Source organism: Mastigoproctus giganteus, chromosome 8, assembly GCF_048544385.1.
Source record: "Mastigoproctus giganteus isolate SK-2022 chromosome 8, ASM4854438v1, whole genome shotgun sequence".
Taxonomy (NCBI): domain Eukaryota; kingdom Metazoa; phylum Arthropoda; class Arachnida; order Uropygi; family Thelyphonidae; genus Mastigoproctus; species Mastigoproctus giganteus.
Genome location: NC_143582.1, coordinates 156,177,419 through 156,321,597, shown reverse-complemented (window position 1 = coordinate 156,321,597; position 144,179 = coordinate 156,177,419). Strand labels below are relative to the sequence as shown.

The window sequence follows — 144,179 nt, the reverse complement described above, 5'->3', positions numbered from 1 at the left end:
TGCCTCCATTAATTTTCCTGGAACAGAAGTTCAACTAACAGGTCTATAATTACTTGTCGCCCTTTGATCCTCCTTTGTGAATTTGGGTCACATTTGCACATCTCCAGTCCATGGGTACTTCCCCTGAGTCCAAGGAAGCTCTCATAATTATGGCTAAGGGTTTGCTTAGTTGCTTTGTTGCCTCCTTTAATATAACTGGATAGATCCCATCCACCCCAGGTGCCTTTCTTGTATTTATCTTCAACAATTTCTCCTCCACTTTACTCTCAGTTATTACAAGATTCTCTAGCTTACTGCCAGAGTTGAATACACCTCTGGCATTCCCCTCGCTGAATAACTCCTCATGTCTGAATGTCGATGCAAAATATTCATTTAGTTTGTTAGCTACCTGAACAGGATCATCAACATTTGACCCATCGATATCAAGTGGACCAATCTGATTCATCCCCTTCCTTCTAGAGTTTACATAAGTATAGAACTCTTTGCTGTTTTTCTTTGCATCCCTTGCCAAAGATTTCTCGTAATCTGCCTATGCCTACCTAACCTCCTTTGTAACTTGGTTACAGATCAACTTGTATCTAGGCGCCTCCGTAGCCAGGTGGGAAGGAGCAGCAGCAACAGTGCGTAGCACACGCTTCTTGATTAGACCGGGGTTCGAGCCCGTCACTACCAAATACGAGGATGCGGAAAGTTCAGGGAATGACCACCGCATATCCCGGAGCAATATGGCCTTAGTTGCTAATGCTCCTAAAAAAAACCAAATAACAAACAAACAAACAACTTGTATCTATCATAGGCTTCAGTGTCACGTGTTAATTTGTATGTATCCCATGCATTTTTCTTCTTTGCCATATGTCTCATTAGTTCATCTGACATCCACTTAGGCCTAAACCTTGAACAATATTTCTTAGTTGGTATGTAAAGCCTAGTAGCTTCCAAGATAAGTTCTTTGAATGCTTCCCATTTTGAATTTGCTGTTGGTAACATCATCAGTTGGTCCCACTGTATAGAATTTAAATACTGTCTCAGTCCATCGTAGTCGCCTTTACAAAAGCAATAACCCTTCCCTTTACCCCTAATGGTAGTTAACTCTTTGAGTAAATCCCACTTCAGCACACTGTGATCACTGCCACCTAGTGGTTCATTTACCTGCAGATTCTTAATGCATGAAGAATCACTACTGATAATCAAATCAAGAGTATTACTCCCTCTAGTTGTCTCCCGAACATGCTGATGTAGAAAACAATCATCCAATAAATCCACAAAAGCCTTGCTAGTGTGTGAGTGACCAGCCTCCAAATTCCAGTCAATATTTGGGAAATTAAAATCCCCCATTATAAGACTCTCTGATTTACTGGCCCACTCTATTTCCCTGTACAGTTTCTTATTATGCTCATCAGAGTCATTAGGCCTATAGCACACTCCTACTCTCAATTTTGATCTCCCAATGCTTATGTCACAGCAAACTGACTCGACACTGCACTGTCCAGCGATGTCGACAGGCTTCACTTCCTTGGATTTTATGTATTTCTTAACAAATAGCATAACCCCTCTTCCCTTCCTATCCTGTCTATCCTTTCTGTAGACATTGTACTCCCCAAATTCCAGTTCTGCATTCCTTATATCTGTGTGACACCACGTCTCTGATATCCCAACAATATCTGCCTTTGATGTTTTGAGCAATACCTCAAATTCATCAAATTTATTTACCAAACTCCTAGGATTGGTGTACACGCAGGTATACATGCACCTGTTTCTATTCCTAGCTACCCTAACACAACCCATGTGTATACTTGTACCGTAATGACTCCCAGCAGTCTCTGAAATATCCTGCATCTTATTTTCCAGGCTGCGGCTCATTCCAACAGAAGCAGTGCAAGAATCACTTTCACCTCTGTCAGTGGCTACTGTTAATCTATTAGTCCTTGTATCCCCTCAATCTAGCAGTTTTCCGACCCACCTAACACTGCCTCGATAGCATCAGCAAACATTCTTGCACCCTTTCTATTTAAGTGTATCCCATCCCTTTAGAAGCAGTCTCTCCTGTTAACAAGTACAGACCACGCTGAAAAAAATTCTACCCCTTGAGCCTTGCACAATCTTTCCAGGGCCGCATTGATCGACAGGGCTCTCATCATATATTCCCTCCTATCGTGTCTGGGCAGAATTGCAGACACTTTCAAATTCAACCCTAATTCACGGCTTTTTTTCAACAGTGACCTGTACTTGTTAAGTAATTCTGCCGGTCTCCTACTCTTAACATCATTAGTGCCAACTTGTACAACTATATCACCTTTTGTGCCCTTAAAAGATGATATCCGCTCTACAACGTCATCAACCTTTGCCCCTGGCAGACATACCCTGATCCTGTTCCACCTATCCTTTTTACAAAGCATGTTTCCCGTTTCCCTGACAATAGAGTCACCAACAACTACTAGTTCCTTTGAGACCAGCGCATTCTGCCTTGGGGGCTGCCGTTGTGATATAAGGAATGCAGAACTGGAATTTGGGGAGTACAATGTGTATAGAAAGGATAGACAGGATAGGAAGGGAGGAGGGGTTATGCTATTAGTTAAGAAACACATAAAATCCAAGGAAGTGAAGCCAGTCGACGTCGCTGGTCAGTGCAGTGTCGAGTTAGTTTGGTGTGACATAAGCATTGCGAGATAAATTGAGAGTAGGAGTGTGCTATAGGCCTAATGACTCTGATGAATATAATAAGAAACTGTACAGAGAAATAGAGTGGACCAGTAAATCAGTGAGTCTTATAATGGGGGATTTTAATTTCCCAGATATTGACTGGAATTTGTGGGTTGGTCATTCACACACAAGCAAGCCTTTTGTGGATTTATTGGATGATTGTTTTCTACATCAGCAAGTTCGGGAGGCAACTAGAGGGAGTAATACTCTTGATCTCATTATCAGTAGTGATTCTTCAAGCATTAAGAATCTGCAGATAAAGTAACCACTAGGTGGCAGTGATCACAGTGTGCTGAAGTGGGATTTACTCAAAGAGGTAACTAGAATCAGGGGTAAAGGGAAGGGTTTTTGTTTTCGTAACGGTGACTATGATGGTCTGAGACAGTATTTAAATTCTATACAGTGGGACCAACTGATGATGTTACCAACAGCAAATTCAAAATGGGAAGCATTCAAAGAATTTATCTTGGAAGGTTCTAGGCTTTACATACCAACTAAGAAATATTGTTCAAGGTTTAGGCCTAAATGGATGTCGGATGAACTAATGAGATATATGGCAGAGAAGAAAATTGCATGGGATACATATAAATTAATTGATTTGATAATTGAGAGCTATTAAGTGCTTGATAATTCCTATATTCCATTATATTATAAATCAACAGGGATTACCTTTATATTAGATATAGGAAGCTTCTTTTCCAACTCGCTAATAATTCTGGAGGATGGTGTTATCTATTTTGTAAAGCACGTGGGACAGCTTCCCCACTGTCAGAACCGTAGTGTTCACACCGTGTGGTCTCAACAATGAGTGCTCATGACTGCTGTCTACAAACACCATACTTCTGGCAGCATGGAAACCATTACTTGGATTGGCATAAAATTAGATTTTTGAGGTCTAAACTGTTTAATAAATATGGACCGATTATTTCTTTCTGTCCTATAGCTGGACTTGAGAGTTAAATTTAGATGTCTAATAAAATTGGATATGGGGGGTGTAGAGAATAATCCCCCCCATATCCAATTTTATTAGACCCCTAAATTTAACTCTAAAGTCCAGCTATAGGACTGAAAGAAATAATCGGTCCATATTTATTAAACAGTTTAGACCTCAAAAATCTAATTTTAGATTTGTTGAGCGCTCATTGTTGAGACCACACGGTCTGAACACTACGGTTCTGACAGTGGGGAAGATGTCCCACCTGCTTGACAAAATAGATATCGCCATCCTCAAGAATTATTAGCGAGTTGGACTAGGAGAGTTGGAAAAGAAGCTTCCTATGTCTAAAATAAAGGTAATCCCTGTTGATTTATAATGTAAATTAATGGGTGACATGGAAACCTATGATAGATATAAGCTGGTCTGTAACCAAGTCACAAAGGAGATTAGGCAGGCAATGAAAGATTATGAAAAATCTTTGGCAAAGGATGCAAAGAAAAACAGAAAAGAGTTCTTTACATATGTAAACTCTAGAAGGAAAGGGATGAATCAGATTGGTCCACTGAATATTGATGGTTCAACTGTTGATGATCCTGCTCAGGTGGCTAACAAACTAAACGAGTATTTTGCATCTACATTCACACATGAGGAGTTATTCAGGAAGGGGTATGCCAGAGGTGAAGTAAACTCTGGCAGTGAGCTAGATGATTTTGTAATAACTGAGAGGAAAGTGGAGGAGAAATTGTTGAGGATAAACATAGAAAAGGCACCCAGGGTGGATGGGATCTATCTAGTTATACTGAAGGAGGCAGCAAGGGAAGTAAGCAATCCCATAGTCATAATTATGAGAGCTTCTTTGGACTCAGGGGAGGTACCCATAGACTAGAGATGTGCAAATGTGACCCCAATTCACAAAGCAGGATCAAAGGCTGACACAAGTAATTATAGACCTGTAAGTTTAACTTCTGTTCCAGGAAAATTAATCTAGGTACTGCAGGATCATCTAGACAAAACTTCAGTTATAACTTGGCCACAGCATGGTTTTGTTAAGGAAAAGTCTTGCCTGACCAACTTGGTTGGATACTATGATGCAGTCACAAAAGAACTGGATGCAGGGAATAACTTTGATATTATATATTTGGATCTTAGAAAGGCTTTTGATACTGTTGCACATGGAAGACTGCTGCACAAATTGGAGCAGTGTGGCATTGGAGGCAAATTGCTGCTATGGATAAAGGGATGGTTGAGGGGGAGAAGACAGAGAGTGGTATTCAATGGACACTGCTCATCGTGGACTAATGTTATTAGTGGAGTCCCTCAGGGCTCAATGTTGGGTCCATTGTTGTTTTCCGTATTTATAAATGATATTGATTATGGTATATCAAACTTATGTCCAAGTTTGCAGATGATACAAAGGTTGGCAGCATTGTTAAGGATGCTACTGCTATGCTGCTGCAACAGGTTCTGGAAAGGTTGAGCAGATGGGCTGAGATGGCAAATGAAATTTAACATTGACAAATGTAAAGTACTACATACGGGAAACAGTAACCCCAGAGCAATTATCAACTCTGTGATACTACACTGACAGTGCTAGAGAATGAAAAGGACCTGGGAGTAATTGTGCAGGCAGATATGAAGTTTTCTGAGCAGTACAGATGGCTGCAAGAGTAGCTCATGGTGTGTTGTTAATGATATACAGGAATTTTTCTAGCAGGGATAAGTAGGTGATTATTCCCTTGTATAAGGCAATGGTCAGGCCACACCTTGAGTACTGTATACAGGTCTGGAGGCCTCATTTCAAGAAGGATGTAGAGCTGTTGGAACGAGTATAGAGAGGGGCAACAAGATTAGTGAATGGAACAAAGGGTTGCTCTTACAAAGAAAGGCTTAAGTTTTGAAAATTACAGTGTCTGGAGACTAGGCACCAGCGAGGTAATCTAATAGAGATGTATAGAGCCTTGAATGGTTTGATCATGCTCAATGCTGATGGGATTCTTCCTCATGCTGAGAATAATCACCTGAGAGCACATAAATTCAAATTGAGGAAAGACAGATGTAGGATAGATGCGTGAAAATTTGCCTTTAGCCAGCGGGTAGTTGGTTGGTGGAACAGACTTCCATCCCTTGTTGTGGAAGTTGATAGCCTAAATAAATTTAAGGCTCAACTGGACAGGTATTTTGAATGAACAGAGGGTTGAAATGGGAGGGGTTTTTTTTTTTTTTTTTTTAAATTTTCTTTGGCTGATGATGCGTAAGCTTGCTTTCTTGCATCATATGTCTCTATTAATGCTAATGTTATCCATAATTACAGTAGTGTCACTTTGCTAAGCATTGTATATAATAATTTATTGGCCTTTTTTGTAATTCTTTTAAAGTGCTTATTTGCTACAGTGTCAGCTTTGAATTTAGAGATTCATATTAATAATGGCATTGTTTTGTGTATAATTCTGTTTTCATCAGGATGATTATTAATTTTATATTGTACATTTTCATTTTTAAACTTCATAAAATGTATCTGCTTGAACAGTGAATTTTGTGTGGAGTTTATTAGATAGTTCTTGATGGACTATAAATAAACATGCATCTTGAATTATAGAAAAATATTTATAATAATTATAGTTTAATCTTGGTATTTTGAGACCTGGGACCCTCGTGGTTCTCAAAAGTTAACTTATAATAACAAATTAAAAGAAGTACAGCAGGTGCAGTTCACAAAAATAAGAATAATGTGTAAATTTTGAAAAGAGAATAAATTTCAAGAAAAAAAAATCTTAGTTAATGAAAAGTTATAATATATTAAAATAACGTGTACAGTATTTAAATATAATAATCATTTATTCTTTTTTGAACATACCTGAGCATTAAATTCTAATGTTTTTTTTCCAAAGCAGAAATCATTTTTAATTATTTTAATATATTAATTGCATCATTCTGCTCAGAGTTATTCCATTTTTGTCTTTGTCTTCTTCCAACCAAGTTTATATAAATCAACTACCTTTGCTTATAAATGTTTTCACATGTCATTGTCAATATATTCATAATCCTTTTGCACTTTCTCTGTGAGACTATTCAATTTTGTTGCAGTGTTTCAAAAAAAGCACTAAATGTTTTTTTGTCCATTGTTGTTTTCTAAATAGTATGAATCAGAGCTGTACTACTCAATATGTTCTACGTTGATAATAATATTAGTAAAATAATAAGAGGAGTTTACCTCAATATAGTGCGTAGAACACTTCCGTATGATACCCTCCAGAAATCAAAACGGAAAAAACGAAAAAATCGACAACTTACCGGTACATTAGAGTAAAATATAAATAATTAAATAAACAATTTAACACAATTCAAATCAATTTAAAACAATTAAAAATCAAATTAACGCAATTAAAAGAATCTAACGAAAATATTCAAAACGATTTTCCTTCCTCAAGCTGACAATGCTTTTCGACCGTATGTCGTGATCACAGGAATGAAAATTCCTGTGATCACGACATACGGAAGCTGACAATCTGCTTGAACAGTGTACCATTAGAGTAAATTAGATTTTTTAGTTTTTTCCGTTTTAATTTCTGGAGGGTATCATACGGAAGTGTTCTACGCACTATATTGAGGTAAACTCCTCTTATTATTTTACTAATATTGTTGTTCTCTATAAAATTGTTGTTTAGACATGCTTCATTATACTGCTCTGAAAGGAAATACAGTAGAGCGTCAGTTATCCGGAATAATTGTCAGACCTGTTCTGGTATATCAAAATTTTCCAGATAATCAAATGTAAGGTAAAATTAAATAAATTCTGTTATAATGTATTAAGGTAAAATAAAAAGACTTTAAATAGTGTGAAAAATGAATTTATTCAATTTTAAAAAATAATAACTTATACATAAAATTTTGCATATTTACTTATGTATATAAATTTGGATATGTATTTTACTGCAAATTTTATGTGAAAAACTTTTAAAAAATTTAAAGTAATTATTTAAAATAATGTTTGATCATTTTTCTTTTGTTGTAACCTATTTTTTGCTGCTAAATCTCTCAAGTTCCTTAATAATATCAATTTGATTATATCGCATTCTTCCTGGTTTTTTCTGCCCGTTTAAGTGCTGTTTCTTTTCATTGACATTTAAGTTTTAAAAAAAATGAGAAAAATAATAAATCGCACAGCTTTATGCCAATATTATTCTTATCGAATCTGGATCTAAACTAAAAATAATATGAAATGAAGAGAACAAAATATGTCATGTAAAATTGGGTTCACGAAAGCGAATGACTAAACTCTATCACTCGTGGTTTCCGAGAAAACCTATCAGTCCCAATCCAACATCCGGATATACAAACTAAAAAAAAAAAACAGACAGAAATACTCTTGTAGCATAATAAACATTTGTCTTAAATACTACCATTAATAAAAAAAAGAATAAGAAAAATCAGCCTTTCAAATTATTCTGGATAACTGACGTTCACCTGTACTTAAATGTTTAAATCCAGCATTTAATGTTCTGGATAACCGATGTTCACCTGTACTTAAATGTTTAAATCCAGCATGACTTGCCACCAAACTTGGAATCAAGTGAAAAGTAAAATAAAATTCAGTCTTTTCACTGGATTCCAACTTTTGTGGATGTAGTGCATATCATCAAGCAGAATTATCTGAAGTTGTAGCAGATATTAGATCATCCATTAATCACAATTGAAACATTTAAAGTTTTATATGACTACTTGATTGTCAAGCAGATTGCTGGTAAATTGCAGTAAATGCAGCATCATATTTACATTTGAAGAGCTTCTGACCAACCACCAGAACTTTAAAATCAGTTTCTCCTAATTTTTTAGCAAATTCTGTGTCTCTTTGGGGAGTGGGCCAAATATTGGAAGGTTGTATGAATGTGCTTGTTTCAATGAAGTCAATGTTTCCATTTTCACTCTGTCATAATTAGAATTTCTTATTTTTTCTTTTTTAGGAGCACTGTGTTGCCATGAGAATGCTTTTGACAAAAGTTGATAGTTGAAAGTATTCAAAGTTGCCTGTGGATTTATGTTAAAACAGGCATTTAAATAATCCCAAACTCAAAAAAATTCTCACTTAGTTCTTGCTTGCATGATGAAGACAACTTTATTATAGTAGCTGTAGTAATGTTGCTAATACACAAAAAAAAAAGGAAACACTGAACCATGTAACAAATGTAGAAAACTATTGCTGCAGCTAAGGTGCAACTTGACAAGGTGTTATTCTGCTGTAGTTATCTATGTTCCTATATTTGTAATTTTTCCCATGCATAATAGGAAGCAGACAGTGAGCACCTTTCAGTCATTTTGCTACTGGAGAGATTGTATGAAGTTCACAGGGTAGAATATTTCTCAGAAAAGGAAAATGAGGAAAGGAAGAGGAATTGTTCTTAAAATTTCGATCAAGTCTAGAGTAGAATGTTGTGCTTTGTTCTATTTCATTCTTCTAGTCTCATGGGCTGACTGGATTTGACTGGATTTGTGGTGATTTTAAGATAATGCTCTCTTCTTGATTTCATTTAATTTCCTTCTCCAAATTTTGTCTTTGGGTCTTATCAAGAACATCATCCTTGACATGATCCTGTTAAAAATGCAGTTTTTCATTTTCAGTATGCTGTGTGGCTTTAGGCCAACACATTGCACAGTTCTTCCTTGATTATTCCAACCCCAACATTGGTGCCACGTACTCCCCTGTCAGTGATTTTTGGATCAATTTGTGTTCACTCTTTTTCTGTAGATCGGCTTATTGGAGTAGTGTACTTCAATTATAGTAACTTTATAGTTTACTGAAAATTTTACTTATGTATAGTGATTAATATTTCTTTGATCAAAACTCTTTACATGTTGAAGTTTTAGTTTTTGGAAGAGACAAAAAAAATATATATTCTCATTGTCATTATTTATACACCAGAAAATAATGTATGGATCTTATTTTGAAATTTTGTATTTTTTTAGATATTGAAAATCCGAATAATTTGAGATTGCTATGCAATGTTAACAAAAAGCTGGTAATGAAAAGAGCATTTTTGCAGGAAAACATTGAAAGAACATATACAGCCGGTGAGTTATTTATATTACTGTTTTATCTCACAAACATATGCTAAGAATTTAGTTAATAAATGTATAATGTTGTTCTAGCTCCTTTTTATAAATTATATATAATATTAAGACTCCCCACACTTCTTCAGAATATCGTGTATTAACTTTAACCCAAAGGGTTAACAGACAAGAAATAAACACAAATTAATACAAGATTGTATTTTCCCTTTAACCTGCTAATGTCAATTTTAATGATAAATTGTGAGTTGGTATTAACAACATTGTGTCCAGAATAACGTATATTTTGTATGAAAAAATAATTAACATATCAGTTTAGACCACAAAGGATGTTGACTCTTGTTTTCTTTAGCAACTAAGCTTCAGCTTTTAAAATATATATTAATCACAAAAATTTTAAATATTAATCACAACATTTAGTCTGATTTTTTTGTAACTCAGAGCATTAAGTAAAAAGTTGACTGTTACATTAAATGAGGCTATTGTAACTATATGACCTTATGTGAAGACATGCTGGATATAGTCACATATTATTGAATAATAGTTTGATTAGTCTCTATAACTGTGTTTGCTAACATATTTGGAAAATTTAAAATAACAATCTCATATTACCTCTTAAATTAAAACATTAAAATATGCACAACAAATTAATGTAGAGGTTTTTGCAATGCCATATTAACTCCTTTCTTAAATTATATTAAGACCCCTATGACATTTTGAAGAATATGGGGAAGGAGGATCTCATCCTGTGTGTTTGAATTAATTTTTTAAGTGTTCCTATACTTCAAATGGATGTTTGCTTTGTATATAGAGTAAGCAGGGTGGTTCTTAAATTATGTCAAAAAATAATAAATAAATAAAAAGACTGGAAATAGGTATGAGGAGTTTTCGAAATTATTTGAACCTAAACTGTCTGGATTGTTAGGAACAGTTTCTTTTTTGAAATAGCTGGAGAGCTTTTACTATTCATTAAACTTTGTTTAATGAATAGTATGTATTGTGCATTTAATCTAAAAGATAAGGAAATTATTCATAGTGGATCAGTATGTCTCCCAAGAAAAGCACTTAGCACCTTGCAGAATGGCTCAAACATTTTTGATTTAAAATATCACAGAGAAGGAAATTGTAGACAAAGCCATATAGAATTGCAATCTGTAATTGTATCTTATGTTGTATATTGATATGGGAGTAGGGTTATTCCACGAGTTATTCCAGGGCTTCAGCCTGCATAATTTTTGATTTCCATTAGAATTCTTTAATTCCTGGATATCATTGAGCAGAGGTTAATTTGTACAAGACTTAAGGTTATTCCCTTTAAAAGATATTAGGTTACCCATCTTAAAAAGATATTGTTTAGTTTACTTTCAGCAAATTGGAGAGACCTGGCAGAAAAAAAATCAAGATGCAAAGGAATTTTATCAGTGCATAGTTTTAATAGTTTATTTAGCATTGCCATATGGTAGTTCTAAAATTATCGTTAAAAAGAAAAAAAAAAGACCGTTGCCACGAATCTTGTAGATAAGTTACATTTTCATGTTAAGATTGATAAATGTTTGAATTATCTTTATTCCTACGACAGATGTGTCTCTGACACTACTGGACATAAATCCTTTCTTCTCCCTCCAGATTACAGTTTTTCAGCATTTCTTTTATGATTTGAGAAACAAAAATGAAATTACTATGAAAGAATTGTAACATAATTCCTATAGTAGTATACTTTTGACTAATTCAGTATGCAATTTTATGTTTTATTATACAGTATTGTCGCTATTTCTAGATTAGCTTCTGCTGTTGTATTGTTTGATAATTACTATTAGTTTTAGTTTAAAAATTGCAAATGAAAAAAAAATAACGTGATGATTAAAGATTTTTGTTCCATTTTAATTGTAATTTTATTGATTTCCTTTGAAATTAAATATTCAAAGTAGCATGCATCCATTATTATTTCAGACGACGGATGTAGAACAACTGCAGAAATAAATGATAGTGTGTCATATGAAAATTCAAAGACTGAAACTGAAATTAAGATACTTCCTGATTCTAAGAAAGAAAAAAAAAGAAATACTACATTCGAACATGTTAAAATAGATAGACATTCATTAGTTAAACCTAATACTGTTGAGACAGAAGGTTGTATAGCATCAGAAGATTTCCCAGAAGTGGAAGAAATTTTGATAAATATAATTTCTGAAGTAGAAAAGTGTAGTACATCAGCAAAGGAAAGTAAAAAAGAGGTAGAAGATATTCCTGAAAATTCTGAGACAAAGGCAGAAAGCTATATGAAGAGCAGGCCATGCTTTTCTCCTCTGGGATCTAGTGTAAAAGAAGCAGAAGAAGTTAGAAATGTAGATTCAGATGAAGTAAGTATTAATATCAGAAGAAAGGGAGATAAGCTGGTACCAGTAGACTGTTCTGAGATACAAGAAAAGGATGATGTGTCTTTTGAAAATTGTAACAGAAAAGAAGAAATATGTTTAAGATTTTCAAATGTGGAAGACCCAATAGTTCTAGATTATAGAATAGCAGATAAAGGTAAAATTACTGAGGAGCAGAAGATCAAAAAAGAAGACAATATAACAGCTATAAATCCCATTTTGATGGGAGAATTAACAGATATAGGTTTAAGAACAGAAGAGGAAGGAAAGATATTGGCTGTACATAAAAATGCAGAAGATAAATTAATACCTAAAAATTTTAAAAGAGTTGAAGATAAATATTTTGAGCTACAAGATAATGAAGCTAAAACTGTAAATATTGTAAAAGAAGAAACTATTTCTGATGTTGAGAAGGAAAATAATATTGAATTCAAAAATTCAGTATCAGCAAAAGAAAATATAATTTCAAGTTTTAAAGAATCAGGGGACATAAAGAATACAGATGTGATTACATGCAGAAGATATAGGCCTCCCACAAATTATAAGGCAGAGGAAGGATTAAAATTTGTAGATAATGAATCACCAAATTTGATAGTGTTAAGCCATAGTAAAGCAGGAAAAAAGACATCTTTAGAGTTTCTTTCAGAAGAAAATGAAAATATAACAGTAGAAAATGTCTATACAGAGAAAGCAGATATACATCTTAAAACAGTTTCAAAAGATAGAGTTGAACTTTATAAAGCCATTTCTTTTTCTTCTGAAGTTGAACTTGGAGAACATAGTGGGGAAGATTTAATAACAAGGAATCCTACAACACAGAAGGATGAAAACTTGAATACAAGAGGTCATGTGGAAGGAGGTATAAGATGTGGAAAAATTAAACAAAAATTAGTTTCTGAGGATTTAACATTAGTTGTCAAGGAAAGTGAATGTGTTGTGGATCAGACTTATGATGCCCAAGAAAAACATCTGTTAGTTGAAGGTTTCGACATAGAGAAAAAAGATTGTATAACAGAGAAAGACTATGAAGCAAAATATGCTAGTGGAGATGTAGCAGTAGATTTTGAGGAAAACAGAAACGAAGGAAGTAAAAGAAAAGAGGAAGATGACATTGTTGAAAACAGTGGAATAAAGATAACAGCTTTAAATTTTATAGGAGATGGTACAAGTGTAGATCATAATGCATTAGAGAAACAAAAGGAAAAAGATTTAACAGCAGAATCTTATAAAGTGATCAAGACAGATACAAAGGATGATTTTATGCAAAGAGTGGATTCGTGCCTTATTTCACCAAGCCCTGTAATAACCATAGAACTTGCAACTTTAGATGAGGAATTGAGTACAGCAGGTCCCTATCACAAAGGAGAAAATGTAGTAATATTACCTTCAAATTATAAAAGTGAGGAATTAAAAATTGATTATTTGAACAGAGAAGAGGAATGCACATGTGAAAAATTTGCTATAGAAAAGAAAAACAGTGAATTAATTGAGGATTCTGAAGACATTACTTCAACTGATATAAAAGCATTATCAATTCGGAAGGTAGAATTAATTGAAGGCACAAAGCCAATAAAAGAATGCATATGGAGTGATAATTCTGAACATGTAAATGAATTTAGTGTTGTTGCTTTAACATTCAGTGATAAGACAGCTCATGGGACAGAAAATTCAAATCTGAAAACACAAGAAGAATACAAAACAAATGATTTTAAACAAACTCTGATCCAAAAAGATTCCAAGGAAGATGAAATTGTAAGAGATAGAAAAACAAGAGAAAAAGATGCAGATAATAATATAACAGAAAATCAAGATGTATGCAAGGAAATTTCTGAAACAAGAATTGAACATAAAGTAGTTTCCAAGACAGATGTAATTAATCAATATCTGGTTCCTTCAGAGGAAAATTTAACTTATTGTTATTCAGAAACAGGGAATAAACATTGTGAGATATTAATTGAGCTTGATGAAAAGTACAAGTCCAGCCAGTATGATAAGTCAAGTCCTGCATATATAGATAGGATACCTTTAAATGAAGAAACATATACAACAACCAAAAGTAAAGGAACTGAGAAAAAAGACACATATGAAAGTTCTACAAAGGCAGAACTTTATGATTTAGAAAAATGCTTGAATCTAAAGAATGATTCATCACTAAATATAATTTTAGATTCCACTATTGAATGTTATGAAAGAGATCCTAATTATGATGGTGTTAGAAATACAATAGATAAAGAAACGCATACTGAAGAAGTAGTGATAGCTACGAATTCTGGTAAGAAATGTTCATTGCAAAGTCACAGAAATAAAGAGGATGATGATGAAGTCAATATTTATGTGAAAACACTAAAAGTTTCCAAAGAAGCAGAAATTTGTCAGTCAATGGAAGAAGATAAAATGATAAACTTATATGAAGGAGAAAAGGAAAATGTTCTGGTAGAGAAATTATTGGGAAAAAATACAAAACAAGAAAAGAACAAAGAAATATGTGAGAGATTTGTGCTACCTGAAACAGCAGCTGTAAAAGAAGATGAATATCAAGTTATAAATCCCGGAGAGATAGCAGTTGAACCACACCAGGAATCTACTTACATAAAAGTTAGTACCTGGGAAACAGAACAAGATAACCAAGTAGAAGAGTCTGCTACAGTAAAAGAGCCTGTAAACAGAATTTTGACTTCCACTGCTGAAGATGTTAGTGCTTTCAATACAAGTAAAGAAGACAGGCATACAAAGAGAGAGAGAGATTTTCAAGAACCTTTTGGGATGTATAGTTCTGAGGTAGAATGTAATATGATGGTGAAAAATGTGAAATCTGACGGGAGAAATGTAGCTTGTACTCAATTTAAAACAAACAAAAAAGATTTAAAAGCAATGGGTTGTCATTTATTTAGTGCAAAGAAAGATACAATAAAAGGCTGCCCTTTTAGTAAAAAAGATTCTGAAATAATGACGAAAGAAGAATTTAAAGGATGTGGGTATATGGCAGGAGAAGAGGGACACAAGCTAAACTTTCATAAAGAAAAAAAAGAATTTTCTTCAAATCCTATTTTTGATTGTAGACCTGAAGATGATATAGTAATAGATTATAGTCCTGGTTTTAAAGAATTCAAGATGAGAAATATTAGCAGAACCATAAAAGGAATTGATTATGTAGATGATTTTAAAAAGACTTCAGTAAGCCATAAGGAATTGAATAAAGAGGGTATATTAGGAGATTGTAAAACAGAAGAGATCTTGAAAGGAGATATTTGTAACACGGCACTAAAAATGAAAAGTGTGATTGACACGGTTTCTGAAATGAAAGATGAAGGACAGGGTAGTGTCATACATGGATCAGAAGAATCAGTAACTGATATAGAAGATGAAATGAAGTTTGAACCTACTATGAAAGAAGGATATATAAAGTCTTATCATAGAATAGCATCAACATCTGCAGATATAATAGATTTATCTTTTCATAAAAAAATACACACAGAAGTTAAAGAACATAGCACAGGAAAACAAGACCCAAGTAAATTTATAAATGTGAAAAAGGAAAATAATGAAATATCAAGAAACTCTGGCGTGCAGGATTTTTTTACAAATAGAATTTTGGATTCAACAAAAAAAGAATTTGACATAGAAAATATTAAAAACAAAACTGTAATAACAAGTAATTTAAGAAAATACTTTGATATGGAAATACAACCTCAGAAGTCAGAGAAAGATACAATAGGCAGTAAGTGGAAAAAACAAGAGCATATCTTAAATGTAGCAATTTGTGAAGACAAAATGAATGATATCATATTAGAAAAGGATGGCTATTCAAATGAAACAAGTTCTGGATTAGTGGATAAAAATCCAAGCTTAGTTACATGTCACAACTTAAAAGATGAAAGTTCAGTAACATTTATAAATTTAGAAACAGAAGAGTTAACTATTAATCTTCCAAAGATAGAAACAGAAAAGCAATTAGAAAATGTTACGGTAGAAAATAAAAATCATGTACCACCCAAGGATGCACAAAATATATATTCTGAAAATGTGATATCCGTACCTTTCCATGAAAATGAATATAGGGAAGAATGTCTTAATCAAGAACATAAAATGCAGAAGCATTCTGATTGTGAAAGAATTTTGAATGTGAGTACAGAAGATAATGAAAAAGAATCCATTCTTGAAGAAGAAGAAGAAATATCTCAAAGCACAGATTTTAAAGAAGCTGTGAAGACAGATAATTCCACAAGAGAAAGTGTGGCAGGAATAAATATTCAGAAAGTAGAAAAGGAGAGTATGGAATGTAAACATATTGAAACACACAGAGATTTAAAAGCTGTCTGCTGTTTAGCAGCAGAAAAAAAAGAGAAAGAGAGTTTAAAATATGGTCATCTTATGACTAAAGAAGACGAATCTATGACAGCATTGGACTCAGAAACAGTAGAAGGGATAGCTGTTCAGATAAAAGGAGCTATTACATCTTCATATTCAAATCTAAAGACAGAGATGTACAAGCAAATTACACAATCTACAAGGATTGAACACCCAAAAGAAAAAAGGGATGGAATAATAACAAGTGCCGAAAATTTTGTAATGGGTGAACAAAATAAAAACAATTCTTCACTGTTTACTGATACACACAAATTGTCTTTGTCTTCACACACACAAACAGAAAAAGATAAAAAAGTAGTTGGATTCTATGAAACATTAAATGATGACATATGTGAAACATCAAAAATTTCAAAGGAAACTTATATTCAAAGCCCAACTTCTGATATAATTTTGAATTATAACACTTATCATAAAGAAACAGAATCCAATCATGAGGAAAATAAGGAGGGATATAGAACACTATATGTAAAAACATGTGACACAGCATTGCCCAGTTACAGAAAGGAAAAGAATGAAGCTGAAGTGGATATTTGTGCTAAAACACAGAAGCAGATGCTAAAATCAGATATTTTCCAAATAGCAGAACATAAAAAAATATGTGCTACATCAAAAAAGACTGAAAATTTAACTTCTAAAAGAGAAGCAGAAGATCTAACTTGTTATAAAATGGATACTGTTTCAGTTACAGGAAAAGATGACCAATTTTCCAAGAAAGAGAAGGAACAGGATGAAACCGTATACTTTTCAGATACAGAAAATAACCTTTCAGTAAATGAAGTCTTGATTCCTCATGCAGAGTATAAAAGAAGCAAATATGAACATGAGCTAAAAGAGAAGGGATCCAGGATAAGAAATACAAAAGAATGTGACAAAATTTTTCCCATCCACAGAAAAATAGAGAATGAAGATGAAGTAGCTAATTATGATAAAAAAAAGAAGCAAATGTTCAGAGCAGAAATTGGTCAAATATTAGATGAAGACAAAAGAAAACATTCTGTATTGGAAAAAGATGAACTTGTAATTGAAATAAGTTATAAAGTAGAGGCCCCAATGTCTAATTTAAAAGAAAGTAATTCAGATGTATGTCCTAGTATAATACATAAAAGTGTTATGATAGAGGAAGTATTACCTCCAAATTCAAATGAAAAAAAGGAAAAAGAAGAAATTTTACTTAAAAGCTCAAAGTTACAAGAAATTGCAGAGGGAGTGGCTTCCGAGGAATGTGCATCCATAACAATTGGAACTTGTGAAACAGAAAAAGGTGACCAGCATTGTGTAACAGAAAAGGAGCAGTATAAGGTTTCTATAAAATCACAGGAACAAATCCCAAAAGCAGATATTTGCCAATTACCAGAAGATGAAAGAGAATATTCCATATCAGAAAAGGACAAAATTATAGCCAAAAAACCAAATTATAAAGTAGAAGCGGAGGAGATAATCTCTGGTTTAAAGGAAGCTCCATTAGTTTATTGTCCCAATATAAAAAAAGGGCTAGAGGAACTAAAAGGTGTTTATTTAAATGAAGAAAAAGAAAAGGAAGAGATGGTGCATGACAGTTTTAAATTGCAAGAAACAGTTACAAAGCAAAGTAAGTGTCAATGTCAAGCCATGAATTTTACAGAATCAGTAACTTCCCAGGGATCTACATATATAACAGGAATTTGTGGAACAGAAAAAGATTATCAATTTTCCATGACAGAGGAGGAGGAGCAGTATGAAGAGACACAATTCTGTAATACAGTGAAAGACACTTCCATCAGTGCAGTTTTGAATTCTGGTATAGAGCACAAAGGAAGAGAATGTTATGCGAGGAAAGAGGAAGAATGCAAAACACATATCAAAAAAATTGAATCATTGTTGAGTCATAGAAATGAAGAAAACAGTGATGGTATTGTTGTTGATGCAAGAGTACAGAATCAGATCTCAAGAGCAGACGTTTTCCAGTTACCAGAGGAGCACAAAAAATTATATGGTATATTTGAAAGTTCTGAATTTGTAAATAAAATAAATTCTCACATAGATGGTTCAAGCCACTGTTTAAAGGAAGTTCTTTCAGTTATATATCCTAGTACAGAAACCAATGTAGTGGAGGAAGTAACAGTTTTACATTCAAATCAAGACATAAAAAAAGAAGAATTATGTGAATATTCTGTGGAAGAAGAAGCAGCAGCAGTTATAATGGAAAGTGTGGTTGAAACTGTGAATTTCAGAGAATCGGAAACTTTTCAGAAATCTACAAAAGTGACAGTTGGAACTTTGGAAACTGAAAAGAACGACCAAGCTTCCAAATCAGAAAATGGGCAAAGTGAAGCAGTAAAGGGCTCTAATGTAGAAAATAATCTTTCAAAAGGCATAATTTTAATATCCAGTGCAGAACACAGTGAAAAAGATCATCATGAGGAGAAAGCAGAAGGATACAAAAGAACAAATATAGAAGAATATGACATAACATTGCCTAGTAACAGAAAAGAAGAGAATGGAGAGGATGTGTCCAGTTATATGAAAACACAGGATCAGATCTCCAAAGTAGAATCAGTAGATCCACTCTGTGATTTAAAGAAAACCATGTCATTTCTCTGCCCTAGTCCAAAAGGACAAAAGACATACAAGAGAACTCCTGTAGAGGAATTAATAACTGTATATTCATATCAAGATAGTAAAGAAGAAGAAACGTTATGTGAAAGTTCTAGTTTACAGAAAACAGCAGAATTGGTACCATCACAAGATTCTGCATACACAATAGCTGGCAATGCCAAAACAGAAAAGGAACTGTCCAAGATAGTGACTGGACAAGGTGAAGAGGCACAATGCTCTGATACAGTCAGAGAGCTTTCAATAAGTTCAGTCTTGATTTCTAGTTCTGAGCATGACGGAAGCAAATCTAATTATCAGAGGAAAGAGGAAGATTCCAGAACAACAAATGAAGATGAAGTAGTTAATTATGTGAAAACACAAGAAAAAATTAGCCAGTTAAAAGAACATGAAAAACTATATTCCATATCCAAAATACCCGAATATGTTACTGAAGTAGAAGCAGAACATCTAACTTGTGTTTCAAATGAAGCTATTTCAGGAGTGTGTCCCAATATAGAACAACAAAGTTTACATGAAACTGCTTTAACAGATGAAATAATAGTCATGCATTCAAATCAAGAAATGAAAAAGGAAGAAGTATGTAACACATGTTTTGTGTTACATGAAACTTCAGCAGCAGCAGTTACAAAGGAAATTGCATGTCAAGCTGTGAGCACAACAAAATTAATGGCTTCTCGGAAAGCTACAAATGTAACAACTCGAAACTGTGAAACAGAAAGGAAGGACAAATTTTCCAAAACAGAAGGGCAGAATGAAGCAGGGAAAAAGTGTGATGCTGAAAATGACCTTTCAGTAAGTGCAGTTTTGGTTTCTTGTGAAGAGTATGAACTGATAAAACCTAATCATGAGGAGAAAGGAGGATGCAGAAAAGGAAATACAGAAGAATGTGACTCAGTATTGCCTAGTCACAGAAAAGAAGCAAATGGAGATGAAGTAGGTGCTTTTGTAAAAACAGAGGAGCAAATCATAAAGGCAGAATTGTACCAAGAATCTGATGAAGGCAAAAGAGAACATGTCATATCAGAAAAAGGCAATCTTAATTTAATGAAAGCGGGTTTCAAAGTAGAGGAGGATGACCTGATCACTGATTTAAATAAAACTGCTTCAGTTGTATTCCGTAGTGAAAAACAACAAATGTTACACGAAAGTGGTATAATAGAGGAATTCACAGCTGTATATCCAGATGAAGAAAAGAAAAAAGAACAAATGTTTTTTGAAATCTTTGGGTTAAAAAAAATTGCAGGGTCAGTGGCTTCTCCAGAATCAGCATCTGTATCAATTGTCATCTGTGAAAAAGAAAATGATAAATTTTCCATTACAGACAAGGAGGAATACAAAGCAGTGCAATGCTGTGATACAGAAAGAGACATTTCTGTAAGTACTATTTTGAATTCTGATACAGCGCACAAAGACAGAGAACCTAATCTTGAAACAAAAAAAGAAAGATGCAGAAGAACCAACATAAAAGAATGTGACACAAAATTGACTAGACCGAAAAAAAAAGGGAATGAGGGTGAAGTTGCTATTTCTGTGAAGGCACAGAAGCAGATCTTAAAAGATAGCAGCAAGTTAGCAGAAGGTAAAAGAGAATATGCCATATCAGAAAAAGAACAGTGTGCAACAAAAGTATGTTGTAAAGTAAAAGCAGACAAGCCAGTCTACAATATAAAGGGAGGTCCATCCGTTTTGTGTTTTGGTATAAAAAAAAGAGGACAAGATAGACATAAACTTGCCAAAACAGAGGAATTAGTAGTTTCAGATTCAAATCAAGAAAAGGATCTGGGGCAGCAAGGGAAAAAAGAAAAAATTGACACGTCTGGATTGCATGAAAGAATAGTTACAAAGAACAGTGAGAAGGGTCAAGTAATGAGTATTTTAGAGGAAGTGGCTTCTCAGAAATCTACATATGTAACAAGTAATACTTTTAAAATGATTAAAGATGAGCAATTATCCATGTTAGAGAAGGAGCAGTACACTACAGTTCAATCCTTTGATACAGTAAAAGAAATTTCCATGAGTACCAAAGGAAGGGAATATTTTTACAAAGAGTCAGAATACAGAATGCCTCATGCAGAAGAATGTGACATAATATTGCCAAGTTATAGGAAAGAGAACAATGAAAACAAAGTTGTCGATATTATGAAAGAGCAGAACCAAAGCCTAAAAACAGAAATTTGCCAATTGTCAGAAAATAAACGAGCATATGACATACCAGAAAAGGATGAATTCATAGCCAAAATGAGTTCTAAAGTAGAAGCAAAAGATTTAACTTACGATTTCAAGGATGTTGATGTAGATCCTGAAATAAAAGAAGAGATATGTGAAATTACTGCAGAAGAAGAAAAAGTCTTAAACTCAGATAAAGAAAGTGAAAAACAATTGTGTGAAAGCTGTGTTTCAGAAGTAGCAGCAGTTAAAAAGAAAAGTGAGGACCAAGAAATGAATTTTAAAAAATCAGTGATTTCATTGGAATCTACATATATAATGTTGGAAACAGAAAAACAGTTTTTGAAAAAAAAGAAACAAGAAGAAACATTACAGTGCTGCGATACAGAAAACTACCTTTTACCAAGTCCAGTTTTGATTTCTAATACAGAGCATAAAGGGATAGAAACTGACCTTTGCATAACAAAGGAGGATAAATGTAGTACAAGAGATGCGGAAGAACATGACTCAGTTTTAATTAGTAACAATAAAGAAGAGAATGAAGATGAAATGGCTATTTTTAAGAAAATACAGGAGCCTGTCTTAAAAGAAGAAATTAACCAGTTAGCAGAAAATGAAAGAGTGCTCTCCCTATCAAAAAAGACTGAACTTGTAATTGCAATAACTAAGTTAGAAGCAGAAGGTCCATCTAATGTGTTAAAGGTAGCTGATTCATTTGTACATTCCAATGTAGAAGAAGAAGAAACAATATATGAAAATGCACCTGCAAATGAAGTAATAGTGATGCACTCAAATCAAGAAGGACAGAAGGAAGAAATGTGTTGTAGTCCTTTGTTACAAGAAATAGCAGTTTCACAGGACATTGCCTGCCAAGCAATCAGTTCCTCAGAATCAGTGACTCCTCAAAAACTTAGAAAAGTAACAGTTGAAACAGAAAGAGATGAGCAGTTATTCAAGAGAGAGAAGAAGCAAGATGCAGTACAGTGCATAGATGAAGCTTTGATTTCTCATGTAGAGTATAAAGGAATAAACCCTGATAATGACCAGAAAGAGGAAGGATGCAGAACGAAAAGCAAAGATGAATGTAACGTAGCAGTGTCTCTCAACAGAAAACGAAAGCGAGTAGCTACCATGCAAACAAAAGGTCACATCTTTGACTATTTTGTAGACCATGAAAAAGTGCATTCTTTATCAAGAAAGACTGAATCTGTAAATGAAATAACTAAAGTAGAAGATTCAACTCGTGTTTTAAAAGTGGCTGATTTGGATGTAAATCCAATTATAAAAGAAGAAGAAAGGATGCATGAAAGTGTTGCTGAAGATAAAATAATAGCCATTCACCCAAATGAAGAAAGCAAGAAGGAAGAAATATGTACAAATTTCATGCTACAAGAACTAGCAGTTATGCAGGACAGTACATACCAAGATATCAGTTACCCAGAATCAATAACTTCTCAGAAATCTAGAAAAGTAATGATTGAAATGTGTGAAGGAGAGCAAGATGAGCAGTCATTCAAGATGGAGAAGGAACAAAATGATTATGCAGTACAGTGCTCTTTTGAAGAAAATAGTCCTTCAGTAAGTGAAGTTTTGGTTTCTCATGCAGAATGTAAAGGAATAAACCCCGATGATGAGCAGAATGAGGTAGAATACAGAAAAGGAAACGAAGAAGAATGTGACACACCAGTGTCTAGCAACAAAAAAGACGAAATAGCCACAATGAAAACAAAAGGTCATATTTTAAACGAAGAAATTGGACATTTTGCAGAACATGTTCAGGTACATTCCCCTTCAAGAAAGACTGATTTTACAACTGATATAACTAAAGTAAAAGTAGAAGAACCAAATTGTGCTTTAACAGTGGCTGATTTGGTTGTACATCCTAGTATAAAAGAAGAAAGCATGCATGAAAGTGCTTCCAAAGATAAAATAATAACCATGCACTCAAATGAAGAAAGCAAGAAGGAAAAAATATATCCAAGTTCCTTGTTACAAGAAGTAGCAGTTATGCAGGACTCTGAATGCCAAGATGTCAGTTCCTCAGAATCATTGACTTCTCAGAAATCTCAAAAAGGAGTGGTTGAAACTTTTGAAACAAAAGGAGATGAACAGTTATTCAAGACACAGAAGGAACAAGATGAAGCAGTGCAGTGCTCTTTTGGAGAAAATAGGCTTTCAGTAAGTGAAGTTTTTGTTTCTTGTGCAGATGAGCAGAATGAGGTAGGTTGCAGAACAGGAAATGAAGATGAATGTGATATAGCAATGTCTATCAGGAAAAAGGAAAAGGAAGTAACCACTGTGAAAACAAAAGGTCATATTGTAAAAGAAGAAAGTGGCCATTTTGCTGAACATGGAAAAGTACAATCCTCATCCAGACAGACTGAATTTGTGAATGAAATGATTAAAGTAAAAGCAGAGGATTCAGCTTGTGTTTTAAAGTTAACTGATGTAGTTGTACATCCTAGTATGAAAGATGAAGAAAGAATGCACGAAAGTGCTTCTGAAGGTGAAATAATAGACATGAACTCAAATGAAGAAAGGGAGAAGGAAGGAATATGTTCTATGTTAACTGAAGTAGCACTTACACTGGACAGTGTATGCCAAGCTGTCAGTTCCACAGAATCAATGATTTCTCAGAAATCTAGAAAAGTAATGGTTGAAATTTATGAAATGGAAAGAAATGAAAACTTATTCAAGACAGGGATGGAAAAAGACGAAGAAGTAAAGTGCTCTACTCGAGAAAATATTTCATTAAGAGAAGATTTGGATTACCATGCCAAACATGATGATGAAGAGAAAGAAGAGGAGTTTAGAACAAGAAACAAAGATAAATGTCACACAGCAGTGTTTAGTAACAGAAATGCAGAGGAAGTAGGCATTGCGAAAACAAAATGTCACATTTTAAAAGAAGAAATTTACCATTTTTCAGAACATGAAAATTTACATTCCCCATCAAGGGCTGATTTTCCACCTGAAATAACTAAAGCAAAAGTAGAAGATCCAACTTGTATGTTAAAAGTAATTGATTTGGTTGTACATCCCATTATAAAAGAAGAAGAAAGCATGCATGAAAGTGCTTCCAAAGATAAAATAATAACTATGCACTCAAATGAAGAAAGCAAGGAGGTAAAAATATGTCCAAGTTTCATGCTACAAGAAGTAGCAGATATGCAAGACTGTACATTCAAAGATATCAATTACTCAGGATCATTGACTTCTCAGAAATTTCAAAAAGGAGTGGTTGAAACTTGTGAAATGAAAGGAGATGAGCAGTTATTCAAGAGAGAGAAGGAACAAGATGATGTATCTGTTGGAGAAAATAGGTTTTCAATAAGTGAAGTTTTGGTTTCTCATGCAAATAATAAACAGAATGAGGTAGGATGCAGAACAGGAAATGAAGAAGGTGATATAGCAATGTCTATCAGCAAAAAGGAAAAGGAAGTAACCACTGTGAAAACAAAAGGTCATATTTTAAAAGAAGAAATTGGCCATTTTGCAGAAGGTGGAAAAGCTCATTCCTCATCAAGAAAGGCTGAATTTATAACTGAAATAAAAGTAGATCCAACATATATTTTAGAAGTAGCTGATTTGGTTGTAGGTTCTAGTATAAAAGAAGAAGAAAGTACTTGCGAAAGTGCTTCCAAAGATAAAATAATAGTGATGCACTCAAATGAAGAAAGGGAGAAGGGAGAAATATGTCTAAATTATATGTTACAAGAAGTAACAGTTACACAGGGCTATGCATGCCAAGATATCAGTTTCTTGGAATCAGTGACTTCTGAGAAATCTAAAAAACTAATGATTGAAACATGTGGAATGGAAAGAGATGAGCAGTTGTTGAAGACAGAGGAGCAGGATGATGCAGTAGAGGGATCTGTTGGAGAAAATAGCCTTTCAATAAGTGAAGCATTGGTTTCTCATGAAGAGTATAAAGCAATTAACCCTGATAACAAGCTGGAGGAAGATGGATACAGAACAGGAAATGGTGACGAATGTGACATAGAAATGACTAGCAAAAAAAAAGAAATGGAAGTAGCTACTGTGAAAACAAAAGGTCATATTGTAAAAGAACAAACTAGCCATTTTGCAGAACATGGAAAAGTACATTCCTCACCAAGAAAGACTGAATTTATAAATGAAGTAGAAGCAGAAGATCCAACTTGTGTTTTAAAGGTAACTGACATGGTACATCCCAGTATAAAACAAGAAGAAAACATGCATGAAAATGCTTCTGGAGATGAAATAGTAACCATGCATTCAAATGAAGAAAGGGAGAAAGAAGAATTATGTCTAAGTTCTGTGTTACAAGAAGTAGCAGTTACACTGGACAGTATATGCCAAACTGTTGGTTCCTCAGAATCTAGAGAAGTAATGGTTGAAATGTGGGAAATGAAAAGAGATGAGCAGTTATTCAAGGCACAGAAAGATGATGATGATTCAGTACAATGCACTGTTGGAGAAAATAGGCTTTCATTAAGAGAAGATTTGGTTAATCATGTAGAGTATAAAGAAATAAATCCTAATAATGAACAGGAGGAGGAAAGATGTGGAACAGGAAACTATGATGAATGTGACATAAAAAAGGCTGGAAACAACAAAGAAGAAACTGGCCATTTTGCAGAATATGAAAAAGTTCATTCCTCATCAAGAAAAACTGAATTTGTAACTGAAGTAGAAGCAGAAGATCCAACTGGTGTTTTAAAGGTAGCTGATTTGGTTGTACATCCCAGTATAAAAGAAGAAGAAATCGTGCATGAAAGTGCTTCTGAAGATGAAATAATAACCATGCATTCAAATGAAGAAAGGGAGAAAGAAAAATTATGTCTAAGTTCTGTGTTACAAGAAGTAGCAGTTACACTGGACAGTATATGCCAAACTGTTGGTTCCTCAGAATCTAGAAAAGTAATGGTTGAAACAAAAAGAGATAAGCAGTTATTCAAGGCAGAGAAGGAAAAAGATAATTCAATACAGTGCACTGTTGGAGAAAATATTCTTTCATTAAGAGAATATTTGGTTAATCACGTAGAGTATAAAGCAATAAATCCTGATAATGAGAAGGAGCAGGAAAGATGTGGAACAGGACACTATGACGAAGATGACATGAAAATGGCTGGAAACGATGAAGAAAAGGAAGTAGCCACTGTGATGACAAAGGGCTATATTGTAAAAGAAGAAACTGGCCATTTTGCAGAATACGAGAAAGTTCATTCCTCATCAAGAAAGACTGAATTTGTAATTAAAGTAGAAGCAGAAGATTCAACTGGTGTTTTAAAGGTAGCTGATTTGATTGTACATCCCAGTATAAAAGAAGAAGAAAGCATGCATGAAAGTGCTTCTGAAGATGAAATAGTAACCATGCATTCAAATGAAGAAAGGGAGAAAGAAGAATTACGTCTAAGTTCTGTGTTACAAGAAGTAGCAGTTACACTGGACAATATATGCCAAACTGTTGGTTCCTCAGAATCTAGCAAAGTAATGGTTGAAATTTGTGAAATGAAAAGAGATGAGCAGTTATTCAAGGCAGAGAAAGAAGATGATGATTCAATACAATGCACTGTTGGAGAAAATAGGCTTTCATTAAGAGAATATTTGGTTAACCATGTAGAGTACAAAGAAATAAATCCTAATAATGAACAGGAGGAGGAAAGATGTGGAACAGGAAACTATGACGAATGTGACATAAAAATGGCTGGAAATGACGAAGAAAAGGAAGTGGCCACAGTGAAAACAAAGAGCCATATTGTAAAAGAAGAAACTGGCCATTTTACAGAATATGAAAAAGTTCATTCCTCATCAAGAAAAACTGAATTTGTAATTAAAGTAGAAGCAGAAGATCCAACTGGTGTTTTAAAGGTAGCTGATTTGGTTGTACATCCCAGTATAAAAGAAGAAGAAAACATGCATGAAAGTGCTTCTGAAGATGAAATAATAACCATGCATTCAAATGAAGAAAGGGAGAAAGAAGAAGAAGAAGAATTGTGTCTAAATTCGGTGTTACAAGAAATAGCAGTTACACTGGACAGTATATGCCAAACTGTTGGTTCCTCAGAATCTAGAAAAGTAATGGTTGAAATGTGTGAAATGAAAAGAGATGAGCAGTTATTCAAGGCAGAGAAGGAAAAAGATGATTCAGTACAGTGCACTGTTGGAGAAAATCGTCTTTCATTAAGAGAAGATTTGGTTAACCATGTAGAATATAAAGCAATAAATTCTAATAATGAACAGGAGAAGGAAAGATGTGGAACAGGAAACAATGATGTATGTGACATAAAAATTCCTGGAAATGACAAAGAAAGGGAAGTAGCCACTATGAAAACAAAAGGTCATATTGTAAAAGAAGAAACTGGCCATTTTGCAGAATATGAAAAAGTTAATTCTGCATCAAGAAAAACTGAATTTGTAACTGAAGTAGAAGCAGAAGATCCAACTGGTGTTTTAAAGGTAGTTGATTTGGTTGTACATCCCAGTATAAAAGAAGAAGAAAACATGCATGAAATTGCTTCTGAAGATGAAATAATAACCATGCATTCAAATGAAGAAAGGGAGAAAGAAGAAGAATTATGTCTAAATTCTGTGTTACAAGAAGTAGCAGTTACACTGGACAGTATATGCCAAACTGTTGGTTCCTCAGAATCTAGAAAAGTAATGGTTGAAATGTGTGAAATGAAAAGAGATGAGCAGTTATTCAAGGCAGAGAAAGAAGAAGATGACTCAATACAGTGCACTGTTGGAGAAAATCAGCTTTCATTAAGAGAATATTTGGTTAGTCACGTAGAGTATAAAGCAATAAATCCTGATAATGAGCAGGAGGAGGAAAGATGTGGAACAGGAAGCTATGACGAATGTGACATAAAAATGGCTGGAAATGACGAAGAAAAGGAAGTGGCCACTGTGAAGACAAAGGGCTATATTGTAAAAGAAAAAACTGGCCATTTTGCAGAATATGAAAAAGTTCATTCCTCATCAAGAAAGACTGAATTTGTAACTGAAATAACTGAATTAGAAGCAGAAGATTCAACTGGTGTTTTAAAAGTAGCTGATTTGGTTGTATATCCCAGTATAAAACAAGAAGAAAACATGCATGAAAATGCTTCTGGAGATGAAATAGTAACCATGCATTCAAATGAAGAAAGGGAGAAAGAAGAATTATGTCTAAGTTCCGTGTTACAAGATGTAGCAGTTACACTGGACAGTATATGCCAAACTGTTGGTTCCTCAGAATCTAGAAAAGTAATGGTTGAAATGTGTGAAATGAAAAGAGATGAGCAGTTATTCAGGGCAGAGAAAGAAGATGATGATTCAATACAATGCACTGTTGGAGAAAATCGTCTTTCATTAAGAGAAGATTTGGTTAATCATGTAGAGTATAAAGAAATAAATCCTAATAATGAACAGGAGAAGGAAAGATGTGGAACAGGAAACAATGATGAATGTGACATAAAAAAGGCTGGAAACAACAAAGAAAGGCAAGTAGCCAGAATGAAAACAAAAGGTCTTATTTTAAAAGAAGAAACTGGCCATTTTGCAGAATATGAAAAAGTTAATTCTGCATCAAGAAAAACTGAATTTGTAACTGAAGTAGAAGCAGAAGATCCAACTGGTGTTTTAAAGGTAGCTGATTTGGTTGTACATCCCAGTATAAAAGAAGAAGAAAACATGCATGAAAGTGCTTCTGAAGATGAAATAATAACCATGCATTCAAATGAAGAAAGGGAGAAAGAAGAAGAATTGTGTCTAAATTCGGTGTTACAAGAAGTAGCAGTTACACTGGACAGTATATGCAAAACTGTTGGTTCCTCGGAATCTAGAAAAGTAATGTTTGAAATGTGTGAAATGAAAAGAGATGAGCAGTTATTCAAGGCAGGGAAAGAAGATGATGATTCAATACAGTGCACTGTTGGAGAAAATCAGCTTTCATTAAGAGAATATTTGGTTAATCACGTAGAGTATAAAGCAATAAATCCTGATAATGATCAGGAGGAGGAAAGAGATGGAACAGAAAACGATGATGAATGTGACATTGAAGTGGCTGGCAACAAGAACAAAGAAAACGAAGTAGCCACTGTGAAAATGAAAGACCATATTGTAAAAGAAGAAACTGGCCATTTTGCAGAATGTGGAAAAGTGTATTCCTCATCAAAAAAGACTAAATTTGTAACAGAAATACCTGAATTAGAAGCAGAAGATCTAACTGGTGTTTTAAATGTTGCTGATTTGATTGTACATCCCAGTGTAAAAGAAGACGAAAACATGCATGAAAGTGGTTCTGAAGGTGAAATAATAACCATTCATTCAAATGAAGAAAGGGAGAAAGAAGAATTATGTCTAAGTTCTGTGTTACAAGAAGTAGCAGTTACACTGGACAGTATATGCCAAACTGTTGGTTCCTCAGAATCTAGAAAAGTAATGGTTGAAATGTGTGAAATGGAAAGAGATGAGCAGTTATGCATGGCAGAGAAGAGACATGATGATTCAGTGCAGTGCTCTGCTGAAGAAAATAGTCTTCCATTAAGAGAAGGTTTGGCTTATCATGCAGAGTATAAAGCAATAAATTCTGATAATGAGCAGGAGAAGGAAAGATGTGGAACAGGAAATGGTGACGAATGTAGCATAGAAATGACTAGCAACAACAAAGAAAAGGATGTAGCCACTGTACAAATAAAACACCATATTGTAAAAGAAGAAACTGGCCATTTTGCAGAATATGAAAAAGTTCATTCCTCATCAAGAAAGACTGAATTTGTAACTGAAATAACTGAATTAGAAGCAGAAGATCCAACTGGTGTTTCAAAGGTAGCTGATTTAGTTGTACATCCCATTGTAAAAGAAGAAGAAAACATGCATGAAAGTGGTTCTGAAGGTGAAATAATAACTGTGCACTCAAATGAAGAAAGGGAGAAAGAAGAATTATGTCTTAGTTCTGTGTTACAAGAAGTAGCAGTTACACTGGACATTGCATGCCATGCTATCACTTCTTCAGAATCAGTGACTTCTCAGAAATCTAGAGAAGTAATAGTTGAAATGTGTGAAATAGAAAGAGATGAGCAGTTATTCAATACAGAGAAGGAGCAAGATGATGCAGCACAATGGTCTATTGGGGAAAATCAGCTTTCAATAAGTGCAAGTTTGATTTCTCATGCAGAGTATAAAGGGATAAAACAAGACATTAAGGATTTGAAAGAGGGAGAATGTAGAACAGATTATTTAGAATCATGTGATTCAGTGTTGCCCAGCCACAGAAAAGAAGAGAACGATGTTGAGGTAACAACTTATGTTAAAAATGAGGAGCCGTTTTTAAAACCAAAATTTTGCCGTATATTAGATGAGAACAAAAGAGAATATGATTTTGTATTCAATATAGGTTGTAAAGCGAATATAGAAGAATCAGCATGTGATTTAGATAGAACTTTTTCAGATGTTTATTCCAGTATGAAAGGGGAAAAGACATATGACAATTCTATGGTAGATCAATTAATACTTTTACCTTCCAAAGATGTAGGAAAAGAAGAAACAGTAGTCGTGAAGGAAAGTGAATGCAAAGCTATAAGTTGCAATGATGCAAAAGCTGTTCAAGAATCTGTGCATATAGATAGTTGTGAAACCAAAAGTGACCAATTTATCAAGAGAGGGAGAGAGCTGTCTGAAGCAGTGCTGTGCTCTGTTGCTGACAAAGACTATCCTGTAAGTGGAAAGGCAAAACACACAGAGAGAAGTATACAGAAATCTGCAGCAATGGACAATTCTACACCAGAAAGTGGTATAACATTTGTTAGCATTAGGAAAGCAGATCAGAGTAGTATACAATTTTTGAAATCAATAACAGAAGGGCAAGCTTCATTAATAGATGGTTTAGTGGATAGTGATACAAAGCCTAACCTCTTCTTAGAAGATTATGATAATTCTGAAATAAGCTCAGAAGTCATCACAAAACGTAAAGTTTTAGTGAATTTTAGGACTCACAGTAATGATGGAACAAATGTCATAGAAAATGCTGCAAATGAAAATTCTTTAGCTGAAGTTGGTATAAACTTTGAAAATAATGATTATGTGGAAAAAGGTGAGTTAAAAGCTCTAGATTTGACTGTAAATCAATTTGTAAAAGAAAGTGAAGACACTGTTGCATCAGAAGAGCTTAAACGTGCGATAAAGATAGATTCCCAATTCTTTCAGAATAATGATAACACAGCTAGAAATCATAAGCCACCAAATAAAGAGGCAGAAAAGCGTATGGTTAGATTCATAAATCCTGATAATTTAATGGAAAGTGAGGTAATAAACTTTAAGAATGAGAAGAAACAAGAACAAACACATAACAGCTTGGAAATTGCAGCACAGAATTGTTTGGAAAATGATTCACCATTCATATGCAATACAGAAGATGAACAGAGTTGTAATATAAAAAAAGAGAAATATGTCTCAAATGGAGAATTTTGTCATTTAGCAGAACGGACAACAGATAGTATTGTGATAAATGAAACAAATGTAACTGAAACAGATTCAGAAATTAAGGCAGGGAACATAAGAAAAACTTGTGAAAAAGGGGTAATAGTTATACCTCCAAAAGTTGGGGAGAAAGAAATTATGAAATCTGTACATTCCATAATGGCAGATTTACTTAACAAACTTCAAACATCAGAAAAAGAATGTTTTCTGTTAGGTAAAGGCTCTTGGAATCCTAAAGAAACCACCTCTCCAACTACAATAACATTACCATGCTGGGAAGGAAATGTTACAGCATGTAGAACAACCATAACAAAAAAAGAAAACTCAATCTATGAAGAATCAAAAATAGAAGAGAAAGGTGATATAATGTTTACTGAATATGTGGACCATACGTTAGGCACAAAAATAAAGAAAGATGGAGAAAGAGATGAATTACCTGTGAGTTATACAAGAGTGGGAACTGGACATGAACATCTAAAATTGCATATTTGTTGTGAAGGAGAAGGAAATGATAAAATAGATGACCTTGTGAAAAGGAAGGGTGACCATATGTTTCAGAGAGATTCTAAAAAAAGAATGCCACCCACAAGTTCTAATAATTCAGATGCATTTTCTACTATATGTTCATCAAGAGAAAGGAAAGTCGTCTTGCCTACAACTCATTTCGTAGATACAAGTTTGGAGGCAGAAGATACAACAGGAAAACGTTCTATTTTTCAAGATAAAATGCTTACAAGCATTAGCATTTCTGAAGAGGAAGACGCATCCATTCATTCAATGGTTTCTCCATTGAAAAATGTGGAATATGGATTAGTGGAATCATGTGATTCAAATAAAGAAGCTGATATAACAGTTGATCCTCAAAAAAGTGAAGAAAATTTAATTAGGAATATCGTAGAAAACACTTTAGTTGCAGTTAGCGTTAAGAGCTCTGAATCAGATGTTGAAGTAATGGATTCAGAAATTGTGAGAAAAGAAGAGAGACTGATGTCAATGACATTTACAGGGAATAATATTATCAGTTTAAATGCACAATATGTTAAAGAAGATCATAGAATAATTGCAGGAGATAGTTTAAATCCCCAAATATTAAAGGAGGAAAATTTGCAAATGGAATGTTTTGGAAAAGATATGCAAGAAAATCTGTTGAATAAAGTGGATGCTTATGCAATTGACATAAGCTTTAAAAGAGGCACCAGAGCTACAGAAGCATCAACAGCATATTCTGAACAGCAGCCATTTGAATCTGCATTAGATTTAAGTATTATAAAAAAAAATACCTGTGAGAAAAGTTCTAAAGTAGAAATTGAAGACATGGTTTCTAATGACCACATGGCAGAAAAAAACAATGTATAACAGCAATAAGCAATTCTAAAGAAGAATCTAAGCTTAATGAAGAAAATGGCTATAGGAAAAAAAATTTTTTACAAAAAAAAAGAAATGAAAGTTTGAAAGAGAGGAGGAAAATGAATAATGCATAATTAATGCAGGCATTCCTTTAGAAAAATTACAAAAAGAAGAGATATGACACTTTTTTTTTGGCTCATGATAGAAGCAGAAAAGTTCTTTATAACCAAAGCATTTTAGTTGAAGAATAAAGATGTGGTTGATAACTTAATTTTAAGATGGCAGAGAAGATGTAATGTGTTATGAAGGATCAACAATATACAATATTTTCTGGGCCAGAAAGAAACTAGTAAATATTTCAGAATTGTGGATGAAGAGAATATTTGTCTGGAGCTTGTAAGTCTTAGAAAAGAAAATATAATAGCTGGAGGTTCTAAGCTTGAAAAGGTTAAAGATATAACAGTTGAAATTCCTAAACATATAAAAAATTATAGAAACAAAAGTGGACTGTAGAAAAGTTCCACAACAGAAAAAGATGCAACTAGTGAAGAAAAAAAATTTTGAGACAGATATGTCTCAAAAAGAGAAATGCTTGTGATACAGAGATAGATATTAATCAAAAACTTGAAGGAATAATTTCTAATAATGATGATGCAGAGGATAAAATTTTCAAGGCTGTAAAAATATAGAGCTAGCATCTTCAGTTATTCATAAAGGAGCAGAAGATTGTTTAATAATAGATTTCCTAAAAGAAAGGAAGGAGTTAAATTAATGATAGAAAAGAAGGAATCGATTAATGTCAGCAAAAGAAACCAACATCTTTCTGTATTGGAATATAAGAGATTTTATATCCAAAGAGTCTTGTTGTTGGAGATCATACGACCTATGAGAAAGTTCTGTAATATCTGAAAACAGACCTGGTGAGGAAATGTTATATAAATGTAGCATTAAATACAAGAAAAACATAAGTAGAGATTCTGAGTGAGACAAAACAACAAAAACAAAAAAACCAGTCTGATACAAACATCTTTGCATAAAGAAACTGATAGTTGATAAAACATTTTCTGAAGTAGGAAAAGGCAGTAGCTCTTTATTTCTTAAAGGAAATGTGATAGTTACAAATTCTAGTTCTGAAAGCAGCCTAGTTGTTTATCTGATGTGATATCAAATAAAAAGAGCTGGAGATGCAGCCTAAGTTGCATCAGCAACTTAGACTGTATTTTGATTTAGAAACTCAGTTTCTAAAGGCACAGAGTTAAGTTTGAAAGAAATTTCAAGACTTAAAAGCTGTGATTGATGCCAGTCATTTAAAAGATTTCATTAAAGTAGATCCTTAGAAAGACAGTGATAACTGCAGCAGAATTGAATATTCTGGAGTAGAAGAAATTGTTGCTTTAACTTCTGCTACTGCTACTTGTGGGGGAAAAAAAAAAAAAAAAAAAAAAGCCTCAACAGACTGCATGGTGACAAATTTTGTCCTTCTTTCCTCATTCACACAGCTTTGTTGGCTGTAATTAAAAAAAGATGTTAATTGAAAATGTGTGAAATTTGATGGGTTACTCTTTGAAATGTTATACATTAAGCACAAAAATATTTTTAACACTATACTACTACTCTTTTGTACTCAGGCCACAAACTTTTCAAACACACCTCATATAAATAAGGATCCTAAGTTTGATCCAAATGATATTAAAGAAAATGAAATCATTTCAAATGACAAATTATTGTCAGATTGATAAAGAAAACAACAATTTTCAAACTGAAAACAAGAGGTTGAAAAATACCATTGATATAATTTCTGAAAGTGAAGATAAAATTACTGCAAGTTCTGAAAGTGAAAATAAAATTACTGCAAGTTCTGAAATTTGTGATAAAATATATAATAGACCAGTTCTCACGACAAAAAGAAGGCTACTGGTAATAACATTCTAGATTCTGACTTAAAAGATTGTCCAGTGCTGCTGATCTTATTGTGAGGCTACAAGAAAGGGAATTTCATCTGAATTTAGAGAAACTGTTAAAAGTATAGTCAAGACACTGGTGGAACATGTGCACACAAAAGTTAAAAGTTAAAAGCTATAATTAACATGGTTCTGTAAAAGATTTAATATCTTGCTAATGAAAGAAAAATTTGACAGTCAAGATAATTAATAAAAAACAAAAAAAAAACATGTTTTTAATGATCTTTTAGCACAGAAGAAAATTGGCTTCTAAAAAAAGAGCTGTAATAGGTGGAACTTTTAGAACAAAAGTTTTTTTGTAAAAAAGGTTGTTTTATCTAAAAAACAAATATTCATCTGGTAAAACATCTTTTGCTGAACAAGATTGGATGTTACAAACAGATAAGTTGTACATGGTAGTTGCTTGCTCTCATGAAGTAAAGAGCACTATCAACAAGAATATTCTCTTAGAAGTTGTAATGAAACCAGCCAGTCTTACGAGGAAAGCAGAAAGGTTTACTGTGTTGTGTGAACTGGAAAACTACCAGCAGATGCACTGAAGGAAGCAGATAATAAAAATGATTGACTGCTAATATTAAAGCTAATTTTAATAGTTGAATATATGGATGGAACCATTGAAGAGACAAAATTGGTAATGATGGTAAAATAGAAAAACAAATTCCAAGCAAAGAAAATGATGGCTTTAATCCATCGATAGGTGCACAAAAGCAATGATAATTTTTATCCTGTGCAGTGAAGATTTCTCCAAATTCTTAATTAAGGAAAACAGGAAAAGGATTTATCTTGAAGTTTCGAAAGTGTGTGAAAGGACTAAAGCACATGTTCAAGATAACCCCAAACAACTAGCAGTGAACAACCTTTGGGAAGATAACTTTGAGAGGAGAAAGACTGATAGTTTAATAACAGAATGTTTAAGTTTTATAACTACTCAGAGAAAGAAAAAATTAGATTTAAACTTCCTAGGTAAATTTCTGACAGAAGGTGAGTGCTTGTCTAATAAAAAATGTTATAATAGCTAGTGTTGTGAGAGTGAAAACTAAGGAGATATATAAAAATTCTAGTTTTCTTTGAAGATTTATAAAAAACACCTTTTACAGTTTTAGCTTGATTACTTTTCTTCTTTATTTATTATTATTATTATTTTTTCAAGTTTCTGTTGTTTTTCAAATATTATAAACAAGAACATAATGAATTTATCAATATTGGCCCAAGCATAACCATTAGGTGAGAGGTTATGCTCATATTTAGTGTATAATACAGCATGTGCCAAGATGTGAACTGGTTTTGGTTTAGTGTTTTGGAGAGTAACAGTGTTGCCATATTTTCTGATTTGCGATCTTGTGAAAAATCAGCTCATGAAAAGCACACTTTTACAAATATAATGCAGTTAACTATACAAACTGGCACGCTATTACTATAGCAGTTTATGTGCCAGGAATGCTCAATGAAGAAATCTTGAAAAAGATATTGGGTACATGCTGCTTACCTGAGGTTTGATTCATTTTCTGTGAGTATTCTTTGCTTTAGGTATGTATTTTGGTGTTAGACATTCATTCAAGAAATAAAAAATTTTGCCATTTCCAATGTGGAGAAAGTATTCCTTAATTCTTCTTTGCCTCATGATTCCTTATTGTTCATGAGGATAATTATTATTAGAATAGCTAAAAGATGCAGGGAAGCAGACGTCTGGATCTGTGACCATTTGGTTCGAATTTGAAATTTACCAAACCATCTTGTGATTTATTCCAGTGATCAACAAAAGTGCTGCCATAATGCAAACATCATGGGGTGCAGCCTCTGTTAATCCCTAAGATTTTATATTTGTGCTCCCTAGTTCTCATTTTTCTTATTAGAATATAACTCAATCCCCTCTTCCCCTTTATTCATCATTTTCAGGATCTGTGACCATTTGGTTCCAATTTGAAATTTACCAAACCATCTTGTGATTTATTCCAGTGATCAACAAAAGTGCTGCCATAATGCAAACTCATGGGGTGCAGCCTCTGTTAATCCCTAAGATTTTATATTTTTACTCCCTAGTTCTCATTTTTCTTATTAGAATATAACTCAATCCCCTCTTCCCCTTTATTCATCATTTTCAGGCCTTATACACCTCAACCAGGTTTTCCCCTAATAAGTTTGGTTGCCAAACTTTGCAGTGTGTGTGCTGCCAAATGTTTCTTATCATTGCTGGTCAGTCTGGCTGTCCCCTCTTTCAGCCCTCTGTAGAAGCTCTGTGTCTTTTTTGAAATACAGCTTCCAGATATGAATACAAAATACAGTCTTACCATCATCTTATACAGCGGCACAATGATCTCCTTACTTGTGTAGGCCTTTCTAGCCACCTGTTTATACATTTGGTAACTTTTATATCTGATTATATCATAACCCTGTCTTTTTAGTCCTAAATGTGGTGGGGGAGGCTCAATAAATGTCTTGTCAGGATTTGTGAATCTACACTAATTCATTTACAGAAATGCAAGCTGCATAGAAGCTTAGCAACAACGTCTTTCTTCTACCTCTGTACATAATTCCCTTCCAAATTTGGACATCTGTCCCACTGCCAAACCAACTTTTCAAATCGTTCTGCAAAGAAATCAGTTCCCACGTACAGAGGAACCAGTGCACCACACCTTGAACCTTTGGTAGTATTAGTAGTAGCAAATGATACAAGCTTATACAGCATCAGCCAAATAGTGCCGCCGTAGCCTAGTGGTCAGGTGCGAGGGTAAAAGTACACGTGCCTTGAGTGACCGGGGTTCAAGCCCGTGACTGCTGAATGCGGTGCTGTTTCTTGTATTCTCTCTATCTTGTGAACTCCTCTGACCGTTTGGTCGTCCCGGAGTATAAACAGAAAATTTATTTATGTAGTTCCTTGAATTTCTTCAAACTATTCACTTCCACAAAAATAGATGGAAGCTTGTTTGCCTTCACCCATTGGTTGAAGGCAAACTTCTGCCCATCTATTCTGCTGTATAAGCATGCTTTCTTGCATCATATGCCTCTGGTAATGCTTACCATCCTTCCTGAGTTTGATTTATGCCCTCTCATGCATAGTCTGAGGAAGAATTCCATCAGCATTGAGTTTGCTCAAGCCATTCAAAGCCTTAAACACCTCGATCTGATCACCTGGCAGGTGTCTAGTCTCTTGAGACACTGCAGTTTACAGAATTCAAACCTTTCTAGGTAAGAGCACCCCTTTGTTTTCTCACCAATGTTGTTGCCCTTCTCTGTACCTGTTCCATCAGCTATATATCCTTCCTAAAATGAAGCCTTCAGATCTGTATGCAGTACTCAAGATGTGGCCTGACCATTTCCTTATGCAATGGGATAATCACCTTCTTATCCCTACTTGCAAAATTCCTGTATATTAAAAAAAAAAACCCTGAGCTGTCCTGGCAGCCTGCCTGCACTGCTCATAGAAATTCATAGCTGACAGCATAATTATTGCCAGGGCCTTTTCATTTTCCACTACACTGAGTATAGTACTACACAGTTGGTACATTACTCTGGGATTATTATTACTCATATGCAGTACTTTGCATTTGTCAGTGTTAAACTTCAATTGCCATTTCTCTGCCCATCTGCTTAATATTTCTAGATCTTGTTGCAGCAGCGTACATTCATTAGTGTCATTAACCACCCTGCCCACTGTTGTGTCATCTGCAAATAGACATTAAGCCTGATAAACCTTCTCAAATATTATTAATAAATACAGAAAACAACCGGCCCAGCACTGAACTCCACTAAAAACATTAGTCCACAAAGAACAGTGTCCATTGATAACCACTCTGTCCTCCCTCTCAACCATCCCTTTATCCATATCAGCAACTTGCCCTTAATGCTTCCCCTAGTATAATTGGATATACCCATCTACACCAGGTGCCTTTTTATGTTTAATTATTAAAAAAAATCATTTAGAAGAAGAAAGAAGAATCTTTATTGCAACACATAGATGATGATTTACATAATAGTGTGTTGCAACTGCCCATCACGGCACAGAGGCCAGAGGTTAACAATGTAATATAAAGACAAGGTTGCCTCAGTAAACCAAAAAAATAAAAATAAAGTACTAGAAAATGAAGAAATGATTTGAGTATACTATATATAGAAAACATTAAGTGAATATACAGACCATTAGTTACAAAATACATAACATAAGAATATACCTTGAAATTGCATAATTATATACATTGAATTGAATTAAGTAAGAGTATACATTGATCGGGACTCAGGTTATGATACTGGTAGCCTTGACCACTCACCACAGAGTATTCTTTTTCTATATTATTGATCCCGACTAAAATTGTTGAAGTCTACATCTAGATCCTGGATGCTTGATAACATCTGCTGAGGAAGAAACTGGTTCAACAGGTGAAGGCATGTTTTAAGAAGGATTAGCTGCGGAGTTGCTCGCAGATGCGCCACTGGGCTCCTCTGTGCACAGTAGTCCAAGGAGGAGGGAGAGGAGATGTGACTAGTCATGAGCTTGACTGTTCCAACGAGTCTTCTTTTATCAGTGAGCCCCCTGAGCCTTGGGATGTGGATTGTGTTGACCATAGCAGTGGTCTGGAGCTGGGGAGGTAGGCTACGCTTGTGGAAAGCCCACTTGAGGAGCCAATACTTGGAGGAGAACATTGGTTTGGTGGTAGAGTGAGATGCAGATGGCCAAATCTCTACAGCATAGAGAAGTGGGGGATAAACTATTGTTGCAATGTATCTGACCGTGGTGGATTTGTCTGTTACATGCTGCAGATGCAGCTTGCATGTCCATCTCAGTCTAGCAGCTTTTGTGAGAAGCATATTTACATGTTGGCTGAAAAGGATGCCTAGGTCAGATAAGTGGGATGGAGGTTCTATTGAGGGCTGGATGGATTGGGTGTTGTTTTAACAAGAAGGCTATGGTTTTTGTCTCCCCAGGGTTGATGTTCAGACAATTGTTTGTCTGCACATCAACCTTATACACCTCAGATATTAGTGAGAGAGTGGAGGTTTGTAAAATCTCAGAAAGCCAGCTCTTCTGAGATTTGGTGAGAGTCTTGGTTTGCCTTAATTGGCATAAATACCTTTAGGTCATCAGCATTTACCAGGGTATTCAGCTCTTGGATTACCAGTGGAGCAATGAGGGCAGTAAAGAGGGGACCAGATAGTACTGGTCCCTTTCAGGACTCCATCCGAGATTACTTTGCGGTATTGGGATTTAGCTACAGAAGGTTCACTATGTGGTTATGCAGCAGAGATATGAGGAAAGCTAAGATGTCCCCACCTATCTAATAGTGGTTCTCTAGTAGCTTTAGGAGACATGGGGTATGTATGGCAATTGAATGCAGACTCAGTGTCTACATAGGTGGGTTGTTGTTGTTGTTGTTATTTTGGTTTTTAGGAGCATTAGCAACTAAGGCCATATTGCTCCGGGTATATGCGGTGGTCATTCCCTGACCTTTCCGCATCCTCCGTATTTGGTGGCTCACGGGCTCGAACCCCGGTCTAATCAAGAAGCGTGTGCTACGCACTGCTGCTCCTGCCCACCTGGCTACGGAGGCGTCTACATACATAGGTGGGTACCAGTTCTCTATCCTCACAGCCTTTGAGAATTTGACACAGTGAATTTGTGGGAGATTTTTAGGCAGGATCTGTTTAGTGAGGATCAGCAGCAGTATTTTTTCTAGCAGCTTCAACAGGCAAGATGAGTTTTATAGTGTTTCACAAGTGATGGATTTTGAATTTTTGGTCTTGGTTTGACTAGGTATTCCTTCCATTAGTGTGGGAAGCAGCAGTTTGAGAGTACGGAGTTAAAAATATGTAATAGAGCTTTTAGGATGTAAGAACTTAGACTCCTAAGCACAGATTGCGGGAGCCCATCAGGTCCATTAGTAGAAGTTGCTGGCAGTAAGTTTATGGCAGTAATTAACTATTGTCTCCATATTAGTATGGTTGTCAACGGGTCAAAATTGGTGTCAGATATTGGTAGCCAGGGGGGGGCTGATCTTCTTGGTTGACAGTGGCAGTAAACCTGGTAACGTAATCAAGCCAGCTTTTGAGATCAAGTTGTGGTGGGGAACCTGAAGTGGCATCCTTATATGGAACTTTCTTGGTGCGTATGGTCTTGTCAAGGTACGATTTAATCACTTTGGATTTCTGACAGTTAAACTTGGCTTGAGCTTTCGAGTAGGCAGTTTCGTCCATATCATTGTGAGACTGCTTCCACAATTTGTGCAGGTATTCCTTAAAGTCAAAGCACTTCAGGTCATGGGACCACCATGCTTTAGAGCGAGGAGAGATTGTGATCTTTCTTGTGGCTGCATAGCTTGTCACAGAGGCAATCCAGTTTTTAAGGAGGGTGACAGCTAACTCGACATCATATGATTTGAGGATGAATCAAGGGATAGACGAGGCTGCCTCAATGATCTCGGTATGTCCAGGAATGTTGGGCTGACATGGTTCTGGTTGGCTGATTGAGAAGATAGCGAACAGTTGGTAGTTGAAATAACATAAAAAGTGGAACATGGTCAGAGTTGAGCACAGTTTCTGGAATTTAATCAATAGTGCACACTATGGAAGAAAGGATTAAGTTGACTTGGTTGGGCCTACGAGTTGGGAATTTGCTGAAAATTAAGTCTTTTGAATAAAACCGGCAGAGGTCTGCATTAAGAAGGTGAGAAAGGAGCTGCTGCTTTAGGTGATTAAGTTGAAGAGGCAGATTAAAGTCACCACATACAATGTTAACAGTGGCAGGTTGAAACTGGTGCAGGATCCAAGTAGCTACTTCAAGGATGAGGTCTTGAGATGGTTATGAGGGGGGGAGGTAATAAACTACAATCACTTGGAGTATGGTAGATTGGTTCTTGAGTTTGATAGAGATGGCTCCAAAATCTTGCGATTCACTTGAAATGCTAGAGATCAGTGTAAAGAGGGTTCGTTTATGATAGATCCCATCCTCTCCTGTTATCTTTGGACATAAAGGAGGACCCATATCCTGCTGGGATAGTGATTGCATTATATTCCTGGCCACATTCTAACCACGTTTCTGTGATGCAGTGAATGGTGTCCAGCTGGAAGTGACTGCTCTAAGGTGTCAATTTTATTTCTGATGCTGTACGCATTTTGGTAGAGTAGCTGAAGCATAGTAGTCTTAGGGATTTTTACCAAGGTTGCTGGCCTATTTTTTTTTTTTTTTTTTTTTGTTGTTTTTTGGTAGCTTATAGTAGGAGTGATTTGTGATCCTGGTTGGGACAGTCATGTCCTTTTGGCATTGAGGAAGCATGTATGCAGAAGATGATAAAGATTGGTGTTTACTATGAGGTATGGGATATGTGTGACCACACAGGATTATCATATTCCTGGCCTGGCATTTCAACAGGCAGGATGGTCCTTTAGGAGTCAGCTAATTGACATCTGGTGGTTCTTTGCTGTGGCTAAGGGGGCATTATCTCAGTGAGAGGTCTCATAAAATGGTCGGATTATCATTCCAAATTTGCCCCATAGATGAGTAGGAGATTTTATTGAAATCTTTTGGGTTGCATTCCAGTTTAAAAGCTGTGTGGTTATTACTCTTGATTGCCAGCTGCTTTACAGAAACATAGTCTGGGTTCTTCAATGATGGCTGTGATTTAAGTGGGGATCAGGTTTTGAGACAAAGATGCTTGTTCTTGCTTTTGTAGGCTGTCTAATTGCATGGCACCCAGAGGTACTCATGGCAACTAGACACATCTGTATTGGTGGGGTCTATTGAGTGGATTTTGAGCGGATAGCTGGAGATGCATTCTTGCATGTGTCATGAGATCCAGCTATGAATTTTGCCCAGGTTAAAGAATTATCAAAATGGGTATGCTTACCCCATAGCTGGTTGGCATGGGAAGGGTATAGTAGCAGAAGAGCTGTGGGCCTCATTGCCTAGGAAGTATATGCTGATGTCTACAGGTTTTCAGCAAGCACATGCAAATATTGGGTTGTCAGAGTTGTGCTGCTTTTTTTTGTGTAAGGTGGGGATGCAGTAGGAGGTAGGAAGAATAATGGATGATGGCCGAGCTGTTGAGTCATCATGTGATCAGGGTCTTCACTTAGCTTGCTTAGCTATTTATTGTGTAGACTTATAGGGTCCACGAGTGCTGGCTGGTTGCTTCTTTTGAGGACCGAGCTGGTCAGCCTGGTTTACAATGTGCTTTTATGAGATTCCACATTGTCATGATCTTCTGTTTGTGTGGAGGCATCCGGAGCCTGCAATTTGTTTATCCCAAGGTTTGTTATGCCATCTGACTTGCCAGACACTCCTTGACATTGAGAGTTTGATGTCAGGTTGAATTGTGAGATAGGTGAGCTGGTCTGATGCCTGGTCAAATGGTTGTAGCTTGAAGCATGGGATTGAGTGTAGCTAATCTGCTAGCTCTTTTTTTTTTCTTTTAATCACATCTAGAAGCACTTGTTGTCATTTTAGGCCTTGTAACTGATGGTGCAATAGCAAGCCTTCAGTATGAGCTCTAGTTTATACTACTAGGATGACAGCTGTTTTTGAAAATCTAGTGTTATCTCTCATCTCATTTTTTATCGTTATCTGCTCTGCATAAACTGAGTTTATTTTTGGAAAATAGCCTCATATCCATCATTTACCATTTGATATACTAGTTGTTAGCCCAATTTGCTTTTGTTGGAGATAACTGTACAATGCAGTGTGAACTTCAACAACATTTATATACATAAACTGTGTATTTAACATCACCATAGTTAAGTGCATTATGTCCTTGCACCGTAAAGCCCATACACAAACAAACAAGCTTTTGTTGGGTTTATTGGTGGTGCACTCGGATGTGGAAGTTTTGGCCATGGTGTTTGCTACTATGCTTCTCCCTGGGTTCTTAGAACTCCTGTTAATGTTGGCAGGGAGTGTATTGCCATGCATTTTGTATCATCCTTTTGAATGTTTTATGTGAAATTCTGGCATATTTTAAGCAATAGCTTGAGTTGCAGGTAATACATTTAATTTTGTTTTTAGTCACTTTTGGGCAGTGGCTGCAGCACTCTGAATTCTTCATTTTGGCAGAGACTGGCATAAAAATTTAGTAAATTATTCTAGTTAGGATAGCCAGTTCAGGTAGTTGCTATTCCACTCTGTATTCACTTTAATGAGTGTGCTTCCTAGGCAGAAACATTCTGACGAACGAGGGGGAGAAGCGTCTCCGGGGATTTGAGTTAATGGGATTACTTAAGCTGCATGCCTTACTATCTAGTCACAAGCTGCAGGAATAATTGAGCCACCAATTAGGTGGCCTTGACATTTATATATTGTTTAGAAGTCATTGTGTATATTAGCATTGTTATATTAGTGCCGATTATTCAAAATGGTAATAAATAGTTACCTGGTGACGATCAGTGGCTCCTAGTTGTATCTTCTTGTTCCTCTCCTCTTGCCGACCGGGCTAGCCGAGTGGGTAAAGTACCTGCCCGGCAACCCAAAGGTCGCGGGTTCGATTCCCGCCTCGGGCTTGGATCAAAGTACTGCAAAAACCTTGGGAGGTGCAATATGGCCATAGAAGCCGATGCGCCAACAACTACCAAATCAAAAAAAAAAAAAAAAAAAAAAAAAAAACCCTCTCCTCTTGAGGGCCCATTGATTCTAAACACTAGACATACTTTAACTAAAACCAATATTTCTCCTCGTTAAAATGAGAGCTGTATCACTGAATGGCTGAATTGGCTGAGATGTGCAAACTTACCTCCCTGTTAGAGTTTGATAAACTTCTTGCATCCATTTCCCTAAAGAATTCCTCATGTGACTGTTAGATGGAAAATAACTATTCAGTTTGTCAGCAACCTGAGCATGTTTATCTACAGTTACCAAAGATTTCTCATAAATTACCTTGGCTTGCCTAACCTCCTTTGTGACTTGATTGCAGACTAGTTTATATCTATCATAGGCTTCTATATCTCCTGATAATTTATATGAATCCCATGCATTTTCTTTGTCACATGTGTCATCTGACATCCATTTATGTCTTGAACAGTATTTCTTAGTTGGCATGAAAAGCTTAGTAGCTTCTGTGATTATTTCCCTGAATGCTTCCCATTTAGAATTTGTTATTGGTAACACATGAATCAACTTTCATCGAGTATTTTGAGCCTCAAAGTACTCAATGAAATTTCAGCAAATAAAGATTGTACCATTAAAATGGCAGTAAGTGAACTAAGCTTATTGCAAAAGTTAATCCATTAGGCAAGTACAAAACATCGATGAAGGTATATCGGGCTTAATGTCTAAGTAGATGTTCAGAGGTTGGCAGGGTGGTTAACAGTAGTCATCAGGGTGAGCTACTGCAACAAGATTAGGAAAATTGGGCCGATGGGCTGAGAAATGACAGTTGCAGTTAAACATTGACAAATGCGAGGTACTGCACATGGGTAGCAGTAACACCAGAGTAACTTATCAACTGGGTGGTACTATACTGAGGGTAGTAGAGAATGAAAAAGACCTGGGGGTAATTGTGCAGTCAGACAAGAAATTCTCTGAGCAGTGCATATGTGCTGCCAGGACAGCTCATGGGGTTTTGTCAATGATACACAGAAACTTTGTTAGCAAGGATAAGTAAGTGATTATCCCTCTGTATAACAGGTCTGGAGGCCTCACTTTAGGAATGATGTAGATCTACTGGAACGGATTCCCCCCCCCCCCCTTCCCGATCATTTTTCGGAGAACATGCCAATCATTTAATTCCCCTTTAGCTACAAAAAAATTTATTTTTTTTCATTGTTAACATAGGATTTTATCTATTTTCAGAGTTTAGCTGTGTGCCTGTGTCTGCCAGTCACATTATGTTTGAGTGTCATTTTTGTTTTGTTTTGTTCTGTGCATTATTTTGTGCACAAAATGGTGCCCCCCTGTCATTTTTTTCTGGATTCTCTAGTGCTTGGGAGGAATGTATAAGTGCGATCCTGGATCGACTGATTGGTGGTCCATACACTTGGACTCATTAGCACATAAGCAGATGATGAATAGGGACTATATTAATAAATGGATGAGCCACATCTTTATCTTAGATGTGTGGGACCAAGCAATGTGCAAAATTAGAAACAATGGGTGTCCAGGAATGCACTTAGTAATGCGGAAAGTAATTAAAAGGTTTTGAAAATCTTTTGTGTCTGGATTTGCCATTAACAGTGTTTAACATTTATCTTAGGGATTATTGCCTCCCATACCTCTGGAAGGATATGATGCTGAAAGTTTTGTTAAATCACCCATGAAACCGAAAAATGATCCTGGCTCATATCGACCGATTGCACTGCTTCCAGGTTCAATGAATGTTTATGAGCAATTGCTGAGAAAAACAAAATATAGAAGACAGAATATTCCTTTATGTGGAAAGCAGTATGGCTTTATCTGTGGACGTGGAACAAAAGACATAGGTCACATTGTTCTTGCCTGTATTAAACAGTCTGAAAACAAATGTGTTGGTGTTTCTGTAGATTTTTGTTGGATCCTTTGAAAATTTTCATCTACATGTTATTGTATAATTAAGGACTACTTCAGGAAACAAACTGTAGCAGTGTGACCCACTGTGGGAGCATAGTGTTGTGAGGTTGTTAAATGATGTCTACAGGGATTGCTGTCCAGCCCCTTAATGTGGAACCCAGTATTAGAAGATTGGATCTGTTTGGATATATCTAGTGTAACAGTGATTGCATATGTAGATGTTGGTGGAGGGGGGTTCCAGAGGAGAAATTGAGAGAAGATCAGAAATTCCGATGCAAGATTTAGATCAATAATTGATCCAAAACCGATGTGCCGACTTCATAGACTAGCTGTATCCAGTTCAAAGCCAAATATTATAGTGAGATACATTATTATATATTGAAGGGATGCACTTAGCAAGGACTAAGCCATCAGTAGTTGGTAAAATGGCATATGTTTACCAATAGTACAGCAACTTGAGTATCTGTACTTTTGGACCACACACACACACACACACACACACACACACACACACACACACACACACACACACACACACACACACACACACTATTTTGCATGTGGAATGCAAGACAAGGAAATTTATAGCAGTGATATAAAAAATTACAAAAATTGGAATGGGGATAGGTGGCCAAGCTTTGCATCTTCTGAATTATTCCATTTTTGTCTCAATTGTTATTCTCGATTTGGTTTGAGTGAGTAGTCTATGACAGTGTTGTGAGGAAACTCATATCAATACAGAGAGCAGTGCTGCTAAGAATTACTATAACTCGTAGAATGGTGGTGATGCAAGCACTTTGGGTAATAAGTAGAAAAATTCCGTTAGATCTTCATGTAATCTTTAGAGGTTTGCCCTACTACATATGTCAGGGTATCAGACATAGCTTTCAAGGCCTTAGCTTTGATATAACCAATGATTCACAGAAGGAGAAAGAAAAGCTTTGAGATCATTTAATTGATAGATGGAAAGGGATTTGGACTAAAAGTTTCAAAGGTGCTATTTCTCAACTTTTTCCTATTATATGCTATGCTCCATGCATATGGGGATAAGTTCTGAGTAATAGCACCTTTCTTAGACAATTAGACATGATAGTTTAAACTTAATTTACATTGTACATTCTTGTTAACTGGACATGGCTCATTCAATACAAAACTCAACCAGCTGGGTGTTTCTGGAAGAAACATGGGAGCATGTCATATAATACTGTCAAGAATATACATGGACCCAAAGCAGGAATTAATCATTGTGTCACTTATTTTAGCCAGATGCGATGTCCTGACATGGCATCTGGCTAAACTAAGTGCTGTAAAGAACTGAGAAATGAATAGAGATTCAGAATAGAAATACAATTATTGGAATAGGCATGGCTATGTAGCATGTTCTGAAAGTGGTGGAAAGCTTACTCCAAATGAATTACACACATGTTGTTTTAAGGTAAAAGAGTATAGGGTTGAAGAGTTTGTCAAATCTGTCCTATCTCTGGAATTTAACAGGCAGCGAAGGAAGTAAGCAAACCTTTAGCCATAATTATGAAAGCATCCTTGGATTCAAGAGAGGTCCCCACAGACTGGAGATGTGCAAATGTATCCCCAATTCACAAAGGGATCAAAGGATGACATGAGTAATTACAGACTTGTTAGTTTAACTTCTGTTTCAAAGAAAATAATTGAGTCACTGGCAAAAGAAGTAAGCCAGGATCATCTAGATGAGGCTGTAATTATACTCCAGACACAGCATGGGTTTGTTAATAAACGGAAATCTTGTTTCACCAGTTTGATTGGTTACTATGATGTAGTCACAAAGGAACAAAATAATTTTGTTACCATATGCTTGGATTTCAGGTAAGCTTTTGATACTATTGTACATTAAAGACTGCAAATTGGAGCAGTGTGGCATTGAGGGCAGGTTGCTGCTACAGATAGAGGGATGGTGGGAGAAGATAGAGTGGTAGTGGACATTGTTCTTCCCAGACAAATATCCACTGATTTATTATTAGTGGAATCTCCCAGTGTTTGGCATTGGACCCATTGTTGTTTTCTATATTTATCAGTGATATTGATGAAGGCATATTAGGCTTAGTTTCCAAGTTTGCAGATGATACAAAAGTTGGCAGGGTGGCTAATGACAGTATGCTACTGCAACAGGATCTAGAAAAGTTAGGCTGATGGGCTAAGAAATGGCAATTGAAGTTTACCATTGATAAATGCAAAGTTCTGCATATGGGTAGCAGAGTAAAGTATCAACTGTATGGTACTAGACTCAGCATAGTCGAAATTGAAAAAGAACTGGGAGGTAATTGTGTGGTCAGGTATGAAGTTCTCTGAGCACTGCAGATAGGCAACCAGGACAGCTCATGAGGTTTTGTCAATTATATGCAGGAGTATTGCTAGCAGGTTTATATAAGGAGGTGATTATCCCATTGTATAAGGCAGTGGTCATGCCTCATCTTGAGTACCGCATATGGGTCTGGAGGCCATCATTTTAGGATGGATGTGGAGCTGTTGGAAGGAGTACAGAGAAGGGCTGTAAAGAACTGAGGAATGAATAGAGATTCAGAATAGAATAGATTCAGAAAAGATTGGTGAGCAGAACAAAGGGGTGCTCTTACCAAAAAAGGCTTCAGTTCTGCAAGTTGCAACATCTGGAGACTAGGCACCTGCGAGATGATCTGATTGAGGTGTTTAAGGTTTTGAATGGATTGAGCAAGCTCCAATGCAGATGGGATTCTTCATCTTACTCAGACCACACACACACACACATGAGAGACCACAAATTCCATTTAACGAAGGATGGTTGTAGAATAGATGTGCAGAAGTTTGCCTTTAGTCAGCGGGTAGGTGATTGCTGGAACAAACTTCCATCTGTTGTTGTTGTGGAAGTTGATAGTTTAAATAAATTCAAGGTAGAACTAGACAGACTATTGGAGGGAATTCATAGGTGAAATGGGTGGGAAGACTTTTTTTTTTTTTTTTTTTTTTGCTAATGCCGTATAAGCTGGCTTTCTTGCATCATTTGCTACTGCTAATGCTAATAACATATTTTTGATAGGTGGGCATTGTTGATAACAGTGTAGCATTTATCATTGCAATGGGAAACATGGGTTTTTGTTGTAAGATAAGCATGTGTGCTTATTCTGAAACATAATATTGTATCTGAATCATTTTTGCACTGTCAGGAGATACTCAATAATAAATATCCAAACTTAAGCCAAACACTAAACTGCATATGCATCACTGATGAACATAATCTTTGTAGAATTAAATCAAATGTGCCACAAAGAGTGAATGCATGTCCATATGAGAAGTCATATGGATGTGCATTCACAAGAATACTTCCACCACATTCTGTATTTGTTTTATTGCAAGCTGAGATACATATTATATTTATTATTACAATATTACTGGGTTTTGTATTAAATCGGATAACCTTGCATGTTTGAATTGAATGTAGTGTAAAATGATTGATGTTTCAATAACTGTGCCTGTATGAATGTAGGTGGTAATCTGAATAACAGGTATGGAACTGTTATTCAGATGTCACTTTTGAGTCAAATATACCAAATTTTAATGAAATGCAATCATTCTGTGACAACCATATCTTCTGTTTGCATCTTCATGATGGGGTACTTTTAATAACCCTGAGTATACTTCCCGTGTGTAAGTCCTGAAAGACTGCACCTAGTATACTGGAGGCAGTCACTCATGTGAACCAACATAAGCAGAGGTTGAGGTGTAGCATCCACCATACAAAAAGGGATGCTGCTGTTCTGTGTCATCAGGCAAAATACTTAGTGGTAGATTGCTCTCATCAACCAGTGCAATGCTACCACTTTACTTAATGGAAGCTTGAAGTGGCATAACTCATGTTTAGTCACTGGAGCAAAGCTCTGGTACCCCATCTCTTCCCCCATACAATACGAATGATGTTTTATGAAGTTATAACATGCACCATGGCAAGATCCAATATTCCTTATATTTGAAGGGTACAGCCCTAAAACTGTTTTTGCAAGCTAACACTATAGAGTCCAGTGGATTATACATTGGACAATACATTCTTTCTTTGTGTACACCATATCCAAAAATTTCATCAATTCATACACACAATAGAAGAAACTTATCTGTGTAAATGTCTTAAAATTCCCGAAGACCTCCTCATTCATTTCATTTCACAAATATAAGTAGTTATTGTTGGTGACTCTATTGTCAAGTAAATGGGGAATATATTATGTAAAAAGGATAGGTGGAACAGGACCAGGGTATGTCTGCCAGGAGGGAAAGTTGATGACATTGTAGGGTAGATATCATCTTTTAAGGGCACAAAAGGTGGTATTGTTGTACATGTTGGCACTAATGACCTTAAGAGTAAGAGATCTTCAGATTTACTTAAGTACAGGTCAATGCTGAAAAAAAAGTCACGAGTTAGGGTTAAATTTGGAAGTGTCTGCACTGCATAGACACAATAGGAGGGAATATATGATGAGAGCCTTACCAATCAATTCGGTCCTGGAGAGATTGTGCAAGGCTCATGGGGTATAATTTTTTCAGCGTGATCTGTGCTTGCTAACAGGAGAGACTGCCTCTACAGGGATGGGATACACTTAAATAGAAAGAATGCAAGAATATTTGCTGATGCTATCGAGGCAGTGGTAGGTGGGTCAGGAAAAAAACTGCTAGCATGGGGGGATTCACAGACTAAAGTAATAGTAGCCGCAGGCTGAGGCGAAAGTGATATTTGCACTGCTTCTGTTGTAATGAGCAGCAGCCTAGAGAGCAAATTGCTAGGGATTTCAAGAGCTGCTGGAAGTAATCATGGAACAAGTAAATACATGGGCTGATATAGTTGGGATATCAGAGACATGGTGTCACACAGATATAAGCAGTACAGAATTGGAATTTTGGGAGTACAATGTGTACAGAAAGACAGATAGGTTAGGAAGGGAGGACGGGTTATGCTGTTAGTTAAGGAACACACAAAATCTAAGCAAGTGCATCCACTTGACATGGGTGAACAGTGCAATGTTGAGTCCGTTTGGTGTGTGACATAAACACTGGGAAAATGAAAATAGGAGTATGTTATAGGCCTATTGAATCTGATGAGTATAATGAGCAATTGTGCAGAGAAATAGTGGGCCAGTAAATCAGAATGTCTTATAATGGGGGATTTTAACTTCCGAGATATTGACTGGAACTTATGGATTAATCATTTGCATACTAGCAAGACTTTTGTGGATTTATTGGAGGATTGTTTTCTACAGCAAAATATTCGAGAGGCAACCAGAGTGAGTCATACTCTTGATCTGATTATTATTCATGCATTAAGAATTTGCAGATAAAGGAACCACTAGGTGAGTGTGATCACAGTGTACTGATGTGGGATTTACTTAAAGATGTAACTGTCATTAAGGGTATAAAGAAGGGTTTTTGCTTTTGTAAAGGTGACTACAGTGGTCTCAGACAGTTTTTAAATTCTATACATTGTTGTTGTTTGGTTTTTAGAAGCATTAGCAACTAAGGCCATATTTCTCCGGGAATATGCGGTGGTCATTCCCTGACCTTTCTGCATCCTCCATATTTGGTGGTGATGGGCTCGAACCCCGGTCTAATCAAGAAGCATGTGCTACGCACTGCTGCTCCTTCCCACCTGGCTACAGAGGCACCGTCTATACATTGGGATCAATTGATGATGTTACCAATGGTGAATTCTAAATGGGAAGCCTTCAAGGACATCTTGGAAGCTACTAGGCTTTTCATACCAACTAAGAAATACTGTTCAAGGTTCAGGCCTAAATGGATATAAGATGAATCAATGAGGCTCATGGCAGAGAAGAAAAGTGCATGGGATGCATATAAATTATCAGGTGACACAGAAGCCTATGGCAGATATAAGCTAGTCTGTAATCAAGTCACAAATGAGGTTAGGCAGGTAAAGGCAGATTACGAGAAATTTTTGGCAAAGGATGCAAATAAAAACAGCAGAGAGCATGGTTCGACTATTGATGATCCTGCTCAAGTAGCTGATAAACTGAATGAGTATTTTGCATATACATTCACACATGAGGAGTTATTCAAGGAGGGGAATGCCAGAAGTTTATAGCTAACTGATTTTGTAATAACTGAGAGCAAAGTGGAGAAGAAATTGTTGAAGTTAAACATAAAAAAGGCACCTGGGGTGGATGGAATCTATCCAGTTATATTGAAGGAGGCAGCTAGGGAAGTTAGCAAACCCTTAGCCATAATTAGGGGGCAGAGATTCAAATTGTAGAAAGACAGTTGTAGAATAGATGTGCAGAAGTTTTCTTTTAGCTAGCGGGTAGTTGATTGCTGGAACAGACTTCCATCTGTTGTTGTGAAAGTTGATAGCTTAAATAAAGTTGAGGCTGAACTAGACAAACATTTGGAGTGACCGGATGGTTGAAATATGACTTTTTTTTTTTTTTTGGCTGATGCTGTATAAGCTTGTTTTCTTGCATCATATGCCTCAACTAATGCGAATATTCGTGATCTCACTTCCAATCTCAGTGATGTCCATTTCCACCTACAACCTGAAAAGCCCCTAGTTTTTCTGACAGAATTACAATTATTGGTTGCTTCGGTCACTACCCATCTCAGTTCTCCTAATTATTTACTTTATGATTCCTTTTGCTTCAAAGGTACTTGTGCATGTCTGATCTGATGTTTCTTACTTTAAGACTTCATAAAGGTCAGCCTGGATAGTTACCTATGTGAGAAGGGAAGAAAATAATTTGTATTTATTATTTTATTTTTTTAGCCCGCCAGTGCAGCAAAAGCCTGTGGCTTCCTTGCACTACATGGCTAGAATTATTACTATAGTATGCTAAAGCCTTGGTTGGATTAAAAACTATGATAGAATTGCCTAATTATGAGAAAATAGTTGCTCTTAACAGGCCTGGTAGAGGCTGTGGATAGATTGGATTCTAGCTCTGAGAACATGTTCCTCTGGAAATGAATCTCATCAAGGTACCTGGTATACAGGTTTCCCCAGAAAGTGATCACATCACACATCCACCTGTTTTTACTTTTAGTAAAAGCCATTTTTTTTTTTTTTTTTTTGTTCTATGAGGACCCCCCCCCCCACCAGCTGGCCGTAATCTCCAACACCTCACTCTTCAGGCTGTTGTGTGTCCTAATAGATGCAGTGCAAGAATCACTTTCACCTTTGCCTGTGGCCACTGTTAATCTATTAACATGTGTAACCAACCTCTCCCCAGCCTAGCAGTTTTCTGACCTACCTAACACCTCAATAGCATTAGCAAATATAAGAAGTACCCCTTCTGTTTACAGCCTCTCCTGCTAACAAGCACAGACCTTAGAATAATTCCACCCCAGGAGCCTTGCAGTCTCTCCAGGGCCAAATGATAAAATTTATTCCTAACTTGCAACTTTTTCTCATTGTTGTCCTGTACTTGTTAAGTATATTTTTATATATCTTACTCTTAATGTCATTATTATCAATGTGTATAACAATATCACCTTTTTGTGTCCTTAAAAGAAGATAGCTGCTGTGCAATGTCATCAACTTTTGCCTCAGGAAGACATACCTTGATCCTATTCCACCTATCCTTTTTATAAACTATAGAGTCAGCGACAGCAGCTACTTCCTGTGGGACCAATGTGCTCTGCTGTGGAGGATTCCATTGTGTCTGATGTGGCCGAGTGCATGAAGGATTCATCTTTTTAATTTCTTTGAGGGCATCGACCCTGTTCCTCAAGTCCTCGTATGAGCCCATAAGAATGCTGAATAGGTGCTTAAGCTTCTCACATTCTTTACAGTGAAAACACACAAAGACCCAACCTACTATATCATGTTCCACTACAGATAACTCTTGGATTGCACATGGGAAAAATGTGCAAGACCCTACATTAGAAGCATTAAATCTTGTTTTAAATTTTTAAATTTCATTTCATTTATAAATTATTATATCCCACTATATAGATAACTCGGGTTGCAAAACCTTTTATTTAGAAGCATTAAATTTTAGTTGCTATTTTTTTGTACTATATCTGCAACTGATGCAGATTCTTTCAAAGCAACATGTCCCTGTTCTGATCACTAACCACCCTTCCTACTTTCAAATCATCAGGAGACTTTGACAGCTTCCGAGTGTAATTTATGAAGGTTAGAAACTGGAGGAATCTAAGCACTGATTTCTAAGGGATTCCACTTGCTACGTTGATCCATCCTGAAGGATGTCCATTTATAACTGCTCTGTCTCCGTATCTTTTAGCCATTATTTATTAGCAATCCAAGTTTGCTCCAATGTATATAATTGCCTTTCTTGTGGAACTGTATCAAAAGCTTTACTGAATTTAAGGTAATAATGTTGAAGTTGCTTCTTCCATCCAGCTGTTTTATTTCTTTGTTATAACAATTAGCCAGATTTGTTGGGCAAGACTTTCCCTTTTGACAAACCAGCTGTGACCCATTAAGGATAGCTTTTCCTCACAAGTTGGTCTAATGTCCTTAACCACAGACTCTTTGACCTTTTAAAGTCATGAAATCTGTGGTGGATTTGACTTTATAAGTCAAATTCACCACAGACTTTATAAGTTAAATTCACTTTTTCTCATTTCCATTCCATGAAATTGACTTTATAAGTCAAATTCACTGGTTTATATTCCCCATCTGTTTTGTACCTTCTTTGTGATTGTTGGAGAGACATTAGCACTGTACATTCCAAGGGACAGTGCTAATGTCTGTCTTTAGTTATAATTCACTTTTATTATAACTAAAAAAAAAAAAAAAAAAAAAATGCTTCTAACTAGAAACAAAATACTGTATTCTTAATTCAAATTAATTACATATGAAAATTTGCTTTTAATATAGATATATTGAGTATACTTTCTTTTTATTTTAACCTCTCAGTATGCATGCCCCTCCCCCTCCCATTTATTACAAAAACATTTCTGCTGCACCCAGACAGACATCCAACCTTTTTATTTCTGGGAAACATTTTTGGTGTTTTTGAATTTTGCTTGGAGTGTACCAGTATCCGACCTTTCTGCTAATGGTTTGCAATACTGTTTAGTGTAATTTATTTTTTAATAAAAAAATTTGAATATTTAAAAACGTTGTTTTATATGTTATTTTCAGGGCAACAAGACTTAGTAATCCTGCTGGAAAAAAAAGTGAAAGAAAACATTATAGACATGATGCTATTAGTCTTTCATTTTCCAGTTTTTAAAATTAAGGGTGTGAATTTCAAAATTGCCCATATGTATGTTTTTCTGCTTATTATGTATATCAGGGGTTGCCAACTTAATTTGTGATGCGATCTACTTTTTTTCTTCAAAATGTGCCACAATCTACCATCTCAAGAATTTCATTGCACATGGTTAAAAAAGTTAATCAATACATATTGAAAAATGTTGTTTATAAATTTTAAAATTAAATACAATTCAAAATTCTTATTATAAATTCACATGTATTTGAAATTTTAATTTACATGAATTTTGTATCTTCATGTCATCTGCCAAGCTTTCGAAATCAGGGGAATACTGCGATAAGACCAACCGTAAAGAATTTTCTGTGTGCAAGTCCATAAGAATAGAGTGATTCTTCGTCTTTGTTTGTTTCAAATACGAAAAGGCTGATTCACATAGATATGTGGAACCAAAACAGGAATTTAAAATATCACTACATTTTTTTACATTTGGGTACTTTTCTCAGCAAACATTTTCAAAAGTCTTCTTCTGATGATCTGGCTTTTAGGAATATATTGTTTTGCAATGTAATAATATCATTTTCAAGTAATATTTTGTCCATTTGAAAAATGTCCAGTGGTTTTTTTTGCAATTTGTTTAGTATCTTAGTCGACATTAAATGACAGTTCGTATCTTAGTCGACATTAATTCAGTTGTTTTAAAATCACTGAATCTGGTTTCAAAATCATCCACAACTTTCTCAATTTCAGAAACATATTTCTCACTATTAAATTCAAAAACAGGATTTTTTTTCAAATGATCTTGCATATTTGCAAAATGTTCGGATTTTTTTACCTTTGAGATCCTTAGCCATTGCCAAAAATTGATATTTATATGCAAAAATACTACTAATCAGTGCGTTGAAGTGCCTTTCTAAATTTCCTTTTTTTGGGTAAAGCCACGGAAGCATTGCAAATCAAACAACAGCATTTTTCTTTTATCATTACAAAAAAAAGTATTGTAGTTCCCACTCTTGATGAAAATGATACGTTTTGCTCTTTTTCTTAGTATTCATTTTAAATGAAAGGTTATTAAATTAACCTATAAGTACTGTCCAGTTATTAATATTAAGTAAACTAAATAAGAATTCGACATATACACTATGCTCTCCATCATGTAACTGCGTGTATTTTCATTAGACAAGCCTAGCGGCTGCGCGGCGAAGAGAGTAGTTACATAGTTCAACGGATTTGTAATTGGCGTATGCAGTGGAGCGCATAATAATAATATTTAAATTTTGACCAATCTATTTTTTAAATATATTTAAAATTCGTCATGATCGACAGAAATTAAAACCACGATCGACTTATTATTATTAGACATATGGTGCAAGGAAGCCTGAGGCTTATGCCTTGTTAGCCACCCCTGATGTATATAATTATTTAACAAGACAATGTACACATACCCACCATATATATATATATGTGTGCAATCATAAATTAAATTCCAAAATCAGCTTATGTTATTCAAGAGAGGTTTACATAAGGTTTGCTAAAATACGTACCCTGTATACTAAATATTATATGATAACTTAGTATTAGTATTAGTAACGGCCGCATGGTGCAAGAAAGCCTATGGCTTATGCTGCACCAGCCAAAAAAAAAAAAAAAAAAAAAAAATCCGAACAAAACAATGATAAAAACAAAAAAAAAAAAAAATAAATAATAATAATAAATAAATAACTAAATAATAATAATTAATAAATAAAAAAAATAAAATAAAAAGGAAATTAAACCTATCATCCTATGTGCTTCCCTTACCCGAAAGTACTATCCAGATGACCTTTGAATTTCCCCAAACTGTCGGCCTCTACCACCCATGAAGGCAACTTATTCCAGTAATTTATAACTCGCTGGCTAAAATAGAACTTCCTGCAATCCAATCTAAACATTTCCCCCCGTAACTTGAATTTATGTCCCCTAGTTCTAGCATCATTTATAATCTTGAAAATTTTGTCCTCATTCATTTTACTGATGCCTCTCAGAGCCTTAAACACCTCAATCAAATCTCCTCTAAGGTGTCTAGTTTCCAAACTCTGCAACCCACATATTCGAAGTCTTTCTTCATAAGGACGCCCTTTTGCCGATCTCACCAGGCGAGTTACCCTTCTTTGCACCCTTTCAAGAAGCTCGATCTCTTTCTTCAGGTGCGGTCTCCATACTTGAACACAGTATTCCAAGTGTGGTCTAACATAAGCCTTATATAATGGGATTATCACGTCCCTATCTCTACTTGCAAAAGTTCGATAGATCATCGATAGGACACCATGGGCCTTCCTTGCAACCTGTTTACAATGCTCAGAGAATTTCATGTCTGACCGTATCGTAACACCCAAGTCCCTTTCCTCCAGTACTGGCTTTAGTTGAACTCCACCAAGTGAATAAGTTTTTTTGGGATTACTGTTTCCCAGGTGTAATACCTTACACTTTGTTGGATTAAAGCACAGCTGCCATTTTTCTGACCATTCCTGAAGTCTATCTAGGTCTCTCTGAAGAAGCTCAGCTTGACAGTGATCATTAACTACTCTCCCAATTTTAACATCATCTGCAAATTTAGACATCACGCCCTCTATCCCTTCATCAATGTCGTTTATGAAAATTAAAAACAACAGTGGTCCTAATACTGATCCTTGGGGAACCCCACTTCTTACATCAACCCAATCTGAGGAATAGCCATTTATCACAACCCTCTGCCTCCTGCCCTGAAGCCATCCTTCTATCCATCTAAGGATTTTCCCAGTGATTCCAACCTGTTCCAGCTTATAAAGCAACCGCTCATGTGGGACTGAGTCAAAAGCTTTGCTGAAATCTAAATAAACAATGTCGAAATTATTCCCTAAATCCAGCTCGTGAGTGACCCTTTCGAAATAGCGAACCAGATTTGTTAAACATGATTTTCCCTTTACGAAACCATGCTGAGTATCCTTGAGAATTTCAATTCGATCCAAATGATCCTGAATTCCACCCTTGATCATTGCCTCCATGATTTTCCCTACTACTGAAGTCAGACTGACAGGTCGATAATTTCCAACTTCACTTTTAGAGCCACCCTTATGTATGGGAGATACATTTGCACTTTTCCAATCCAAGGGAATCTCCCCAGAGTCTAATGATGCTCGCATAATTAGCCTCAATGGTTCAATGCACTCGCTTGCTGCCTCTCTTAAGATTATAGGGTATATTCCATCAACTCCAGGAGCCTTACTGGTCTGTAGGCTCGAAAGTTTTTTCATTAAATAATCTTGCGAAATTTCAATATCATTAATTACATATTTTTTAACTTCGCTCCCACAATTTCCCTTTGCCACAAAAGGCTTTTCATTTGTAAATATTGATGCAAAATAACTGTTGAGTTCATCTGCAACGGCAGCTGGTGTATTTATTACTATCCCCTTTCCCTTACATAAAGGTCCGATCTGGTTTGTCCTGCTCTTCTTGGCATTTATATATGTGAAGAATTCTTTATCCCCCCTCTTTGCTCTGTTTGCTAGTGATTTCTCATAAACTGCCTTTGCCTGTCGAACCTTTTCTGTGGCTCTATTACACATCACCTTGTAGCTGTTATAGGCTTCAGTACTTTTTATTGTTCTGTAACCTTTCCATGCCACCTTTTTCTGCTCAAGTAATGCGGCAACTTCACTAGTCATCCAACTTGGAACCCTCCTCGTGGAGTATTTTTTTAATGGTATATACGCATTCAAGGCATCTGTGATTAATGTTTTAAAAGCGTACCACAGTTCAATTGTATTCATTCTCTGCGCGATATCTACCCAGTTAATAGAGGCCATGTAGTACCTTAAGGCATCGTAATTTCCTTTTCTGAAATTAAAACCCATTCCTTTGCCTTTTACTTCTGCTACCTCTCTCGTCATCATCCACCGTAGAACTCCGTGATCACTTCCTGCTACTGGTTCCTCTACTGTCAGCCCTGTTATGTCATCTGATTCATGTGTGATGATGAGGTCTAGGATATTCTTTTCTCTAGTATTTTCCCTGACATGTTGATACAAATAACAGTCATCTAGTTGATTTAAAAATTTTGTTCCCCATGTCGAGTTTCCTTCCCATTTACTCCAATCAATTAGAGGCAGATTGAAATCACCCATAATAAGGCATTGACGCTTACTTGCCCATTCCATTTGCATGTAGAGGTTTTTGTCATAATCTTCACAATCACCTGGTCTGTAGATTACTCCTACTCGCATTATACCTTTGTTTCCAACTATCTCACACCATACAGACTCTATACTAGCATGTGAAATGTCTGAATCCGGGAAAGCTATCGTCGCACTCAGGCTGCTTCTGATAAGAAGCATTACCCCACCACCCCTTCTATCTAACCTATCCTTCCTAAATACATTATACAAGCCGTACTGAAACTCATCATCCCCAATTTCCGGGTGGCACCACGTCTCTGTAAGCCCTATTATGTCCGCGTTACTTGTTTTAACCAGCAGTTCGAATTCGCTCATTTTATTGACGACACTTCTAACGTTACTGTATAAACAATTAAGATTTACTGTTCTTGTATATTTAACAACCCTAACACAACCCTTGAAGTTTTTTAGGCTCTCTTCCCTGGCATTAGCTACCCGCCCACGTGAAACGTTTGTGCCCCCAGAACATCTAGATAATACGTCCAGTTGGGGTAACAGATAAGAACTCTTGAGGTATGTGCAAGAGTTACTTTGACCAATATTATCAGATAAACGCGTGTCAGTATTACCCACATCCCCCCTAACTAGCAGTTTCCCTGAACCTTTAAGGTATCCTCAATAATACTGGCAAAAACTTTTGCACCACCTTTGTTTAAGTGTATCCCGTCTCTACAAAACAAATTCCTTCTACCTACAAGTGTGGGCCATGCTGATAGAAATTTACCCCCTAAAGCCTTGCAGATTCCTTCAAGTCTTGAGTTAATCCACAAGGCTCTTAACATATAATCCCTCCTATCGTGTCTGGGCAGAATTGCAGACACATAGACATTATGGCCTAGCTCGCGACATTTCCTCAGCATGGTCCTGTATTTTTCCAACAAATCGTCAGATCGTGTACGTTTAATATCGTTTGTCCCCACATGAATAATAATATTTTCTTTACCCCCTTTAAAATCTGACAGTCTGTTGGTGACATCATCAATAGTTGCTCCCGGTAGACATACCCTGGTTCTCCTCCACCTATCTTTATTACAAAAAATATTCCCCGTTTCCCTGACAATGGACTCTCCTAATAATACAATGTCCTTTTTAACCAGAGTAGTTTGCACTTGGTTTTTCTGTTTTGAGGCTCGAATCGGGTGTGCATCACTTGGTAGATTGCTGGAGTTTTGAGTCCCTGACGAGCTCCCAGATGCATTATTTTCGAGGGCAAGCACTCGTTTTTTCAGGGACTCAAATTGTTCCCTCAGTGCACCAAATTGTAATTTAAGATCGGTGCACTCCTTACATCGATCACAAAGAAAAGAATCCCCAGGTGAGGTAGGATTAGTCACCAGGTCGACCTTGGAAAACATTCCACAGGTTCCACAACGGATTAAATCATGACTCACCCGTAAATCGCCATCTGCTATTTCCGTGTGAGTCACGATACCCTGTGACGTGTTTAAGGCAGATCTCGTAACTACCATTATAAAATTAAATAAATATCAATGAAAGTAACTTTAAAAAATTATATCTATAATATTATTAAAATCAAACAGTTACAGGAAAACCTATAACAAAATAATCCAACAATATCTAAATAAATCAAATATTTAAAAGCACTATCCAAAAGTAAACCACTTAACTGAGGAGCCCTGTCTAAGCGCGTCCGCTCACCTCGAATGCCAACCTCGAATCCGTGTTACCTTTCTTTAACTTGTTAACTTTCAACAGTAATTTTAAATTTAACACCTATCACTAGTTTAATATATGAAACACTTTGAAGTCTTACCACATGCAGCCATAAAAACCTTGTTTCTGATAAGGGTTGATGCATGAACAAGACCTCCCTTGCAGCTCCACTAATCCAAAACCACTTTGCAAACCACTATGTGCTGTTTGTTAATAATGATAATGGACACATATTATATCTGGCAATCTAAACTGTTAAATTAGAACTTGAGAACTTATTGCCAAAGGATTAGGTCATTAAGGCCATTTTTTTTTTTTTTTAAAACTAAATCCATCAATACCAAAAAATGTTTGCAATTTTCCCAAAAGCACTCTCACACACACACATACATAGTATATTCAAAAAGTTCCTAGAATCACATGCTAGTATTTAAATGGTTTGCACTACTGTGTAAGGTTTTGTAGGGTATTGACATTGCTGCACACGCATGCCAAGTGGGAACTGGCTTCACTTCACTGATGTGTCACACCTGATTGATTTTGGAATGTTGCAGTTTAAACAGTGTGCTAACATCAAGTTCTTTAAACTTGGGAAAAGTGCTATACAGGGTGTTTCAAAAATGATGGTCAATAATTTAAAGGTGAAAAGTACAAACTAAAATAAGCAAAAAAGTCCCAGTGAACATCAGGTCGCAAATGAACAGTTTTCAAGATAATGCACATTTTCTTTTAAGATCCGCTACTGACTATGGGAGCACTCTGGGAGGGTAGTCTGTATTGCTGAGACCTTGTACACACTGGATATGATAGGGGTACAGTAATTGAGAATGTAAAATTTGCCACACACTGCTATGACTCAGTACATGCTCTTGCAGAGCAACCCTCCTTATCGAAATTCCTAGATTTTGTTCCATTGTTTCTAACACCCTTTCCGAAGGTGCCTCCATAGCCAGGTGGGAAGGAGCAGCAGTGCGTAGCACACGCTTCTTGATTAGACCAGGGTTCGAGCCCGTCACCACCAAATATGGAGGATGCGGCAAGGTCAGGGAATGACCACCGCATATCCCAGAGCAATGTGGCCTTAGTTGCTAATGCTCCTAAAAACCAAATAACAAACAAACACCCTTTCCTCAACATCAAGTAGGCCCAGAAGTTATGCTTCTGGGCCTACTTGCTCGTACTCCATGTGCAAAGTGCCCATGTTCTCTAAGGCATTGCTGTACCCTGATGAATGTGCACCTGTTGGGCTGCCTTCGGCGGGAAATGCTTCTTCGTACAAATGTGCAGCCTCGAGTGCACTGCTGTTGGCTTTACCATACATGAAGTGCATGTCTGCATACTCCTCATTGCGTAACCTCTTTCCATGTTTACTATCCTTTGACAAGTACTAGTATGCCTGCTATGTCTCAGAGCATTGAGAAAGGGGAAAGGGAGAGAATGAGCATAACCTAACCTAAACGAACAAGTCAGTGGTGGATTCCAACTAGAAATGTGGAATATCTCAAAAACGATTCATTTAAGGACCCATGTTTACTAGGCTTTTTTTTTTTTTGCATATTTTAGTCTCTACAGTTCACCTGGGTATGACCAGGCTGCCATGCATGGAAACTGAACTTGGCCTGTTACAACGTAAGATCACTCATCGGCGAAGACAGGATATTAGAGCTGGAAAAGGAATTAGAAAATGTGGAATTGGAATATTATCGGTTTGGCTAAAACAAGAAGAAATGAATCACTTATAAGTTTATCAAGTGGAAATCTGCTGTACACCAATGGAAACAGTGAAAGGAGTAAAGGTGGAGTTGGGTTTCTGGTCCATAAAGATTTAAAAAATATTTTGGAATTCCAAAGTACATCACCAAGGGTGTCAAGATTTCTAAGAGGTACAAGCTAAAGGTTATAATGATTTATGCACCAACATCGAGCCATGATGATGAAGAGGTTGAAGAAATGTACACCGAAATTGAGTCTTCTAGATGAGCAGAAAACAGACTACAGTATTATTATGGGGGACTTCAATGCTAAGGTTGGAAAAAGACAAAACAGTGCAGAAAGGGGAACTATAGGAAATTTTGGAATTGGTGAAAGAAATGAAAGAGGCGAAAGACTTGTGGAATTTGCAGAATCTCAAGGATTGTCAGTAATGAAAACTTTTTTCAAGAAAAGGGTGAACAGAAAGTGGACATGGAAGAGTTCAAATGGATTAACAACTAATGAAATCGACTTCATCCTCACTAACAGAAGATATATTGTGAATGATGTTACCGTCCTGAATAAGGTAAATGTTGGAAGTGATCACAGAATGGTAAGATGTACACTTGATAAAGATGTAGGAAAGGAAAGGAAAAAACTGACTCAGTAAATAATACAAAGGTCTTTGAGATAACAGAAGAGGAGAAAAAGCAGTATGTACTGGAACTTAAGAACAAGTTTGAGCTTCTGCAGACTGCACAGGACCAAGATATCGACGAGGAATATTATAACTTTCTGAAAGTGATAAAGCCCAAGAAACCTATAGGGAAAAAGAAATCCAAAGAAGAAAAAATTTGTCAAAGAAACACTTGTCACGATGAACCGAAGGCGAAAAATGAAGAGCAAGATAAACACTGACAAGGAGAAAATTGAGTATACTGAGTTATGCAAAGTCATTAGAAAGAGACTCAGAGAGGACATAAGAAGATTTAACACAAGAAAAGGAGAACAAGCTTTAAGGGAAAACAAAGGATTTAAATCAGCAGCCATGAGCAGTAATACAGAAAGACAAATGAAACTGAAGAATAGCGATGGTGTACTTATAAACAGCGGAGAAGTCATAATTCAAATAGCAGAAGACTACTATAGAGAATTATACAAGGAGCGAGGGAATGATGCCAGCAGTGGGGAAGATGGATTACAAATTAGCAACACATACCTGATATTCTTCCTGATGAGGTAGAACATGCATTGAAGAAATTGAAGAATCAGAAAGCCCCGGGAGAAGATGAAGTTACTGTAGAGTTGTTAAAATTGGGAGGAAGAGACATAACACAAAAACTGGCAAGGCTCTTCACAAAGTGCATTAGAAAAGGTGTGACGCCTAAGCAGTGGAATAATGCAATCATAGTTTTGCTGCATAAGAAAGGAGATAAATCAGAAATTGGAAATTATAGATCAATTAGCTTGTTATCCCACATCTACAAGTTGTTCACTAGGGTCATTACTAACAGATTAGAAAGAATACTTGATGAGAATCAACTGAAAGAGCAAGCTGGCTTTAGGACAGGATTCTCAACTATGGATCACCTTCACGTAATGTCACAGCTAATGGAGAAAGCAAATGAATATAAAACACCATTATGCCTGGCATTTGTGGATTATGAAAAGGCATTTGACTCCATACAGCATAAGGCAATGTTTCAGGCACTGGAAAGACAAGGCATAGATACCCCACATATTATGATATATGAGAATGCTACCTCCTTTATTAGACTAGACAAAGACAGTAGGAAATTTAAAATTGAGAAAGGAGTTCGACAAGGAGACACAATATCTCCGAAGCTGTTTACTGCTGCCCTTGAGGAAGCTTTCAGAAGATTAGACTGGTCGCAGAAAGGAATCAATGTGAACGGAAGTACCTAAACCATTTACAATTTGCAGATGACATTGTGGTCATAAGCCACGATTCCAAAGAATTAGAGGAAAATCTTAATCAGTTATGCACAGTAGTTAGTAAGTATTTTGGACTAGAGATGAATATGGCTAAAACAAAAGTAATGATGAACAAGTATGCCACAGAAAGGGATATAATGATTGAAGGAGCAGTAATTGAAAAGGTGGAGTCATATACTTATCTGGTACAAGTTATTAGTTGTAATAATGATAAATGGCTGGAAGTCAAGAGAAGAATAAATTTTGGATGAATAGCATTCAGGAAATATAGTCACATGCTGAAGAGCAATATCCTAGTTTGACTGAAACGTAAAATAATGAACCAACGTATACTCCCCACCATGACTTATGGAAGTGAAACTTGGGCACTCACCAAAAGAATGGAAGAGAAGCTGAGAACTACACAGTGAAGAATGGAACGAATTATATTGGGAATCAGACTGTTAGATAAGAAGAGAAACACATGGATTAGGCATCAAACTCAAGTAAACGACATTCTTATCAAAACTAAAGAACTAAAATGATCTTGGGCAGGACACATAGCTCGAAGACACGATGACAGATGGACTAAGAAAATAACAGAATGGTACCCAAGAGGAGCTAGAAGAAAACCTGGAAGACAAAGGCGGAGATGGATAGATGAAATTCATGAGTTTGTGAGTAGTAAATGGATGTCCAGTGCTCAAAACAGAAGGAACTGGAAAGTTGCTGGAGAGACCTTCATCCTGCAGTGGATTGAAAATGGCTGATGATGATGAGTTCACCTTTAAATTATTGACCATCACTTTTGAAACACCCTGTAGAAAATTTATAGAGATGATGCTTTGAAAAAAACAGTAGTTAGTGAGTGGGTTTAATTGTTTTCAAAAATGGATAGGAAACACCGGAAGATGAGCCTCTCAGTGGATGCCCTTTGACATCACAAAACAGTAAAAATGTCACAAAAGTTAAGGAACTCGTGAAATAATAGGTGAATGGCTTGTTGTCCAGATTGCACATGTAGTTGGACTGTCTGTACCTGTGTACACACAATACTGATGCAAGATTTATGGATATGTTGCATGTGTGAAAATAGACTGCAGGAAAGCCATCTCAGGTGATTTGTTCAGAAAATCTATGCAGGATTTGAACTTCCTAAGAAAAGAATGGACTGCAGGAAAGCCATTGCAAGCAATTTGTTCAGAAAATCTGTGCAGGATTTGAGCTTCCTAAGAAAAGTGGTTGCTGGTGGGGGTGAGAGTTCAGTGTTTGTCTATAACCCCAAGACCAAGGTGGAATCATATAAATGGCACACAAAAATGTGTGCTTAAAATTCATCTGGATCATCACTAACAATAATGAGGTATGTTGTAACTCTGATCTACAGATCTTATCGTTTTACTAATCTATCCACTTGAGACCTTTTATCTATGCTTAAAATTCTCAACCACCTTTTTTGATACATTTTATGAAAAAATAATGGTACTTGGTACATTTACATTGATACATACACACACACACAGTCCATTCCAGTTATTTGGGCCACATCGGGACTAGTGCATTTTGGCCCGATTAAGCGGCTGCCCCAATTATCCGAAGTTTCACGTAAATAGTTAAAAATACAATGTGTACCCCCCCCCCCTCTTTACAATTGGTTCACTGTACAATCGAATCACATTATGATGGAGTCACCATCTAATGTGATTTGATAGGTAGCATAGTCAAGTACTGTTCACCATACGATGTGCAGTAAGCGCTGGTCATTGTGATCACCTTTGTGAATTGAATTTTAAATCTATTAAACAGCGATTCTAATTAGTGAAAATAAGAGGAATATTATCCACAGGCTATAAAAGCAAAGATATATTAAGCACAAATTTACCCTTTATTACCTTACCAATTAAAATATTAAATGATATGTGAAAATCGGAAAAATATACCTGATAATCGGAATAATTAATACGTACTGTAATATGTACATACGAACTAGTTGACACTTCTGTTCACTGACATTTGTGGGTGGGGGTTAAAATTTAAAACAGTAAAAAGATAAGCAATCAATAACAAAGAACATGGCACACACAAACTGCAAGTAACATAATACGCACAAGTGAAAACAGAGTAACGAGTTACAAAGCTTTAAAAATAGGAATGAAGAGAAGATCTGAAAATTAATTTTTTTATATGATTGAAGATTTCATGGAAATGTAAACACATTTCACCATAATAACCCACAGAATTCCAGCTGTCGGTATTATCGCAAATTCAGTAAGATCGAGTTTACTGTCCATTTATGATAGATTTCACTAACAGAAAAGCCCAATAAACAGGTGACTGCTAATTGTTTTATGGTTGTGATCTCCAGAATTTCGACCGAACTACGTGGTACTGTCGGAGACAATCGTAGGGTAATCTCTAGTGCTGCGGTCTCCTGCCCCGATTAAACGGCATGCTGTCCCAATTAAGCGAAGTAAACCCTGGCTATTTTCTCGATTGGTTTCTGTTTTTTAAGATTTGCCCCAAATAAACAGCTGCCCCGATTAACCGGTTGCCCAAATAACCGCAATCCACTGTATTAGCAACAATTAGATTTTTGAGAACTCGCATATCTCTAGACAGACTCATTGGAATACTAATGAGTGTGAAAATTCCATTGTTGTGTGCTAATTTATTTTTATATTATTACAAAGATTATGCTTTTCTAATAATCTGTTATCACTTTTAGATTGATGATGGCCATAATTGATTGTGCAAATTAGTCAATTATGAAATTGACAAACTTGGATACTGAGGAAGAGTAGGTGGAGGGAACTGATAGTGGAGTGGTTCGATCTGGTATTGTGAAAAGATAAAGTGCTGTTACCACTTGGGTAGTAGTTCCATGCTCCTTTCCATACATATGAAGGAATCCTTCCACTTTTATTTTTTCCCTTTTTCAGTTTTCTTGTTGAGTTCATAATCAAGTAGTTCGCATGTAATCAATTTTGCCTGTCACTATTTCAGATATGCTGATGATCTAATTTTCAATGCTGACTTTCAAAAATTTTCTCAAGTTAACTATTCTAGAGAACTAAAACTGAACGATATAGATTTTAAATTCACAAAATTTTAACAGATGATTCCCAGTCCCTCTAATTGACCTTAAACAAAAGGATTTAATTTTAAAATAGCATACCTAAACATTGGAGTTCTATTTTCTCAGCCAAGATCTATAAAAATATCTTGTTGACACAAAGTTTCAGGCCAGCACAAATTAACAATAAGAATTCAGACAGAAAGCATTTACAATAAAATTTAATTAAAATATTTGTCAATCAATACAATAAATTAACTCCATAGCAAAAGTATAAATATTATGTTTCAGCATCAAGCTAACATGGAAAAGCCTCCAGATTCATATGTAAGAGTTCTTTTATGTATAGGAAGCCTAAAGAGCAAGATATCTGTGGATAAAGCATACCAGAAATCAGTTTATATATCAAGATTCCATCATTATAGTATAAGTGTGTGTGCATCTCTTGCACATGCATAATTTCTTTATTATATTTAAGCTTCATAAAATATGAAGTATTCTTACTGTATAATGTATTTCTGCATTCCTGCCTTATGGTGGAACAATACAATTTTGAAGCCCAGCTTAGAAGCCCAGAAAATATTCACTACCAGTGGTGATGAAGTAAATGTGTGGCTCCAAGAAGTTGCTTGGTTTTACACCCAAGCAACATCTTGGGGCCTCGCTTTTGGTGTGGGGGGGGGGAAATGTATAGATTACATACACAAACGAAACAACCAGTTTTATTTTAAGAGTGTTACATTTTCGAATAAAAAATTGCTTTATAAACAGGCAGTGTATTTGTTGGAATGCTTTAGACTGTACTATTTCTGCACCACTATTCACAGTTCCACACCAAATTTGACTAACTTTGATTTTTAAAAAACAATACTTTTGCCTCTCCTATAACTATTCAGAATATAGGGAGGCTTACCATCTTGTAGTGTACATCTAGACCACATTGCTTTTGCTACAACTCACAATTACATAATGGTCAGGGTTCATTCATGTTGCTCTAGAGTGCTTCATAGAGTGGAATTTATGCTTACTTGTTAATTTGCATAACAGAATTGAGGGAGGAATCACCCACACATGTACCTGCACTTTGACAATAAAGTGCTATTATTAGGGGTTTGCCTAAAAGTAATTGTTCATTTGGTTTGGTCCTGCAGGACTAGACAGACAGGCTGTTTGAACCAATGATTTTTCAAGTGCATGCAAGCCTTGTTGCACACTTGTAGCTACAACCTGGCCAGTAGGGTGAATAGGATTCCTCCATGGTCAATATAAAGCATAGTGGGATAAAGTTTGGGCTTGTGACTTGCCTATTTTGCAACTTGAAAAAATTCAGTTTATTGTTTTAGATGCCTAAGGTCACCCTCCATCTAGACACAGGCTGATTTAGGGTATGTAGTTAGGTTTGTGCATCTCAGGTTACTCCAGTATTTGTCATTCATCTTGTTGGTTGATTCTTTGATCAGGAAGATTTTCACCTTGGATATTTGCCGACAGCATGTGTGATCTCATTATTCTTGTGGGGGGGGGTCTTGGTTCCCTTTGGGGAAGAGTTTGCCACACTTCACTAGCTGTGATCGTATTTAGCTATAAACTTGTTTACTTGAATATTTTCACAATCATTAATTGCTCTGCTATAATATACCTGATCACATTCACTTTGAGATCGGGTATGTGTTGTGGCCTAACCTTGTCCTGAGGGTCACCCAGAGATGGGTTCCCATTTTGGCATTCTACACACCTTTAGAGTTGCTTGGGTCCTTCTTTCTGTATTTTACTTTGTTGGGCACACCTTCAAGGAATCTCTTCGAGAGTTAGCTTTTTTCCCCATCCATAATGTACTGCAGTTGGCTGGTCCTGTAAGGAGCAGAGAATAGTCCTGCCCTTGTCCCATTCAGCAGCAAACAGTCACATGTCACAATTAGGTTTTTACTTGATTGGTCACTTGATACTATTGGGCTGTGAATCACTCAGGGCATATTTGGTAATATTTGTTTTAATTTATTTATTGGTTTGCTATGGCTTTTCTTTTGTTGAAAACAGAAGTGGCAAATGTCTGAAGGGTTGTATATGTTTCCATACATTTTTTATCTCCTGCCACGTTGAGTGTTCGAAGCTGAGTTTTGAGTTGCTCTCAATATAGGTCATATCAAGAGTGACTCAGGCATGAGTACATTATATGAGAGCAGGTCTCTGGTTTGCTACAGCAGCATTGCTGCATTTCAGAGACTTGGTCCTTTTGTGTTTCTACACTGTGGTGGTGCCAGCCTGTCTGATTTTTCATTGAATTACCCATGACCTGTCATCACAAATACAGTAGAGGTGTTCATTTGGTATATTCCTGGATGATAAATCTATTTCTGGTATAAATTTCTTTTTGGTATCTACTGTGAAGTGTACAGTTATGCCAAGTAATTTGACAGGTCTTGTACTGTGCAGGCAAAAGCCAAGGCTCCTGTAAATGACCATAAGATCATTGGGGGGGGAACTTTCCAGCCAGTACATGCAAGGTAGAGGTGGATACAGTTTGATATACATTCATTTCATTAGTGTTAGCAGCATCTGCTGTCATATAGTGCCAGTTTTTATTTATTTCTGAGTTATATGGACTTGAGATACCAGATGCTGGATGCATACATGACATTTGCAGAAAGATAGCTGTACAGGAGCATCAGGACTTTTGAAAGATGCTGCTCCAGTCTGTCCTGGCTATCCTGACTGTTTCAGAGATGTATTCATTTTGTTTTAGTATAAGTATTTGCCGTGTAGTGCAAGGAAGCCACAGGCTTTTGCTCCACCGGCCAAAAAAAAAAAAAGTAGATAAGAAAATACAAATTATGCACTCCTCATCATGTAGGTACCTATCCATTTAACCCTTGAATTTCTTCAGACTGTCAGCCTCAATTAATCAGCAACTTGCTAGCCAAAAGAAACTTTCTACAATCTAAACTTCTTCCCATGTAATTTGAATTTATGGTCCCTAATTCTGGAATTCATTATAACAGTGAAAATTCAACTCATTCATTTTACTTAGCCTCTCAGAGCATTATAAATCTGAATCCCCTCTGCAGTGCCTGGTTGCCAATCTCTGTAGCTCACATAATCAAAGTCTTTCCTCGTATGGCCGCTCTTATGTTAATCTCACCATGCTAGTTACTCATCCCTTTCAATAAGCTCTAATTTTTTTTTTAGATGAGATCTCCATACTTGGACATAATATTCCAAATTCAGTCTTACAATCATCTTATACAATGGGGTTATGACCTCCTTATCTCTACAGGATATTATTTGATATATCATTGATAGGATACCTTGTACTTTCCTGGCCACCTGTTTATGCTGCTCAGACAACTTCATATCTGTCCAAAGTCTGTTGAAGCCATCCTGAAAGAGCATTGCTTGGGAATGATCATTAATAACTCTCCCAATCTTTACATCATCTGCAAATTTCGACATCACCCCTCTATCTCTTCTTTGATGTCATTTATGAAAATCGGAAACAACAGTGGTGTCCAACAACCGATGGATCCCACTTCTGATTTTACACCACTTTGAAGAATATCCACCAATCAACCCTCTGGCTTCTGTCCTGCAGCCAACCTGTGGTCATCTTATAATCTTTCCAGTCATCCCAGTATGTTCCAACTTATAGTTAATTGGTGGAACAGACTTCCATCTTTTGTTGTGGAAGTTGATAGCCTAAATAAATGTAAGGCTGAGCAGAACAGGTATTTGGAATGAACAGAGAGATGAAATGGGAGCAGGTTTTTTTTTTTTTTGGCTGATGTTGCATAAGTTTGCTTTCTTGGATCGTATGCCAATGCTATACAGTAACCTCTCATGGGGGACTGAGTCACACACCTTTCTAAATTCCAAATAAACTATGTAGAATTTTTTCCTACATAGCCTACATCAAAATAGCCTACTAAGGTTAAACATGATTTTTTTCTTAATAAAATCATGTAATGTATCTTTCAAATGGCATTTCTTAATCATTGCCTCCAAGATTTTCCCTACTGCTAAAGTCAGACTAACTGGTCTGTAGTTGTAGATTCTCTTAGAACTGCTGTTATGTATTGGTGATATGTTGGCACTCCTCCAATCTAAAGGAATTGTTCCCCCCGAAGTCCAATGATGCCTTCGTAATTAACCTCAATGGTTCAATGCACTCTCTATCTGCCATCCCCAAAATTACTGGTTATATGCCATCAACTCCAGGAGCCTTATTTGCATTTAGGTTTGAAAGATTTTTCTGTTAAATGTTCATCAGTTTAAACAATGATTTAGACAATTCGAAAATTGTAGATCTCTTAAAGTACCATTTATAACTGACACAATATAAAAGCGTGGCTTAATTTAATTTATTATGATACTCACCTTTTTATAATCTGCATTGATGTTGGAATAAATTGGATGATAATTTTAAATTTAAGTTAGCATGCTAACTCATTCATGCTAACTTAAATTTAAAATTATCATCCAATTTATTCCAACATCGGTGCAGATTATAAAAAGGTGAGTATCATAATAAAGTAAATTAAGCTACGCTATTATATTGTGACAATGATTTAGGCAATGATTAAGAAATGGCATTTGAAAGATGCATTGCATGATTTTATTACGGGAAAATCATGTTTAACCTTAGTAGGCTATTTTGGTACAGTTACTCATGAGCTGGATATAGGGACCTTATTTGCCTTTAGGTTTGAAAGATTTTATGTTAAATGTTTATCTGTAATTTCAGAATAACTAATTTCACACGTCTCATCCTTACTCACACAGCATCTCCTCAGCAGGATCTTTCATCAGTAAACACCAATGTGAAGTACCTATTCAGTTTATCAGCAATGTCACCTGTGTTATCTAAGACTTTCTCACTTCCAGTGTATATGACGCCTCCGTAGCCAGGTGGGTAGGAGCAGCAGTGCGTAGGACACACTTCTTGATTAGACTGGGGTTCGAGCCCCTGACCACCAAATATGGAGGATGCGGAAAGGTCAGGGAATGACTACCGCATATCACCGGAGCAATATAGCCTTAGTTGCTAATGCTCCTAAAAACCAAATAACAAACAAACCTCCAGTATTCAAGGGTTTGGTCTGATTCATCTTCGTATCCGTACATGAAAAACTCCTTGTCCTTACTCTTTGCTCTCTTAACCAGTGCTTTCTAATACTCAGCCTTGGCTTTCCTAACGATATGTGTGGCATTATTGCAGATTAATATGTAGCTGTTGTAGGCTTCAGTACTTTTCCTCACTCTATAAACTTTCCTATGCTATCTTTTTCTGCTCTATTAGACTGGCCAGCCCCATATTCATCCATTTTGGCATCCTCAGTGTATTTTTTTAATGGTGTGTATATATATATATATATATATATTATTCTTTTGTCTTATCTTTGTGGTTTGTTATTCTTTTGTATTAATTTTGTTAATTACGGGTGTTTTTAACACATAGGTATTTTAGTAAATACATAACTGTTCTTTACGATAGCCTAATCTCGGTTATCTTAATTTACCATGGCCTATACATTTATGATTTTACAACTTGTTACGTATTGCTAAAGAAATTGTCAAACAATTATTAATGAAAAACTATAGCAATAAGCAAATTATCAATACTACTTTATAATATTATATTAAACATTCTTATACATTTCAGTATTACATCACATGTACGTCAATCCCCTACTTCATCGGGGGCTTTGAGAGGATTGACAGTCCATTCGATGTAATGCATTTCTTACTTACCCGTTTCTGTTTGTATCTATCACAGCTTTGCTATTTTTTCAGTACTAAATTCTAATTTTTGAACCCTTGTTTATATTATTCCTAATTGTTATTAGTTAAATTCGTTTTTTATAATTAACCAAATTAATTTCCCATCATCTACCCAGCAACTGTGATAGAATACACAAAGCCCAACGGGTAAGTTTTTTAATAAAAATATTGCAATAACTTTACTCACTTGATGTGTTTAAGTGGAGGTCATAGTGTCGAAAAAGGAAAGTTTCCCATCCTACTTGATGTGTTTCTGTGGAGGTCGTAGAGTCGAAATAAGGAAAATTTCCCACTTTTAACTGGTTTTATGGATGGCCATCCCAATGGCGCTGTTTTTATGGCCCTGTCGCGTTAACGTTTCACATATGTGCAGATGGTGTGTTGGCCGAAGTCCCCGATATTAAGGCCAAGTTCTATTATTGTGTTTTGGTGGTTGGTTCAATGAATTTACTTTACTTAACTTAGTTGTGTATTTACATTAATTTTACATTTATTTTTTGCCTTACCTCGGACAGTGCCGGTACCCCGCCTTTCCAAGGCGTAAAAGCACTTGTTTGTCCTGAGGTAAAACTATATACATATATACAGCCTCTTACTATGGGAGGGGGGGGTTAATTTTGGCAATAGGTCGTAGTGCAGTCAGGCGACGAGCCTCGCCTGGGTGCAATAAACCTAGTAAATAAGGGGTTACTCTTCTGAGTAATTACTATTATATTTTTAGTTGGCTTTTGATAAAAGTATATGGGTCTACATTGGGATGGTGTTTTCTAACATTTGCGTATATTGCAGTTCTTACGTGATATCTACTGTATTTTTTGGGAATTTTGTTTCTATCCAGCGTTATAATGAGTTTTTTAATAGCTATTTTTCCACTATTCATATTGTTGCATTATGGATGGCCATCCCAGTTAAATAAAACCAGTTAAAAGTGGGAAATTTTCCTTATTTCGACTCTACGACCTCCACAGAAACACATCAAGTAGGATGGGAAACTTTCCTTTTTCGACACTACGACCTCCACTTAAACACATCAAGTGAGTAAAGTTATTGCAATATTTTTATTAAAAAACTTACCCGTTGGGCTTTGTGTATTCTATCACAGTTGCTGGGTAGATGATGGGAAATTAATTTGGTTAATTATAAAAAACGAATTTAACTAATAACAATTAGGAATAATATAAACAAGGGTTCAAAAATTAGAATTTAGTACTGAAAAAATAGCAAAGCTGTGATAGATACAAACAGAAACGGGTAAGTAAGAAATGCATTACATCGAATGGACTGTCAATCCTCTCAAAGCCCCCGATGAAGTAGGGGATTGACGTACATGTGATGTAATACTGAAATGTATAAGAATGTTTAATATAATATTATAAAGTAGTATTGATAATTTGCTTATTGCTATAGTTTTTCATTAATAATTGTTTGACAATTTCTTTAGCAATACGTAACAAGTTGTAAAATCATAAATGTATAGGCCATGGTAAATTAAGATAACCGAGATTAGGCTATCGTAAAGAACAGTTATGTATTTACTAAAATACCTATGTGTTAAAAACACCCGTAATTAACAAAATTAATACAAAAGAATAACAAACCACAAAGATAAGACAAAAGAATAATAATATGTACTCTGTTTGTACCCATGCATTGCTAAAACAGCTACTGGGACAACAGAAAAAGCTAGTAAGAAATTAAATTAAATAAAACTACTATAATTATAAATAAAATACGGCATGAACTATCATATTACAAAAGAATAATATATATATATATATATATATATATATATATATATATACACACACACACACACACACACACTTCTGTATATATGACTTCATTTATGACTTCTGATTTTTGCTTTAAAGGTATTCCATAATTCAAAAATATTCCACCCGCCTTCTTCAGTCATTATTGAAGCCCAATTATTGGTAACTATGTAGTGCCTTTAGCCGTCATACTCTTCTGAAATTAAAACCCATGCCTTTAACTATTGCAACATTTTTCTTCATCTTCCTACTAATGATTGCATGATAACTACCTGCCAATGGTTCCTGTACTTTAAGCCCTATGACAGCATCTGAATCGCCAATAACGATGAGGCCAAGAATATTCTTCTCACCACTAGTATTTTCTCTAACATACTGGTACAAAAATAATCATAGGTGATTCATTTTTGTACCAGCATTTTTAAATAAGCTAGAGTTTATTTAGAAATTTTGTTCCCCATGGTGAGTTTCCCTCCACTTATTTCAATCAATTAGGAGCAGATTGAAGTCACCCATAATAAGACATTCATACTTGCTTGCGCATTCTGTCTGCACATATAGAGACTCTTGTTAGACTCTTCAGAGTCTTCTGGTCAGTACATTACTCCCACTCTCATGCCTTAGCTTCCAACTAACTCACAGCATACAGATTTTATGCTGGCAGATATAACTTCTTTCATGCTCAGGCTGCTTTTGATAAGAAGCATCACCTGGTGCCCCCCTTCTATCTTCAATACATTTCCTAAATACATTATACATACTATAGTGGAACATACCATCTCAAATTTCTGGGTGGCATCATGTTTGTGTTAGCTGTATTATGTCAGCCATTTTATTGACAGTGCTCCTGACATTACTGTAGACACAGTTAAGACTAAGTATTCTTTTATAGTTTCCTACCATGACACTGACACACCCCTTGAAGTTATTTGCTTATCTTCCTGCTCATTTTTGAAACATTGCTACCTTCAGAACATTTTACGAACATTGGCTGTTGGGCAACAAACGAATTTTTGAGGTGAATGTAAGCATTACTTTAACCAATAGCATCAGATAAATGCAGATATACAGGGTTGTTAAAATTAAAGTATCCCTATGTAGAGGGCTCTTGAGCGAGTTCTAAGGCTCGTACTGAAGAGAAATTTGGACAACAGGTACAATAAAGAATGTGCTTGTCATTTATTGGGGAAAAAAAATAGTTACAAAATTTGTCACTATATGGTGCTGTGGCAATGCAAATCACTTGAACAGCACTACAGTTGTTCAATGTGTCCTCCATTTTGGTCAACAGCAGTTTTCATTTGAAGAACAGCATTTTCTACAGCAGAACATAACATGTCAACTGGAATAGCCTGCACGTGATGTCTAATGCTGTCCTTCAGATATGCCAGAGTTTGACATCCTTCCCCATACACCTGGTTTTTCAAAAAAACCCCCACAATCAGAAGTCGCATGGGGTGAGGTCCAGTGATCGGGGCTGCCAAGATGTTTGGAAACAATGGCTGATGACCCGTTCATCTGTAAAGTGTTGCTTTAGCAATTTTTCGACACAACAGATGTGAGGTGGCACACCATCTTGCATGAATATGGTATCCTGAAAGCATCCACGTTGTTGCAGCTCTGGTATTGCGAAATTTGCCAACATTTCATAATATCACTGTCCAGTAATGGAATAGATGCGGGGTCGAGTCGGTTTTACCTGTTCAAAAAAATATGGCCCAATCATGAATGTGGCTATAAATCCACACCACGCTGTCACTTGAGAATGCAACGGAACTTCTTGGTTAACTCGAGGGTTTTCTGTTGCCCGAATGTGACAGTTCTGCATATTCACTTGTCCATTTAAGCAGAAGTGGGCTTCATAACTCCAAAGGATGTTCCATGGCCAAGTGATATCCACTGTCATTCGTTCCAGAAACTGAAGTGCGTATCTGCATCACCATGCTGTAGCATGTGCATCTTGTAAGAATAGTACCGCAGCACCTGACGCATTACTAGCCTTACAGTGGAATACGGCATGTCCACTTCATGAGAAACAGCTGGCACACTTGTGTTACCAAATGGAAATTGACTTGATAAATCCATGACAGCCATAGCCACATCTTCAACATGAGACGAGTCCACTGGTTTTTTACCTCTACTTGGTTGAACATCAAGATGTCCTGTCGCTTTAAATTTCACAATCATTTTGCGGACAGCACAAACAGTCATAGGTCCGCGCCTTATGAGCTACTGATGCTGGAATTCTCTGATAGCCGCAGCTGCATTGTTGCTGTTACAGCTTCACTAATAGCACCTTTTCCTGCAATGTTGTTGGCATTGCTGCTGTAGTGCAAGCAAACATCTACTATGACTTTGAAGGCGCCTCCGTGGCTAGGTGGGCAAGAGCAGCAGTGCATAGCACACGCTTCTTGGTTAGACTGGGGTTCGAACCCGTGACCACCAAATACGGAGGATGCGGAAAGGTTAGGGAATGACCACCGCATATCCCCGGAGCAATATGGCCTTAGTTGCTAATGCTCCTAAAAACCAAACAACAACAACTATGATTTTGAAGAGACTGCTTTGCTTTTATACAGTACAGTAGCGCTGATTAGTGATGCTGTGGCAATAACTTACGATTATGCAAATAACATAAGTTATTTGCACAATCCTATTTAAGATAGTTACGTGCCATACAGTGACAAATTTTGTAATTAAATTTTTTTTTCCAATAAATGGTGGGCGCATTCTTTATTGTACCTGTTGTCCAAATTTCTCTTCAGTACAAGCCTTAAAACTTGCTCCAGAGCCCTCTACATAGGGATACTTTAATTTTAACAACCCTGTATATTATCCTTCTTCCCCCCCCCCCCCCCTTACTAACAGTTTCCCTGAACCTTAAGGTATCCTCAATGATACTGGCCAAAACACCTTTGATTACTTTGTTCAATTGAATACAGTCTTTACAAAAAAGATTCCTTCTACTTACAAGTGTGACTACCCTCAAGTCCACCTGTCTTTATTACAAAAAAGTTTCCCTGAAAATGGAGCCTCCCAATAAAATTAAATCTCCTTCAACCAGTATGCACATGACTATTTTCTGTTCTGTGACCCAAATCAGGATTGTTTCATTTTATTTTTATTATTAGCCATATAGTGCAAGGAAGCTTGAGGCTTATGCTGCACCAGCCAAAAAAAAAAAAAAAAAATTTTACAAGTTACCCTGAGAGAGAGAGAGAGAGAGAGAGAGAGAGAGAGAGAGAGAGAGAGAGAGAGAGAGAGAGAGAGAGAAGTAGAAAGGAATCACCAAGAATGAGAATGATGATATCCAGCTCAGGACTCTGGGTGTGCCAAGCCCATACTCACAAGATGTGAGCCCCCTGGCGGGTTGCAAGGTACACAAGTTCTTGATGAGCTCCCATCTCCTCAGTGACTCAAATTCTTTTTAAAATACACCGTTTTAATTTATTTGCAGAATATTTTAATAATATATTTAATAAATTTTTAATTTTATCTGCAAGAAAAAGCCATGTACTATGCGATGAGCAGTTTATCGTCCAAGGTGACTTCTAGATGTTTTATAACTGCAAACATTTGAGATTGGGCAGTTTCCTGATTTTATTATTATGAACATAGCAGTTGAGTGACATTGTATACTTGAGCAGCATGGTTTTTATTTTGTTTAGAGAGAAAGTTGGTTTGCTGATTGGTCTCGACTCTGCTGATGCATGGAGCACGACATCAGAGCGAGTTTCCTGTTCTCATTTGGAATTTACAGTAATAATTAACATCGGGTCATTTGCATATGCAATCCTGCCAGCATCGCTGAATTCTCAGTTTAACCATTCATTCAGTACAATGATCCATAGGGGCAAACCCTGGAGGGATCTTTGGGAATAGCCCTTAGTTTAAATTATAGTGTTCTCTTATATTGATTCCTGATTATTATATGCTGATCCATGAAGTATTACTGTTAACATTGTAGATTTCCTGGGAGCAGTTATTTTCTCTTAACCTATTATGCCATAACCTTATATTTTTCTTAATTAAATGGAAGATCTATAGGCAAGGTTTTAAATCTGGACTGTTCTAGAACTTGCTGAGCACCTGAATTTGTGAAACTGTGGTTCCTGCGAGGTTAATATTAAGTTGTTTTTTTGTCAGATTAGTATTAGTATTAATACTAAATGATGCAAGGAAAAAGCATCCATCTGCATTTATCAGATGCTATCGGTCAAAGTAATGCTTACACTCACCTCAAAAATTCTTGTTTGTTGCCCAACAGCCAATGTTGGTAAAATGTTCTGAAGGTAGCAATGTTTCAAATGAGCAGGAAGATAAAGCAAGGGAAACAAGCCTAAATAACTCAAGTTATACGTGATCAGCCAAAACAAACAAACAAAAAAAAAAAAAAAAAATCTAATAACAGAACTTCCCATATCACCTATCCATCCTCTCTAATAGTTTGACTTAGTTCTTCCTTGAATTTATTCAAACTACCCACCTCTGCAACACCAGATGGAAGCTTGATTCAAAAACCCAATGGCTGAAGGAAAATATCCACACATCTATCCTGCACTTGTTCCTCCTAAATTTGATACAGGTTGATTGTCACTAATCTGGCAGCATTGGGACCTGTGGGATACTGGATTAGTGACTTTGCCGGATCACTGGTGGTTATTTTAGCACATACAATTTTACCAACAGCTAACCACCTCATCCTACCTTTAACATGTTGACTGCCAAGGTAGTTTAAGAAAATAATTCCCCAGGGGCCAAAAAATATTTAGTAAATAATTTGATTAGTAATTCTAAAATAAATATTATGTCAGTGTTGTCTTTTTTTCGCTTAAATTATAAAAAAAAAAAGGGTTTTTTTTATGTCACGTATGTGTGGCCCAGTAGGTTACTTTATTTCTTGAGAAGCCATGTCGGCCACATGTGTGACCCTTTAAGGCATACATATGAAGGTCATTTGTGATTAGTTTATTGCACGTTCAACAAGCGCTGCAATAAAACTAATTGTGATAAAATAAACTCTCAAACATTGCAATAAGTTTGTCAGTATTGTTAAAGATTTTGTAAAAACAAGTACATTAACGTGCTGTATTATCCATCATATTGTGTTGTGTTTTTCTGCAAGTTTGTACAAGTGTGTTGTAAAAAAAAAAAAAAATCTAAAAAGGAATGGCTAAAAGAAAATTACTAAAATAAGAGGAACTGAGAGAAATTGCTGGAATTTACAATTAAGCAGAGTTAAATTTCTCATAGACACACCGCTGTCGAGTTTTTTCAGAAGTTCAACTTAATCTGTTATGGACAATGTACGGTGTTTGCACTTTACTTCACGAGAGGCACTTCCTTTATGCATTGGAACCATGGCTGGGGCTAAATGTGAGCAGGTTATAATAATAATAAATGTAGAAAAACAAGTGGGAATGGCTTGCCAGTGTTTACGAGTTCACACCAACAGCTGATGCCGCAACCAACGCTACCAAAACAGTAGTGGTAGGTCGGTGCGCCGACCCGGTAAATTTGAAATTATGTCCGAATTAGCAGTGGAACCAGATTACTGGTGGCCGGATTAGTGATGGTCGACCTGTATATGCCCCCCCCCCCCACATGTGTAGTTGGAGTAAGAGGAAAGATGCTATTAGCATTCAGATTACTCATTCCATTCAAAGTCTTAAACACTTCAATCAGATTACCACCCAGGTGCCTAGTCTCCAGACTTTGCAATTTGCAGAACTGAAGCCTTTCTTGGTAAGAGCACTCCAGTCCGTGTCAGTTTGGTGCATGGCAATTCACTGTATGCCACAATTCGGGGAATGACAGTTTGATGTGTGTAGCAATTTGGTGCAGAACAGTTTGGTACAAGATAATTTGGTGAAAGACTTGGTGGCTATGACAATTTGGTGTATGCATGACAATTCAGTATCTCACACAGATCAGAAATTAACAGAATCAGTGAGTTAAAAGGTTTAGGAAACAAGAAATTTTTGTGAGTTAGGAAGGAAGAATTTCAAAATTTAAAAAAAATATATATTTTTTATAAAAGGATTTGCACTTATCCTCAATGACAGGTTGGAAAGTGAGTATGTGCCTATTTCATCATGACTCCTTCCATATTGTAACACTTTTAACATAGTTGAATTCTATACTATTCGAGGAGCATGAATTGGTTAAGGTTTGGGAAACTAAAAGAAAATTACAGGTGCAGAAACCATATCACTGTGAAAGTTATCAACAACATTTACAGGATTTGTCTTCATTTTAAGGGGTTGCCTTCATTTCTTTTTCTTTTTCTGGTTTCCCAACCCTCAAACAATCTATCCTGCTAGAACAGCATGGGTGCTGATGGCTTAAAAAAAAGAAAAAAGACTTCATTTTTTCTTTCTTCTAGTTTGTGTTAATGAATTTCTTCCTCACCTTCTCAGCCTGCAACCAACCAACCTTAGCTACTTGGAAAAACATGCACTTCAAAAGATCCCTTTCAAAAAAAAAAAGAAAAAAAAAAAAGCCCTTTAAGAAAAGTATTTCTTTATATGTTGTCTCCATACTAATTGGCCTTCCAGCTAGCATTGTGGTTAGGGTTCATGCTGTGTGGAGAAAAATGAGATGGTTTAAATCCCATCACAAAGGAGGAAATTGCATAGTGGTTGCATATACCCATCATTAACCCAATCTTTAACCTGTTTGTGGCAGTTTTTTAATAGGATCCCCTAATAAAAAGTAGAATGTCTATTAAAAAACGAAAGTGGATAATATGCTCCATCAAAAATATAAAATATCAAAAACTGTCTTGATCACTAAATTCACCATTTACGGCATGGCATGTTAAAAGTTTGCATTTTCAGCCTTCCTTTGTTATGCACCAAATTCTCCCAAAGAATTTGCCAAATTGTCATGTATGCTGAATTGTCATGCACCAAATTGTTGCATACAATGAATTGTCATGCACCGAGCTATCGTAAAACAAATTGTCTTGCAGTGGATCAACGTGATGCCAAGTTCCCTTTTGTTCCCCTCACTGAGCTCATTGCCCTTCTATGCCCATTCCAGCAGCTCTACATCCTTCCTAAAATGAGGCCTCGGGACTGTATGCAGTCAAGATCTGACCCGACCATTTTCTTATACAATATGATAATCATCTCCTCATCATTGCTAGCAAAATTCCTGTATATCATTGACAAAATTGCATGAGCTGTCCAGTGTACACTGCTCAGAGAACTTCATGTCTCAATGCACATTTACTCCATAGTCCTTTTCATTCTGTGGCACCACAGAGTCGGTATGATATTTGGTGATTGTGGCTTCCTCTATGCAGCACCATGCTTTTGTCAATGTTAAACCTTCAATTGCCACTTCTCAGCCTATCTGCCTAATTTTTGTAGATCTTGTTTGGTTACTGTCAATTAACCACCCAGCCAACCTTTGTATTATCTGCAAACTTAGGCATTGATATGCCTTCATCAGTATCATTAATCAACCTGGCTAACCCCTGACCCCTAGCTAACTCCACTAATGATAGTAGCTCAAGCAGTGACCATTGGTAATCATTTTGTCTTCTCCCTCCCAACCATCCTTTTATCCATAGCAGTTTGTTGCACCCAATGCCACGCTGGTCCAATTTGTACAGCAGTCTTTTATGTGGAACAGTAACAAAAGCTTTTGTGATAAGTATAAGATGTCAAAAGTGTTTTTTTGCATCCAGTTTCTTTTGTTTTTGTATCCAGTCAGATAAGATCTGCCCTTCACAAATCCATGCTATGACCAGTATGACTTCATTCCTGTCTAGATCGTCCTGCACTATTTATTTAGCCATTGACTCCATAATTTTCCTTGGAACAGAGGTGAAGCTAACAGGTTTGTAATTAGTCATATCATCCTTTTGATCCTCCCTTTGCAAATTGGGGATACATTTGAACATCTCCAGTCCATAGGGGCCTCTCCTGAATCCAGAGATGCTCTCATAATTATGACTGAAGGTTTCCTTATCTCCTTTGTTGCCTCCCTTAATATAATTGGATAGACTGCATCCACCCCAGTTACCTTTTTTATGTTTAGCTTCAACAATTTCTCTTCCAGTTATCACGGAATCATTTAGAATATGATACACTTCTGGCATCTCCATCCTGAAAACTCCTCAAGTGAATGTAGATGCAAAATGCCTATGCGGTGTGTCAGCATCTGAGAAGGATCATCGACAGTAAACCACTTCATATCTAGTGGACTAATTGTGATTCATCCACTTCTGTTGTTTACATAAGTAAAGAAGTCTGATTTTTTTTTTTTTTTTTTTTTTTTTTATATTCTTTGTCAGAGACTTCTTGTAATCTACCTTAGCTTACCTTGTCTGCCTCCTCTGTGAATTGATTGTTGACTAGTTTATATGTGTTATAGGCCTCTGTATTACCTGATACTTTTTATGCCTCCCATGTATTTTTCTACTCTGCCACAAGTCTCATTAGTTCAGTTGACATCCATTTAGGTCTAAGCCTTGGAACAATATCTCTTAATTGATTTCTTTACTGAATGCTTTCTATTTAGAATTTTCTGTTGATAACATCATCAGTTGGTCCCACTGAACAGAATTTTGAAACTGTTTGAGACCATTGTAGTCACCTTTGTAATTTCACAAATCAGTTTTATTATTTCAAAAATCAATATCCAACCTTTTAGTTTGTATCTTTAGTTTATATCTAAGTGGATCCCCCCATCAGTATATTATGATCATTGCACTTACTAGGTCTTTTATCTACAGATTCTTATGCATGAAGGGTCAGTGCTAATAATCAGATTAAGGGTATTGCTTTTACTTGTTGCCTCTCTAATGTACCTTTGTAGAAAACAGTCATCTAGTAAATCCAAAAAATTCTTACTACTGTGTGAGTGATCAACCCACTAGTTCCAGTCAATAACTGGTAAGTTAAAATCCCTCGTTATAAGACATTTTGATTTACTGACTCACTGTTTGTCTTTATAGTTATTTGCTAAACTCAACACATTCATTAGGCCCCCACACTCATTTTTGTTTTCCCCATGCTTATGTAACACGAGACTGACTCAATGATGCACTGCCTTAGATTTTATGTTCTTCTTAACTAAGGTCATATATTCTTCCCACCTCTCCTATCTGCCCTCTCCCTGCATATTGTACTCCATGTATTCAAATTCTGTATTCCTTATGTCTGAGTGACAACATCTCCAATACTTCTACAATGTTCACATTTGACGACTTTTTCAAATCCATTAAATTTATTCACTATGCTCCTAGCATTAATGGACACAGTTATAGATTCACCTGTTTCTACTCTTAGTAACCCTAAAAGTTAGGAATGAAACTGATACTTTCAGTTTCGCCTAACTTATGACTTTTTTGTTGAATATAACCTCAGATCTCCTAATCTTAATATCATTGGTACCAATGTCTACAACAATATCATCCTTTGCAGCCGTGCAGCAACAGCCTTTGATCATTGAAATTTATTTGAACTACTATTTTTCAGTTTATTTTATTTGTGTTTAGAGGAACTCGCTAGAGCTGATCCTGCTTATCACCTGTTCCAGGGACCTTTATGTTTGGGTACTTTTTTGGCCAGTCTCTAATGACAAACCCAGGGGCTCATATCTGGTGAGTATGGGCTTGGCACACTCAGGGTCCTGAGCTGGATATCATCATTCTTCTCTCTTTTGGTGATTCCTTTCTACTTTTCTCTCTCAGGGTAACTCAGGAATTTTTTTTGGAAGCCTGAGGCTGTTAAGAAGTTAACAGCCTCAGGCTTCCTTGCACCATATGGCTAATAATAATAATAACATTCCAATAATAATAAAAACAATAATATTAATAACAATAATAATAATTAATTTGTGGCCTTTCTTTGCATAATGCCCACAGGTTGATTCTGTTAGTACAATGTTTATCATTGTGGTAAATATGTTCCAGAAATTTAAAATGATGCACCAATTCTTGACACTTGTAACTTTACCACCCTATAAATACACAGTTTTTCTTAGTGAGCAGCTTTCTGGTTGTGTGCAACAGTTTGATAATCCAGTTGATTTCTGTCTTATTGCTGAGGATCTTATACATTCCTTCTTCAGCTGTTTTAATTATTCTGTGTTCTTCCATGATTTTTGTAAAATAAAATCCTCAGTGAATTTATCAGAGATGTGAACTTTTTAGTGTCATAGATAATTTTTGGTGCTATATTTTTGGGGAGCTTGATCCCTATTCTTCACAGTTGCATATGCATCCCAAGTCTTTTTTTTTTTTTTTTTGCCATGTGCTTCTAGCATTTCAGGTGCTGCTGTTTTAATGACTTATGTACATCATATTCTATGCCATAGCTGTTTTTTTTGGGTTGCCCCCTACAGCTCCTAGTATTATCCATTCTTAGTTAATGCATTCTTAATGTTATGCATTTCCTTGATCTTTACTTTGGTTGGCTGATGGGGGGGGGTTAGTTTTGGTGCCTTATGTTGAGTGGATGTTTTGGCTTCCGGTTGGGGTTGTGTGATTTCATCAGTCTGTTCAAATCAACTGTCCTATGTATATCATAGCATTTAGCTTGACAGCTTAGTGCAATGAAGTGCATAGATATTAACTGCACTCTTAATTCATTAGCGAAAACCAACACTGCTCCATAATAAAATTTTACATATATTTTGTAAATCTCTTCAGCTCCCATATGTATTTCAGTTCCTGCTGACATTTTTTTTTATTACTTTTGAAGTTTGTTGAAGCCTTGTTATTGTTTCTTCTGTGGAGATTCCATTGCCACTTTCAGACGTTGATGTACTATCCTCCATATTGACTAACTCCTTGTTTATTTCAGTATCTCTAACTGCTATCTTCTGTATACAATCTCTAACAGCTATCTTCTGTATACAATCTCTAACAGCTATCTTCTGTATACAATCTCTAACAGCTATCTTCTGTATACAATCTCTAACAGCTATCTTCTGTATACAATCTCTAACAGCTATCTTCTGTATACAATCTCTAACAGCTATCTTCTGTATACAATCTCTAACAGCTATCTTCTGTATACAATCTCTAACAGCTTCTTTTTCTATTAAGTCAACCACTGGTAGTTCAGTTCGTGTTTGGCTATATATTGGTTCTAGTGACAAAGAAGTTATCAGCAATTTCTGTGTGACTTTAAGGTGTTAATACTCTTTGAAAAATGGGTGTAGATGGATGAATATAAATTGGTATGTGGGCTGACTAATGATACACTTGTGTACCAAAAATTAGACTGGGGTTTGAGCCAGTCACCAGCAAATACGGAGGATGCAGAAAGGTCAGGGAATGACCACCGCATATCCCAGAGCAATATGGCCTTAGTTGCTAATAGTAGTAGTAGTGGCATGTGATGCAAGAAAGCAAGTGTATGAGCTTATGCAGCATCAGCCAAAAAAAAAAAAAAAAAAAAATCACACCATTCCCTCCAAATGCCTGTCCAGTTCCTCCTTAAATTTATTCAACCTATCGACTTCCACAATGACAGATGGAAGTTTGTTCCAGCAATTAACCACCCGCTGGCTAAAGGCAAATTTCCGCACATCTATTCTACATCTGTCCTTTCCTAATTTGAATTTATGCCCCCTTAGGTTCGTAAACTGAACAAGTGGAAGGATCCCATCAGAATTCAGCATGTTCAACCCATTCAAGGCCTTATACACCTCAATCAGATCACCACTGCAATTTGCAGAACTTAAGCCTCTCTTGGTAAGAGGATCCCTTCATTCCCCTCACCAATCTTGTTGTCCTTCTCTGTACACGCTCAAGCAAATCTACATCCTTCCTAAAATGAGGCCTCCAGACCTGTACACACTACTCAAGGCGTGGCCTGACCATGGCCTTATACAGAGGGACAATCACCTCCTTTTCCCTGCTAGCAAAATTCCTATATATCATTGACAAAACCCCATGACCTGCCCTGGCAGCCTGTCTGCACTGCTCAGAAAACTTCATATCTGACTGCACAATTACTCCCAGGTCTTTTTCATTTTCTACTACCTTAAGTGTAGTACCATACGGTTGGTATGTCTGGGGTTGCTTCTACCCATATGCAGTACTTTGCATTTGTCAAGGTTAAACTTCAGTTGCCACTTCTTAGCCCATCTGCCCAAATTATCTAGATCCTGTTGCAGTAGCACACTGCCATTACTGTCATTAACAACCCTGCCAACCTTTGTATCATCTGCAAACTTCGACATTAAGCCTGATATACCTTCATCAATATCATTGATAAATATACAAAACAACAGTGGACCCAACACCGAACCCTGTGGGACTCCACTAATAACATTAGTCCACGAAGAGCAGCACCCATTGATTACCAACCTCTGTCTTCTCCCACTTAACCATCCTTTTATCTATTGTAGCAACTTACCCTTAATACCATTCTGCTCCAATTTGTACAATAGTCTTCCATGCACAACAGTGTCAAAAGCTTTCCTGAAATCCAAATATATGATATCAAAATTATTTTTTGCATCCAGTTCCTTTGTAACCACATCATAATATCCTATCAAATTCGTTAGACACGACTTTCTTTTAACAAACCCATGCTGTGTCTGAATGATCCTGCAATGCATCTTTAACCAGTGACTCCATTATTTTACCAGGAACAGAAGTTAAACTAACTGGTCTGTAATTACTCGTGTTACCCTTCGATCCCCCTTTGTGAATTGGGGATATATTTGCACATCTCCAGTCCTAATGCTCCTAAAAACCAAATAACAAACAAACAAACAAACCAAAAATTAGTGCAGTTAACCAGGAAGCAAGTTATGAAACAAAATACAATTGGCTTGCATCCAAATCTCCAGATTCAATTTCTACTTATACTAAAGCTTGCAGTAATTGTAAAGCAGTTATGAACGAATCCAAACTAGATTTTGAACAGCTACAAGAAGAAAACATGCTTCTTTTCCAAACAGAAGTCAGCATTCTGGAATCTGGCCAGAGCTGTTGACCACAACTTTTGCTTATCTATACTTCTATCTCTGTTAAAGGCAGCTACAGATAAATCTGACTTACTAGCATCCTATTTTTCTTACAACTCTTTGATCTTGGTGAACTGCCTCTTATCATTCCTAGTACATTCCACTCAATGCTCCCTGTAGTCTTCCATTGGAAGTATGTCAGAAGAATTTTGAGTAATCTAAGAATGTTCCAGGTACCGATGACATTTCTCCCCTTATTCTCAAAACCTCGATCCTCAGCTTGCTTTTGTTTGCCGTTTTACAATTTCGTATTGCACTGGTTCTTTTCCTTCTGCTTGGAAATTTGCTCATATCCAGCCAATTCCTAAAAAGAGGGACAAACCTCTCTCATCCAGTTATCTATCTTGAAACCCTCCATATGCTCAGTGATCACCAGTATAGATTTGTGAGACCAGTGTTGGTCCACTGATTATATATTGACTTATGTTGCCCAGCTTTGGCCAAATTCAATGGACAAGTTTGATTAGCAGTTTCTCTTTAATTTTTAAGGCTTTTGATTGTGTTTGGCATAAATTACTTCGGAACAAGCTTCCATCTTCTGGATTGCCAACTGTTTTTTTTTAATTGGGTATTGGGTATATTCCACTAATGCTGATATTCTCCAAGGTTCACTTATTTCTCCCATTCTTTTTCTCTTATATGTTAATGACCTTCCACCAACTGGAAATCCCATCCATAGTTTTGCTGATGATAGCATATTGCATTGCACCTTCCAGTTTGAGAAACCTTGCCCTGCATAAACAGCTTTGTTTCTCAAATATCCACCACCAATTCCTTAACTACTGATCTCCAGGTATTTCTCCAATGGATCAAAGATAACTTAGTTAATTTTGATCCTTCTAAAACTCATATCTCACAAAAAGATATGAGTCTTATATCTCACAAAAAGGGGTCTACTGCGTCTATGCTTCAGTGACACTCAGGTTTCTAGACACGATCACATATCTCTATTAGGGATTACTCTGACTTCTAATCTCTCTTCGCATTACTTTTCTTCTAAACAACCTCTCTGTACAAAACTAAAATATGTCCTACCATAAAATATTGTTCCCATGTTTGGGGTGGCATACTTAAAACTCTCTCTCAGGCTTCTAAACGCTATTCAAAAGAAGGCAGTCCAGTCAGGTTAATCAATGAATAACAGTCTCTCTCAACTCTCCGTATTAAATAGACATTCATTTCTGCTTGCATTTTCTGTGGATACTTCCATGGAATTGTTCTTCTTAATTGGCATTTATAATTCCCTCCACTCCTCTCTTTCTCCCCCCTCCCAATCAGTCCAAACACATGCCACAACCAGTTAGCATACTTTTACTGTCTAACTTTAAACTCACGCAATATTCTGTCTTCCTCATTTATCCCTTCAGCTTCCATTTTCTGGACAATCCCTTTCACACACAAGTATATAATCTACAGAAATTCAAGTCTGATGTCAACAAGTGTCTGTTTTCTCAACCTGCAACCCATGCACGGCACTAAAGATTCTAACATGTTTTGAGTTCGTGGTTTTTGTAAAAAAAGAAAAAAATAGTCTTTAATTTTGCTTCTATCTTTGTAGATATAAAACTTAAATTCCAATTTTTTTTTTTTTTTTTTTTTTCATACAGATGTCATGATTATAGATGTGGGTGAAATTTCATTTTGTCAATTTTTGTATGATGCATATGATTTTTAGGATTCTGTCAGCAAAAATAAAAGAATGAGTTTATGAAAGAAATTAATGTGCTCTTATTAATGCCATAATCTGCCAAATATCATAGATAATTCCTATTATTTGTCATTATAAGTTTTGTTCTGATATCACTTTATGCATGTCATCTAGGTCAAATTCATATATTAATGCTTGAACAGTACCTTGACTTCTGTGTTTGGAAAGATCAAAGGGAGAACAACAAATTAGGTAAAAAGCAATCTTTCTCATTCCACACTAGCCAGAACAACTGAGTTTCTCATGTCTTCCATTTTTATCACATCCATGGAATCTTGATTGAATAACGTATAAGAGATGTAGGTAGTTGAAGAGAATAGATGCATTTTTAGTGGCTCCAGTGAAGGGAATTGACATCGGGTGTCTGGTAGATATAATTTTTGTTTAAATTTTATTCAGTAGTAGATAAAGTTTGGTGTACAGTTTAATTTCTGTAATATATTGTAAATTAAAACTTTGTAATATATTTTGCAATCTTTATGTTCAAATATTACCTAAATAATGATTGTTACCAGATCCACTTATAGTACAAAGTCCAAGGACATTGTGACTCAGATAGAAATGCCTGCGGGTATTTCTGTTGTGAATAATGAGTTTGTTAGTTGTATAGCCTGTGGCATATACTCTAGAATAGGTCTAGCAGACAAAGCAAGCACAACTGACAGTTCTTTTCTTTACACCTGATGTAAGGAGTGTATTAATCTCAAATTAGAACTTGGTTTCATTATGAAAAGAATTTGAGTCACTGAAGAAACGAGTGCTTGCCCTAGAAATAATTAGAACTGGGAGCTTGTTAGGGGCTCAAGATCCTGTCACCTGCCGAGTGATGCACTCCTGATTTGGTCCAAGAAGGGAATAGTCAAGTGTATACTGCTTTGGTTGTGAAACACATTTAGTTTTATTGGATGGCTACATTTTCAGGGAAATGGGTAACATGTTTCGTAATAAAGATAGTGTGACCAGAAAGTGGGTGTGTTTGCTCGGAGCAACAATTAGCATTAGCAGAGGCATACAATGCAAGAAAGCAAGCATCAGCCAAAAAAAAAAAAAAAAACCCCTCCATTTTACTCATCTATTCTTTCCAAATGCTTATCCAGCTTAGCTTTAAATTTATTTAAGCTATCAACTTCCACGACAAGAGATGGAAGTCTGTTCCAGCAATCAACTACCCACTGGCTAGAGGCAAATTTCCACACATCTATTCTACAACTGTCTTTCCTCAGTTTGAATCTATGCCCCCTCAGGTTCTTAATCTGAGCAAGAGGAAGAATGCCATCAGCATCTTTGCACAATTGCTCATTGTACTCATCAGATTCATTAGGCCTCTGACACACACACATCTACTCTCATTTTCCCTTTCCCATTGCTTATGTCACACCACACTGACTCAACATTGCATTGTTCCCCAATGTCAATTGGGATGCACTTCCTTAGATTTTGTGTTTCTTAACTATTAGCATAACCCCTCCTCCCTTCCTATCCTGTATATCCTTTCTGTATACATTGTACTCCCCATATTCCAATTCTGAACTGCTTAATCTGTGTGACACGTCTCTGTTATCCCAACGATACTGCCTTTCATGTCTTGACCGAGCACTAGCAAATTCATCAAATTTATTTACTATACTTCTAGCATTGGTGTACATGCAAGTATACATGCACCTGTTCTTACTCGTAGTTACCCTAACACAGCCATGTAGTTTACTTGTTTCGTAATGACTCCCAGCAGCTCTTGAAATCCCCATCAATTTGCTCTCTAGGCTGCTGCTCGTTACATAGAACCAGTGCAAAAATCACTTTTGCCTCAGCCTGTGGCTACTGTTACTTCAGTCTGTGAATCCTCCCAAGCTAGCAGTTTTCCGGACCAACCTAGCACTGCCTCCATAGCATCAAATATTCTTGCACCCTTTCTATTTAAGTGTACCCCATCCCTGTAGAAGCACTCTCCGTTAACAAGCACAGACCACGCTAAAAAAAAATTGTACCCCACGAGCCTTGCAGAATCTCTCCAGGGCCGAATTGACTGACAGGGCTCTCATTATATATTCCCTCCTATTCTGGCCAGAATTGCAGACACTTTCAAATTCAATCCTAGCTCGTGACTTTTTTTTCCACATTGACCTGTACTTGCTAATTAAATCTGCAGATCTCTTACTCTTAAGGTCATTAGTGTCAACATGTATGACAATATCACCTTTTGTGCCCTTAAAAGATATCTGCTCTACATCATAAACTTTTGCACCTGGCAGACATACCCTGGTCCTTTTCCACCTATCCTTTTTGCATAATATATTTCCCGTCTTCCTGATAATAGTCACCAATAATAACTAGTTCCTATGGGACCAGTGCTTTCTGCCTTGGAGATTGCCTCTGTTTTGCCTGCTGCACAGGAGTTAGCTCTGGCGTTGAGTAGGGTAGCTGAGAGCTTGATGGGCCATTCATATTAATTTATTCGAGAGCATCTACTCTACACCTCAAACTCTTATTGACGCCCATCAGAATGCTGAGTTGGAGCCTAATTTCTTGGCACTCTAGGCACCTAGCACACAAAATCATCCACCTTGGCTAGATAATGTCCTGTTCCCGAAATATCTGCAAAGATTTCACATTTCGCACATTTTTTCGAGACTGCGATGCATTGGAGAATTCCTCCATTTGTTTCTCTTCCGAGCCACAGCACTCCTGCTACTCTGATTTTTGCTTCACAGCTCTAGTCTGAGTCATGATTTCCATTTAAATACAGTTTAATTAACAAGACATTTAATAAGATTAATAAATTTTATTAATTAATTGATTATACTATACTAACCTAACAGATTCCTAATACAGTGCTGCGTATTATCTAGTTTTACATTATGCCTTATGCTATCTAAGATATATGTTATGCTATTTTGTATTGATCTATACAATGGCACCATGTTCAACAATGTTGGCACCAACACCGGTGCAAGCAGTGAGTCGTAAATTACAAAAATCACTAGTTAAATTTAAAAAATAAGTTAATGAATGCTATTAAGCCTATTTAATATCTTTGTAGAAAACAATGTAGTATGTTAATTAAAGAAGAATATGGTAAAAATAACAAAACTATTTATCGTTTTCAGCAGCTGAAAATTCACCGACTGTTCACCTCTGCAATCCCAGCACCCTCTTGTTGTTACCAACAGATTGTCAGATTTTAGGGTTAAAGTGAGAATTACACTGGTCGGCATCAATTTCCATCCTGAAATAATTTCAGCATATTCTCGTAGGAAATATGCTCAAAATTTCAGATATGTGCTTAAAAAGTTCTCATCACCTTCAGTTTTTAATATTGTAGGTTAATGACTGAAAACCCAAGACCTGTATTTGGTTTAATCACCTTTCCATCTATTTTACTATTTATTTATTTTTTCTAGAACATTCGGGAGCTTTCTACAACAAAAATTCAACAATGTTCTGGAATGTTCTAGAATATTGTTATGTCCGGAAGAAAGATTGGGATGTTTCTGGAAGGTTCTAGAACTTTTGAGAGTTCTCTAGAAACATTGTGAGCCTTCAAGAAACTTCTCTGTATACGGGCACTCCTCGACTTACATACATAATCTTTTTTTTTTTTTTTTTTTTTTTTCATGTACTTAAGTCCATTTTGTACATAAGTCCAACTTCAGTCTTGCAGATACAAAATACATGTACAATACAGTACAATGCATTGAGATTATAGCCCCCCCCCCCAATAGACTTTATCATGTATATATCATTTTATGATATTTAACCGAGTTAAATGAGGCTGAAAATACATGGAATGAATAATAATGTAGAGTACAGTATTTATTCAAAACTAATTTAAATACGATACATAATTTTATGTAATATACAATTAAATCACTTTACGATGGACTCTCCAAAATAAAATACTGTTCAATATATGATATGTAATTTAATATGTGCTGGTCATTGTGATCACATTTGCGAACTGAATTTTAATTGTATTAAACAGTTATTCTAATAAGTGAAAATAGGAGAAATATTATCCACAGGCTATAAAAGTAAAGATATAGAGCACAAATTTACACTTTACTTCCTCCAATTAACAAAATTAAATGATGCATGAAAATCGGAAGAATATTTCCCACAGGTTGGCAAAATAAAAATAAATTTACGCTTACATACATAGCTTAATTAGTGTAACTAATTGATATTTCTGTTCACTGCCTTTTTTTTTTTTTTTCTTTTTGGTCATAAAATTTAAAACAATAAGAAAATAAGCAATCAGTAACAAATAACACAGAATGCACAAATTGCAACTAACACGAAATGCATAAGTGAGATACAGAGTAACAACTTTTACGAAGCTCAAAAATAGGAATAAAGAGAAGATTCTGAAAATTTATTTGTTTTTTATATGATTGAAGATTTTTCAGTGAAGGAGAAGCACATTTCACCATAAGAACGTAAAAACCCACAGAATTCCAGCTATCGGTATCGTTGCAAATGCAATAAGATCGAGTTTATTACCTGTTTTTAATAGATTCACTAACAGAAAAGCCCAATAAACTAGAAACTGCAGATTGTTTTTATTGTTTTATGGTAGTGACTTCCAGAAATCTGTTTTAGAAAAATATCATGGAAGCGTTCAAAATTGATTCTTATAACCAAACATAGCAAAAGCTTTGTGCTTTGTAAATATCTGCGAGTTGTATGTAAGTCATTTGTATGTAAGTAGAGGAGTGCCTGTATATATGAGGACTATCGACCAATAATCCAGGAAAAATGCATGTGCCAATGGCAGTTATCATGGGAAAATCAACCTAATAATAAACTTCGAAGTATCAAGCCAAACCTTGAGCGATGGCCTTCCAGCTTTAATTCAATCCGACATCAAGAGGTAATATTGGCTCGACTGCGAATAGGGCACACAAATATCACTCATGGTTATCTTTTAAGAGGAGAAATACCCCCTCAATGTCATCACTGTAATACACTGCTCTCAGTGAAACACATTCTGGTCGAATGCACAAAATATACAAGAGAACGCCAGATTCTTTGCACTTCAGCCACGACAAAAGATCTTACACTTACCTCACTTTTAAACAATGAAACAAATGTCTCAAGCATATATAACTTTCTGAAGATGATTAAAGTATATTACCTCCTTTAGTTAGGGAAAAAAAATTATTTTCTGATTTCTTTTTCCATTTTCTGTAAGTGAAAAGAAATAGCATGCATAATTATCATATGTATGGCGCACTATGGTCATAGTTGCCGATGCGCCCAATAAATCCCGAAACAAACAAACAAACAGCCTGTATATATGAGTGTTTCAGAGGGCAAATGGGGAACAAAGTAAACAAGTCTTTTAATGAATTAGTGTTTGTAAACAAGAAATAAAAATCTACAATTTCTTAATTGTTTCATATGTGCAGTACCTCAACTGTACATGAAATATGTTGTGTTCTTGCCAAAATATGCCTGATAGCTTTGCTACTTTTGCAGAGAAATAATATTAACCCTTTAGTCACTATGTATCTCTCCAATACATACATCATGTCTTTCTTTGTTTTTGGGGACACGATGTAACTGTGCATGTGTTGCTTCTCAGTAGCTTCCTGCATTGCTTCTTGGAAGCCATTGGTATTGGTTTAGCTTTCCGAAGCCTTTTGGTTTCGATTCAGTCTGCTGTTTGTATCTGTGAGATACAGTGCATCTGTCTGTGTAAGTGCTGCTGCTGCATTGCTTTTGATGGCTGAGATGGATTACTTGTACTCAAGTAATGCAAATAATGCCGAAATTAATCATTCCCTGCTGTTTTCTGAGGAAGTAAGTGGCAAAAGCATTGTTGACAGGACAGAATATGATGAGAATTACATTTAAACAAGAGAAGACAACTTGGAGAGTGTACAAGATGCTACATCAGAGGAGGAAAGTTGCCACGAAGAGGACGACCCTAACAGTTTCTTCATAGGAAAGGATAAATCGACAAAGTGGAGGAAAGTAAAGAGATCAACACAAATTTTCCGCAGATCTCAAAATCTTCTAACAAAATTGCCTGGAATTATTGGTCAAGCAAGAAGTGCCATGCCCTGCGATGCAAGGAACTGCCTTATTACTGACAAAATTTTAGATAAAATTATTGAATACACAATCAGTATATTCAAACTGTTCAGTCAAACTACAGCCAGGAAAGAGAGGCCAAATTTACAGAAAAAATTGAGATAAAAGCTTTCATTGGCCTTCTTTATTTAGCTGGAGCACTTCGTAGTAACAACCAGAGATTGGAAAAGTTATGGGGAACTGATGGAAATGGCATTGAAAAATTTCGCTTAGTAATGAATCAGAGATGCTTCAAGTTCCTCATCAGATGTATAAGATTTGATAATCGAGCAACCACAAATGAGAGAAAAAAATGTGACCGCCTCGCCCCCGTAAGAGAGATTTTCACTGAATTTGTAGAAAACTGCAAGACATGTTACTCTCTGGGTCAGAATCTAACTATTGATGAGAAATTAGAGGCCTTCAGAGGAAAATGTGGTTTCAAACAGTATATGGACTCAAAATATATGCTTTAGTAGATGCTAGGGTACTATACTTTACAATCTTGAAATATACGCAGGAAAGCAACCCAAAGGTCCGTACCAAATCAGCAATAGACCAGCTGGTGTCAAAAGCCTGGCAGAACCTATCCATGGGACTGGACAGAACATTACGGCTGATAATCGGTTTATGGATATCAGTTTGGTTTTGGAATTCAGAAAAAAGAAACTTTCTTATATTGGAACGATAAAAAAGAACACAGCAATTCCCAGTTGATTTGTGTCAGCCAAGAGCCAGCCTGAAAAAAACGAGTTTGTTTGGCTTCAGGGAAGAAGCAATTATTGTTTCTTATGTACCAAAGAAATCAAAGAATGTCATCATGATTTCCTCCATGCATTTTGATAATGCCATTGACTCTGAAACAGGTGATCAACTGAAACCAGAAATTGTAACATTTTATAATGCAACCAAGTCTGGAGTAGATACTGTGGATCAGATGTGTGCAACTTACAGTGTGACACTTGTCATCATTGACCGATGGTGATATTCTACGCCATGCTAAACATTATAGGAATCCGTGCACAAGTGATCTACATGGGAAATGAAAAAGAAGTAAAGAGCTGCAAACTCTTCCTCAAGCAACTTTCTTCAGAGTTAGTGGTTGAGAAACTTCATCGGAGGAGCCAGGTCCCTTGAAGTGTAACTTCCCTTCAACTAAGGTTACAGGGTACTGAGCCTTCTACAAGTGCAGAAGGAGAGAGCATTTGCAAGTGGTGCACTAGCAGTGAGTCAGTCTGCTTAAAGACTGACAAGGTATTCTTGCATAAATTGTAAACAGTACCTCTGCTTAGAGCATGCAGAAATGATTTGTGCATCATGCTTTATAAAAGCAATTTTCAACGAACAAGATGAAAAATAATTTTTTATATAAAAAAAATGTAAAAATAAAACTTTCTTAATGAATAAACAATTGAAACTCTTGTATGTCATTTATAAATAAACTACAGTGATTTTTAAACATAGTCTTTAATTTTTCGATATGAAACTTAGTACATATCTGAGAGATACATTGTGGCCAACTATGTTTGTTTTGCTGGTGCATTCAACAAAGGATCAAAAAAAAAAAAAGCTACAGTTGCAACTTGTGAGAAAAGCCTGTGAACTCTGTTTTTGATGTAAGGCCAGAGATCAAGATAAAGTATGGGCTCCAAAGATTTCCTGTAGCTCATGTTCAAGGACATAACAGGCTGGCTTAGAGGTAGTTATAAATCAGTGCCTTTTGCTGTTCCCATGATATGGTACCTTGAGACAACATAAATGATTGTTACTTTTGCATGACCAAAAAAAAATATTTCTGGTTTTTCTAGGAAATCCAAGTATAAAGTAGAGTGTCCCAACATACCTTCTGTTCTAAGGCCGGTTCCTCACAATGATACAATGCTAGTGCCAAAGCCAGCAGAAACTTATGGACTTTGACTCTGATTCAGGATTGGAAAAGGAGTCTCCAGAAGATGCAGAACCCAGAACAGATCCAGACTTTTCAACCCTTGATACTGCAAAGCCATATCTAATCACTTGGGCAGAATTGAACGATTTGGTCAGAGATTTGGACCTCTCCAAAACCAAGGCTCAATTACTAGGATCATAGCTTTAGCAGTGGAATCCTCTTGAAAAGGATGTCAAGATGTCTTTTTATAGGAAGAGGCAATCTAACATAACCTATTACTCCATGGATGATGCTTTGGTTTTTTGGAGAATTGATGAAAAAGTTACATCTGGAGCATATCCCCGAACAGTAGAGGCTTTTCATTGTTTCATCCAAGGTCAGGTTGAAAGCAGTTTTATTCCATAATGGAAATAAGTATTCATTGGCCCATGCAGTTCACATGAAGGAAACATATGAGAACCTACAGGTTCTTTTACAAAAAATATGCTATCAAGAATATAAATGGAATATCTGTGCCGACCTAGAAGTGGTGGCTTTGCTGGCTGGTTTGCAAGGTGTACACTAAATACTACTGCTTTCTATGCAAGTGGGACATCTGAGTGAAGAATTGCCACTATGGGGTAAAAAAAAATGGCCAGACCATTCAGAAACTACACCAGTCCTGAAAAATGTAGCACATCCTTCTTTGGTGGTTAAGTCAAAATCTGTTTACCTCCATTGTCATCAAGCTAGGTTTGATAAAATTATTTGTGAAAGTGATGGACAAAAAAGGATTTTCCTGTTTGAGGCAAATGTTTCCTCAAATCAGTGAGGCTAAGATAAAAGAGGGACTTTTTGTGGGTCCTCAAATCAAACTGCTGTTCCAAGAAGTACTCACTGACAAATTAAATGCTACAGAAATAAGAACCTGGAAGGCATTCGAAAATGTCTGCCATAACTTTAGCAGAACGAAATGAAACTGAAGTTTCATTTCCTACATTCCCATTTAGATTTTTTCTTGAAAACTTGGGAGTAGTCTCTGATGAACACGATGAAAGGTTTCACCAAGATATTTTTCAAATGGAAAAAGATACCAGGGAAAATGAAGTCCAAATGTGTTTTGAACTACTGTTGGAATCTCATACAGGAGACACGCTATTACACAATCAGTGTGATAGCATTGGTATCATTGTGTCATGTTAGGTTGCATTGTTTGTGTTGAGTGATCAACCTTGTAGCCCAGTGGACAGTTGAGTATGCTACCCACTCCGTGCTTTGAACCGTCTGCTCTCATAATAAAAGAATACAGTTTAGCTTTTATAGGCAAATGTAAAACAGGCCTTTCCCTATGAAGCATTTAGCCATATTTGAATTCAGCAACATCAAATCTACAAGAATCACCCTGAATTTTAACAGAGTGAAAAAAAAAAAAAAAAAATTTTTTTTTTGCCGACCAGTGTTATTATTCAGGTGCTAAGCAAACACAACCTGACCATTTGTTGGATAAATATAGGACCATGCTGAGAAAATGCTGCGAGTTAGGTCAGAATATGTATTTGTCTGCAATTCTGCCCAGACTAGGAAGGATTATATGCCTAAAGCTTTGTGAGATTAACTCAAGACTTGAGGGAATCTCAGTGCTCTTGGGGAGGGGTGGGAGGGAAGAATTTTTATCAGTGTAGCCCACACTTGTAGGTAGAAGGAATTTTTTTTCTACAGACTATTCATTTGAACAAAGGTGTTGCAAGAATTTTTGCCAGTATCATTGAGGATACCTTAAGGGTTCAGGGAAACTGCTAGTAAGGGAGGAGGGAGAGGGGTAATGTATATCTGCATTTATCTGATGATATTGGTCAAAGTAATGCTTACACTCACAAATTCTTGTTTGTTGCTGCAACAACTGATATTGGAAAGATGTTCAAATGAGCAGGAAGATAAAGCTAGGGAAACAAGCCTAAATAACTTTAAGGGGTGTTTCAGGGTAGGAAACTATAAAAGAATACTTAGTCTTAACTATGTATACAGTAATGTCAGGAGTGTTGTCAATATTCTGAATTTGAACTCCTAGTTAGGACAACTAATGCTGACATAATAGAGCCAACAGAAACATGGTACCACCTGGGAATTGCAGATGGCAAGTTCCACTATTATTTGTACTGTAACGTATTTAGGAAAGCTATTGAAGATAAGAAGGGGTGGCAGTGTCATGTTCCTTGTCAAAAGCAATCTGAGCATGAAAAGAGCTTTTGCTGAGTTAGAAGTTACATCTGCCAAAATAAAAAAATGTGTGTGAGTTAGTTTGAAGCAAAGGTATACTGAGAGTGGGAGTAATTTACAGACCAGAAGACTGAAGAGTATAACAAGATCTGTTTATGCAGATGGAATGGGCAAGCAAGCATGAATGTCTTATAATGGGTGACTTCAATCTGCCCCTAATTTATTGGATATTCCAATCAATTAGGGGCAGGGAGGGAAACTCACCATGGGGAACAAAATTTTAAAATAAACTAAATGATTATTTTTTGTACCAGCATGTTAGAGAAAATACTAGTGGTGAGAAGAATATTCTTGACCTCATCATTATTGGCAAATCAGATGACATCACAGGGTTTACAGGAACCATTGACATGTAGGATTTGCACAATCATTGGTTGGAAGATGAAGAAAAATGTTGCATTAGTTTAAAAGTAAAGACATGGGTTTTGAAGGTGCTATATAGCATCTGTTATTTGAGAGGTCTGAAGAGGTAGGGCAAATACATTTGAATTATGGAATACCTTTAAAGCAAAAATCAAATGTCATGATCACATATATACCGTTGAGAAAACACTGCACGAGGAGGATGCCAAATTGGATGAATATGGAGCTGGCCAGTCTAATAAAGCAGAAAAAGATAGAATGAGAAAGTTACAGAGTGATGAAAAGTAATGAAGGCTGCAAACAGCTACAAGTTGATCTGTAACAGTACCACAAATAAGGTTAGGAAGGCAAAGGCTGAGCATATGAAAGCAATGGCTAAGAGAGCAAAGAATAGGGACAAGGAATTTCATGTATGTGAATACAAAGAATAAAAAACTGAATCAGATAAAACACCTTGTGTTTACTGGGTGTGGGAAAGTCCTACATAACACAGCTGATGTTGCTGATGAATTGATTACTTTGCATCAGTCTACTGATGAAAGGTCCTTTATGAAGAAAAGAAGCTGTGTAAATGACCTTGAGTCATATGAAATTAGTGATTTCAAAATTACTGATGACTGTTTAGTAGAAAAATGTTTGAGCATAATGGCAAGTTTGGCTCCGGGAGTTATAGCATATCCCAGTAAATTTGAGGGAAACTGCCAGAGAGTGTATTGAAGAAGTCGGGTTAATTATGAGGGCATCATTGGACTTGGGAGAGATTCCTATGGATTGGAGAAGTGCTAATGTATCACCAATATTCCCTACCACTGAAGTTAGTCTTCAGTGGTAGGGAAAGTCTTACTTAGAAAGAAAGAAATCTGAAGGATACACAACATGATTTTGTTAAGGAAAGTTAATTTGTTAATCTGTGTATCCACCCAAGCTGGCATTTTTCCAACCCACCTAACATTGCCTCAATAGAATCAGCAAATATTTTTGCACCCTTTCTATTTAATTGTTTCCCATCCCTGTATAATCACTCTGTACTGTAAACAAGTACAGACCATGCTGAGAAAAATTCTACCCCATGAACCCTTCTCAATCTCTCACGGGTTGAATTGATGGATGAGGCTCTTATCATATACTCCCTCCTATCATGTCCGAGCAGAATTGCAGACATTTTCAAATTTAACTCTTAACTCGTGACTTTTTTTTCAACACTGCCCTGTACTTTGCAAATAAGTTTGCAGATCTCCTACTCTTAATGTCATTAATGTATAATGACATTAAGTGTACAACCTTTTGTGCCCTTAAAAGATATCTGTTCTACAGCGCCATCAACTTTTGTCCCTGACAGACAGACCCTGATCCTATTCCACCTATTCTTTTTGCACAATATATTTCCCATTTTCCTGACAATAGAGTCACTGACTACAACTAACTCCTGTGGTACCAGCACATTCTGCCTTGTGTATTGTTGCTGTCTTACCCAGTCATCATGTGCAAGCTCTGGCATTGATATGGGTAACTGAGAGCTCGATGGGCTCTCCAAATTTAATATTTTTGAGGTCTTCCACCCTGTGCTTCAAGCTGTTATAAACACCCATAACAATGCTGAGTTGCTGCTAATATCCTCATACTCCTTACATTGATCACATAAAAACATCCCCCTTGGCAATATCATGTCCCATAGCTGTGCAAACATCAAATAAGCCATACTTCTCATAAGGCCATGATTCGGAGGACAGCTCTCCCCCCTCTCCTCAGTTCTCCCCAGAGCCACATCACTCCTACTAGAGCTCTTGCTTTGCTGCTGCTCTGATCTGTGACATGACTTTTGCTCACAAATTCAATATAATTAAAAATACGTCACTAAAAAAATATATATATCTGATGCAGTAATAACTTCCTTCAACTTCCATTTTCTGGAACAACCTCCCTCCCTGAAAATTACAATCTACAGAAATTCAAGTCTAATGTTAACAAGTATCTCCTTTCATCTCTTCTCAACCTTCAACTCATGCACTGTACTAAGTACTCTAGGTTCTAATACCTGTTGTGTTTGGGGTTTTCATTTAAAAAAAAAAAAAAAAAAAAACAACAGTAGCCTCTGAATTCTTCTAGCCATGCCCATGATAAATAACTAGATAGGCCACCATTTTTTTATGGTTTTGAATAAATGGTGGTCTATCTCGTTAACATTACAGTGACACTCATGAAAATTTTGGGTTACTGAAACTGCAAGTTTCTCCTGGCATTATTGACAAGGAGTTGCCAACTTTTCGTATAAGGTATGTTATTCTCTTTCTAGACTATGAATTAAAACAGAAACATTGAATTATCCTTGCATACATGTGTTCATTATCATCATCATCATCAGTCATTTTCAATCCACTTCTGGATGAAGGCCTCTCCAGCAACATTCCAGTTCCTTCTGTTTTGTGCAATAGCCATCCATTTACTACCCACAAACTCATGAATTTCATCTATCCATCTCCGCCTTTGTTTTCCAGGTTTTTCTCTTAGCTCCTCTTGGGTACCATTGTGTTATTTTCTTAGTCCATCTCTCATCATGTCTTCAAGCTGTGTCCTGCTGAAGACCATTTTAGTTGTTTAGTTTTGATAATAATGTCCCTTACTTGAGTTTGCTGCCTAATCCATGTGTTTCTCTTCTTATCAAACAGTCTGATTCCCAATATAATTCGTTCCATTCTTCGCTGTGTAATTCTCAGCTTCTCTTCCATTCTTTTGGTGAGTGCCGAAGTTTCACTTCCATAAGTCACTGTGGGTAGGATGCATTGGTTCATTATTTTACGTTTCAGATAAATTGGGATATTGCTCCTCAGTATATGACTATATTTCCTGAATGCTATCCATCCAAAATTTATTCTTCTCTTGACTTCCAGCCATTTATCATTATTACAGCTGATGACTTGTCCCAAATAAGTATATGACTCCACCTTTTCAATTACCGCTCCTTCAATCATTATATCCCTTTCTGTGGCATACTTGTTCATCATTACTTTTGTTTTAGCCATATTCATCTTTAGTCCAAAATCCTTACTAACTCTGCATAACTGATTAAGATTTTCCTCTAATTCTTTAGGATCGTGGCTTATGACCACAATATCATCTGCAAATCATAAATGGTTTAGATACTCTCCATTCACATTGACTCCTTTCTGCGACCAGTCTTATCTTCTGAAAGCTTCCTCAAGGGCAGCAGTAAAAAACTTTGGAGATATTGTGTCTCCTTGTTGAACTCCTTTCTCAATTTTAAATTTACTACTATCTTTGTCTAGTCTAATAAAGGAGGTAGCATTCTTATATATTTTCTTCAAAATCATAACATATGGGGTATCTGTGCCTTGTCTTTCCAGTGCCTGAAACATTGCGTTATGCTGTATGGAGTCAAATGCCTTTTCATAATCCACAAATTCCAGGCATAATGGTGTTTTGTATTCATTTGCTTTCTCCATTATCTGTGACATTACGTGAAGGTGATCCATAGTTGAGAATCCTGTCCTAAAGCCAGCAATAATGAACAACTTGTTCATTACAGTAACACAATACCATAGTGTTACATTTAGGGTTGTGCAAGGCACATCCCTAACTGTTGGGCATGTAGAAGGCAATGTTTCTTCTACACTTGTCAGGCACTTTGTAATATGGATTCTCCTCTTTTGACCTCCTTAGATCAAAATAACTTTACTGTATTCTATCATATTCATTTTCTGTCACTCTGTCACTCTCCCAACTCATAAATCATAAGAGCTTTTATTAATCTTTTCCTTTGAAATTCGGCACCTCCGTAGCCAGATGGGAAGGAGCAGCAGTGCGTAGCACATGCTTCTTGATTAGACCGGGGTTCGAGCCCGTCACCACCAAATACGGAGGATGCGGAAAGGTCAGGGAATGACCACCGCATATTCTCGGAGCAATATGGCCTTAGTTGCTAATGCTCCTAAAAACCAAATAACAAACAAACAACAAACCTTTGAAATTCAACCTTCTCCAGCCTGAATTTTCTAACAAAGAAGCCATTTGCCTTGGTGATTTAAATATTTATAACTCCAGCTTACTTCAGTTTTTCAGTTGTACAAATCCATCTAGAGATTGAGGCTTTACTACTAATAATAACTATACATTAGAAATAAATATATATATCTCATAAAAATATATATCTCATATATATTGTTCATTTACCTAGTAGAATACCAAACATTCATAATAGCACAACTAATACTCTTGAACTCTTTCCTCTGCAACAATCCTTCAAAGTGCATAGCTCGTATTAGCTGCCATTTAGGTATCATAACTTGGTGATGAAACTATGGTTAGTCCTAGAGTTCAAGGAGCTAGGTGCAAAAATTAACATTTAGGGCAAGGAAGAGCTGTCCCTGCCCTTAAGGATCCTGCACCCTTTTCAGAATTTGGCCATTTTCAGTCTAGGGTATTGCACCTGTTGCGCCTCCGTAGCCAGGTGGGAAGGAGCAGCAGTGCGTAGCACACGCTTCTTGATTAGACCGGGGTCGAGCCCGTCACCACCAAATACGGAGGATGCGGAAAGGTCAGGAATGACCACCGCATATCCCGGAGCAATATGGCCTTAGTTGCTAATGCTCCTAAAAACCAAATAACAAACAACAATTGCATCTGTTGCACCCCTCTCCCTTCCATTACCATCCCTTGGGTGGATCCTTCTCCACTAGTGCTTCACCCATAGCCATTCTTATCTCATCTATGTGTTTAGCATTACAACAATATGAAGTGGGATGATCTTTATAATTCCTACAATATTTCTTTTTAATATTCTCAATTTATCTTGATTGAGCTGCTGCACTTAAAATCTTGTGATCCTAGTACACTGAGTGGACAGAAATCGTGGGATACCTACCTAGTAACGGGTAGGCCCATCTTTCACCTGGATAAGGGCAGTCACACAGAAAGGCATAGAGTCCACTAGTCACAAAAGCATTCCACAGGTATTTCAGTTTGTGCTTGCTGCACTGCTGTCCATAATTCCATCGCATTCCTGGGTGGAGGATCCAAAGCTCGAACAGACCTTTCCACAGCATCCCAAAGGTGCTCCACAGGGTTCATGTCCGGTGAATGGGAATGCCATTCCATGGTGGTAAAATCTGCAGAATGCTCTTCGAACGATGTTCTAATCACCAGAGCTCTGTGGGGAGGTGCATTAGCCTGCTGGAAGAGTCCATTGCCCTGTGGGTGCATGATGACCATGAAGTGATGCAGATGGTCTGCAAGGATGGATGCGTAACCTGGACCGTTCAGAGATGCGTCTAGATGTACCATAAGTCCCAACGTGTGCCAGTTTGACACGCCCCCGGATCATTACCGATTGTCCACCTGCCTGAACAGTTCCTTGGTGACATGACGCATGCATAGTTTTGTGCAGTTTCCGCCAGATACACACCCTCCCGTCTGCTCAAAATAACTGGAAACAGGACTCGTCGGACCAGGAGACCCATATCTCTAATCATCTGAGGCCCACTGCTGATGTTCTTTTGCCCAGTTGAGGCATAGAGTCCTGTGTTGTGGTGTTAGCAATGGACTCAAGTGGGTCAGCGGCTCCCATAACCTATTGTGGCTAATGATCACCTGATGGTCTTGGTGGAGATGTTTCTGGCACCTCTCTCATTGAAGTCGGCAGTGATTTGTGCCACTGTCGCTCTCTGGTTGGCTGAAACAATGCGAGACAGACATCGACAGCCACATTCATCCACCACCTTCCTCCACCCACAGCATGGTCCACGATTGAGCTGTTATTCTCGAAATGGCTTAGATTTTTTTACCCATAAAGCATATCACTAGTGTTCATCAAAATCTCTGACTTCATTTTCTGCCCATACTAAGAGATCTAAAATAAGTTATTAACCATAAAAATCATGTAAAAATGCAAAATTCCTCTGTGCTTTTGAGAAATTTTAAAAACTCAGTAAAAAAAAAAAAAAAAATGAGTGATTTTTTTTTTTTTTTCTTTTCATTCCACCTATAATTTCAATCCTTTCAGAACACAACTGTGAAAAATCCATGTTCTATATTAAAGACAGTTTTTATATTTTAATTAATTTTTGAAAATTAAAAGGCACTTTAGACCTGTCAGAGAGCAAATGCAGATTTAAAAATTGTGCCATTTAGTTCAAAGAGAGTGTGTCACTAACAACGGTGCTCGCTGTGTGAATGCGAAGTCTGTGCATAACCAGTTTGATTCCAGACGTGCATAAATGTCTTGAAGCCAGAGAGCATTACTGATTGGAGGAAAGCACATGGCTGTAAAGTGAAATTACTATCATTATCTCTTCATGACACATCAGTCAATATGTCCATATAATGAGGTTTAATTAATCATGAATTTTTTCTACTTGTGCAATAATTAACAGACGTTTCTATAATTTTATGTGATCAATTCAAAGAAGCCATTTTCAACAACAGGTATTAGGAGTGTCAGCTGTGTGGATGGAGTAGATGAAGCACAAATTGTTGTTAGTTGTCTGAGGTCAATTCTACCCTGCTCGACAAATATGGGGTTAAGAAATCCAAACTAAAATTTGAAAAATCCAAAAGTAAGTAACTTAACTCTTGTCCACCTGTACTTCCATCTCTTATACACCCTAATGGTTCCACTGCATCTTCAGTTAAAGATCAAGTTGACTTATTAGTGTCTCACTTTTTCTCTGACTTGCATTGATGAGCTTTGTAAATTTTCTTACACCACACCAGACAATGTGTATGTCGTGAACTTAGTGCTCCTCGTGGTTTTTTCATGAAATGAGATTAGAAGAATCCTGAAATCAATAAGTCTCCAGGTCCACCAGTTCTCTGATTCTTAAAACCTTTACTTACTCCAGAGTTTTACACTCTTATTCTGGTTTTTTTTTTTTTTTTTTTCCCTCCCCCTTCCTCCTCTTGTATGGAAGTTTGCTCATATCCATCCAATTCATAAAAGTGAGAAAAATCCTGGCGAAGGTAAAGAAAGCCTGCACTAGAAGCACGCAAAAGTTCGCTGAAATTTACTGGTAAAAGTACTTTGCCATAACGGCATTTGTATTATTGCTCGTTCAGTAAACATACAGTAGGTGTTATCGGTCAGGAGTAGAAATTGAATCGCATGGGAGATTGAAACCCTCCTGAAGTGGAGGGGGTAACCTTACCTTTTTTCTTTAGAATCACTGGCAGACTAGTGGATAAATTGTTTATTAAGAAAAAAAAAAAAAAGGCAAAGGAAGCCTGCACGAGAAGCACAGCAAACTTCCAAAAGGTTTACCTGTGAAACTACGTTACGAACATTTTTTATGACACCAGAACTTCCAATATGACTCTGTTCGTGATTCTAAAGAAAAAAGGTCAGGTTTCCCCCTCCACTTCGGGAGGGTTTCAAGCTCCCGTACGATTCAACTTCTACTCCAGACCGATAACACCCACCGTCTGTTTATTGAGCGAGCAACAATACAAATGCTGTTACGGCAAAGTACTTTTACCGGTAAATTTCATCGAACTTTTGCATGCTTCTCGTGCAGGCTTTCTTTATCTTAGCCAAAATCCTTTCCAGTTGCCATCTGTATTATGCATATCTGAATCCATTCCATACTAACTATCAACTTTGTACAGTCTCTGATTAGTGATTGTCAATATGGATTCTGTGAGAGATGGTCCACTATTATCTTGGTTTATGTTTCTTACATGTGGCCAAATTCTGTGGAAAGATTTGGAGAAACTCAGAATTTGACTTACTTTTCTGCAACTTTCAATTGTTTGGTATAAAGGTCCTCTAAGAAAGCTTCTGTTTTATGTTCTTTCTGATGTTTGCAACTGGGTGGTCTTTTTTTTTTTTTTTTTTTTTTTTTTATCATTACTCACTACAAGTCATGGTCAATGACAAAGTGAATAAGAAAAAAAGAAACTGAATACCCATGCAACTTGGACTTCTCATGGAACAAGTAAATATGTGGGCTATGTTACGATAACTAAGAGTAAGAACAGGTGCATGTCTACTTGCATGTATACCAGTGCTAGTAGCTTAGTAAATAAATTTGATGAATTTGAGGTGGTGGTCAAGACGGCAAAGGCAGATATTGTTAGGATATCAGAGACATGATGTCGCACAATATAAGTAATGCAGAATTGGAATCAGAGGAGTACAATGTGTACACAAAGGATAGACAAAACAGGAAGGGAGGAAGGGTTATGCTGTTAATTAAGAAACACACAATCTAAGGAAGTGCATCCAGTTGATATACATGGATAGTGCAATGTTGAGTCAGTTTGGTGTGACATAAGCACTGGGAAAGCAAATTTGAAAGTAGGAGTGTGTTATAGGCCTAATGACTCTGATGAGTACAATGAACTATACAGAGAAATAGTGGGCCAGTAAATCAGATTGTCTTATAACGGGGGATTGAGATATTGATTGGAACTTGTGGGTTGATTTGATCACTCATACACTAGCAAGCAAGGCTTCTGTGGATTTATTGGATGATTGTTTTCTCTGTCAGCATGTTCGAGAGGCAACTAGAGGGAATAATACTCTTGATCTGATTATCAGCAGTGATTCTTAATGCATTAAGAACATGCAGATAAAGGAAACACTAGGTGGCAATGATCACAGTGTGCTGATGTGTGATTTACTTAAAGATATAACTACCATCAAGGGTAAAGGGATGGGTTTTTGCTTTCATAAAGTTGATTATGGTGGTCTCAGACAGCTTTTAAATTCTATACTGTGGAACCAACTGATGATGTTACCAACAGCAAATTCTAAATGGGAAGCATTCAAGGAAGTAATTTGGAAGCTACTAGGCTTTTCATACCAACTAAGGAATACTGTTCAAGGTTTAGGCCTAAATTGATGACAAATGAACTACTGAGATTTGTGGCAGAGAAGAAAAACGAATGGGATGCATATAAATTATCAGGTAACACAGAAGACTCTAGTAGATATAAGCTAGTCTGTAATCATGTCACAAAGGATGTTAGGGAAGCAAAGGCAGATTATGAGAAATCTTAGGATGAAGAAAAACAGCAAAGACCTTCTTTACTTATGTAAACTGTAGAAGGAAGGGGATGAATCAGATTGGTCCACTTGACATTGATGGTTTGATTATGAATGAACCTGCTGAGGTAGCAGACAAACTAAATGAGTATTTTACTTCTACATTCACACATGAGGAAGTCTGTAGGGAAGCGGAGGTCAGAAGCTTATCAAACTCTGGCAGGGAGCTAAATGGTTTTGTAATAACTGAGGGCAAAGTGGAGGAGAAATTGTTGAAATTGAACATAAGAAAGGCACCTGGTATAGATGGGATCTATCAAGTTATATTAAAGGAAGTAAGCAAACCCTTAGCCATAATTATGAACGCTTCCTTGGACTCAGGAGAAGTCCCCATGGACTGGAGATTCGCAAATGTGTTCCCAATTCACAAAGGGTGACATGATTTACAGACCTGTTAGTTTAACTTCTGTTCCAGGGAAAATGAGGTCACTGGTTAAAGAAGCAATGCAGGATCATCTAGACAAGACTAGTAATAATTCAGGCACAACATGGGTTTGTTAAGGGGAAGCCTTGTCTGACTAATTTGATTGGATACTATTATCTGGTTACAAAGGAACTGGATGCAAAAAATAATTTTGATGTCATATACTTGGATTTTAGGAAAGCTTTTGATATACAGTTGCACATGGAAGACTACTGTACAGATGGGAGCAGTTTGGCATTAAGGGCAAGTTGCTACAATTGATTAAAGGATGGTTGAGTTGGAAAAGACAGAGTGATAATCAATGGACACTGCTCTTCATGGACTAATGTTATTAGTGGTATCACCCAGGGTTTGGCATTGGGCCTATTGTTGTTTTCTGTATTTATCTATGATATTGATGAAGGTATATCAGTGTTAATGTCTAAATTTTCAGACGATATCAGAGTTGTTAATGACAGTAAGGATAGTAAACTACCACAACAGGATCTAGAAAAGTTCAGTGTGTGGTCTGAGAGGTGGCAACTGAAGTTTAATATTGACAAATGAAAAGTACTGCATATGGGTAGCAGTAACCCCAGAACGTACCAACTGGGTGGTACTACACTCAGGGTATTGGAGAATGAAAAGGACCTGGTGATAATTGTGCAGTCAGATATGAAGTTTTCTGAACATTGGAGATAGGCTGCAAGAGTAGCTCATGATGTACAGGAATGATATACAGGAATTTTGCTAGCAGGGATAAGGAGGTGATTGTCGCCTTGTATAAGTCAATGGTTAGGCCACACCTTGAGTACTGCATACAGGTCTGGAGGTCTCATTTTAAAAAGGATGTAGAGCTGCTGGTGTGAGTACCGAGAGGGACAATGAGATTGGTGAGTGGAACAAAGGGTTGCTGTTACCAAGAAAGGCTTAAGTCCTGCAGATTACAGCTTCTGGAGACTAGGCACCTGCGAGGTGATCGAATTGAGGTGTATAATGCCTTGAATGGTTTGAGCAAGCTTATTGCTGATGGGATTCTTCCTTTTGCTCAGGTTACTCACCTGAGGGGACATAACTTCAAATCAAGGAAAGGCAATTATAGAATAGATGTGCAGTAATTTGCCTTTAGCAAGTCGCTGGTTGATAGTTGGAACAAACTTCCATCTGTTGTAGTGGAGGTCAACAACTTAAATAAATTCAAGGCAGAACTAGCAAAACATTTGGATTGAATGGATGGGTGAAATAGGAAGGTTTGTTTTTTTGGCTGATGCTATATAAGCTTACTTTCTTGCATCATATCCCTCTACTAATGCTAATGCCAACTTTTTTAACTAAGTGAAGTTTGTGCAGGTTTCCAGAGGTTCAGTTCTCTTTCTTTTATCTATATTTTAATTCTGTGTGCTAATTACCTTCTCCCTATTTATAGTTTTTTTTTCAATCCTGTTCAGAAACAGGGAGAAGGTAATTAGTATTAGGCAATTAGTAATTAGACAGTATTAAAAATTTCTGTTCAGAAATTTTTAATATTGACTATAATTGGCAGGCTAATACTCAATATTAAAAATTTCTAATTTCTAACCAGATGTTTTTAATTTTGTTTCCTGATACATTTAGTGGATTATGTGCATGCGCGTGCACACACAGAGTATATGGCAGTTTCCTGCTGTCTGTCAAAACCACAATAACAGATAAAGGGATGTTGCCTCTAGATCTTGTGAATAGACAAGATCTAGAGACAACAATTTAGTGCATTAATAGCAATAAAAATATTTTGTGTAAGGACAACAAGTGGAAAATAACTTTTCTTATTTTAAAAAGATTTGAAAATCTCCTAATATAGTGCTTCAGGATGACTATTTTTAATAGGCTGTCTTTTACAATAGAGAATGCAGCTGTCTAAAATATAAATTGTGATGAATTAGTTGAGTTCTGCAAAAGCAACTTCCTGAGAGAAAAAAAAAAAGTCAAAGGCTTTTGCTGTTATTAATTATTTAAACAACAAAAAGCATTTGTTTTATTTATATTTTCTGAGTACATTTTAGAATTTGTGTGACATAACTTGACATTAAGACATTTACTTGCAATATATGATCAATTCATTAAAAATAATGTTGCCCTTATGTTTTGTACAAGTGGGGATATAAAGTGGAACTGGCTGTAGTCCTAGGTAGTAGCACATGCTCAGTGGTTTTGTGGTTTCAGATCTGTTTTTCAGTTTGGTTCAGATTTAAAGTTGCATAGTCCATTGTTAATTGTGCACTGTTGTATTTATTAGTTACTATAACAGTGAATTTGTACAAATTCCTCTTGCCTGGTCAGTATCCCCATGTATAAAAATATGACTTATAATAACAATTTCAGGTATTGGTTTATTTTATTGTGGTTAGTAAACTATTCACTTATTAAGGACTACAGAAAATTATTCATATTTGGAGCTCTAACAATGCTAAATTCCCCACTTGGCAAATGCTGAGGGCATCTAAAGCCATAAAAAGTTGTTATTGTATATAGAGTCTATAAACCGGCATGTATTCTAGGCCATTTCATGCAGGAGAGAGAAAAAACTTCAGTTTGCATCAGAAAAAAGACCAGAGGATCAAACCTCGCACTCTTACCAAAAAAAAAACTAAGTGGTCTATCCACTGTACCTCAGTATATCATGTCTGTAAATTGCATGTAGTCAGTGGTTGGTACACCTGTTTTTTTGGGGTGGAAACCTGACAAACCTTTTTGGGGATAAACCAACCAATGACTGACAAACGTGGCATGGCATGAAAAAAAAAGTCCATAAAGTTCTTACTGCCCCAATGGGAAATTTCTCATCTGTAGCCAGTGATAGGAATTGAACTTGGGCCTTTTCTATATAGTATAAGAAAACAGTATTACAGAACAATTTTGCAAAATCTTCAATAAAAACCATAAAATACAGGAGTATACTAAATGAATTACAAATACAGTCCATTCCGGTTAATTGGGACACATCGGGACTAGTGCATTTTGGCCCGATTAAGCGGCTGCCCCAATTATCCGAAGTTTCTCGTAAATAGTTAAAAATACAATGTACTCCCCCCCCCCTTTACAATTGGTTCATTGTCCAATCAAATCACGTTACGATGGAGTCACCATTGTAAAGTACCGTTCACTATATGATGTATAATAAGCGCCAGTCATTGTGATCACGTTTGTGAATTGAATTTTAATTCTATTAAACAGCAATTCTAATTAGCAAAAATAGGAGGAATATTATCCAGAGGCTATAAAAGTAAAGATATATTAAGTACAAATTTACCCTTTATTACCTTACCAATTAAAAAATTAAATGATATGTGAAATTCAGAAGAATATACGATATAATCGGAAGAATTAATACGTACTGTAATATGTACATACTAATTAAACTAGTTGACATTTCTGTTCACTATCATTTGTGGGTGGGGGTTAAAATTTAAACAGTAAAAAGATAAGCAATCAATAACAAAGAACACCGCACACACAAATTGCAAGTAACACAATACGCGCAAGTGAGAACGGAGTAACAAATTACGAAGCTTTAAAAATAGGAATGAAGAGAAGATTATGAAAATTATTTTTTTATATGATTGAAGATTTCATGGAAGTGTAAACACATTTTACCATAATAACCCACAGAATTCCAGCTGTCGGTATTATCGCAAATTCAATAAGATCGAGTTTACTATCAATTTATGACAGATTTCACTAACACAAAAGCCCAATAAACACGTGACTGCTAATTGTTTTTATTGTTTTATGGTTGTGACCTCCAGAAATCCGACCGAACTACGTGGTACGGTCGGAGACAATCGTAGGGTGGTCTCCTGCCCCGGTTAAACGGCATTTTGTCCCAATTAAGCGAAGTAAACCCTGGCTATTTTCTCGATTGGTTTCTGTTTTTTAAGATTTGCCCCAAATAAACGGCTGCCCCGATTAACCGGTGGCCCAAATAACCGGAATCCACTGTACTAACAAGTCTTATTTGCAAGAGCACTATATTCAAATTTTCATTTAGTACTCTTTTTGCAAATAGTACTTATTTAATAGTTTCAATTGACTTTTTTATAATAGTGTTGTTTTATTATATTAAATTTATTTTAATTGCTTTATATTCATGATTCGCACATTTTATAAATGTTGCAAATTATTTTATTGGTCTCTTAATTTATGATTTTAGTAAGAATTTGCAAACTGTTATTTTAATTATGCACTATTCTTATCATTAAATTGCTATTTTAAAATTTAACTCTTCCTCCCCCCCCCCCCCCCTCAGAACATCTTGGTAGTACTATAGTGTTTTGGGCTACACCCAGCGGTGGTGGTGTTGCACCAAAGTGTAGCAAACACAGTGGTAACACACGTAACAGGTGTAGCAATTTCTTTTTAATTTGGAGAGGTTTTGGGTTTTTGAATTCTGCTTGTTTCATAATGGATTACAGTGATTATTGTATATAACTTTATTTTTAAATTTAAAAAATTAAATATTTAAAAAATTATCTTTTTATATGCCCTTTATTTTCAAAAAATTAGAAAAAATATAAACATGAATATTCCATTCATTTTCCAGTTAAAAAGGCTGTTAGTGCTTTAAATTTCAAATGTGTGCATGCACATATATTTCTGTTTATTATGTGTTCAAATGCTTTTAAAAAAGTTAAATATATACAGGGTGTTTCAAAAGTGATGATCATTAATTTAAAGGTGAACTGTACAATATGCAAAAAAAAGCCTAGTAAACATTTTCTAGTAAATTGTTTTCGAGATATTGCACATTTCTAGTTGGGATCCACTACCGACAAAGTGAACTGTACAGAGTTGGGATCCACCACTGACTTGTTTGTTTAGGTTATGTTATACTCATTCTCTCCCTTTCTCCTCTCTCAATGCTCTGAGACGTAGCAGGCATACTAGTACTTGTCAAAGGATAGTCAACATGGAAAGAGGTTACAGCAATGAAGAGTATGCAAACATGCACTTCATGTATGTAAAGCCAACAGCAGTGCGCTCGAGGCTGCACATTTGTGGTCTAATTGGACCACACTTTCTGCCAAACAGGCTAACAGGAGAGCTGTACCTTCAGTTCCTGCAGAATGTTCTTCCAGACCTTGATGATGATAATGTTCCACTTCAGCAACACCAGAACATGTGGTTAATGCATGATGATGCGCTGGCACATTTTGCTCGAGTTGTGACTCGGTATCTAGCTAGAAGATATGGTCAACGGTGGATAGGTAGACGTGGGCCTGTAATAGCATTAGTAATGGCCGCATGGTGCAAGAAAGCCTATGACTTATGCTGCACCAGCCAAAAAAAAAAAAAAAAAAACCCTGAATACAATGATAAAAAAAAAAATAATAATTAATAAAAGAAAAGGAAATTAAACCTATCATCCTATGAATTTTCCTCACCCAAAGGTACTATCCAGGTGACCTTTGAATTTCCCCAAACTGTCAGCCTCTGCCACCCACGTAGGCAACTTATTCCAATAATTTATAATTCACTGGCTAAAATGAAACTTCTTGCAGTCCAATCTAAACATCTCCCCCGTAACTTGAATTTATGTCCCTTAGTTCTAGCATCATTTATAATCTTGAAAATTTCGTCCTCATTCAATTTACTGATGCCTCTCAGAACCTTAAACACCTTAATCAAATCTCTTCTAAGGTGTCTAGTTTTCAAACTCTGCAACCCACGTATTCGAAGTCTTTCTTCATAAGGACACCCTTTTGCCAATCTCACCAGGCAAGTTTACCCGTCTTTGCACCCTTTCAAGAAGCTCGATGTCTTTCTTTAGGTGCGGTCTCCATACTTGAACACAGTATTCCAAGTGTGGTCTAACAAAAGCCGTATATAATGGGATTATCACGTCCATCTCTCTACTTGCAAAAGTTCGATAGATCATCGATAGGACACCATGGGCCTTCCTTGCAACTTGTTTACAATGCTCAGAGAATTTCGTGTCTGATCGTATCTTAACGCCCAAGTCCCTTTCCTCCAGTACTCTGTTTAGTTGAACTCCACCAAGTGAATAAGTTATTTTGGGATTACTGTTTCCCAGGTGTTAATACCTTACACTTTGTTGGATTAAAGCATAGCTGCCATTTTTCTGACCATTCCTGAAGTCTATCTAGGTCTCTCTGAAAAAGCTCAGCTTGACAGTGATCATTAACTACTCTACCAATTTTAACATCATCTGCAAATTTAGACATCACGCCCTCTATCCCTTCATCGATGTCATTTATGAAAATTAAAAACAACAGTGGTCTTAATACTGATCCTTGGGGAACCCCACTTCTTACATCAACCCAATCTGAGGAATAGCATTTATCACAACCCTCTGCCTCCTGCCCTGAAACCATCCTGATATCCATCTAAGGATTTTCCCAGTGATTCCAACCTGTTCCAGCTTATAAAGCAACCGCTCATGTGGGACTGAGTCAAAAGCTTTGCTGAAATCTAAATAAACAATGTCGAAATTATTCCCTAAATCCAGCTCGTGAGTGACCCTTTCAAAATAGTGAACCAGATTTGTTAAACATGATTTTCCCTTTACAAAACCATGAGTATCCTTGAGAATTTCAGTTCTATCCAAATGATCCTGAATTCCACCCTTGATCATTGCCTCTATGATTTTCCCTACCATTGAAGTCAGACTGACAAGTCGATAATTTCCCATTTCACTCTTAGAACCACCCTTATGTATGGGAAATACATTGGCACTTTTCCAATCCAATGGAATCTCCCCAGAGTCTAGTGATGCTCGCATAATTAGCCTCAATGGTTCAATGCACTCACTTGCTGCCTTCCTTAAGATTATAGGGTATATTCCATCAACTCCAGAAGCCTTACTGGCCTGTAGGCTCGAAAGTTTTTTCATTAAATAATCTTGCAAAATTTCAATATCATTAATTACATATTTTTCAACTTCGCTCCCACAATTTCCCATTGCCACAAAAGGTTTTTCTTCTGTAAATATCGATGCAAAATAACTGTTGAGTTCATCTGCAGTGGCAGCTGGTGTATTTAATACTATCCCCTTTCCCTTACATAAAGGTCCGATCTGGTTTGTCCTGGTCTTCTTACCTTTTATATATGTGAAGAATTCCTTATCCCCCCCCCTTTGCACTGTTTGCTAGTGATTTCTCATAAACTGTCTTTGCCTGTTGAACCTTTTTTGTGGTTCTATTACAGATAATCTTGTAGCTGTTATAGGCTTCAGTACTTTTTATTGCTCTGTAACTTTTCCATGCCACCTTTTTCTGCTCAAGTAATGTGGCAACTTCACTATTCATCCAACTTGGAACCCTCCTCGTGGAGTATTTTTTTTTAATGGTAAATACGCATTCAAGGCGTCTGTGATTAATGTTTTAAAAGCATACCACAGTTCAATTGTATTCGTTCTCTGTGTGATATCTACCCAGTTAATAGAGGCCATGTAAGCTGTACTTCAGTTCCTGCAGAATGTTCTTCCAGACCTCCTTGATGATGATAATGTTCCATTTCAGCAACACCAGAACATGTGGTTAATGCATGATGGTGCACTGGCACGTTTTGCGTGAGTTGTAACTCGGTATCTAGCTAGAGGGTATGGTCAATGGTGGATAGGTAGAGGTGGGCCTGTAATGTGGCCTCCCAGATCACCTGACTTAAATCCTACGGATTTTTGTATCTGGGGTCGTGTAAAAGCTTGGTTACACTTCTGACATTAACACAGTTGAGGAATTGCAGCGTCGAGTTGAAGGAACCTTTCAGCAAATCAGAAATGACTCAGGAATGCCTGAGAGAATTTGCAACTCAATGCAGAGAAGACTACAAAGCTGTGTATGGATGCAAGGAGAGCATTTTGAACACTTTTTGTAACATCCTGTAACATGTAACATCTGTAAAATCCTGTGGTGTTAAAACCAAAAAATTAAAAATGTATTATCTTATGTTTAATAAAACCAACCTTAGCAAAGGATTCACAGCTTTTTGCTAAACTAGTGCTCCCATCGTCAGTGGCGGATCTTAACAGAAAATGTGCATTATATCGAAAATGGTTCATTTGCGGCCCGGTGTTCACTGGGACTTTTTTGCTTATTTTAGTTTTGCTTTTCACCTTTAAATTATTGACCATCATTTTTGAAACACCCTGTATAGATAGATATTAGATACTATTAGGCACTTCCATTTTCAATATTTTTCAGAATTTATTTCAAATTTGGCACACAGAAGCACACCAAATTGTAAAAACTCAATGTTTTATATAATTAGTTGAAGATAAAAAGGAAGTAACCTTGAACTATAAAAAACAATTCAAAATTGGCAATGTTGGCACTTATCAATTCCCATGCCACTCTTCACACAAGTAGTTGTATTGAGGTGCTGCACCAGACAGGTGCATGTTTAATTACTCTGCAAAAAGCGTAAAAATGTGTGTATATTTAGGAAGCTAGAAAATATTTCAGATTTTTAATGATTAATTAAAGGGTGAAGTTGAATTGTTATGTTGGAGTTACACCTGTCTGGTGTAGTACTACCACAGCCAGGTTAAAGCCACTATTAACTATAAATATGAAAAAAAAAAAAAAAAAATTAGGAGCAGAGCAAGTAACATAGAAATTCTTTGTTAAATACTAGAAAATAATTTTAAATAAAAAAAAAAAAAAAAAACATTTCATTACAGATTAATATCCTCCCATTTTTCCAGAGAAGTGATACCAATGGAGTGCACAGGAGCCAAGAAACATACTCTCTGCTAGCAGTGTAATTGGACTACATGCAACACGAAGTTGTGAATGAGGAGGTTGCATTTTATATAGAACCGAGTATGCTGGTGTTCTAAATTACCAACTTTTCAACACAGCAGATTATCATTGCAGTAGGATATTTCAGTTAGATTTGGTACTTGCTAATGAAATAAAGAACTTTTTTTTTCTTCCTTTTTTTTTTTTTTTTTTATAACCCAATAACACACACACACACACACACACACACACACACACACACACACACACACACACACACACACACACACACATATATATATATATATTTTTTTTTTTTTTCCTTTGGCTATAAAGTAATCTTTCAGGATTCTGTAGGTAAAACAGGAACTGAAAAGCAAAACTATGAATAATCTCGTAGATGGGGAGTATTCACAAACAAATTCAGTTGAAAATATTTAGAAAAGTATCTGAATTAAAACAAAGTATCATCATATAAGGAGCACAAAAGCATCTATTTCCCATCAAAAAAATTGGCACGATTGATTAAATACAGAAAAAGGAGGAACATTTTTTTTATATTTTTTCAAACTATTTTCTTCACTTGTGTTCACTGAAGTTGTCTGAAAGGACAGATCCCTTTCAGGATTATAATGCCTTGCAAATTTGATGTTATATATATTTTAATAAGTAATAAACTTGCCATCTTCTCTTTTGAAATTGCTTGACTATAATTTCTCTAATGTGTACACATGTTTGCATTAAGACACAAAATGTATTATACATTATTTAGCGACCTAATTTTGAAATATAAAATTAAGTAATTGATGTAGAAATGACTAACTGACATTATAAATCAGAATACAGGTGCAACATCAGAAATCTGGCAACCTTGGGCCCTGAAGATTGCCAGTTTTTGGATAATAAATCTGACCTATCAAAATTCAAATATAGATTGTTGAGGATGCTTGTGGAAAAATAAAATACACTAATAAAAATAAAATAAAATCAGGTTAGGATTACTAATAGTAAAAACATTTGCTGGTATGCTTGTAGGCACACTAATAGGACCATAGTAAATGAATTTGAAGTACTGATCAAACCATCAAATGCAGACATTGCGGGAGATATCAGAGACATGGTATCCCTCAGATATAAGGAATTCAGAATATGGGGAGTAAAATGTGTACAGAAAGGAAACACAAGAAAGGAGGGGGATTATGCTCTTAGTTGAGAAGCACATAAAATTAAGGCAGTGCATCCAGTGCAAATGTTCAGTCAATTTGGTGTGACATAAGCACTGTTAAAATAAAAATGAGGATAGGAGCATAGTATAGACCTAATAACTGTGAAGAGTATAAAAAATAAATAAAAAAACAGCTGTACAGACATATAGAGTGAGCCTGTGTTATAAAATGACCAAACCCACAAGGTTCAGTCAGTATCTGGGATTTTAATTCCAGATATTGACCAGACCTTGTGTGGGTTGGTCACTCACACAGTACCAAGACTTTCATGTATTTGTCAGATGATTGTTTCCTACACTAGAATGTTAGAGACAATAAGAGAAAACAATACTCTTGATCTGATTATCTGCAGAAAAAAGACCCAGTGGGTGGCAGTGATCATAACGTATTGATGTAGTATTTACTTCTCTTTCAGAGAAGCAACTACCCAAAGGCAAGGGAAAACACTTTTGCTTTTGGTGACTACAGCGGTTTCAGACAGTTTTATAATTCTATGTATTAGGATTAACTGATGAAGTTGCCGACAACAAATTTTAAATGAGAAATTCAGGGATGTTATTCATAGAGGCTATTAGGCTTTTTATACCAACTAAGAGATGCAATTCAAGACTGACCTAAATGGATGTCACATGAATTTATGAGACTTGTGGCACTGAATAAAAATACTTGGATGTATATAAATTATCAGATGATACAGGTACCTACAGTAGATATAACCTAGTCCGAAATCAAGTCATAAAAGGAGGTTTGGCAAAGAAAAGCAGCAAAGGCTTCTTCATTTATGTAAACAGTAGAAGGAAGGGGTGAATCACATTGGTCCACTAAATCTGAATGGATTAACTGTTGAGGATGCTGCTCAGGTTGCAAACAAACTGGATATTTTGCATCTACGTTCACACAAATTTTTTAGGGATGGGGATGCCAGGATGCCAAATTCTAGCTGGTAGTTGAATGATTTTGTGATAACTGAGAGGAAAGTGGAGTAGCAATTTTTGAAACTAAATGTAAAAAAAGGCACCTGGGGTAGATGGAGTCTCCAGTTATATTAAAGGAGGCAGCAAAGGAAGTAAGCAAACTTTTAGCCATGACTGTAAGAGCATTCCTGGATTCAAGAAAAATTGCTTTGTTCTGTAGATGTGAAAATGTATCCCCAACTCACAAGATGGAGGGTGAATCAGAGGGAGACATTAGTAATATAGACCTGTTTGACTGACTTCTGTTCTAGGGAAAATAATGGGAGTCACTGGGTAAAGAAGTAATGCATGATCATCTAGACAGGAATGGAGTTATACTTCATTCACAGCATGGTTTTGCAAAATGGTAATCTTGTCTGATAAATCTGATTGGATACTATGACAGGGTTCCCCAGGGTTCAGTGCTGAGCCCATTGTTGTTTTCTATATTTATTAATGATACTGATGAAGGTTATGTCAGGTTTAATGTCTATAGTTTGCAGATGATACAAAGGTTGATAGGGTATACTACTGCAAGGTTATGTAACAAAGGAACTGGATGCAAAAAATATTTTTTACATAAACAGAAAAGCTTTTGATATTGTTGCACATAAAAGACTGCTATACAATTTGTAGAAATGTAGCATTAAGGGCAAGTTGCTGCTATGGATATAGGGATGGTTGAATGGGACAGAGAGTAGTTAGCAATGGGTGCCACTCTTCTTAGGCACCTCCGTAGCCAGGTGGGAAGGAGCAGCAGTGCGTAGCACACGCTTCTTGATTAGACCGGGGTTCGAGCCAGTCGCCACCAAATATGGAGGATGCGGAAAGGTCAGGGAATGACCACCGCGTATTCCCGGAGCAATATGGCCTTAGTTGCTAATGCTCCTAAAAACCAAATAACAAACCAACAAAAAAACAAGCCACTCTTCTTGGACTAATGTTATTAGCGAATTCCCCAGGGTTCAGTGCTGAGCCCATTGTTGTTTTCTATATTTATTAATGATACTGATGAAGGTTATGTCAGGTTTAATGTCTATAGTTTGCAGATGATACAAAGGTTGATAGGGTATACTACTGCAAGGTTATGTAGATGGGCTGAGAAATTTCAATTGAATTTTAATATTCACAAAGGAGCAGAATTCAGATTAATATATCAACTGTGTGGTACCACACTCAGGTCAGTGGAGAATGAAAAAGACCTGGGGGTAATTGTGCAGTCAGATATGAAGTCTGAGCAAGTACAGACAGGCTGCTAGGATGGATCATGGGATTTCGTGATACAGAGGAACCTTGCCTGGAAGGATGAGGAAATGTTTATCCCATCATATAAGGCAATGGTTAGGCCACAACTTGAGTACCGCATACAGGTCTGGAGTCATTTTAGAAAGAACGTGGATCTGTTGGAATGGGTGCAGAAGAGCAACAAGGTTGGTGAGGTGGGGAGAGCAAATTGTGCCCTTTCCTTTCAGTTCTGCAAATTGTAGCATCTGGTGACTAGGCAACTGTGAGGGGATCTGGTTAAGGTGTTTTAAGGTCTTGGAATGGATTGCCAAAGCTCAATTCTGATGGAATCCTTTCTCTTGTTCAGACCACACACATGCAGGGGCATAAATTCGAGAGAGGGTGGTTGATTGTTGGAACAAAATTCCCATTTGGTGTTGTAGAGATGGGTAATTTGAATTAATTCAAGGAAGAATTAGATAAATTGTTAGAGGAGGGCGGACAGGTGAAATGGGACATATTAACTTTTTTTTCCTCCTGCTGATGCTGCTTACTTTCTTGCATCATTTGCCTCTACTATTAATAATAATTATGTTCTTAGTAAGAAAGATACTTTTCCTCACAAAGTATTTTAATTAGTTTATTAGTATTCAAAGGATATTTGGTACAGTTAGACACACCAACCAATCAAATCAATAACTAAATAAAATACAGAAATACCTCGCTTAGCACAGCTTCAAACAGCACAGGTTTCACTATAACACGGTTTTCAATTAAGTCAAAAATTTACTGTACATATTAAAACTCGTTCCTAGGCTACAGGAACGCATATATGCCAATAGATTCCCTCAGGCAGTCACTGGCAAAGTGCAACAGTGTTCAGTATTCTTAATTCCATCCTGACAAGACAACATGATAGCTTTTCATTTCACAATTTATATTTTACTCCTTTAAATACCATCGAAAATATATTTGTATCTTGGCTAGAAATCGCTGCCAACACATGCATTCTGTTTGGCACCATGTTTTGCCCCATTTTGCAAATTATTTCACTGGTTTTGAATTACGAATTCAGACAATTGCTAAAGCCATTGTGAAGATTGGACGAGACTTGGAATTTTCAACTTTTTGACACTGCCAATGTACGTGACTGCATTGACTCACATGCAAATGACTTAGATGATGCAACTCTCCTTGAAATTGACGAGAAAACTGCATATGAAGAAGAGGAAAACAATTCTGAAGTGGATAACACTGAGGTGGCACCAAAAAAAATTTTCAACAGAAGAATTGGAGAAAGTTTTTTGGGGGGGGGGGGTTTGCATGGCCTGCAAGGTGATTATGAATGGAGATCCGGATATTGAACGTAGCATCAAGATATGGCAAATTTTACAAGATGGGTTTTGACGCTACAAAAATTCTTTTGACAAGTTTTTGATTGCACCTTAAGGTGCAGTCAAAAACTTGTCAAAAGAATTTTTGTGGTACCACACTCAGGCCGAGAAAAAGAAGAGACTTCACTGGACTTTATTATTGAAGAAAGTTAATAAACAACAATAATAAACAATAAAACCTAAATAAACAAAAGCCTTTTTTCTCATCTCTAATGATGTTACCTTTCATTAATAAAATTTTTGCAATATTTTTAATTTCAAATCCTCTTAATTGGCTATCAACCACAAATTGTTTATAGATTTATTATAATTTGTTTATAGACTGTTTCTCTGGTACGCATTCAATTAAAACCCATTATAATTATACCTCAATCAGCACGGCTTCATTAACGCGGAACAGTTTCGGTACCAATTATCAGTGCTATGCAAGGTGTTGTTGTATATTGTAGAAAAGTGTCTTTGTTAAATTTTACTTACTTGTTATAATCCTTTGGCTGTTTGTCAAAATTTATAAATGAGAGACTTAGAGAATTTATAAATGAGAGACACTGTGAAGCTTTGATGGCCACAAAAAAGTATTAGCTACTATAGGAAAACTTTCAATAGCTCTAAAATCAATGCAAAAAAATAATCGCCACTCTAGTCTAGAGAGGGAAAGCATATTATTGATACAATATTTTAATTTGACATTACTGACATATTTTATTTGGAATGCAGATCTGAATCATAATCCTTTGGTAATGCTGGTGTTAAATCCTACGTTATATCAATTTATCCTGCAAGCTTTGAGATATGAGATAAGGCACTTTTCAGAGTTTTCTGAACAATACATATTCTCTGTAATGTATCATCAGATTGTGCTCTTAATTGTGTTCTTAAGAATTGGGAACAGAACTCTATAGCTGCAGTTGGGTACCTTCACTAATATTTTTATTGACTGATTAATTTGGTAAGTAAAAACAGCTATACACTACATAATTAAAAAGGCAAGAGTAATGAACACAGCAGTAAACATCTGAACAAAGTTTGCTATAATTGTTCAGGAATCTACAAGCAAATTTTGTTCTGTAGGTTTTATTTCCAGTGCAAAGCAAGCAATATGGCCCAGAGATGAAACCTTCCCTTACTTAAGAGAATAGTAAAGATTTTACTAATATAATGATTAATAAAAAAAATAATTTATTTTCAAAGGAAATAATTGTAAAGAATAGCAACTTGTGTTGCTGATATGTGTAAGTTTAGAATATGAGTCAAAAAATCACCCACCCATCAGCAGATTAGTAAAGGCTGCCCTTCCCTGTGAGTAACAATTAATAGAAACCAAGAAGAGCCAAATATGGAGACATGCTACAAACATTGCAGAGGTTGATAAATGACTGAACTAAACATATTGTAACACTGTTACAGCTGTGTTCACATTAAAAAAACAAACAAAACAAAACTGTGAACTACAGCTTTATCTGTGAAAATATAATAAAGTTGGCTGTTAACAGAGAAATCTTACTCGTAGCCCATTTTGGATTTATCAACAATCTCCATCTGATCAGACAAAAAAAATTTATAAAAAAAAAAAAAAAAACATGCCTGTCACAAAGCCTACCCATTTAGGAGTTTTGTAAAAGCCACTAACTTGACCTTCCAGTAGGTTTTATTTCTCTTAATAAATAAATTTCTGTTTACTCTGAATGGAGAGGCCAAGAGAGTTTACCTCGTTCTAACTAAATATTCAAAGGATATTTGGTACAGTTAGACATACCAACCAATACCAATAACTAGGTATTGGTAACCAATAAAAATGGGAACTGTACTTTTTTTTGGCAGCATTCAGGTTTGATCTTTGTAACTTGTATCCGTATACATTACCCAAGGACTACAGCCAGCCTAGGCAGTATCCTCAGACAGTTGTGTCATCAAGGTGACCATATGTTGATCCAATTAAGTGTTAAAACTTAAGAGTATTTGATATACTTATAGCATTTTCTAAAACTGTATAGTTTTAGAAATATAGTAGAATCCTTTACACTGAACTTCTTGAGGTATGAAAATCATTTTGTACTGAAATGTTGTTATAATGAATGTTGCAGAAACTTATTTCAGAAGTATTATTTATTCAAATAAATTTTGCTGCACTTTTTATATGTAGAAGTAATTTTTGCTTGAGTTCACTGAAAAATCAACTTTAAAATCAATAATAAATAAAATGGCAAAATACATGTACTAGAAACGTAAAAATAATTTGTTCAGAGAGTATCATTGGAAGTATATTTTATAAGGAATATCATGTATTCAGAAATATAGGTACCAAAGATGCAACTTATTTTTTGTTATGTTGACATTAGCATGTTTTGGTTTTAGTGTTTCAAGTTTCTCTTCCCACATTAATATAAAAATTCATCTTTAGTGCATTCAAAAATATGTGAGTTCAGCTTTCACTAAATAAAACTTGATTACTGATTTCAATATTTTTTTGTGACTGTCCCCACTTTTGTAAATTCTCTTTGAATGTTTCCACTACTTTGTTTTCTTCGAATATGGCATTTTAAAAAAAATTAAAAATTCTCATATTAAAAATGCACGAACGAAATAAATAAATAAAAAAAAAAGGGTAACTAATTCCAATACCCAAATTCATTGATCACATCATTTGATTTTGTTTTATTTCTGTTTTTTTGTGAAATGTTTCCCAAACACTGGGCTGGTGGGTGGGTAAGCATATGATTAATTCAGAAATGCAGAAACAGAGAATGTAATAACATTTTGCTAAATATTTTAAGACTTCCATATTTTTCTACAAGTATATACTCCAATAACCATTTTTATAATGCAGTCTACAGCCATTCTAATTTTCTGAAAAAGTTTTTAATTCATTTTAAACCAATACATTTTAGGCATAGGTGAGCTTTGAAAATAATTCATTGTAATGAATTTTTCACAAAAACTATTTAATTCAAACAAGACTGATAATAAAGTATGTCAGCTGGGACCTAGAAACATTTTCATTGTATTGAAAATTTGAAAAACAGTATTCACTGTAATGGGATTTTACTATAAATTTTATAAATTGTGAACTTGGCAGATAGTAGACTTTGTCATGAGCTAGTAAGTCTACAGTAGGGAAGTAAGTCTACAAAAGTGGTTGGTAGCGACCCCCAGGGGTCTTTGGGCAAGTTTGAGGGGTCTTTAGTTCCTAATAAAGCCACTGGGGTCGGTAAGATTGTTTTAGGGGTCTTTAAAGAAACTATTTCCTCAAAGATAATTCTAGAAATTTAGAATTAGTATACGAAATAAGTCGGTTAACTCAGGCAGTCAGCAAAGTGGCTTAGGGTGGAATCACTATTGTCACCTCGTGAGGTTACATGGAAACAAGTCAAACATCAAATGTATGGGTGGGGGGGGGGGAGAGAGAGAGAGAATGGCTGTAGTCGCAAGATAACACGTTGGCCTTCAAAGCCACATTCTCACGAATTCACAGTTTTCTGTTTGAGCAGAAACTTTTGTATATCGTGAGTTTTGTCATGCTGACAGTTGTTATTTGGTTTTTAGGAGCATTAGCAACTAAGGCCATATTGCTCCGGGGATATGCGGTGGTCATTCCCTGACCTTTACGCATCCTCCGTATTTGGTGGCTCATGGGCTCGAACCCCGGTCTAATCAAGAAGCGTGCTACACACTGCTGCTCCTGGCTATGGAGGTGCCCCATGCTGACAGAAGAAAATAAGAGGAAATGATAATAGAAACATGTCCAGTCACATAGATATTCAAAGATGGCCAAAGGAGATAAATAGACCAACAGTATTACAATTTACAAATTTAGAAGAGGAACAAGTTGATCATTTCAGTTTGTACAACTCATATAACAATTTCTAATAAGTTTAATTTTTAGCGTTGTGAAATTGTTTTTGTTATTAAATTTAATTTTAAAAAATTGTTTTGTATTGTGACCGAATAAATCCTTATTCAAAATGAAACTTACAGTATTTCACTTAAACATAGAACTAATTTTTCCTTACTGCTGACTGAATTTCGAAATTGCGTATTTTGCCCTTGTATGTTATCCTTAATTAGATTATATTGGAAATTAAATTCTACTTTATTCATCCATAAGTACATCTTAAAACGATTTTCATCTTCTAAGTCCTGCAGTAAATGATAGAATTTGCCCTTTTCTGTTCTCTTCCAGTTTATGTCGTGTATCCATTGCTTACTCTCTTTTGTTTTCTCGGCCAGAGCCACATTAATACTATGGCCAAACCAGCCACTCATTTTCAGTTTAAATATTTCCTGAAGTAGTGATCAAAAATTAAAGGTACATATTAAAGGGACCCCAAAATTAAATATGGCGGGTGCCTATTTCATCCTTAATCCACCTCTGTTCTCAGCTATAAGAAAATCATTTTCTAAATCTTCTTCAAAATCTGAAGAAGAGGATGATGAAGTGTGGCAATTCATTTCGCTTCAGCTTCTCCAAAGAGAACAACACATAACATAGTGTGGTAGTAATGGTGCCATTTGACCGTAAACACACCATTCAGTTTACACTGAACGGTGTGTTTATGGTCAAATGGCACCATGGGGGGATTCTCCCTTCTCCGAGTGACACTATGTGACACAGTGATTGAGGTGACAATCACTGTGTGCCCTTGAAAACAAATAAATTGTTTTTGTTTTACTGCCATTACTGTTGTCAAACTTCAGTGCTATTTCTAGTCAGTAGATATTTTCATTCTGTAGTGTTTGGGAGTGGAATTATTCATTTTGTTTTAATAGTTTCTAATTAAAATTATTTTAGCAAGAGTTCAAGTTGTGTTGAAATAATTCCTTACAGAAAACTCCTAATGATCATGTCTGATGCAAAAAAGTGTCGTCAATATTCAGTAGAATATTTACATTCCAGGTTTGTGCCTTCTCCCAGTAATGAAACAAAACCAATGTCTTTTATGTGAGAAAACGTTTTAGTAATGATGCTATGAAACCTTCAAAATGTTAAAAAAACTGCATAATGATAAAAGCGACAAAGACCTTGAATATTTCAAGACAATGAAGGAAAAATTATTATATTGTACAATGCTTAAACCCTTTATAAAATCATCTGCAGTACCAGCAGCCAGTGGTGGACTACAAGCATTGTATGATATTGCAAAGAAAGGAAAGCCACATACTCTTGGTGAAGAAATAATTCTACCCTCTATAAAAATAGCAATAGAGCCAGTTATGAAAAAGAATGCTAATCCAGTTTTAAGGAGTATTCCACTTAGTAATAATACAGTGCAATGGAGGATTGCTGAGATAGCAAATGATGTCCAAAGAACAGTAAATTCAGAGCTGAAAGAGGTTTTTTGCTATGCAATTAGACAAGTCAACATTTGGAAGTATAAATATTTTAATGTTATTTGTATGGTATTACAGTACGAGTAAAAAAGCAGTAATTGATGAATTCCTTTTTGCCAAATCTTTAAAAATTGATTCCAAAGGTGAAACAATTTTTAGATGTGTGCAAGAGTATTTTGAAAAGTACAACATTCCCTTTAGTAATATAACCACAACTTCAACGGATAGGGCTCCACCTATGGTTGGTAAGTACAGAGGATTTTTAGCTTTAGCTAAAAAAGAAAATCCTAAAATACAAACAGTATATTGTTTTACACAGACAATACCTTGCTGCAAAAAACATAAGTGAAAACATAAGCATGCATCTTTGCAATTTTGTGTTAAGGTAATAAATAAAATAAAAGCAAATGCTCTTAACAGCCGACTGTTTGCTATGCTTTGTGAAAAAAAAAATGATGAAAATTTCAACCAATTGCTCCTTCATACAGAAGTAAGATGGTTGTCAAAAGGTAACTGTTTGCAAAGGCTTGTAGAACTTTATAACTCAGTGGTGGAATTTCTGTCCGAGCATGATCACTCATTTGCTGATAAATTTAGTCGGCGTAAAAAACCACTTCTTTTACCTTGCTGATATATTTTCAAAATTCAGTGAAGCACAAAAAAAAAAAAAACTGCAAGGCAAAGACATTATAATTATACAGAGTCGTACAATTATTTTGGGATTTCAAGAAAAGTTAATGCTCTTCAAAACTGTACTGGGTCGTAGAAATTTTCACTTCTTTCCAAATATATCATCTTTAGAACAAGAAGCCGAAGGAAATTTTTCAGATGCTGACATATTTATGTAGCTCACCTCAAACACTTAAAAGAGGATTTTAAAAATAGATTCAAGGATCTCGAAGATATGAAAGTTCCAGAATGGATTGTCTCCATTTCATGCAGAGGGTGATGGGACGATTTAGATCTGGATTTGCAAGAGGAAATTATTCAAATGAAGATGGACCTAGAAGCTAAATCACTGCACTCAAAAAGAAAGTTTCAGGGAATTTTTGACAAGTAAAAATATTATTGAAAACTACCCCAAACTGTATAAAACTGTTGAGCCTTTATTATTGACCTTTCTGTGTTCATGTATATAGAAGCCGGATTCAGTCACTCTAACAGTATTTTAACTAAGCAGAGAAATCGACTAGATCTCAAAAATAATGGGGATCTGAGATTAAAACTAACAAATCACGAACCCAATTTTTCCTCTCTTCTAAAAGCACATAACCACATCCTTCACGTTAGACATGCAGTAAGTGTTCATTAAATTTTTTTAATATGCATTGCAAATCATAATTGGATCTATTTTCTAAAAAAAAATTGCTTATAAAATATATTAACTTGAAGCTTATTGCTCTTGCGAGTCTTCGTTATTATGGAATTTTTACTTAGGGGGGGGGGGATCTCTGACCAAAAAGTTTGGGAACCCCTGGTCTACAGCGTATTTACTTATGGCAGATGAAAGTCTGCTGGTCACCTAGTCATAGAAGGCATGTATACAAAGATGCTAAAGGAGTTTTTGGAATCTTTAAATTAAATATTATTTAACTTTAATATAATTGAATTCATCATTCATTTGTGCGATTTGGAGAACAAGCTTTTTGCAGTTAAGTAAAATGACTGTTCTTAATGTTTGATTGCAAAACATTGAACATTAAGAATGTCCAGGTTTTGGACAATTTTGGTTTTTGGATGGCCGAATTTTGGATGTTCTTCTACCTTTGCTATAAGTACGTTAATAACATTTGGACCAGTAGTGTAACAGATAAAAGGTTCCTATTCCTCGACAACTTTGACAAAAAAAAAAAAAAAAAAATTTAACAGAGTGATATAAATGAGATATATAAATAAAAAGGCCTGTCACTGGGAAGGAAATTTACTAGCTAAATAAATGATCCATTGAATGTTAAACTTGAATCTTAACCTTGACCATTATAACCAACCTCCACAGGATTCTGTGATCCACTTGGACCATAAATAACACAGAATCTAAAATACCTCTGAGTAGAGTAAAATGACTACTTTGCATATGTGTGGTAAAAGTATACCAAATGTGTAATCATAGTAATACTAACTCTTAAAATTTATAACAAGCACTCTTAAATACCTTTAACCTTCTACTGTTAACATAGCATCTGACAGATGCCACTTTTTAATTTCCCATCATTTTTTAAAAGTTGTAAATGAAATCAAATCCTCCCATGTACCTTTGCCCACCAATATTCTGTAACTGACTATGTGGTATTTTCTGTTTTCATTTCAGTGTACTGTGAATTTAAAAAAAAAAAAAATTAATTCATTTTTTGTTTAATGTTTAATAGATTCTAGGTGGGCAAAAGCATCTGCCTTTCTTCTAGGCAACTCTCATGACATCTGTGAGATGCCAGTGAAAAGTGTCTAATCTTACTGTAACGTTCTGATTTTGCTGGCTAAATGTGAACAGCTGACAAAAATACAGATGTTGCATTTGCCAGACACTATGCAAGCATCTTGATTTCAATTTGAAGATCAGCGACTTTAAATTCTAAAAAAAAAATATGATAAAAACTTTTATTTTCAGTTTCTTCATTGATTTTTTTTTTTTTTTTTTTGATATTTTTAATTGGATATATAAAATCATAATAGAGCACCATTTTCAGTTCAGTAAAAAAGCTAAAAATAAATATTTTATAATTAAAACAAAAAAAGGATCACAGATACTCTACACAAGTGTCCTTGTTAAATCATTTTCTGTAAGGCCTAATATACCTGCCATAGAGATAAGCCTTTATTACTAAACAAAGTAAAATTTAATAATCAGTTAAAGATATGAATAGTCAAAGCATAGAAGTTTATGGCAGAAAGTTGTAAATTTTAAATTGTTATAAATATTTGAAATGATGCTGCATTATAGAATATGAACAGTTACTTTACAAATACTCTTTAATGGCAGACTCAGACCATTCTCAAGGAAAGTCTAAACTGAAAATATTGTCTATCAAGAGATTTGATAAAATAATGCATACTAGCAAAACATGTTACTGATAACCAAACTAAGTTAAAATTCAAGCATTGTACATAAAGTATTGCTAAGTCTCATTTTTAAATAACTTTGTTTTATTTTTATTAATTAATAAGTACTTATACGATAAAATTGGTAATAAAATATTTCTGGAAATTTGACTTTATTGGAAGATATTTGAGAATGTGTGCTGATAAATGTTAGCAGATTGGCAGATACCACCACCCAGGGGCATTGGCCGAGAATAAGTAACATTAGTCTTCTCCATTGGTGAAGCATTGCTTATTGGAGGTAGTGCAATATCAGGGCAACTTGTGAAGGCATTTACAATATGAAATACTGTATATCAAAAACGATCCATTTCACCCACTTTGGTGATTTACTACACTAAAATGATGCTATGCGCCAAGTTGTTCAATTACCAAAATTATTATATTGTTCAATATTTTTTAATATATTAAAAATAAAGAATTTCTATATTTAAAAAACGTATAAGTGGGAAAACATTATAATAATAATACACTGTGTATTCTTATCACGAACCGAACTTTTTATGCGGAAATCTTTTACCCGCCATACTTCTTACACAGGAAAATAATACGTTACAACATAGAGTTGAAATTGGGACTTAAGAAACCAAACCTAGTATGGGGGAAAACTTTTTATATGGTAATTTCTTATCCCAGTTCTACTGTAATAATACAATCATGACCAGTGCCTCTTAATGGATTAAGATGTTTTCAAAAATTTCTGTCACTTTTTATTGCTTAATCAAATTGAAATGGTATGAAAATGAACTGGGGATAATTGTGCAGTTTACATCAAGTATGTTGAGTTATTAATGACATACAGAAATTTTTCCAGTGGGAATAACAAGGTGGTTATCCCATTATATAAGGCAATGGTTAGGCCACATCTTGAACACTGCATACAGGTCTGGAGACCTGCATCATCTTAGGAGGATGTGGATCTTTTGGAACAAGCACAAAGAAAAGCAGTGAGATTAGTGAAGGGAACAAAAGGATGCTCTTTACCCGAAGAGCTTCAGTTCAACAAATGGAAGCATCTGGAGACTCGGCTCAATGCTGGTGGCATCCTTCCTCTTGCACAGGCTACACAAATGAGGGGGGAATAAATTCAAATTGCAGGATGGTTGCAGGACAGATGTGTGAAAATTTGCTTTCAGCTAGCAGATAGTCGATTGTTGGAATAAACCTCCATCTGTAGTTAGTAAATCATATTTGGCTGTTTTGTTGATGGATTTGTATATTATATATAGGTCCATTATCCCTGCTAATTAAAAATACTAGTCAATACATTTTTTTACCACTTTTATTTATTTAATATCATATCTGGAAACGTGGCAGTGTAAATGGGATGAATACAAGCCACACTCCAGAGGGAAGGGATGAAGAAAAAGAGGAGCTGTGCAAGTGTATAATAAGCAAGAATCGGACACTTCAGGCTAAAAATTAAGCATAATCCTTATTTTAGGCTTGGAATATAAAAACATTCATTTCCTAGTATTCACATCACATATATATAGGTACGTGCATTGAAGGAACTAATTATTTAACCAACAGATTTTTGTACTGAGCATTAAAATGTTAACAATTATATAATGCTCATGGTTTATTGCTTAAGGTAACAGATTTTGAGTACAGGAAGGCCTTGCATAATGCAAGTTCGATTAACGCGAATTTCAGTTAACGCCATTTGAAAAATTATACCACTTTTCACGTTACACAAGGAGATAATGGTAAAAGAATTAGATGAAATCTTTCGTATCGCATAGAAATAAACAAAAGGTTTGATGTTCTCTGCGATATTTATTTCGCCAGGCCCAGAGAAGATTGTTGTCGGCTATCGGAAATTGATTGATGAAAAGAGAAAGTCAACACTGTTCAAATATTTCCACAACAGTCATTTCTTCATTGTGTATTTTATGTCAGAGGTTCCCAAACTTTCTCGGTTCACGGCGCTCTTAGTGTCTCAGTAATTTTTTCAAGGTGCACTCAAACCAAAAGAAATACCTAACAGTTCCGCTTAGTAGTTAGGTCCAAACAACTTAATAAGAAATGTTGAAACTGTGAACTACCTCAAGCTAGTAGTTTGCGCGGTGTCCGACAGATGCCGAGTATCACTGTGTTTCCCTTGAAAATTTAAAATATTCCGCAGCGCGCAGTTTGGGAACTGCTGTTTTATGCAATAAACATTTAATTCCATAATTATTTTCATTATCTTTTACATTGTATACAGTTAAAAGGTATTTTTAAAATTCTTTATGGACATTCCAGAAGGTCAAGGACCAATTATAATTTTTCCTATTGGTTATTATATTTGATTAATGCGTTTCCGTTTTGCGCGATGCGCTCGCAGGACGAATTAATCGCGTTAATCGAGGCCCTCCTGTATCACAAAAACTTACTCTACAAGAAAATATTTTTAGTATTTCACTAATCCAACGACTCTGAATTTCATATGTTTGAAGTGATAACATACCGCACTGGAATTCAATGGATTAAGTTAATTACAGTTAATTTAGTTTTTTAGCTTAAATAAGTTTAGCTGAAAGTATTCTTGCATTTTGCTTTGGGATTCTATGGGGTCATCTGTGGCTACAGAGATGAGAACAAATAATTATCAAGCAGGCTATTTCTTATATATTATAGTTATGTTCTAAAAAGTCTTGCAGGTTTAATGGATAAACAACAGTAACAGAAAATAACATGGCCCCACTTTTTTTTTTTTTTTTTGGAACAGAGACAGATGTCAGAATTATTTGCATTAGAAATGTTTTCCTTAAATTTATATAGTGTTAAATTTAAAAATCTGTATTTGATACACATTACATTATTACTTATATTGAGGTCTTACTTTACATATTGCAGCTGTCAGCAATATTATACATATTACAAATTCGAGTTGTGGCTTATATATGTATGCATATAGAAGCTTACTCTCACCCACAATGGACTTCTCTTATTATAAAACTTGGAAATGTAAAACATTAGCATTATAAATGTGAATGCAATAAATTCTGGTGATCAGCAAAATAGTATGAGAACACTAATAATTTTTTTCTTTTTTTATGAGAGAATTTTCATTGATTTTCTATTTTGGTCTTCAGCATTTCTTTTCCATATAGCACAATCAAAAAAAGTTTACACTTAGTGAAACTTCCTCACTGAACTGAAATTCTGTAATCTTTATACTCTACAAGTTGTGAAATTGTTCTAAAATTAAAAACATATAACTATTATGGTTATCTACAATAAAAAAAAGGCATAGGTATTAATGCTATACATGCAGGTATATACTAGTGGAAATAAAAGTGCCAGATTCTTGTGTTGCTCCATTCTTGTGGTTCTAGACAAATTTTGATATATATAACCTCTGGAAGGTGACAAGGACAGTTATACAAAAATGAAGAGTAGGACTGATTTTTTTTTATTTATTTGGTGAATTTATGGCACTTTTCATGTTGTATCCACCTTAAAAGGACTTCCTGGGATATCGTCGTCACCATATCTGACTATTAGGATATATTCGCCTCGATCCTTTACAAGGTAAGACACATTATACAAGTTGCGCCCACTATGTTTAACATGGACTTCTTCACTAGGACCCCTTGGACCATACAGAGCCACATAGAGAAGATTGTTACCTATTGAACAAGACAAATAAAATCATAAATATGAGTATTATATTTATTATAAAAAAGTAAACAATTTGTGGAAAGGAGACAATATTTAGCTTAATTTTATTAATATATAATGGACGAGAAATAAAGAAATGTGATTGAGCATTAGAGATTTTTTTTTATGCCTAATGACAAGGAGCAGAGTCTTTCTGAAAGATGCAGTTACGTGGCAGGTTGGAACGGTCTAATGGTTGGCAGCAGTTTGCCTTCCAATATAGGGTATCCATTGGCATTTATGGAAGCTTTTATAAACTGCAGGTGACCTATTTTGCAATACGAAATGCACCCCCATATCATTTGGCTGTAGGGAATTTCACTATAGACACCATACAGTCTGAATGGTATTCTTCGTGTCTACGGCAAATCACTTGTCTCCCATCAGAGCCATGCAGGTTGAATTTCTCATCTGAGAAAATAACTGACTTCCACTGCTCTGGGATTCATTTGGCATGCTCCTTACACCAAATTAGTCAGGCCTTTTTCATTTTTTGTGTGAGGAGGGGCTACTTTTTAGGATGACAGGCTACAAAGTCCATTTTTGAAGAGGCAGCTTCTGTTACTGCACTTACTACCACTCCTGTACATTCTTCCCATTCTCTTTTCAGCTTAGATGGAGAAGCTTTACCGTTTTTAAGGCATAAACGCTCCAAAACATGATCTGGTTTTGGCGTAGAGAGTCGTTTGCATCTGGTTCCTTTTTTTCTTATCAGCAGAACCAGTATTCTTGAGTTTGGAAAGAAATCTACTCACTGTCGATCGATTACAAGACACTATAAGTAATAGGACGGGAAGAACATCCTCATGTAAAGCAACAATAGCACTTTTTCTTTGTGGCATCAATTGCACGTAACTCACCATCCTGATATAAGAAAGGAATGACTGCAGCTGATGCAATATTATGTCATCACCTACACGTGTCAAAATTATCTGATGCAATCTGTAAGAAATATTGCCATATACTTACATTATTAAGATGACAGTTACGATTTTAAGGGGTGATGCACTTTCTTTGAACACCAGTGTATATATATTATTTTATTATTATTTTTTTTATAATAAAGAATCCACATTGAAGTGACAAGCTAAATGTGAAAAAAAGCAGAAAGTAGATCAGTTTAAACACTGCAATAGTTCTGCAATGAGAAAATAAATTTCAGAATTGGTAAATAAGTTTGATGAAAGAGGAATTGTTGCAGATTTCTTGCAGCCTGTAAAATCTGTTTGAAGTGATGGTAAAAGGAAAAAAAATTAGAAAGCTGTATTTAAGAATCCTTCAGCCAACTCTGAAAGAAGAGCGGCAGGGATAGTTAGTAGAGGCATATGATGCAAGAAAGCAAGCTTATGCAGCATCAGCCGAAACAAAAAAAAAAAAAAAACCCTTCCACTTCACCTCTCCGTTCGTTCGAAATACCTGTCCAGCTGAGCCTTAAATTTATTTAGGCTATCAACTTCCACAACAAGGGATGGAAGTCTGTTCCACCAACCAACTACCCGCTGGCTAAAGGCAAATTTCCACACATCTATCCTACATCTGTCTTTCCTCAAGTTGAATTTATGCCCTCTCAGGTTATTATTCTGAGCAAGAGGCAGCATCCCATCAGCATTGAGCATGCTCAAACCATTCAAGGCTTTGTACACCTCTATCAGATCACCTCGCCGGTGCCTAGTCTCCAGACACTGTAATTTGCAAAACTTAAGCCTTTCTTCGTAAGAGCAACCTTTCGTTCCGTTCACTAACCTTGTTGCCCTTCTCTGAACTCGTTCCAGCAGCTCTACATCTTTCTTGAAATGAGGCCTCCAGACCTGTAAACAGTACTCAAGGTGTGGCCTGACCATTGCCTTATACAAGGGAATAATCACCTCCCTATCCCTGCTAGAAAAATTGATGTATATCATTGATAAGACACCATGAGCTACTCTTGCAGCCCGTCTGCACTGCTCAGAGAACTTCATATCTGCCTACACAATTACCCCCAGGTCCTTTTTGTTTTCTACCACTGTCAGTGTAGTACCACAGAGTTGATACGTTGCTCTGGGGTTGCTGTTTCCCATATGTAGTACTTTACATTTGTCAATGTTAAACTTCATTTGCCACCTCTTAGCCCATCTGCTCAACCTTTCGAGATCCTGTTGCAGCAGCATAGCATCAGTGGAATCCTTAACAACCCTGCCAACCTTTGTATCGTCTGCAAACTTGAACATTAAGCTTGATATACCATCATCAATATTATTTATAAATACAGAAAACAACAATGGACCCAAACTGAACTCTGAGGGACTCCACTAATAACATTAGTCCGCGATGAGCAGTGTCCATTAATTACCACTCTCTGTCTTCTGCCACTCAACCATCCCTTTATCCATAGGAACAATTTGCCACCAATACCACACTGCTCCAATTTGTGCAGCAGTCTTCCATGTGCAACAGTATCAAAAGCCTTTCTAAGATCCAAATATATAATATCAAAGTAATTCCCTGCATCCAATTCTTTTGTGACTACATCATAGTATCCAATCAAATTGGTCAGGCAAGACCTTCACTTAACAAAACCATGCTGTGTCTGAGCTATAATTGAATTCTTGTCAAGATGATCCTGCAGTGCTTCCATTAATTTTCCTGGAACAGAAGTTAAACTCACAGGTCTATAATTACTTGTGTCAGCCTTTGATCCTCCTTTGTGAATTGGGGTTACATTTGCACATCTCCAGTCTGTGGGTACCTCCCCTGAGTCCAAGGAAGCTCACATAATTATGGCTAACAGATTGCTTACTTCCTTTGCTGCCTCCTTTAATATAACTGGATAGATCCCATCCACCCCCAGGTGCCTTTCTTGTATTTATCTTCAACAATTTCTCCTCCACTTTACTCTCAATTACAAATTGTATTACAAATCTAGCTCACTGCCAGTGTTTACTTCATCTATGGCATTCCCCTTCCTGAATATCTCCTCATGTGTGAATGTAGATGCAAAATATTGATTTAGTTTGTTAGCTACCTGAGCAGGATCATGAACAGTTGAACCATCGATATCAAGTGGACCAATCTGATTCATCCCCTTCCTTCTAGAGTTTACATAAGTAAAGAACTCCTTGCTGTTTTTCTTTGCATCCCTTGCCAAAGATTTCTCGTAATCTGCCTTCGCCTGCCTAACCTCCTTTGTAACTTGGTTACAGATCAACTTGTATCTATCATAGGCTTCTGTGTCACGTGTTAATTTGTATGTATCCCATGCATTTTTCTTCTCTGCCATATGTCTCATTAGTTCATCTGATATCCATTTAGGCCTGAACCTTGAACAATATCCCTTAGTTGATATGTAAAGCCTAGTAGCTTCCAAGGTAAGTTCTTTGAATGCTTCCCATTTTGAATTTGCTGTTGGTAACATCATCAGTTGGTCCCACTGTATAGAATTTAAATACTGTCTCAGACCATCGTAGTCGCCTTTACGAAAGCAAGAACCCTTTCCTTTACCCCTGATGGTAGTTACCTCCTTGAGTAAATCTCACTTCAGCACACTGTGATCACTGCTACCTAGTGGTTCCTGTGTCTGCAGATTCTTAATGCATGAAGAATCACTACTGATAATCAAATCAAGAGTACTGCTCCCTCTAGTTGCTTCCCGAACGTGCTGATTTAGAAAACAATCATCCAATAAATCCACAAATGCTTTGCTAGTGTGTGAGTGACTAACCCACAAATTCCAGTCAATATCTGGGAAATTAAAATCCCCCATTATAAGACTCTGGTTTACTGGCCCACTCTATTTTCCTGTACAGTTTCTTATTATACTCATCAGAGTCATTAGGCCAAACACATATATGAATTTTATGTGTTTCTTAACTAATAGCATAACCCCTCCTCCCTTCCTATCCTGTCTATCTTTTCTGTAGATGTACTCCCCACATTCCAGTTCCGCATTACTTATATCTCTGTGACACCACGTCTCTGATATCCCAATAATATCCGCCTTTGATACTTTGAGCAATACCTCAAATTCATCAAATTTAATTACCAAACTCCTAGCATTGGTGTTTTTTTTTTTTTTTTTTTTATGTGAACCCCAAACACGAGAGGTATTAGAACCTATAGTACTTAGTACCGTGCTTGGGTTGGAGGTTGAGAAGACGAAAGAAGATATTTGTTGACATTGGACTTGAACTTCTGTAGATTGTAGTTTTCAGGAAATACGTATGAAGGAAGGTTGTTCCAGAAAACGGCAGTTGAATGAATAAATGAGGAAGATGAAAAGTTGGTTCTGTGGGTTTGAAGTTGGACAGTAAATGGATGTTGGCTGGTGGCGGCACGTGTTCGGACTGTTTTGAAAGAGAGAGCGGGAATTATAGAAGCTAATTCAGAAGAACAGTGCCCATGGAAATATCTGTAGAAGAGGCATGCAGCAGAAACAGTACGTCTATGAGAAAGCAAGTGGAGAGACTCTGTTAGAGATGAATCATTAATTAACCTAACTGCCCTCTTCTGAATGGAATCAAGAAGCCTGAGAGAGGTTTTGGGGGCACCGCCCCAAATGTGGGAACAATATTCCATGGCAGGGCGGCTTTGCGATTTATACAGAGTGAGCAGCTGTTTGGAAGAAAAGTAACGCCGAGAGCGAAAGAGAAAACCAAGTTTTTTAGATGCAGAGGAAGCAATATTTGTAATGTGCTTGTGCCAAGAGAGATTAGAAGTCAGGGTAATCCCCAAAAGAGATATATCCTTTTGCCTAGAAATTGGAGTGTCACTAAAGATAAGCATAGGAGCAGAAGAATCCTTTTTGCGAGATATAAGACAAGACTGAGTTTTAGAAGGGTTGAAATCAACTAAGTTGTCTTTGCCCCTCTGGAGAATTACCTGAAGATCGGCATTTAAGGAATTGGTAGCAGATTTTCGAGAAGTTGAAGCTGATTGAGCAGGGCAAGGTTTCTCAAAATGGAAAGTTGAATGCAATGTGCTATCATCGGCAAAACTATGGATAGGATTTCCAGTCAATGGAAGAAGGTCATTGATATACAAGAGGAAAAGAGTGGGGGAAAGAACTGAACCTTGGGGGACACCGGCATTAGTGGAGAAGTTAGAAGACAGAGAGCCATCTACCATCACCCTCAGTGAGCGATCAGAGAGAAAACTGGATAACCAATTACTAAAAACAGTTGGCAAACCATAAGATGGAAGCTTGTTTAGAAGACCTTTATGCCAAACACGATCGAAAGCCTTTGAGATGTCAAGAGCAACTGCTTGTGTTTCACCGAACCTTTCCATTGAAGTAGTCCATAAATGGGTAACATAAGCCAGAATATCACCAGTGGATCGACACCGACGGAATCCATACTGGCGATCGTTGATCAGACGGAAGGTTTCTAGGTAGTTTAAGAGTTGGCGGTTAATTGATTTCTCCATTACTTTAGAAAGAGTAGAAGTAATTGCAATGGGACGATAATTGGATGGGAGGGATTTGTCACCCTTTTTAGGAACTGGCTGGATATGAGCAAATTTCCAAGCAGAAGGAAAAACACCTTTGGAATAAGAAAGTGAAAAAAGGCGGCAAAGAATAGGAGTAAGTTCAGGAGCACAGATTTTGAGAACAAGTGGAGAAATACCATCAGGACCTGGAGCTTTCTTAGCATCAAGATTCATCAAAATCCTTCTGATATCCTTTTGACGGAAGACCACAGGAGGCATTGAATGGACCGTGTTAGGAATGGTGGGAGGTGTTTTACCAAGTTCATTAATACATGAGCTGGAAGAAAAATGGGATGCTAGCAGGTCAGCTTTATCCTTGGCTGAAGTGACAACAGAACCATATGGTTTGGACAGAGGTGGAAGCAGAGATGGGCAAAAGTTGCGGCCAATAGCTTTGGCAAGAGACCAGAATGCTCGGCTACCATTAGGGCAAGAAGCAAGTTTTCTACTCTTAGCCTGTTCAAACTCTAGTTTGGACTGATTAATAACTGCTTTACAATTGTTGCGAGCTTTGGTGTAGGCAGAAAATGAAACTGAAGAATTAGAAACAAGCCAATTACGATATGCAACATTCTTCTCTTGAACAGCCTTAGCACATTTATTGGAAAACCAAGGTTTAGATAAAGGACGAGATTTTAAAGTGGAGTGTGGGATAAAGGATTCCATTCCTGCAAGAATAATTTCACTGACACGATCTGAGCAAACGTTGACATCAGGAGTTTTGAAACAGTAATCCGACCAAGGAAAAGAAGAAAAGAAGTCTCGCAGGTCATCCCATTTTGCATTCTTGTAATGCCAAACAACACGAGGTTGGGAATAGCCATGAGATAAAGGTTCCATTGGAGAAGAGACAATCACCAAGTTGTGATCTGAAGTGCCTAAAGGACCTCTCACTTCGACCGTGTACTTAGAAGGGTTGTTTGTGAGAAAAAGATCAAGCGTATTGGCTGTATGATTAGGATTGTCCGGTATTCTTGTAGGTAAATGAACAATCTGTGCTAGGTCATTAGTAATTGCAAAAGCCTCAGCATCTCGACCTGCTGGGTCCGTGTGACTAGAAAACGGAAGCCAGCTGGAGTTGTGAACATTAAAATCACCAAGGAAAATTACCTCACTGTTAGGAAAGTTGGACTGGAGAAAGTCAAGTTGCAACGAGAGGAAGTCAAAGGGCTCCAAGTGATTAGTGGAGTTGGGAGAACGGTAGAGACAACAGATGAATTTGACACAATGAGGTAGAGAGATTTTAAGCCAGAGAAGATCAAAGAGAGGAGATTCCAAATTGCCAAGTCTCTGACAGGGAATATCAGAACGGACATATGCACAAGTACCACCTTTGAGGCGAAAGGAATCATACAGCGAATAATTTGGGCATCTGAGATGAACAGTAGTTGAATCAACCGCTAACTGAGATTCTGTCAGAAAAAGTACATGGGGTTTGGCAGACTGCAAGTGGAAATGGACATCGTTGAGATTAGAATTGAGACCACGTATATTTGTGAAATGAATTAGGAAATCCTTGGGAGGTTTAGATCTTTTCGCAGATAAGCTTGTTCTATTAGTTTGACAATTCATGGTGTATTCAATCGTAAGAAAAAGTGGGTGGGACATGCTGTATGAAGTAATGAAATTTTTGGATAAGGCGTACATGTGGGAAGAATATACCCAGATCCTTGACATAACGTGGCCTCGACAATGCTCCCCGCATACACACTACTCGGACTCCCTCCAGTCACTATCTGGCAGAGTAGAGGTAGCAAGATTATACACTAGCTGATCCGGAAGCCTCCTAGAGAGTTACCAATAGGTTCGGTCCGGTGTACTAACTAGCGGCCGGCCTGCGAAAACCGTTTTAGAGCTGTACCCTCGAAATGTAAGGAATATTGGATCTCGCCACAACGTTCATCATAACTTCAAAAGTCATCAATCATACTGCATGATGGAAGAGATAGGGAAGGGTTGACCGGAACTTAGCTCTAGAGACTAAACATGGGTTCCACCACTTCAAGCCTCCAATAAGCAAAGTGGTGGTATTTCACCGGTTGATGAGAGTCATCTACCACCTAGTACTGCCTGGTAACATAGAGGGGCGGCATTCCTCCATGTGGTGTGGGCGCCACACCTCGACCCCTGCTTACGTTGGTTCACACCTGGGTGGTCACCCACCATGTGCCCAGGATTACTAACAGTCCCACCATCGTGAAGGTGCAAGCAGAGGATTTGGTTGTCACAGACCGTCCGGACTTCGCCGAAATTGGGTCCACTTGACTTGAGTTTCACCCGAATATCAGTTCCATCAGCGTTTTAGACTCCCAGGTAGCAAGTACAGCTTGTCTGGCATATCTGAGAGTATGTCTGTGGCAACCTCAAGGACTAAACACGCGTGTACGTATACTTGCGTGTACACGCAAGTATACATGTACCTGTTCTTTTTCTTAGCTACCCTAACACAACCCATGTGTTTACTTGTACCCCATGACTCCCAGCAGTCTCTGAAATATCCTGCATCTTATTTTCCAAGCTGCTGCACATTCCAATAGAAGCAGTGCAAGAATCACTTTCACCTCTGCCAGTGGCTACTGTTAATCTATTAGTCCTTGTATCCCCCCAATCTAGCAGTTTTCCAACCCACCTAACACTGCCTCAATAGCAT

At 36.3% G+C, this 144,179-nt stretch overlaps 3 protein-coding genes across 3 annotated transcripts in view; 2 read left to right on the top strand and 1 right to left on the bottom strand.

The window, feature by feature from the left end:
• Positions 1 to 35,263: 35,263 nt before the first annotated feature.
• LOC150081941 (uncharacterized) lies at positions 35,264 to 119,334 on the top strand. Its single transcript, XM_090379838.1, has 3 exons — positions 35,264 to 35,936; positions 90,537 to 90,789; positions 119,137 to 119,334. The coding sequence occupies exons 1-2, from the start codon at positions 35,666 to 35,668 to the stop codon at positions 90,656 to 90,658; spliced, it is 393 nt and encodes a 130-aa protein (XP_090235964.1). The 5' UTR covers positions 35,264 to 35,665; the 3' UTR covers positions 90,659 to 90,789; positions 119,137 to 119,334.
• Positions 119,335 to 128,974: 9,640 nt separating this feature from the next.
• On the top strand, positions 128,975 to 129,409 carry LOC150081940 (protein ZBED8L-like). The gene has a single exon (XM_090380374.1). The coding sequence runs from the start codon at positions 128,975 to 128,977 to the stop codon at positions 129,407 to 129,409; it is 435 nt and encodes a 144-aa protein (XP_090236500.1).
• Positions 129,410 to 133,682: 4,273 nt separating this feature from the next.
• The window catches only part of LOC150081939 (filamin-A-like), a 385,277-nt gene continuing 374,780 nt past the window's right edge, over positions 133,683 to 144,179 (bottom strand). Inside the window, exon 15 of the mRNA XM_090378994.1 lies at positions 133,683 to 136,035. Within this exon, the coding sequence (XP_090235120.1) occupies positions 135,848 to 136,035 (188 nt within the window). The 3' untranslated portion in view covers positions 133,683 to 135,847. The remainder of the gene's footprint in view (positions 136,036 to 144,179) is intronic.

Bases quoted from the DNA above. Each gene is read 5' to 3' on its own strand.
- LOC150081941 (XM_090379838.1), top strand. From the start codon at position 35,666: ATGATAATTTTTATCCTGTGCAGTGAAGATTTCTCCAAATTCTTAATT. The intron at 35,937-90,536 runs GTGAGTGCTTGT...CATGTCATCTAG, and splicing joins AGGTAAATTTCTGACAGAAG to GTCAAATTCATATATTAATG.
- LOC150081940 (XM_090380374.1), top strand. From the start codon at position 128,975: ATGTTAAAAAAACTGCATAATGATAAAAGCGACAAAGACCTTGAATAT.